The following is a 144,179-nucleotide window of genomic DNA, read 5'->3' as shown; positions in this document are numbered from 1 at the left end:
AAGATGCATCCTTCCCTATGCACTAGAATGACAAGTGCTTTCCAATGTCAGCCAAGATCTCATAAAGTAATTGAGGGGACAATGTAATAGAAATCAGGAGATGCAAATTCTACTTATGAGTCATTATTTGTAATTGCTTGTAAGGATAAGCCTATCACTAACTCATTCCAGTAATAACTGTAAACATCTACTCCATGCACCCTTTGTCCTTCTTGCTGGAGGTTTAACAGTAGCTCATTTCCATAGTGGCCAGGGCTCTTGGTCACAAGGAAAGATAACTCCAATGAAAAATAACTCCATCTGAGAGACAACATACTGGTTTTTAAGGTCATGGAATTTACAGATGGACCTGAATTCATGTGCTAATAGCTTCATCAGCTCTTGGTTTCCTTGTCTTTCCAGCCATCCTCAGCTCTGCTCTCCTTTTCTGGGGTTCTCTTTCATGCAGTTTCTCTCAACCCATGCAGCTCCATGACAGTACCCCAAGGAGTCTGGGTAATGCCTTTGCTTCTCTAGGTCCAACCCTACCTCAAGTGTTCTTTTGATCCTGACCCAATCAGTGTTCATGAAGCACCGACCATGGAATCTGACAAATAAACTACAAAGTAATTGTTTTCTTCTTTCATCTTCTATTTCTTTTTTCCCTCTTTTTGTTTAAACTTATAAATACGAGAGATGGCTTAGTGGTTAAGTGCTTGCCTATGAAGCCTAAGGACCTCGGTTTGAGGCTTGATTCCCAAGACTCACATAAACCAGAAGCACAAGGGGGCTCACGCATCTGGAGTTCGTTTGCAGTGGCTGGAGGCCCTGGTGTACCCATTCTCTCTCTCTCTCTATCTGCCTCTTTCTCTCTGTGTCTGTCATTCTCAAATTAAAAAAAAAATTAAACTTAAAAATATGAATTTTTATTTACATAGGTTATAGTCTTGTATCCCCTCATCTCTGTTATCCATTTCCCGGAGGGTCCTCCTCAGTAGGGTCCTTGGTGTTCATTGTAGGGTAATTAGGTCCTCTGTTAGTCTCTGGTAAGGCTGTGCCTCAGAGTATTTCTACACACCCTGTGTCTCTTACAATCTTCATGTCGGCTCTTCTGCAACAGTCCCTGAGCCTCGGGTGTGTTAGCGGATTGTTTTCAGTGTTGGCAGCAGTTTCTGTATTTCTGTTACAATGTGTTCCAGTTCACCTCCAGGTTTGTTGCTGTTCCCCTGGAGGCTGTTGTCAGGCTAGCACTGGGGGAAATACTCATGTTTCTGATCCTCTATAACTTATCCTGGGCCCTGGAAAAATGTGGTAGAGGTGGCCCATCTTGTGGTGAGCAGTTGGCTGTTTTTTCCTGTTGGATTTGGTGGATCTTTGGTCTCTGCCATCTGTAAATAAAATTTATGCTCCAACCAAAGGTGAGAGTAGCTTTCATTGAGGAGGGTGTGCTTGTAATTTTGAGGGACAATTTGATGAGAACACTCACTCAACTGGTCCAGAAAACAATTGGGGCTTCTCTCTGAGTGTTGTGAGTTTCCTATCTGTGGGTCACTGGCTTGATTCCCAAAACCAGATCTGTGCTCTCACCCACTGAGTGGGCCTCACGTCCAATCAGAGGGCAGTCGGTTACCCAAATGGACTGTGTGTTTCTTGTCTGTCTGACAGGTTGTGTAGTCTTCAGGGTCTTTTTCTCATTCAGGCTCTTGGAGACCGTTGTCACATAATAGCTCTCCTAGCACTTTCCAGCTCTATAAAGGTTTATCAAGAGAGGACAAGCTTAGCTCTCAGCTCCCATGTGGACTCTCAGAGTCCTGAGATAGCATCCAGTGCTGTCTTCAGCAAAAGGATCTTATGTTTTAGCTCTGTTGGGTAACCAAGTGTTGGCAAGGGCCTACCTTATTTTGGGGACCTCAGGATCTCCCTGGCAAACTGCTTGCTGTGGGGAATAACCCAGTTCTGGTCCTGGGATTACCAAGCCAGAGCCTAATTAAGATCCAATTCCAAGAGTGGGATTTCCCTTACCCACACTCTTGTTCAACTTCTATTTCTAAGTATGAATTCCTTACACCTGCCAATCAAGTTGTTTCTCTCCTTTAATTTTTGATTGGAAGTATTTTCATATTTTTATTTGTTATCTGAGGTCACAGTCTGCAAAGTTTCCATAGCCCATTTATTTATGATGGTATTCTGTGATGACTGACAATTCAGCCTAATTCTTACCCCTACTATTCATCAAAGATCTCACATGGGGTAACTTAGCCAACCCAACACATGTTATTCACATCCAGAAATAATGAGAGAAGCTTTTCTTTTGCCTTCACAGTTGATATTTCGGGAAATGTAAGTCCATGATTCCCATTTGTCTTTCACAGAATGACTTGTAGTTTCTCTGTTGTCCAATGAAATGTTACAGTGATCCATCAGTTCCTTTCCTGTTACTGGGTCATAGTACTTGAGCAGAAACAGTTTACAGAAGGAAAGGGGATTAATTCAGCTCACAATTCCAGAGTAGAGAGCCCATCATGGTAGGGAAAGCATGGCAGTGAAGAGAAAAAGCAGAGACAGACAGAGAGATGGACAAACAGACATTGAAAGAGGAACTGGAGAAGTGGTACTGGGCTACCAAACCTTAACACCCATGCCCCCGTGATCCACCTCCTCTAGCAAGGCTCCATTTCCTAAAGGTTCCACGCCCATCTAGAACAGCACCATCAGGCAAGAGTGGGAGGAGTTCAATCAAGTGTTTAAACACATGAACCTCTGGGAGAGGGGCATTTCACATTCCAACTACCACAAGTCATAACGCAGTTCTGCCACGCCCCTTCTCCCAGGAAAATATGTAAACCTGTTTCTATCTGCTCTCCCCTCAGAGTCAATGAGGGATTCCAGAAAGATCAAACATCTATGAATCAAGCACGTGGCTTAAAACCCCTTTCATTGTCTACTAGCTGGCTGCATGGAAAGTCACTTGGTCCTTCTTTGTCTCAGTTCTTATATGATTAGATGGAGATAGTAATAAGTTACTGCATAACATCACTGAGATGATTACAGGGAGAGAAAAAAGTTTTGTCAACTCTTAATGACACGTTGAGACAAAGCAGATACTTCTAGTAAGTATAAGTCACCTTTCCTCCTTTAAAGGCACAGCATTTTTAGACATGGCCATTATTCCTCTTATCTCTCCTAGTCATTCATAAATCCCTTTAGCTATGAATCACGTTTGGTTTCTTTTTAGTGCCCATAGAGCTGAACTCAATTTCTTTTCATGGAGACAGGGCTCTGAGTTGTGATTTGAAGCTGAACAGAGAATAGCTTGGATCGATCCCCTACCCCCAAACTCTAGTAAAGATGCATTAGTGATGCAAACACCTAGTAATCTAGTATCAGATTGTGACATGATTTCTATTTACTTGCCCATTATCTGATATTGTGAGCATAAGAGTGACAACATACTTCATTTGACAAGGGAGGAAACTGAGGTCTGTACATGCTAAGAAATCGTGCCAGGCATTCATCTAATATGTAGTGGAGCTTATACTCAAATCCATGTCTGATCAGCTAGTCACTGTGACCCATGTGGACACACATGAGTCATCTTCCAGAAAGGCTAGGGGCTGGGATATTTGAATCTCACAATGTGGAATAGGTTTGGCCAGATTAAAACACACGGTGAAGAGCCAGGCATGGTGGTACACACGTTTAATCCCAGAATTTGGGAGGCAGAGATAAGAGGATTTCCTTGAATTCAAGGCCACCCTGAGACTACATAGTGAATTCCAGGTCAGCCTGGACTACAGCAACACCCTACCTCGAAAAACAAAAACAAAAACAAAAACAATTAAATAAAATACACAGTGAAACCATGTAGAAATTTTGAAGACCTACACATCATAGTAAAGGTATTCACTATTGTGGGAGTACCTACAAAGGCAAGCTTGGGAAACTAGGTTGTAAAGATTCCTTTTCAGTCCCAAAGACCACCTATCTAAGGGAAAATGACCTCATGGCTCCATGGCTCAGTTGCGTCAATTCCTGGATCTTACCTCCGCTAAGGATTTCCTCTTTGTTTTGGTCCCAGTTCTAGCCTAGATTTTGTACTGATGTTCTATTTTTAATGTCACCCACCTGCTGCACTCCCATGTCTCAGAAAGTTCTTAGTTCCTCTCTTGGCATGGGGCACTGGTCAAGGCCAGCGTAGTTGTGGGAAGACAAGAGAAGGACACAGCTGTAGTCAATGCTGAAGCATCATGCTGCAGTTGTGTAACTGCGTGCATATTGTTAGAGTCAGAAAGCATTATAGCTTTCCTTCAGCTATCCCCCTGCTGCTTGAATCCTTTCTCATCTCAAACAACCCCAATGTGGGTTATTACAAACCCTGTCCACTGGCAAGCGGGTAAAGTCAGATCATGGGATAAAAATCAAGCATGGGCACCAATGTTCTGAGTGGAGATAGTGGAACTCCTGGCACAGGAGAAGTCAGTTTAAGAGAAGGCAGAAAACGTATCCTTGAGGTCTGTAATGAGTATGGAACAAAACAAGAGATCAAATTACATGAGGTAAGAATATGGCAATGGGAAGCAATCATGAAGAAATTCTATAAATGAACGCAAAAGTGATTAGTATTACATATACCTTCTCATAGCTGGGACAAAGCAACCAACCAGAAGCAGCTGATAGGAGGAAAAGATTATTTTTTATTTTTATTTTTAAATTTTTATTTATTTTGTGTGTGTGTGTGAGAGAGAGAAAGAGAGCATGCGTGCGAGAGAGAGAGGAACAGAGAGAGAAAATGGGCAGGCTAGGACCTCCAGCCACTGCAAACAAGCTCCAGATGAATGTGCTACCTTGTGTATCTGGCTTATGTGGGTCCTAGGGAATTGCACATGAGTCCTTTGGCTTTGCAGGCAAGTACCTTAGCCACTAAGGCATCTCTCCAACCCAAGGAAAGGATTAATTTTGGCTTACAATGTTGAGGGAAAACTCCATGAATTCTAATGAAAAAAACTGGTATGAGCAGAGGCTGGACATCACCTCTGCCACAGCAGGAGGAAAATAGCAACAGCTGGGTGAGCTAACACTGGCAAAATAGGTGCTAATGAACTTCAAAGTCCACCTTCAGCATCACTCTTCCTCCAGCAAGGCTCTAGCTCTCAAACTGTCATCAGCATGGGGTCAAGCTTTCAAAACACCTAAGTTTATGAGGGACATCTAATTCTGTCCATCATCTCGTGGTTTGATTCAGGAGTCCTCCATAAACTTAGGTGTTCTGAATGTTAGGTTCCCAGCTGATGGAGATTTGGGAATTAACGCCTCCTGGAGGCAGTGTATTGTTGGGGGTGGGCTTATAGTATTATAGCCAGTGAACCCTTGCCAGTGTTTGGCACAGTCCCCTGTTCTTATTGTCTACCTGATGTTGGCCAGGTGGTCCTGTCCAACCCCTGCTAATGCCATCATCTTCCCCTGCCATTGTGGAGTTTACCCTTGAGTCTGTAAGCCAAAATCAATCCCCCCCCACACACACATACTCTGCTCTTAGTCAGGTGATTTCTTCCACCAGTGCAAACCTAACTGCAATAGTAATGTTGATACCCAGGAGTGGAATTGCTGCTAGACACCTGACGGTGTGGCTTTGGCCTTTTGGAGCTGATTTTCAAGAGGAATGTGGAAGGATTTGAAACCTTTGTCTAAGAGACACCTTGCAGTGCAGTAAGTACAGCTTGATGGACTAGTCTGGTCAGCACTGAAAGATCTGAATGCAGTAAGAACTATGGATTGTGAGGTTCGGCTTGTGAGGGTGAGAAAGAGCTTTTTGCCTGGACTGGGCCAGAAGTAGTTTGTGTGAGAGACTTGATGTTATGCCCGTGTCCTGAGAAGTTATGCAGGGCTGCATTGCATAGAAATGGACTGGTGTGAACAGAGGGATATAGCAGAGAAAGAAATCTTTAGTTCAAAACTATTGCCCATTCAGCTGCAATTGAGCAATTATAACTGTTGAGATTGGGCCAGCTGACCTTCACTGGAACAACAGGAAGAATGCAGAGTCTTTTGAAGGGGATTGAATGCTCAAGAAGTGTTCTGTTCTTCAAAGTCCGCTGTATTTCCCCCCAGGATTAATGAATTGGTACCCTATCTAGTATTATGGGGTATAAGATATGCAGGAAAGAGAGGGTCATTGAGTTTACAACACAGTCTTGTGTTTTGGAAATGGCCATAGGCAGTGTGAAGGCCATTTATTGTTGAGGGTGGGCTTAGGGTATTACAGCCAGTGTCTCCTTGCCAGTGTTTGGCACACTCTCCTGTTCTTATTGTCAACCTGATGTTGGCCAGGAGGTCCTGTCTAATGTCTGCCAATGCCATTATTTTCCCCTGCCATTGTGAAGCGCCAAAATAATCCCCCCTTTTTTCTTCCACACAATCTGCTTTTGGTTGGGTGATTTCTGCCAGCAATGTGAAACTGACTGCAACATATCACAAATGGAATTGTGTAGCTTGACACTTAATGCTAAAATTATTTGCTACTACATTATATTTTCCAAAAAGGTCTGTGGTTCTTAAAGATGGGAAATTTGAGATATCAGGAGGTTAGTTAGGTAACTTGTACAATTTCTTAAAGCTAACAAGGGGAAGGTATAGTCATAAGTGTTTCTGTTTGATTGTATAACTTGTTGATATTCCAGAGCTATTCAGAGCTAAATACTGCACTGTGCCCCCTAGAATCAAGATGAGCTCAAAACCTAAGAATCTGAAGGAGCAGGTTATTGATACTATATAGCAGTATTTCCTTGTGATGACCCAACTCAGGTGACTAATGTCCTCAATTAACCAACTGCAGGAACTCAAACACATTAACAAAGGTTTGTGGCAGAGGCCTTGACCTGTATGCAGAAGTTATATCAGGCCCTTATTTTTCACAAAGAGTCCTCAATCTTATCAACTTGATTTTTGGTATTTTATTACCTTTGATAAACTTGTCTCTCAAGATAGCCCATAGCTTGTCTTGAGTGATTTGAGAAAAAAAAAAAAAGTGTGCATTTCTGTGGTCCTTCCAGCATATAATTTTACAAGGTTTGTTTTAAAAGTAAAGTGATTCTTAGGTAGGGACATTCATGTGCTCTCAGCTAAGCTTCTGGGGAGCTCTAGGTGGTCACGGACACATTCTAGAGAACTTCCCCATCTTGTGTGAACTCTGTAATTTGTTTCCCTAACCTGAGAAGACAGAAACCTGGCTTTTAAGACCACATGGACACTCTGGTTTCTCTTCAGATTGCATCAATCTTTTGCCTTGTTCAGATCACATGACTTGTGTAGGCTCTCTGTACTCCCATTTCATTGAAGGAAGAATCACAGATTTGTTAAGGATCGAAGCAGACAATGCTCAGTTTCCCTAGAGCCATGGTGGTAGTGCCTTGGGAGTCATCAATGGATATGTTAGGGAGGAAAGTTGTTAAGAAACAGAAATTAAATCAGGGTGTGGGGGGGGCGGGGGATAGAGCCAGCAACTGTGAACAAACATTCTGGAGGAGCTGATTGTGATCAACCTAAGTTATGAGCAGGGCCAGTGTTGTTTAAGATGGAAAGGATTCCATGTCTTCTGTCAGTGAGAGTGAGTTTGGAGGCATACTAAAGGTTGTTAAGCAATGGATTTACTCCTGAAAATCAGGTCCCAAGATAGTCTGAGATTTTAGTACAAGCCCTGTAGGTCAAGGAAGTAACCAGACATAGGAGGTGAGAAGGTGTGAGAAAATAACTAGTTTGGGTATCTTACTATGAAGAAAACCATTAACTCCATCATAACCTCTCCATGGGACCATTAAAATCTGGACTGGTATTACAGAAAAGTGGTAGTTCTCTAGTACCAGGAATCTGGGCACTTGTTATTATCTAGCCTAGCAGGCAGCAGGAGACCAAATGAAGTAAATAGGACATCTGACGGCATCTGAAAGATTAGGGCTAACCTCACAATCTCAATGAGTCAATTCAAAGACCCAGGCAGGGGGCTTTGCCACCAAAGGGGGGAAAAAAAGGCCAAGCCACTGCAGCTCTATAATGCTGCTCTCTAGTCACAAATGTGATAAGGAAAAGTGAAAGGGAGTGTGGAGTGTAAGGATGACTTCTTTGTACAGGTTCCTGCCAGGGGCAGGTGGGACCCAGTTGAGTACATGTCACAGTTCCTTCAGCTCTGAGACAACAGTATCATAGGTCTTCCACAACTATTAAACAAAGGTAAACCTTTCTTGGTTCCAATGGCCAAGTCAACAGCTAGAAATATTCTAGTAAATTGAATCCATTATTGATGTTAAGACACTTATAGTTTAAAGATGCACAGGTGAATAGTTATGAGATTGGGTTAAGGACAAAAATGGTTTCTTACTGGGACAGCAAGGAAGTAAGCTGTTGTCTTTATCATATGACCTCAGACCAGTAAACCTTGCATTAACTCCTGGCTGGTAGCTGGTTGTCCTCAGATCTTTTGTCATTTATATGGTCTTGATCCATTCAATGTGACCCATGGACATATTTTAAAGGATTAGGCTGCAGAGTCAACATGAATAATGCCAGAGTCAGAGCTCCCCAGGGAGTAGAACCAATTGCATACATATAGATTCATAGGGAGAGACTAATTTATAAGAATTGCCACAGTGCTATTATGGAGAATGAGTAAGTACCATAATCTGTTATGGCAAATTAGAGGCCTACAAAAGCTAATAGTTTTAATCTAAATCCAAGATGAGGAAGTTCCAGCACCAAGAGTACTGATGCTTCATGTTAGGAGGAGAAAAAGGCCCCAGCTCAAGCAGAGCACAAACTCCTCCTTCTCCTGCCTCTGGTTCTACTTGACCCTATGGGTTGGATGCTGACCCTCCGCATGCATGGATGTGAGTTGTCTTCTCTCATTCTATCATCCACTAGTGTCTACAAGAAACCCTCACTGATGCACCCAGAAACAAAGTGCTTCCAGCTATCTGGCATTCCTCAATGTAGTCAAATAGACAACTGTTCTTGGTCACCACATCTGACTTGCTGTTCCTCCTTTCTCTGTACTCTGGTACCCAGTATCCACCAATGCTGGTAGCACTCGTGACAGGACATTACCAGGCATCACCCTACATAAAATGAGCTATGACAAAATAAATCCCTATTTTTTAAGGACAGAATGGGCTAAAGAGATGGTTCAGTGGTTAAGGTGCTTGCCAAAAATCCTGAAGACCCTGGTCTGAGTCCCCAGGACCCACATAAAGCCAGATGCATGAGGTGGCACATGTGTCTGGAATTTGTTTGTAGTGGATAGAGGCCTTGGAGTACCCATTCTCTCTCTCTCTCTCTCTCTCTTAATTTATTTTTTATTGAAAACTTTCATAATTATAGACAATAAACCATGGTAATTCCTTCACCCCTCCCACTTTCCCCTTTGCAATTCCACTCTCCATCATATCCCCTCCTCCTCTCAATCAGTCTCTCTTTTACTTTGATATCATCATCTTTTCCTCCTGTTATGATGGACTTGCGTAGGTAGTACCAGGCACTGTGAGGTCATGGATATCTAGGCCATATTGTGTTTACAAGGATGCACTGTAAGGCGCTCTACCCTTCTTTTGGCTCTTACATTCTTTCTGCCATCTCTTCCACAATGGACCCTGAGCCTTGGAAGGTGTGAAAGAGATGTTTCAGTTCTGAGTACTCCTCTGTCACTTCTTCTCAGTAACATGGTGCTTTCTGAGTCATCTTAAGGTCACTGTCATCTGAAAAGGGAAGCTTCTCTAACCAGAAGTGAGAGTAGCATTAATATATGTGTATGAACATCGAGAGAAGTGCTTACGCAGGCAGTTTGGTGAGCATAGTATATACATTTAGCCAGACAGCAGCAGACATTACAACCCTAGGGCTCACGACTTCCTCTGTCATAGGTTTTCAATATCAGGCATGTACACACTCTCTCTCCCTCATGACTAAATAAATATTCTTTTGTAAAAGGAGAGAATGATAAGACAGGAAGTAATGGGTAAGATGATTTCAGATTTTGTGAAGGACTGATGGGGAAAGTTATTTTGAGGAGGCACCATTTGATCTGAGATGTACACAGCGAGATTGTATTTATATCCATTCTGTGTCACAAGGTGGATATTCGAGTGGATATATGTACATGAGATAACTAAGCACTCTGGTAGTAAAGCATCAAGAAAATATTCTCACCACTACCTTCCTTATTATCATCACTGCTACTGCAGTGGTTACAATAACGTGCTAATTTCTATAAATAGTATAATAATCACTATAATGTCAGTATGGTAAGCACATTCATAAGGGCCCAGAGGAGAGATACTTTCATATTTGGGAGACAGCATAGGTGACCAGTACTGATGTGGAACACATTCAGAGAGGTATGATAGGGAACTCATGGGAGTTCAACAATAGACCTCTTGGAACAAGCCAGAGCTGGGAGCTGTCTGTGGAAGTCAATTTAAGTCATTTGGAAAATCTGAGTAGGAATAGTAAGCAAGTCCTTGTTTGATGTTTAGAGAAATCACCACTTATCCATCTCACTCACTTCTTAACACAGCTTTAGGGAGTGGGGAAGGAGGAGGTGACTAAAAGTGATGGGGGTGAAGCAGGTCTGAACAGTGGAGCTAGAAGTGACAGAAACACTTATGATGAGTGAGAACAGAATGCAGCTGGGTGAAGTGGCTTGGGCTGTGAAAAGATAGGGCATGCTTCTCATCAACTTCCTATCACGCCATGCCATGGAGAAGAAAAATCATTGAGATGGGTCTTGACGACCATGCAGTGGATGCTGGGCAGGTAACTTTGCCATGCAGAGCTCTCTCCTGTCAAACAGGATATTGTCCTGCCTCAGAGAGAACTGCATTCTGAGGACTGAGTCAGATGACAGGTATGAAAAGCACTTTGGAAATTGTAAAACATTTTTCAAATTCAAGGTGCTATTTTTATTACCCTTGGTTTCCGTGTATAGAAAGTGACCTAATAACTGAGTGATGGCGTCTGGCTGCTTTAGAGGGGCCATCACAGGGGGAGATGGAAGGAGACTGAAGTGCAAATGCCTGGAGCTCTGCACAGGTTCAAGCAAGCCTCCCAGGGGATCCCTTTGCCAACAATGCTCTTAATGTATGTCTCATTTGGTATGATTCTCTAGGCAAAGCTGTGTACATCATCAGAGGATGGCGGGCAGCTGGATGATTCAGTGCCTGCAAAGAAATAATCCCCATCGATTCTAATGGGAGCTCAGACGGCAATGACATGATTACCATCCATCCTCCCATTATTAAGCTGTGCAGGGCAGCTGTCTCCTGATGCACACAGACGCTCCCAGCAGGGGCATTCCCTGTGCAGAGCATTAATGAGAACTTAAGATAAATTCCTCTTCACTGGGTTTTTGCAAATGAAAACCTATTTAGGGCTAGGTTGGACATTTTGCACTGTGGAAGTCATATCCCCTACTTTCTTTCCCTCTTGTTTATTCCTGCCTTCTATTTTTTCCCCCCAGCTCCATCTGAGCCTCAGGTTTTCCCATCTCCTATTATAAAATCCAAAAGGAGTCCCAGAGGTATGAATCCTGCTGCACTGGAAACTGTTAATTCACTCATGGGGGCGGCGGTGCCAAACACCACCAAGGAGGTGTTGGTTGTGGCAGGAAAGGATACAGGGAAGGTTGCTGTCCTTTCCCACCTGCTTTTTTTTAAATCTTATCTCTGCGTGATTGTGTGGGTTGACAAGTGGCAGTCTTACAACCATGATGCATTTGTATGTGGGCACACCTGTGCATGGAAGCCCTGCAGTGCCTCCTGCTGTATCTCCATCCTTGCCAGCCTTCTCCAGGTCTTGCTCGGAGTGCAGAAATTCAGGATCTGGGGGCGGTCCCCCAAGGCTCCATCAGAATGCTCATGCACCAGCAAAGACGTGTGCTGTGAAGGATTTTATATCAAGCCTCTTACAAGAGTCATAGCAAAATGGCTCCAGTCCGAAATTGCTTCAGCCTTCAGGGCTCTGCCCTTTGTTCTCTCCTCCTGTGATAAGCCGAACCTTGTCTGTCCTGGTCCAGCTCCTTAGAGCGTTAGCTCCCACCTTTCCTCACATGGAAGCTTTGGAATGTTGAGGAAGTCCTGGATCTGCAGTGGGGACCTACCCTGGACTGACCCTTTCCTTTTCCTGGAGCTGCTTTGCCCATCTGTTAGGATCTGTGTTCGATTGTCACTTTCCTCTGAGGGTTTATGTCATTCTCCATGTAAGACAGCATCCAATATAAGCTGAAGTGTTCCTGCAAGAGTCACTATCCTTCATCCAGCCTCCGTACACGACTGGCATCAGCAATACATTTTTTTTTTTTTTTTTGGCTGATGACTAGGGATAGAAATGAAAATAAGACACAGCTCCTGGCCAACAATCCATCGGAGAGAGAGAAAGAAATGCAAATGAATGAGAATACTACATTATTTCAAGCTTCCTTTATCCTTTGGGGATGTTGAAACTTACTTATACTTGTCCATCTCTGGAGAAGCCAATGTGCATCAGACTATTTGATACATAATTCCTGGTAACTCGTATTATCACTGATAACAGTGCTAAGAGCACAAGCCTTACTTTGATCTCACAATGACTGTAGGCATTAGATCCATTTTACAGGTCATGAACCTGGGGCATAAGGCATACAAGTGGTTTGGCCTAGGCTAGATATTTACACAACATCAGATCTATGAATCAAATCTATTTGACTTAAAATGGCTCAGGGAACAGTGTAAAGAGGGGGTAGAAAGATTGTAAGGACTTCAGGGTGGGTGTGAAGAGCCTGAGGCACCATGTCTCTACCCCAACTAACCCCCCACCCACCACCCAGTGCAGAGAATGACTGAGGCCTTTGGCTTCCACAATGAATGCCAATGACCCCACCAAACAAGACCCTCAACAGAATTATGGAAAGTGAGAGGGGATAGAAGAGTACAATCTTTTCATAAAAAAGCTCCATCAATAAATTAAAATCAGTATTATTTATTTTTATTTTGCTCCAGCCCACGTTCCTCTGATACCCTCTGGATGGAGCCTTGCTGCCAACAGGTAAATGGTGAGAGGAACCCTTTCTATCTCATCACCATGACAGATCATTTCCACTTCTGAAATCAAGCCAGCATCAGACATGTGACATGACAAGGGAACATTTCCCCATACAGTGGGTCGTTAAAGGAAATGAGAGCCGACAGGTCATTGTTATGCACGAGAAAACAACATAAATGGGAAAATCTATGAACATCTCCTGCATAAGTCTCTGGAAATTTGCAGCAGAAACAAATGGGCCAGAGTGTGAATAGATGATGCTTTACCAATGGGAACTTGCAAGGACAACTTCTCAGGAAAAATTATCAGTCGTGTTCAGCATGAAATTAAGTCCCTGGTGGCATAGAAAAGGGCAGCTTACATACCTCCGAGAATAGCATCTCTGTATCTGTGCTGACTTTTCCAGGACGTGAAAAATGTTTAAGTACATTCCACTTGGCTTGTATGGAGAAAGGGTTGGAAGATGACCGCACAGATTAATGAAAGCCCTATGGCCGAGCTGGAGAGATTACTTGGTTAAGATGCTTGCCTGCAAAGCTGAAGGACCCATGTTTGACTCTCCAGATCCCACATAAGCCAAATGCACAAGATGATGCAAGCACACAAAGTCGTACATGTGCACCAGGTGGTACATGTGCCTAGAGTTTGATTAAAGTGGCTTGAGGCCCTGGCACACCAATTTTCTCTCTCTATCTCACTCTCTCTTTCCCTCATAAAAAATGGACAGACTGTTGGGTTTGCCTCAAAAAAAAGAAAACAAAAGCACACACAAAAATACAAGCCTTACAGCCAACACCCCTGAAAACTGGGTGTGACAATACAATAGCTCATTCTACCCTCTTCAGACTATCGCTGTAGGTGGGAATTGGGAAACAAGGACACACCAAGGACCTTGTACCTTGTACTTACCATAGTACCTCTTGGAATAATAACTGCTCAACACTCCCTTATGCTTTCTTATGAAGGCACAGTTCCTAGTTTATTAAGGCAAAGACATGGTTGTATCCCAAATTAGTCAATTTCTCATGGTTGGAACAAAGAACCTGAGATACATTAGTTTCAGGAAGGTGCAGTCTACTTCCGCTGACAGTTTCAGAATGTAGAACCCACAATAGCGGGGAAGGCAGGCAGGAGCAAGAAGCCAGTATCACGTGTCACATCAGTAGAGAAAAAGTAGAAAGTGATGGATGCTGGTGCTCGGTCAGCTTTCTCCTTTCAATACCTTCCCAGGTCCCATCCACAGTGAAGATGGGTCTTCCCACCTCAATTAACTAATCAACATAATCCCTCAACATGATTGTAGGTCCTGTCAAATTGTCAGTCAACATGAACCATTACAGATGTCCAGAGGATATTTGATCCACATCTCAAAGTTTCCATGCTGACCTACACTGGATTCCAGTCCTCATGGGAATTTGGTCTGCTTCTTCTCAGAACAGGATCTTACTCCCGTGGGCCTCGCTAATCCATAACGTATAGACTCACCCCTCTCAATCCTATACATCACTGAGAAATATGAATTGCGTGCCAAATGTAGTAAATCGGTACTTTTTTCCGCACCTCCCTCCATCACTTTGCATAATAGCATTATTTCATTTGGTTCTTACAATTAGTCTAAAAAAGTGGAAGCAGGGCTAGAGAGGTGGCTTAGCGGTTAAGCGCTTGCCTATGAAGCCTAAGGACCCCGGTTCGAGGCTCGGTTCCCCAGGTCCCACGTTAGCCAGATGCACAAGGGGGCACACGCGTCTGGAGTTCATTTGCAGAGGCTGGAAGCCCTGGCGTGCCCATTCTCTCCCTTTCCCTCTATCTGTCTTTTTCTCTGTGTCTGTCGCTCTCAAATAAATAAATTTAAAAAAAATTTTTTTTTATTGTTAAGAAAAAAAGTGGAAGCAGGGTCTGGAGAGATGGCTTAGTGGGTACAGGCACTTACTTACTAAAAAGGGTGTGTTTTCTGTCCTATAGATGAGCTCACTGAACATTGAGAGGATCCATGCCTGAGGTCACACTTATGGGACACAATAGAACAGACTTGAATACCAACTTTTCTGAATTCTCAGCTGCCTTGATCATGGCTGCTTTAAAAAAAATTTTTTTTCTGCTTTGTTTTGCTTTTCAAGGTAGATTCTCACACAGAATTCAGTATGTAGTCTCAGGGTGGCCTCAAACTCATGGCAATCCTCAACCTCTGCCTCCCAAGTGGTGGGATTAAAGGCATGCACAACATACCCTGCCCATGTCTACTTTCTTCTGATCTTTTACAGGCTACTTGCCCTCCAGAAGGGTTGGCTTCTCACCTTACAGAACAGTATCCACTTTTATAGTCATGCTCAAATGACCTGATGGTTTTCTGTTAGCCTTTTAACGATTTTATTCACCAGTTTCTTATGTATAGATAATACATTTTGATCATAATCCCCTCCCATAACTTTCTTTTGTCTCCATTCCTCTATCTACCTTCCCCTAAACATGTTTTTTTCCAACTAGTCTCTCTTCTATTTTGATGTCAGTTTCTGTTTTTCCTTTGTCCATCACCCATGTTTACAGGACAAATATTATGCAGGTCTTGTGCAGGTAATGACAGTTGCTCTGAGATCATGAATGCATCCACCATTTTATATGTAGAAGACAGTTTTACAAATCAGTTCTTCCCATCTTTCAGCCCATATATTCTCTTCACTACCTCTTCCACAATGGTCTCTGAGCCTCGGAGGGTGTGATGTAGATGTCTCAGTCATGAACACTCAACTGTCATTTCTTCTCAGTGCATTGAACACACCAGGAACAACAATTTCTCTTGTCTGTCCCTCTGTTCTTTTAAAATATACAACTTTGGGAGCTTGCTGGAAGCTGCAGAGCTCTCCTGTAAAAGCTTGATTTGGGAAGGCAGTCCCACCAGGTTCACTGCAGCAGGATGGGCCTCCTTCTATGTCGAACCTTGTAGTCCCAGGGTAGATAATGGCACTGAGATACACGAATTTCAAAATTAGAGCAATAAAACACATTTCTTTCCCTCAGCTTGCAATTGCCCCTTAATTGGACCATGAATAGCAATTACACTATAAAGCCTAACAGGAATTTGTGGGTAATTAGAGCACATCTTGGGCAGTGGGTCTTGATGGAAGAACCCAGCTAATCATCGAGCAACTTTCACCGTCCACAAAGTGATAAAAATCATCAGGAAAGGCCTATCAGTCACTCAGAGAAATTGCAAGTGTGATGCTAATTCTTGCTAGAGCATGACTGAGAAGACTGGAAAAACTTTTCCTGCCCAGAAACCACTAGACGTTCTTGAGAAAGCAGGATCAATAGAAACAACGGTTGTTCCCATGGCCTGGGAATTTGCAACATATTACCTGTTATCACTTGGTGCTACAGCCCATTTCCAACATCAGCATGGCTTTGTATGGCAAATAAATACATATATACATACAGATAGATAGATAGATAGATAGATAGATAGATAGATAGATAGGTGGCATTGAAACTCAAAATTTACCCAATTACTTACTTACTAGAATTATTACTTTACCAGAATAGCTAGTAAGTGGCAGAAGCAGAGCTTGTAGTGTGTGTGTAATGTGTATGTGCTCACACATGTACATGGATATATTTTATGGTGCTACAGAGAAACCCAGGGCTTCGTGCATGCTAGGAAAATGCTTGACCAGAGTTACACCTCTAGTTTCTTGCTATATGTTTTAACCTTGTTTTGGCTCTACTATCATTACACAGTGTGGCCAGCAATTTTGCATACATCTGTTATTTATTCTTTTTTAAAATATTTTACTGACTACTTCCATAATTGTAAACAATAAACCGTGGTGATTCCCTCCCCCTTTCCCTTTGCAACTCCACTCTCCATCATACCCCCTCCCGCTCTAAATCAATCTCTCTTTTGTTTTGATGCCATCATTTCCTCCTATAATGATGGTCTTGTGTAGGTAGTGTCAGGCACTGCGAGGTCATCAAGGCCATTTTGTATCTGGAAGACTGCACTTTAAGAAGCTCTACCCTTTTTTTCTTTTCTTTCTTCTTCTTCTTTTTTTTTTTCCCTCTAACATTCTTTCTGCCATCTCTTCCACAATAGATCCTGAGCCTTGGAAGGTGTGATAGAGATGTTTCAGTGCTGAGCACTCCTCTGTCACTTTTTCCCAGAACTATGGTGCCTTCTGGGTCATTGCAAGGTTACCACCATCTGAAAAGAGAAACTTCTCTAACCAGAAGGGAGAGTAACATTAATACATGGATATGAACATTAAGAGAAGTGCTTATCAGACAGTTTGGTGATCATACTGTATATGTGTGTATGTATATATGTATACACATACATATATACATATAAATGTATATATACACATATATATACATATAAATGTATATATACATATACATGTATATATACACACATATATACATATACACACATATATACATACATATATATATATATATATATATATATATACACACACACACATATATATATATATGTGTATATGGGTATGTATATCTATCTATCTATCTATACATATATATATGTGTGTGTATATATATATATATATATATATATATATATATATATATATATATATATATATATAAAATATACATTTAGCCAAACACCAGCAGACATTTCACCCAGGGCTTATGACTTCTCCCATCACAGCTTTTCAGTACCAGGCATGTAGTCCCTCCCATGGAGTGGGCCTCCAGTTCAATTAGAGAGCAACTGGGTTCTTCCACAACAGACATGCCATTAGTGCCTTTGAAGGTGATTATGGGGCACTGATTTCTCTTTCTCACTTATTATTTATTTTATTTATTTATTTTTCTGAGAGAGAGAGAGAAGAGATAGAGAATTGGCACACTAGGGCCTCAGCCACTGCAACTGAACTCCAGAATCTTGCACAATCGAGTGGGCATGTGTAACCTTGCACTTGCCTCACCTTTGTGCATCTGGCTAATGTGGGATCTGGATAGTAGAACATGGGTCCTTAGGCTTTGCAGGCAATCGCCTTAACTGCTAAGCCATCTCTCCAGCCCTGATTTCTTTTTCTCTTGTACTTCTAGCTGCTATGAGATGAGAAGCTTTGTTTTACTGTCTTCCCTGTCTCAAAGATGGACTGCATCTCACCATAGGTCCAAAACCATTGAGACCATCCTATATTAGACCAAGACTTCCAAACCTGGAAGCCTAAGTTGTAATTCACTTTATAAGTGGATGACCTCAGGTATTTTGCTATGATAACAGAAGGTTGGCTAAAATACTCGCTAAAGATTTTAAAAAGTGATAATTTTTCATGTACTGGCCATATCAATCATAGCTGGGGATTCCTGAGGATGAGCTAACTAATTCTCTAATGTGTTTATTAAAAAAAACAACAAGTTGGATCCAGAGTAAAAGAGAATCTGTGCAATATGATTCAAGCACTGATGATTGCTAAGGACAGGTCCAGGTCACTAGCTCAATAGAAAAGAGAGAGAATGGCCTTTCTGTGAGCCAAAGAGTACAGGGGAAGCAACAGGTTTGATTCACAGCTGGAATCAGACATACCTGGCTATGTATGCTTGCTTTCTCACTCACTGACTCTGGTTGAATGGTGTTTACTTCCTCACCTTCTCCTACCCATTACAGGTCAATTTACATGTGAGATAGGAGGTCTGAAACCCACATTACAGCAGAGATTAGAAGATTCAAAGCGATAACACCTGTCAGATCTCAGGGCTGTACTTGCATGGCATGCAGCTTTTGCTTATGACATACTAATTCAGCCACTCCATGAAATTAAAAAATCCCTTAGAACCAAACAATACTCTCATTTCTAGTCTGTTTAAAGCAGCAAGCCATCTTGCATAGGTAACTTATAAATCAGTTAAGTGTAATTTGCAGGGGAGGGTTATGGATTCCTTGGAAAGTTTGTTGATTGAAATCTACTGGCTACGATTCAGAAACGTTGATGTACAGTGTTTTTTTTTTTTTTTTACATAAAAAGAAGAAATGCTTCCAAAATTATCTGTGAAAGGCAGGGTTGTAGATCCACAGGTTCACAGAAGTACATTTGTGAATTTTGGTCACTTTGTGATCTTGCCTGATGTGAGCATTCTTGAGCTAATCATGGGAATGATGAAAGCCCATGTGAACTCATGGAAGACAATAATCTTAAACAGTACTTATAAGAGGTTGAGGAGGGCCAGAGAGGCTTCTGTTTCCATATGTGGATTTCTAACAGCATCAGAACCAAGTACTTTAACTGAGACAAAAGCATTTCGAGAATCATTTCCTCAGCCAAGCTTTGGGCCATTGGTTTCCCTTCATGTCAGCATCCTTCCAGAAAACGATTTAGGTCAAACTTAAGGATGAATGCTGACTAGTTTCTTCTCAGCTCTAAGTATAGGAAAGACATGATGAAAAATAGAAGTCAACTTTGGTATTACTAAGTGCTGTCACCTGAAGGTTTGTGAACTCCAAAATTTAAATTTTGAAATCCTCATTCCAAAAGAGATAGTATTAATAGGTATGGTCTTTAGGAGGACCAAGATTTAAATGTGTCCCCTGCAAAATCCTTGTGTTTAAATCTCTTTTATGCTTATATTATGAAGTGGGACCCTTGGAAATGATTAGGTCATGAGAGCTCTGTCCTCATTGGTGGTCTGCAGCTTAATAAAAGGCTTGTGGGGGACAACCTCCATTATTTCTTCTATTTTGTCATATCAGGACACAGTGTTCATCTCCTTTTGTTCCCTCTATCTTCCACCATGTTAGAATGCCACCATGGGAGGGTGCCGTGAATGGAACAGACCTTCGCCAGACTCCGAACTTGCCTATGCTTTGATCTCAGCTTCCTCAGCTCCCAGAACAGCGAGAAACAACTTCATTGTTAACTCCCAAGTCAGGCAGTTTGGACCAGCAGCATAAAGAGACTAAGGCAGACAATAATTAGACCAGGAGGCTGAGCCTCTGTAAATAGGATTAGTGTCCTTATAAATGAATCCCAAGAGAGACTCCCTTCCCGGTGCATGTGAGCTCTTACCAGATATCTGCTTTGATTATGAATATCACAGAAAATGCTTTTCTGTGATTTATAAATTATCCTGTTCATAGTATCTTGCTACAACACTCTAGATGGACTAAGATACTTACCCTGGCATAGAAGTATCTGTTTTATGGAAAAAAAAAAAAAAAGAAGCCTATTTGATAACATCTTGGATCTAAGTCTTGGCTTGTTCCTCCTGAGGAAGGAAATCTCTGCATGAGTGTGATGTAGAATTTTGTTAACTTTTGCAGTTAAATTTCTATGTGCTAATGACTGACACTTCTGTTTTCTATGACACAGCATAGGTCAGGATTTCAGAGCACTGGGACTCATTATTTACTTGACATTGCCCTGTGTCCTCATTCTCTGCTCCCTTGATTCCCTCCTGCAACTTTCTAGGACACAGAGACCCACTTCATATGTTCAGAGAAGCTCTGCTGTTTCTACCTTGTGCCAACATTTCTTCTATGGAACAAGACACTCTGTTCCACTTGGACTGTGAGTGACCAAAGAGGGACTACTTAGCCACGACTTTACAACAGAGCAATCCCCCTGCCTGGCTCCCTGTCTGTGGAGTAGAAATCTGCTGCCATCTGTATATGAGAAGAGCAAGTGGCTAGGGGCCCATTTAGGTCACTATATGTGGATTTATTCTGCCTTCAGAGATTAAGAAAAGAGACACATTTTATGCCTTCCCACATTTATGCTCCTTTCTTACTTTCATTTGTCCTCTATAAAATATATAGTTTTCAATAGGCCTCTCAAATGTCACACAGAAAGGGAACGCACAATCAGCGCATGAGTGACAGGAAAAATAACAGGAACATCACACCCTCCTAACAGCTTAGACTCACCCGCCTGCCTCTCTCTAGTATTGTGTAGAGCCATGACGAAATGGGCAGAAAAGCCGGAGACATATAAGACAGAGTGCCAAGCCTCAGCCATGAACCAGCTTTGCAACCTGGAAATGTCCTTCTATAGATATATGTACTTCTTTTGTTTTTCTTTCTTTTTTTTTAAAATTTTATTTATTTATTTATTTGAGAGCGACAGACACAGAGAGAAAGACAGATAGAGGGAGAGAGAGAGAATGGGCGCGCCAGGGCTTCCAGCCTCTGCAAACGAACTCCAGACACGTGCGCCCCCTTGTGCATCTGGCTAACGTGGGACCTGGGGAACCGAGCCTCGAACCGGGGTCCTTAGGCTTCACAGGCAAGCGCTTAACCACTAAGCCATCTCTCCAGCCCTTTCTTTCTTTTTATTAAGTATATACTTTGGCCAGGCGTGGTGGCGCATGCCTTTAATCCCAGCACACAAGAGGCAGAGGTTGGAGGATCATCATGAGTTCGAGGCCAACCAGAGACTACATAGAGAATTCCAGGTCAGTAAGACCCTACCTTGAAAAACAAACAAACAAGAAGAATGTATTTAGTATAGACGTATCATATGTTGGCACCATCATTTCCCTCCTCCCCACCACCACTCCTCTGAGGGCCCACCTCAGTGGGGCTGCTGGTATTCCCCATAGGGTTGTGGGTTATGCATTGTGAAAGCAACAGTCAGTTATTGTCTGGGTAGGCAATGGCTCCAGGTATGCCCTCCCAACCTGTGGCTCTTGCAATCTTTTTGTCCCCTCTTCTGAAAAATTCCATGAGCCATGATGGATGTGTTTTAAGTTTACTTCAGTGTTAAGTTCTTAGGAGCTTCTGGATTTCTGCTTTTGTCTGTGTTGAGTATCCTCAGCATCTGTCTCCTTCACATTGGTGCAGATCGTCAGGCTCACCATGGAAGGAGCACTCTTGCTCATCTCCTCAATTCCTCTGCAGTTTCACCTGGGCCCTGGATGAAGTGTGTGAGGTGTAGTTTATCTCCTTGGGTCTTTCTACCTTCTGAAGAAAAAAAAAAAAATTCTCCAATAGGTAATACAGTCAGCATAGGCTAAATGGGATAAGCACTGTTAATTTAGAGAGATTTTGATGATTATAGCCTCTCTTTTGGCCAAAGACAAGTGGGGGCTTGCTGTTGGAGACCATAATCCATAGGATTTTGACCTGGTTCCTGGTTCTAGCTATGGATTCCTTCCCACTGAGGGGATCTCTTAGCCAATCAAGAAACCTTTGGTTACCTACTAAGGCTGTGTGCCACCATTGCATGGGTATGTGCATCTTATCAGGATAGCTGCTTTTGTGTAGCTATTACCTGCTTGCTTACAGCATTGTTGGCCACTTTCCCTCAGTATTTCATGCAGCACTTTCCAGCACTAAACCGGCTAACCATGTGAGGACTGGCCCCCTTCCTGATTCCAGCCTTGTCTCTTGGTGTTCTGTGTGGGCAGCATGTGGTGTCTACAGCAATAGGGTCTTTCTTTTATCTCAGGCAGGTAATGAAGTGCTTTGACAAGAAGCCTGTCTTGTGTTGGGGACCTCGTAGGTCTCTCTGATCAACAGCTCAGTGGGGGTAACAACCAATTTCTGGTACTGGGAGATACAGGTCAGGGCCAAATGTTTTAAGGTTAGCCTTCATCCCACTTTCTCCAGAGCCATTCCTATCACATGATCCCCCTACTTCTGTTGAGGGTTGTATCTTTTGGTCTACTATAAAGGAGAAAAGTTTCTATGTTAGTAATTCATTTTGTGTTCAGTTTTGTGTTTACTTCCCTCCAATTTCTTATTCTCCTCCTCCAAATACTTCCATCCCTATTAGCTGACCTTGAGTTGCCTGTCAATGTGTCCTTCTTAAGAATGTGAGTGGAGGGGCTGCAGAGATGGCTTAGTGATTAAGGCAATTGCCTGCAAAGCCAAAGGATGCCAGTTCAATTCTTCAGGCCCCACATAAGCCAGATGCACCAAGGGGCACATGCATCTGGAGCTCGTTGGCAGTGGGTGGAGGCCTTGGCTCGTCTGTTCTCTCTCTCTCTCCCTCCCCCCTCCTCACTCTCTCTCTGCATCTTTCTCTCTCTCAAGTAAATAAACAAAATATTTTAAAAATTTCAAACAAAAAGAATGTGAGTAGGCTCCTATGTATGAAGTCTGCTGTGAAAATTTCATGAAGTAATATGAAATGCTGATCACATTATAAGTGTTCAGATATGAGAGGTTTTCCCCATTGCACTGAGGTCTGGAGTTGCATCAGCTCTTTCCTGCCATAGGTTAAAGCACAATCATATTCCTATGACTCCTACAAAATAATAAGAAAGACACACAGGATACATTTGACCACAGGAAAAACAATATGTGCTCTTCCTATACGTGGCTGTGACCTGTGATAGAGTTGTCAGATCAAACATAAAAGGCTCTTGATGGCTCAGCATTATGTATGACATCTCTATAACAACTCCCAAGCCCAGGGAACATTGTGAAAGATAGGACAGAAAAAAGTACAAGAGACACCATCCTCCAGACAATAAAGGATGGGTACATTCATGATCTCACAATGAAGGTCCTGACCTCCAAAAGGCAGGCACGATATTGAGCCAATCAACATTTTGACATAGTTTATAGAAGAGTGGGAGAAAAAAAGAGTAAGGCATCAAAATAAATGACAAATTTCATGCAAAGAAAAGCAGGCTCACTAGAATTGAGATGGGAGGGGTGTGGAAGAGGATTATGATCAAATTACAGTGGGTCCATAAAATAGATAGCTGGGTGTGGTGGTACACACCATTCATCCCAGCACTAGGGAGGCAGAGGTAGGATGATCACTGTGAGTTCAAGGCCACCCTAAGACTACATGGTGAATTCTAGGTCAGCCTGAGCTAGAGTGAGACCCTACCTCAAAAACAAAAACCAAACCAAAACAAAACAAAACACTCAATAAAAACATAAGATATCTAGTTAAATATGTCTTATGTACATCCAAATATCACAAAGCACTGTTTTATACTAAATAAAAATTGTTGTCTACATGAAGTTCATATTCCACTGTAGAGTCTATGAGTTTATTTACTAGATACTACAACCTATGCAAGCAAGTGGTCTCTGCTCTCCCAGCTGCTCTGCCTGGGTGATGAGCATAAGAGCACAGAGGCACTGGCCATATTAAATCACCCCTACTTTGTATCCTAAGTCATGATGGCTGTCCTGAATAATCTTAATCAACTTTTAAGCAACTTCGGAAACATATTAACAAGCTTCAGGCAAGCAGGCATAAATATCCTCTTATGATATGTAGATTTGCCAAAAGCAATGCAATAACAAAATGAAAACAGAACAGCTCGAACCAGACAAATAAGCTGTGCTACCTCTTCATTCAGAGGCATCAATCTATAAAAGAAATTTAAATTTTTTTGTTATAAGAGTGTAGAGATATACTTTTATGATACAAAGATTTGCCAGAGGCCATATAAAAGCAAAATGAAAACAGAGTGGCTAGAACTCATGGAAGGCTTGTTACATTTCTACCCAGGAGCATCAATCTGAAAAGGAAATTTTTATACTTTTTTAAAAGTCTTTGTTTTTTTTTTTTTTTTTTTTGGTCTCTGCTAATAAATGTGACCAAAGGAGTACTTCTTCAAAAACAGAAAAGAGTTGTCCAAATAAAGAATTCATGCACGCCTTTAATCCCATCACTCGGGAGGCAGAGGTAGGAGGGTCACCATGAGTTCAAGGCCACCTGAGACTACGTAGTGAATTCCAGGTCAGCCTGGGCTAGAGTGAGACCCTACCTCGAAAAAAAAAAAAAAAAAAAGAATCCATTCCAAATTATCTGCTGTGTGGTATTTAGAGGAAGGTAGTCTCCAGAGAGGGTCAAAGACAAGTGGACTCAGAAGGATGTCCAGTGGAAACATTTGAGGCCAGAGACACAGTTTCACGATCTACATTTCTTTAATAGCATCCCTGAGCTTGCCATTCTCTTGTTTCAGCTCTTGCTGTGTAGAAATGTCTCCACTTGACGGGGCTTAGAGAACGTAACTGCCCCTTATTATCTTTCCTAATTCTGAAGCATGCTTGGGTTTAACTGGGGCACACTCCGATTCTTTCTTTGACTGGGACTGCAATTGTCGTTCACTTGGGCACAGGCTGAACTCATAACAAACTTCCCCAAATGGCCCACTGCTGGCTGGGAGCTCATCTGAGGCTGTGAGATAGACAGTATGTTGCTCCTCTTCAACACTTCTCCATCCTGACTGAGCTTTATGCAGTACAGTGACTGCATCTGAGCCCGTGTCCTTAGTGTACAAATGCTGAAATCACTCCTATGTACAGACTTGTCAGTTATCTAGGCTCCCTTCTACCACATTCTGTCAGTTAAAAGCATGTAAAAAGTCCAGCCGATATTCTAAGAGAGGGAGATGACTCTCACCTCTAGATGAGAAGAGTAACACCCCCCCCCGAAAAAAAAAACCCAAAAGTGAATAGTTCACCCGATGTGTTTGAATGATATACTTTCCTTACACTTATAAAATGTTCATCTCATACCCCAAGAACTGCAAAAAAGCCATTCATGAATGCATTACACTGGAATTTGGCTTGAAGTTCAATGACTTATCCTTTGAATTAGGTCTAAGAGCACAGGTGAAAGGGACTCTGAGGTGCTTTTCCTTGTTGACATTATAAAACCCATGAACAAAAAAGGCAGAAGGTGCTGGCTGGTATGGTGGTTATGGAATGAGTGGGCCAGACCACTGTTTCCTGGCTCCTCCCAGCTCCCTGGTCTGGGTTCCCTGAGCTAGTCTATGTGCTGGTCTTCTTGGTGATGGGAAGTGAGTAGGCCAGACCCCTGTTCCCGGCTCCTCCCAGTTCCCTAGGCCAGACTGTGTGTATGTGGGTATGGCACAGAGTGAGTAGGCCAGATCCCCGCTCCCTGGCTCCTCCCAATGCCCTGGTCATGGTAGGTCCCACTTGCCTTGCTTGGGAGACCTGGTCCCTGTGTGAACTGTGGAATCAGGCCTTTTGCTTTGGTATCCTAACTGGCCACTGGGTACAACACCCCTGCTCACCTAAGTCAGAGGGTACACAGGCCAAAGGTCAAAAACCTGCTTCATCGTCAATAAAATAAAGTTTTTTTTTTTTTTTTTTCCTAAAATGGGTAGACAACAATTCAAAAAGCCAATGATAGAAAACTGAGAGATCTCCACCAAGGATACCTGGTCCTACAATGGAAGCCTCCCATAAAATCATATGGAAATCAACACAAATTCATTCCCAAAATGAAAACACAACAACCAATGAAACCCTGATCAAAAAAAAAAAAAAAATCCCTGAACTGGAAGCAAACCATCAAAGAAACAATAATCATATCAATGAAATTGAATAGAATTGTCTCCTAAAGCATTCAGCTTTTGACAATAGGCTTAACTTGATCGAAAAAAATGTTAGTACCCTCCAAAAAGATATGAATAAATTGAAGGTGAGTCAAGAAATAGAAGATCTTGGCCAGGTGTGATGGCACACACCTTTAATCCCAGCACTGGGGAGGCAGAGGTAGGATTGCCATGAGATGGAGGCCACTCTGAGACTACATAGTGAATTCCAGGTCATCTTTGGCTAAAGTAAAACCCTACCTTGAAAAAAACAAACAAAAAGAGAAATAGAAGATCTCAACAACCAGTTGATTAAGATTAATGAAGACTTGATCAAATGCAAAAATGAATTCCATGAAGCATCAAGAAACCAAATTGAAATTGTACTTCAAAGAAGAGATGGACATGATGCAACATAATACAACAGAAAACAAAAATCAATTAGAAATTATGAAAACTTCTCCAGAACCCCTCACTACCAGAGTTACTCAAGTGGGAGTCAGAACCTCTAACCTGGAAGAAAAGACAGAACAAATTGATTGGGAGGCCAAAAACTTTGCTAAGTTCAAAAAATCAAGTGACCAGAATACCAGGGAACTGTGGGACACTCTAAAATGACCAAACATCTAGAACATGGGTATACCAGAAGGAGAGGAAATCCAGGCCAGAGGCCTAAATACCTTCATTATAAAGACAGTGAGCTTCCAAATCAATATCCAACAACATTATTGAAGGATATCTTCTGAATCTATCCAAAGAGAGGCCAATCCAGATACAAGAAGCCCACAGAACACCAAACAGACAGGACCAAAGAAGGAAATCTCCAAGACACATCATAGTTAAAACTCTGAACAACAAAAACAAAGAATGAGTGATAAAAACTTCAAGAGAGAAACAATTCACAACATGCAAAGGCAATCCCATCAGAATGACATCAGGTTTCTCAGTGGAAACCCTGAAAGCCAGAAGGGCCTGGTATGGAACACTTCAAAGTCTAAAAACTATGGCTTCCAACCCTAGCTACTCCACCCAGCAAAAGTATCCCTCATAATAGATGATGAAAGAAAAGCTTTCCATAAAAAAAGTCAACTCTATGATTATAATGAACACAAAGCCAAAGCTATACAGAATAGTTGTGGGCTACTCCACACAGAACAGTCAACCAACCAATCTCAAGAGCCAATAAGATCACAATAACCAAAATAGACCTGGCTCAATATAGTAAATGCAAGAAAACACCAAACCCCTTAAAATAGCTCATCTTGACAGGGTATAATTTAAACCTCACAATAATAACATTAAATATTAATGATCCTAACTCACCTATCAAAAGACACAGGTTACTAGGGTGGACCAAAAAACTGGACCCTTCTATCTTCTGTTTTCATGAAACTCACCTCACCACTAAAGACAGACACCTCCTCATGGTGAAAGATTAGAAAATGATATTCCAAGAAAATGGAAATAAAAAACCAAGTGGGTGTTGCTTTACTACTATCTCATAAAGTAGTCTTCAAACCAAAGTAATCAAAAAGGACAAAGAAGGCCACTTCTTAATCATCAAGGGGATGATCCAACATGAGCACATCACAATCATAAATCTATATTTGCTAAACACAGGTGTATCACAGTTTAGAAAACAAGATCTACTTGACAATAAAACAGAAATAAGCACCAACACCATCATAGTCAGATTTCAAATACTCCACTACCATCAATAGACAGATCATCCAAGCAGAAAATAGACATGAAAATAATAGAGCTCAACAACATGTTAGATCAACTAGACCTAACAAATATGTATAGAACTTTTTTTCCAGCTCTACAGAATATACATTCTTCTCAGCAGCCCATGGAACCTTCTCCAAAATTGACCATATATTAGGCCATAAAGCATGCCTTTATAAAGTCAGGAAACTTGAAGTAACTTCCTGTATCATGTCAGATCACAATGATTTAAAGCTAGAAATTAACAACAAGGGAATACCAAGAACTCAACCAGCTCCTGGAGACTAAATAACACATTTGTAAACAATTAATGGGTCATGGAAGAAATTCTAAAATTATAAAATTGAATGATAATGAAAATACAACTTACTAAAACTTATGGGACACAATGAAGGCAATCCTAAGGAGAACATTCATAGGCCTAAATGCCTTCATTATAAAGACAGTGAGCTTCCAAATCAATAACCTGATTATCCACCTAAAGGCACTGGGAAAACAATAAGAATCCAACCCAAAGAGCTCCAGATGGAAAGAAATAATCAAGATTAGAGCAGAAATTAATGAAATGGAAACTGAGAAAACAATTTTAAAATTTGATGAAACAAAAAGCTGGTTCTTTGAAAAAAAAAATAAACAAGATTGACAAATCCCTGGCCAATTTGATCAAGCTAAAAAAAAAAAAGAAAAGAAAGAAAAATATGTCTCAAATTAACAAAGTCAGAAATGAAATAGGAGAAATCATAACAGATATCAATGAAATTGGAAGAATCAGAAGAATCATCAGGGCATACTTTCAAAACCTCTACTCCACAAAATTGAATAATCTGGAAGACATGGATGAGTTCCTAGACACATACCACCTACCAAAACTAAACTCAGAGCGGATTAATCTCCTAAACAAACATATCACAGCCATGGATATTGAAAAGATAATTGTTAACTCAGTAGAGGTTATCTCCTATAAACCATATTTACTTTAGCATCCATTTATTCACAGATATTGTTGAAACATGTGCTGTGACCCTTGCGCTGTGAAGCTGAGGTGCACAGGGGGCGGGCATTGGGAAGAAATATTGGTACATGCTGGGATCCTTTCAGAGCAATAGGGCAGTTGACCTTTAATAAAGGAAGTGTAAAGGGATACTACACAGCAGACAGAATGTGCATACTAGTTCATGGAAAAATTATAAAAAATAAAGACTGTTTTTATCAGCTAAATTCATAAGTTATGGAGTGACTGTTCTTTATGTTGGATTTATGTCCTTTCTGGAGTTTTTTTTTTTTTTTAATTCTGATTTAGAGACAGGCATAGTGGTGAATGCCTTTAATCACAGCACTCAGGAGGCAGAGGTAGGAGGATTGCTGTGAGTTTGAGGCCACCCTGAGACTCCATAGTAAATTCCAGGTCAGCCTGGGCTACAGTGAGACCCTACCTCAAAAAACCAAAGAAAAAAATTCTGATTTATTTATTTATTAGAGATATAGAGAAGGAGACAAAGAGAGAGTGAGAATGGAAGCTCCAGGGCCTTTAGCCACTGCTAGTGAAATCCAGATGCATGCACCAGCCTGTGCATCTGGCTTATGTGGGACCTGGAGAATCAAACTTGGTTCCTTAGGCTTTGCAGGAAAGTGCCTTAGCCACTAAGCTATCTCTCCAGTCCCTTTCATTTTTATTTTTGCAGGTAGGGTCTCACTCTAACCCAGGCTGTCCTGGAATTCACTATGTAGTCTCAGGCTGGCCTCAAACTCACAATCAGTGATTCTCCTACCTCTGCCTCCAAAGTGCTGTGAGCAAAGGTATGTGCCACCATACCCAGACTTCCTGTTTTTTTTTTAATGCCCTTTCTCCTGTAACATAATGATAATGATAGACCTTAGTGCTGTTTCCCACCCTCCCCTCCTTCCTTTCTTTTTCTTCCTTCCTTTCCTTATAAGCAAAAAGCCCTTATTTGACAGACTAAAATATCAGTACCCCAATTTCAATGCCTCAATTCTTGGCCTATACTGTACGGTAGAAACCAACGCTTTGGGAATGAGACTGCCCATGGTTTTTGGCACACTCAAGTATTTTAAACAGTCTTATAAAGATGATGGCATTCCTTTAATGTTTCTGCATGGCAAGAATAGAAATGGGTGTTTAATATGCAGCATTCTGACATGCTGGATCATAACCAAAATGTTTTGAAGAAAAAAAAATAAATAAACTGATGGCAGAATGGAGGGATGGACCACAGAAGGAACTGGCAGCCAGAGGAAGGCTGCATCACACCACGGGTTACATAAGTGCAGGAGGGGCCATTACGCGCTAACATCAGCAACAGCACACAGAGGGGGCCCAGAAAAATGTGTGCAGGATGCCAATGCCATCATTTTAGAACAGAAATCAAGAGAAATTCTCAGGTGTTTTCTTGGAAAAGAGAAGAATGTAGCCCAAGAACACTCATCAACATATTGCATGGTGTGTTTGAATTTCTTGCGGGTTTCCCAGGAGGATGGAACTAGAGATAGTAAGATGGCAGCTGCAAGAAATCTACTTTGGTCTTACTATCAGAAAGGAAAAAAAAAAAAAATTAATGTCCCCTAGGTATTAGTATTTTCCCCAAATGGGATGAATTTCTGTGTTGGCTGCTTCCTCATTAGACTTACAGTTCCTCAGTGATACACTGGAGTTCTTGGTGAATGCTCAAACCTCACTGTGTCACAGCTCCTGGCTTCTAGTGTGGGACAGGTAAGTGGATATCAAATTGAATTGCATTGTTTCATTGCATAAGTTTTGATTTGTGAACAACATGATAGTTTCTCCTAAAATTCTTTTTGAGCTCACGCAGTATAGTTGATCCAAGGCTATTTCCCAGCACACTAAGATTATAACTTGTCACAGTAGTCAGAATCCCACCACTGCAACAAAATACCTGAGGAAATCAACTTAAAGAGGGAAGGATCATTTTTTTTTTTTTCTCAGAATCAAACCTTTGGTTGTTTGTCCCCAGTGTTTTTAGGCCTGTGGTGAAGTAGCTCATTGTGGTAGGGGTGGAGCTAAGATGATTGCTCACCTCTTGGTGGGTAGGAGAAAAAGAGACAGAATATCATGGTTTTATAGTCCCCTTTGAGGGCACGTTCACAATGAACTAAAACTCCAACTAAACTCTACTTCTTAACAGTTCTATAACCTTCTAGTAGCCCCACAACCAAAGTGACCAAGCATTTTTTATTTTACTTATTTCCTAGGAGGGAGAGAGGGAGGGAAGAAGGGAAAATGGGCATGCCAGGGCTTCCAGCCACTGCAAATGAATTGCAAATATATGTACCACTCTGTGCATCTGGCTTTACATGGGTACTGGGGAATAAAAACCTGGGTCACTGAGCTTTGCAGCCAACCATCTTAACCATGGAGTCATCTCTCTATCCCGTGGGACCAAGCTTTTAACACTGGACCCATAGGGAGACAAACTGTAGCATTTATATTTCCCTAGTTACATGGTATTTTGAGTTAAGTCATTCCTCTCACTCAGTTTCTCCAGTTTGTCCAAACAGAAAGAGAATACCAAAAGTTTGGGTAGAGTATAGGAGATATATATGAAGACAGGGATTTTGACATTAAATGCCACTTACTAGCATTTATTGATTAGCAATGGTTAAGGCTCAGTGGAGCTGGGCATAAATAGCATGAACACTGTATAGGTCAGCTGTCATTGTCAGAAAAGGGTTAACAGGAGAGGTGGTATTTATACTGAATTTGTTGAATAGGTAGAGGGTTTGGGGCAGACGTAGAGAGTGTGGATAGAGCTCACACAGAAGTTTCAAGAATACAATGGCTTGAGCTGTCTGAAGATATTATTCAATATGATGCAGTAAAACATATTGAGGATCAATGGATTGATATGACAGGAAGCAAGTCAATGCAAATAGAAAATGGATACATAGGCTCTTACAGGGCAAAGGGTTAGGTCCATCCCAGGTGTAACTGGATTTCTTCTCTGGCTGATCTCATCTATGGACTACGTATACTTCTAAAGCCTTTGACTTTGAAATCCACATCTCTCTGCATTGTTTTCAGAGTATGATGTGCCCCAGGGGCTGCCAACAATGACTCAGATTTTGGTGTGTTTTATGTCATCTGGAAGATGGAGCATTGGCAATTACAATAGGAATGAAAAATTCTCCTTTGCATTAAACATTTCCCCTTATCTCTTACCTGCTTGTTTTTCCTGTTGCCAATAAATATCACAAATTTGACAAATCAGTAAATTGTTTTGATGCCTTCAGCATAGCAACAAAGGTGATTTTTAAAAAACAAATGCTAATATTTTAGGGACTGGGGAGATTGTTCAGCAATTAAAGGCACTTGTTCATAAAGCCTACCAGCCCTGGCCCAGTTCCCTAGTACCCACATAAAGTCAGATGCACAAGTGACACATGCATCTGTAGTTTTCAATAGCAAGAGACCCTGGCTTGTTCATATTCTCTCCCACCTCTGCATGTATATAGAGAGAGACAGAGAGAGAGAGAATATTGGTGTGACAGGGCATCAGCCACTAAAATCGAATTCCAGATGCTTGCACCACCTAGTGGGCATGAGCAATCTGTGTTTGTCTCACCTTTGTGCATCTGGCTTACATGGGATCTGGAGTGTCGAACATGAGTACTTAGGCTTTGAAGGCAAGCACCTTAACAACTAAGACATCTCTCCAGCCTGGTCTCCTTCCTTTCTAAAGGGCTTGTGCTAAGGATGCTAAGCATAGTCTTTCTCCTTACAGGACTCTTAAACCTGAGCTCTTTTGTATGTAAGAATCATTCTTTACTCAAAGTTTTTCTCTTTTAAGTTTCTTTCATCCAAATCTTGCTAGCAGATATCAAAACTTCAGTGAGAATTGACATCATAGATTGGAAAGTGAATCCTAGGGCTACCCACATAAAAGGCATAAAGACCCCAAGTGGTTTTAATGAATTAATTACAAGCCACAGCTTGAGTATAGTATAGAAAAGACTCCTGTATTTTTCTTTCTCAGTAGAATGCACAAAAGAAGTAATGGTTCTTAAAGCCATCAGAACAAGAAGGGATTGTCTAGAAAAGATAGAAGTGTCAGGTGGAGGGGAAAGGAGACAGCCAAGCATAAAATTTTCAGTCCATCTGCATGAGGAACACTCCTAGGCAAACTGTCCCTACCACACATGGTGGCCAGACAGGAGATGGTGTGGAATGTTCATGATGGCAAAGGACAGAACTGAGTTCCTCAGCCAAGTGACCTCCCCCAACCATGCCCGAGTCTCGCCAGACACACGGCTTGTAACCTCTCACAAAAATGCTTGCAGATCCATTATTCCATCTTATGCTGCTCTACAAGTGTCACACAGAGCACTCTATCATGAACCTTGGCTTCTGGAGGCTGAGAAGCTCAAGTCCAAGGCTTTTGCCGCATCATAACATGTGTGAAGACATTCCATGGTGGAAGGGCCAAAGGGATAGGAAGAGTGAGTAAGTGAACAAAAGAGAAAAGGAAGAGAGAGAGAGAAAGAGAGAGAGAGAGAGAGACAGAGAGAGAGAGAGAGAGAGAGAACCCATACTTAAATGCTAAACCTTCTTTGCAATAAAAACACAGTACAGTTTAATGCGTTGAATTCTTTCAATGATCCCACACCTTTCAATTCCATCATGATGACAGTTCACTTCAGCCTGAGCTCATGAGGGAATGGTATTCAATTCCAGGCACAAGCAAGACCTCCTTCCCTTCCTTTGCCCCTCAGTATTGCCCTAGGTGGTTTGTTGAGGCTCTCATCACCTCTCTCTTTGGAAGACATATTTTTCTTACTGTAGAGGGAGAGTCACCTCTCCCTGTGAAAGGTGATTGTGGCTACCAGCAGCCTCACATGCAAAGACAGTCCTGCCACCTTTCCTAACTTTGTTTAAGTCTGTTTCTCCCTTTTCACCTCTTTACTGTAATGATGACCCTCTCTATTTCTAAACGCATGTGACTCGGCAGAGCACCATGCTGTGGCAGTGAGATGACGACAGTGGCAAGTAGTCCTCATTCAGTAATGAGTCCCATTGCTGCAACTTACCCGGCCCACAACAAGCAAGGTTCTAAGTGCCTCAAAATAGCCTTCTTGTTTTCTCCTGATAAGGGCTAAAGCCAGTCCTTACACCCAGTTCATGGCTGCAGGAATTGGAAGGTTAGAATATGTCTGACATCCCAGAGTTGGGTTTGAACATCAGCCGACTGGACACTAAGCCCTATACACATTGATATCCTTGAATACTGAGTTTGCAGGTAATCACCACATTCCCCACACATCATAGACCCATATGAGCTTAAAACTCAGGATGCTTCCCCCACTGGCATTTTTCCCCCCTTTGGCTGCGATCATTGTGTCAGGCCTGGTTTTCTGGGTTTAATTCCTGTGAGTTAATGAGAGGAATCTGGGTTTCCACGAGACCTTATCAGAACTGGTGAGGCTCCTGAGGGCTTTCCTTGCAATGAACAGCACCTTCAGGCCTGCTTTCCAGACAAGCCACCCACAGGCCAGGGAAACCCTCCGAGCTTTTGTTTTCTCATGGAGATAGCATCTTCCTCACAATGTGATGGTGAGGAGTTAATAAAAACACATATGGTGATGACCAAACCTTACCCCAACGACGCGCTCACAACAGGACCCCAATGTCCCCTACCCAGTTACCTATGTGCTCCCACCTGGCAGATGCCTACATCAGAATCACGGGTGGATTTGTGACTCTACCTAATCTGCCTGGGGCTGCTTTTCTGCCTCTGCCACTGTGGAGGGAAACTTGAGACTTCATTTAACAAAAGACAATAGCCCCCTACTCCCCACTCCCCTGTATTATTTTGAGAAACAAGGAACAATCACAGTGATGCCCAATTATCCATTAGGTGTTATGCAAAAGAGCACCAGGGAGCAGGCTGAGGAGTATAGGAAGGAATCCTGTTACTGTGATGCTGGGGACAGGAACTTGGGAGGAGGGAACCATGATTTAACTCTTTTCGGTTTATACATTTAATGATCGTCATGTTCCTCTCTCTGTTCTCAGTTACCTCCCACAGGTAACAGTCTGAGAAGCATTTGGTCCTCACCTGATTGTAAGGAAGGAGTTAAATGCCTGTGGGCTTTCTCCTCACCCCCTTTTGTCCTTTATGTTTGCATTCAGGCATCTGTGTAGAGTGTGCCCTGACCTGAAGGCTTTTTTTGGAGGAGTAACCAAATGCGCCCCAACTATAGTGGCTTCCAGGCCTGGGCTCTGTCCTGGTGAGAAATGTACCTTGCCCTGGGATAATGCTAAGTTTGGACACAGAGGGAGCAGTTTGAAGGATGTGTTCTGGCTGTTCTCAGGCCATGGAGAAAGACAATCACACTCACCAAGAGGTGGTCTTCATTGTTTCTGCAAGGGACTGTGGGAGGATCATCTTTAATCAACGTCGTTCCCAGGAAGAGAAGGAGCCTCTTTACATGTGCATTATGAATTGCACACAGGGGAACTTTGATGAGAATGTCTTCTGTCTTTTCTATGTCCTCCTGAACTGCCCATGTCCTCATCCCATCATGCAGGGGGAGCAGATTGTGGACCGCGGGAAGCTGTGAACCCATTTCCTTCCATCATGCACCCAGTGTACCACAGGAAGTTATGAACTGTTTGCTCCCATCGTGCATAGAGCGGACCACCGAAGCTGTGAATCTGTTTCTTGCACAGAGTGGACCACAGCAAGCTGAGACCCCGTTTCTTCTTGTCATGCACAGTGGAACACAGCCATTGTGAACCTGTTTCCTTCCACCCATCATGCACAGAGTGGACCCCAGGAAGTTATGAACTGTTGGTTTCTTCCCATCATGCACAGAGTGGACCACAACAGGCTGTGAACCTGTCCTTGGCCTATGGTTATCATTCGTTGGTGCTGCTAGAAGTTTTGTGTTCCTGTGGCCTCCGCACTGCAGGCAGAATTGTTAAAGCCCGCCTCATCGGTTGCTGCTGTTGGCCTGACTCCTGAGCTCTGCCACGGTCACCATATTTGGGGTCTCCCTCATGTCCTTTGTGCCTCATGTCTACAACTGCAGGAATCCTCTGCCCAGTCACAAACAGACACTCCTTTCTGTGACTCCAATACGGCACTTTGCAAATGGCCCCACATTTCCTTGACCTGTCAACGCCATCCATATGACTGCTCTGTTCATCTTACTCCTGTTGGTAGACGATCCAATCTGTCATGTGATTCTCTCCACGGTTGTGTTTTGGTATAAGCCACACTCAGGTGGACTAGAGAGAGAAGGGAGAAGAGGAAAGGAGGGACCGGGCTTTCTGTCTGGGAAATTGGGCTTTTGACATGCTATCTCCCCACTGCACCCCATCCTGCCCTGTCCACTCTGACTTCACCTCCAGTGCTGAGTGATGGAGCTCTCTGCTACTGCACACGGGCCATGTCTGAGGAACAGCCTCCTGGGGAGAAGCTTCCTTCTAGAAATCAGCACACATCTTCTATTTCTGAATATATTTTTTTCTTAAGAATGCCCTTTTATTGAAGTTTTCAACAAGTATTCTCTTCTGAGTTACAGTTTTACCTTCAAGGCCCCTGGCATCCATCATTCTTATTTGCATTTCAGGCTTTATTTTTTTTTTTTTTTGCAGCATATATCACTTTTCAACATGCTACACAGTGGGTCCACAATCAGCGCATATTGACGAAGCAGGCGGTAATAACAGAGCTGTGCTCAACCTTGCATCTTTTTATTTTTCAGCCTTCTTGCCTACAGTGAACATGGCCTTGAGACTGGTCCTATAAGGGCTGGAAAACACAAAGCCCTGAACCTTCTCTTCAGGAAATAAATAGCCAGACTTGTTCTAGTCATTATTTATGTCCTAATGTCCTAACTCTAAATAGATTTTCCATTTCCACATGCCCCTGGCTTTAAGGGGCTCTACAGAGTGTAGGTGACCTTGTACATACCTGTTCCCTGTTCAAGGGCCATGTTCTACTTGCTTGACGTTTGGTTATCCTAGAGATGAAGGATGGCCCCATTATTATTACATGTTGTCAAGAAACCTCATTGGCTTGATCAATCCAGGCAACCTTTATTTAGAGGGAAGAGGAAAATCAGTCAAAACAGTTATTTGACAAGGTGTCAAAGACACAATTAGCTATTTGACTGACGTGAAATTTTCTATCAGGTGGGTTGGTTTTGTTTAGGTGTTTGCCCTTCTTCTAAGACTTTTTAATCTATCTGCACAGTCAGGTTTTGAAGCTTTAGAAAACGGCATTTATTTATTTGTCATAGAAGCATGTATGAATGTTTGTGGATCTCAGAAAAAACTCATAACCACTTTCCTATTCCAGTTCATGAGAGCTTCAATACTCCGGGTCGTAAATGGCATGGTGCTTACAGTTGAAAACTAGTATTAACATAGTGACTGAGCACTAGGGATTGCATGCAGCTGCTTATTCTGACACTGGTCCTGTGAAATGGGCTTAACCACCACCTTTCACTGATGAGAGTATGGAGCCATTGAGAAGCTCAGCAATGCTCCAAAGATCCTTGACATATAGTGGCAGAGCTGAGGTTTGACCCAAATACTGTCTGTTTCTAAGCCCACAGTCCTTAGTGTTTAAATCGATAATCCCTGGTCTTCATCTTTCTCATCTTGGCTAATTCTATGACCAATAGGGTCAGAGCTCTGTTTAAAGTGACCAAAAGTTCAGAAGGAAAAGCTGATTGAAAAGTCATTCCCTTCCCTTGGCATGACCCTGGAATGTGTGTGCTCTCATACCGTGCACACAGCGTTGGGGACTTGATGAAACACCAGTTAGTGCCAAGGACATCTGTTATTTATTTAATTCTATATTAAAACTCATCTCATTGCTACAGAGAAATACAATTAAATGGTTTTAAGAAATAAAGGGAATGCATTGGCTCCCTAAAAACTCCCATGCTTTGAATTCACACTAGCAAAGGTGCAAAACAAACAAACAAACAAACATAAGATGGAATGCAGGTATTCACACTATGATACTCGGACTAGGTCTCTATTTATATCATTTCTATTTTCCTTAATGTTCGATTTTTGTTATCAAGCTCTCTTTGGGGGGGTGGTAAATTTGTCAGAATCAGCTACATTTATCTCACTTGAACAATTCCAGAAGAAAGATATCATTTCTTCCCTAACACCTCCAGGAAAAATCTAGAGCTAATTCTTACCTGCTTGACAATGGCCCATGTGTTCATCTCTGAACCCACACAATGGCCAGGACCCTGGAACAAACAATCTGGTTAGCAGACATGGATCTTGGGATGGGGTGTGAACCTTATTCAAGACACATGAACTGAAAGACAGGAAAAGGAAATAAGCAACAAATGAATCAGAATGTTTTTGGTCAGAGCTGAATAAGGAAATCAAAACAAAACAAGGGCACACATATCCATGAACAGCTTAATGCATATATGCTATGTGTATCAGTTACTTTATGTGCAATAGCCATGTCATGTATCTTACAACATTTCTGAACTACCAACAAGATAATGTTTGAAAATGATGCAGGCAAAGATTGGTGCTTTACGTATGTTTCAAATTGCATGCTATTATTTTATGGTGCAGGGCCTTAGCCATCATAACTTATATATTTTATGTCTTGTCTTCTTGCCTTTGGCTCATTATTTAAGTGTCTCAGAATTGAATAGGCATTCCTTGGAATTTTTTAAATGTTTAATATTATATTATTATTATTAGCAAGATATTATATATGGATACATCATGCGTTGGCATACTCGCTTCCTTCATCTCTGCCCATTCCACTCTAACACTCCTCAGTGTGGTTGCAGGTATTCCCTGTGGGTTGTGGTTTATATGTGTTGTGGGAGCAGTAGCCAGATATTTTTTTTTGGGGGGGAGAATGCCTCTGGGTATGATGTCTCAACCTGTGGCTCTTGATCCTTAGAATTTTTGATGGCCACAAGGTCCATCAGGAGCTGAAACTTTCCAATGGCTGTGATAGTAGCTGTTAGCATTGTTTATTATTCAGTGTGTGTGGGGAGGATTGTATTGTGATTTGTGTGCACACAGTTTGAAGCAGAAATATACATCTTATGATCCTCCAACATGTCACTATTTAGCCAAAATCTCCTTTCCCCAAAGCAAGGAGGATGGGGACAAGAGCAGCAGCGCACATAACAGACTGTGCTTTGATATACATGAAAGGTCTGGGGTGGGGCAGGAAGGGATGAATTCATCTGCAGACAACGCTTTTTTTTTTCTTAAATTCTGGTCCTACTAACTATTAACCAATTGGGGAACCTCTCTCTCTCTCTTTCTCCCCCCCCCCCCCGTGTGTGTGTGTGTGTGTGTGTGTGTGTGTGTGTGTTGGGGGTCATATTAAACTGTGGAGGTAAGCTTCTAGGGACAGTGTTTACCTCCCCTGTCTTCAAATCTGTTCTGTAAATATTTCAGAATAAGAGCTTAAAGCTGGCTGTGCCTCTGGAGGAGGGGAGAGCGTTTTCTTAGGAAACACCGTTTACAGGCCTGCATCTTGACAATGCCGAAAGAAGGCTTTCCACTGAAGGAAAATGAAAATGGTCCAGGAAAGAAAGCACCTCTGGGGTTGAGATGACTTTGAGAAGGACAGCTCTGTCTTCTCCTTTCGCTTTTAGTGTGCTCTCCATCTAAATGTAACCTGTGTGAGCCGGGAGACTGCGCCAGGCCATTCGCATGCCCCTAGCGCCCTCGTGCCGGGATCTTATACACTAGTCCGCGAAACAGAAAAATCAACAGATAAGCTAGGTAGAAATATCACTCAAGAATAATGGTAAAACCACGAGTTGGAGTAGGTTTATTCGATGGTGTGCAGGTGAGCCAGGTGGGTGTGCAGGTGAGCTATTCTATCTATTGGATCCTCTTTCCCATTCAGTGCACTCATCCTCCGGCTGCTATGTCACACAGCCGTGCCACACAGGCAAAACACTCAGTTTATTTTACAATTGATGTTGGCAGACAGATGACCACAAAGCAATGAGTGACAGATTGGTGCAACAGACCAAGTCATGGGCGCCTGCATCCAGTGAGATCACTGCAGTAGATTGTAGGTTTGTGCTCCAGGTCTACCGCCACCACACAGCCATAGGTCCATGGCAGGTAGACATCACCAAAGATGACCTCTAGGACTCCGGTCTTGCTCTGTCTCCTTTCCCCTTCCTGTTTCCCCTCCCCTTTGTACAGTTTTCTAAGGTTCCGTTTCTAGGAATTAGAGACAGCAGGAGATGAAGGTCTCCTTGGTATTTATGATACACGAGCTAGAACGTGGGTGTTAGGAGGTTGTCAAAATGACAGTGCCGATGGAATGAGCGTGACATGGTGAAAGAACTGAGAACAAGGTGCTGTTTGAAATGGAGAGAGGGTGGGGATAAGACATAAGCCTTCATCTTGTGGGAGGATCCACTATAACTGTCTAACGTGGGCCCTGGAGAATCGAACCTCGAACCAGGGTCCTTCGGCTTCACAGGCAAGCACTTAACCGCTAAGCCATCTCTCCAGCCCTGTTCTAGCCATTTTAGAGATGAGAAAATTGAGCCACAGTTTTCTTAAATGGCTCCTTTGAAGTAATATACTTATTAGGTGAGATTTAAACCAGATATTCTGGCTCTGAAACCTTAAGGTTTTCTAGTTACACTGCCCCCCGGCCCTTTCTTTATTTCCTTATGTGTAATTTTCAGTAAAAATAGATCAATCTCTTTGACTTGCAGTGTTGAGGGCTTGAGAAGTGTTGAAATACTTCAACCCCACTTTTTACTAGATCATCATCTGTCTGTTGGGCCCTGGAAAACTAGTTGCCATTATCCAAGCACATCTGTTTGTGATTATGAGGTGCCCTTCCACTTCCCCTGTTAGTCAGTATAATTACTCTCAATCATAGGAACACTTTCCTGACCAGCCACACGACCGACACTGCTGCCAACACCAGTTGGAGGATCCAGAGCCCTTGCCACTCCAGTCCAAACATACGGACTCTCCTCTCAGCTCCAAGAAGGTCTGGGTCCAAATGCAATGTAAAAATGGAAACTACTTTTTGCTTGACTATATAAGGAATGGTTGAATTACCTAATGCACATTTGGAATGCTAACAAAAGAGTTAATGACTCTGTCCACAAGAGGGAAAACTTTAGTGGACACGTAATTTGGAAATGGTCCTCTTGCCATGAAAAGCCATAGAAACCCCTAAACTTCTCCTTCCAATGTGAGGCAGAGAAGCCAAATCCATTCCCAGGGATTAGTGTGCACTCAGGAAACAAGAGCCCTCCCCGGGTTCAAGCAGAGCGCACAGGCGCGAGGGCAGCCAATGGGAAACACTACTCACTAGAGTACTGTACTTGGCTGAGATTCTCAATTAAAGTCCAAACTCTGAGAATGGCAAAGTTGAAAAGCTCAGTACAGTTAACGTAAGTCTGGGACATAAACATGAGAAGGGTCCAATACGGTGAGTACAATATGGAAGGAAAGAAAAATACTATTTACTTCTCTCCCTCCTTGCCAGTCATGCTTTAAGGAGGTATCTTAACCCCAAGGTGACCTTTAGGCCTTATATCAATCCCGTCTGGGGGGTTTCGTTTACTGTCACTCAGACTCTCTCGTGGAGGGCAGAGACTCAGGGTTTCATGTTTTCCTGGGGCTGTACACTTAGGAAATGACAGACAGGCTCTGAGCTCTGCTCTCCGTGGTTGCGGGGCTGCATTATCTGCCCAGTCTGCACTACTGACATGGAAAATGGAGTAAGAAAGGGAGGCGGTCACCAGAGAAGAAACAGCAATAGAAGACGAGAAACGTTTCCTTTAAAGATGCCTGAACAAAAGTATTAAGCAGCTCTTTTTATTTTGGTGTGGAGGGAGTTATCAGAGAGAACCTAGACTCCTAAAATGCATTAATTATGTTTGACAAGGGTGAGTATGTGGGCACCCAAAATAACTGGCTGTAATTGTTTATCACTGCTTCCGTAGTGTATGGCTCTGTTGTTTTAAATCGTCTCCTTTGACCCAAGGTGATACTGATGAGCTGCTCACCTCCTAGGGCAGCTCTGTAGCTGATCTGGAGTTACTTCTATCAGCCTCTTGCAGGGGAGGTAACACTTCTCCACAGGAAGCAGAGCTGCAGAAAGTGCCATTTGCACGGGAGCTAGAAGCCATCTTAAACAGGCACTCCTAGGAGGGAGTGGCTAAGTGTCCTAATTGCACACCTGTAGAAGCCACTGGAAGCTAAACCTACAGAGGAGGGCTGAACTACTGATGAGAGTCTTTCCCAACATATTTCCAATGACCTACTTGGCCTCGCCCCCCTCCCAGCGCTACATTTTTCCAGTTTCCTTTAAAACTCTTCTGGCATGATGAAGCAATGCTCAGCTCAAGCTCACTCCCAGGGCTCGCTCTGCAGATCTGCTGTCCCCGGACAAGCAGCTGCCCTTGAGCTCCTTAGATGGAACTTCTTCTTTGAAGTGTCCTATCCTGAGAAACCTCTTGGAACATCTTGATTTTAGCATGGACGTCTCTGGAATTCTCCCAGCTTCTGTTACCTGCCCGTTAAGGTGGTCTTACCTCTAAGAAGTTAGACACTGTTTCTCCCTGGGTGGAAGGATCTCTCTCCTTCTTCCTCCCCTCCTTCTCACCTTCTCTCCCTCTCTCCTCCCCTTTCTTTCTTTTTCTCTTTTTTATGGTTTGCTTTTTGCTTGGTTTATTTGCATTTTATTTCTTTGTCTGCCTAGAACTCAAGCTGGTCTCCGATGTGCTCTTTTCTGAGAAATACACAACCAACTCTGGTGAATAGAATTTTCCTTTTGCTCTGTGTGTCAAGAATTGAGAAATGCCCCTGCCAATCATAGCAGGATGCAAGGCGACCTATATTCAGAAAGGATAAGAAGGAACACGATCAGTGAGTATTTTTGTTTTGCGGTGAGCATGTTTGTGCATGTGTGTCTGAATGCTATGCGTGTTTGTATATGGGTGAACATGTGTGTGTGTGTGGTGTACTTGGGTATATGTGTGTGTAGGCCTGCATAATTGCTGTCCACCTGATTTTTTAAATTTTTTTTATTTATTTTGACAGAGAAAGAAACAGAGAGAGAATGGGCATGCCAGGGCCTCCAGCCACTGCAAATGAACTCCAAATGTGTATGCTCCCTTGCACATGTGGCTTATGTGGGTACTGGGGAATTGAACCTGGGTCCTTTGGCTTTTAAGCAAGCATTTTAACCACTAAGCCATCTCCCCAGCCCCACCTTATTTTTTGAGACAAGTTTTTCCATGGAATCTGGAGCTTAAAGATTTCACTAGCTAGCCAGGAAGCAGGTAGTAACTCTCCTGTTTCTGATGCTGGGACTACGGGCATGTGCCACCACACCTGGCTTCAGGTGGGCACCAAGGATTCAAATCAGGTACTCATTTTGCACAGCAAGCACTTTACTGATTTTGACGTCTCCCCAGAGTTGTCAGTGGATATTTTTGAGTCTCAATAAATTGCAACCTGCTGAGTTGACAAGACTGAGAAGCTACAGGTTGTAGCATGAGCTGGGGAAATGAGTAAGTGGTCGAAGGTGCTTGTTGTCAAAGCCTGTTGGTTTGGGTTTGATTGCCAGTATCCACATGAAGCCAGATGCACAAAGTGCCATGTGTATCTGGAGTTCATTTGCAGTGGCAAGAGACCCTGGTGTAGGTGTATCCATTCATTCTCTCTCAATCTCTCTCTTCCCTCTTTCTTCTCTCCTCTCTATTTCTCAAGCAAATTATATATATATATATATATATATATATATATATATATATATATATATATATATATATATATATTTATACACACACACACACACACACACACACATATCAAAAGATGGAAAAGACAGCTTACAAAATGTAGTCTTCTGGACAGAGGGGTAAAAATGTAGCTAGCTCCACTCTACAGGACCCTGATAGACTACAGGTGTGGCAAACTCAAGACTGGCTTTTCATACATTCCTTTTCATGTGTTTTATATAGTTGAGTGGGATTTATAGAACCATAATAACAACACCCATCAGTTCCTGAATATATTATGCCATGTATTTTTCTCAGCACGCCACAGTGCTTATCATATATGACAATCTTATGAGATATTAGTAAAATACCTCTTTATGTGTGAGAACAATGAAGCTAAAGAGACATTGAGTGTCAAAATGGCCACTCTACATATAGATTTGACAACACCACTGTGGTGTTACAGCCAGCTTCCCCTTGAGAGTGTTTGGCGCACTCTCCTGTCCCTGTTGTCCACCTGATGTTGGCCTGGGCGTGATGTGCACCCTCTGCTCATGCCGTTGATTTTCCTGCCATTGTGGAAGCTTCCCCCTAGAGCCTGTAAGCCAAAATAAACCTCTTTATTTTTCCCCACACGCTGCTCTTGGTTGGGTGATTTCTACCAGCAATGCAAACCTGATTGCAAAAGCTACCAATACTTCCAGTATCCATAGCCCTCTTCTGGAGGAGAAGGGAAGAAAGACTAACCATTCTTGAATTCAAAAGTATGGGAAGCACTCCTGCGTGGCAGACACCATGAAAAACCACCTAGTGATGCTTTACCAGACAATCCTCACCACAAAATTCCCCGCAGCCTCCGGTCATCGTTCTCATTCTGCCCTTCATAGTTTCCATTTCTCCCTGGGGGATACATTTCAAGATTCCCCCGTGGATGCTTAAAATCACCATGGTTCTGAACCCCATATAGATACTAGTCATACACCATACATGCTTATGACGAAGTTTAATTTATGAGCTTGGCCCAGGAAGACAGAGACAGTAAGTGATAATCAACTGAAAAGCTAACTGAAGACTTACGTTGGATAGTGTCTGCTGTAATTTGTCTGGCCTGTCTCTCAAAGGCCATGTGCTGAAATACTGGTTGTTATCCTGTAGCACGGTTTGAGGTAGTGGGACTTTCGGGAGGTAGGACCTAGGGGAAGACAGGTTGGTTATTGGAGGTGTGCCCTTGGAAGTGGTGTTAGAACCCTGGCCTCTTCCTGCCTTTCTATTTGCTTCCTGGCTTCCAGAAAGGCAAAACTTTGCTCCACAGATGCTCTGCTTTTTCACGGGCCCCACAGCAACCCAGCCAAATGATCTTGTACTGAAACCTGACAGTGTGAGCCAAACGAATCTTTCACTTCTTATAAGTTGCTTGTTGCAGGCATTTTGTCATGTGATGGAAAGCCAACTATAATATTCCTCTGGGGCTGGAGAGATGGCTCAGTGGTTAAGGAGCTTGCCTGCAAAGCCCGAGGACCCGTGTTTAACTCTCCAGATCCCTCATGAGCTAGATGCACAAGTTGAAGCAAGGGCACCAGGCCGCACGTGCGCACAAGGTGGCAAATATGTCTGGAGTGCGATTGCAGTGGCTGGAGGCCCTAGAATGCCAATTCTCTTTCTCTCCTAAAAAAATTACAAGAAAATAAATAATACTCTCTGTGTTTTTGTTTTTATTATTATTTGCATTTGCAATGCTAGGATCAAAGCCACGGTCTTGAACACGTTAAGCTCATGCTCTGCTACCGAGTTGCATCTGCAAATTAGCTCAGACTCTTCAGGCAGCTTCAGCTCTGTGAGAAATGCACAAGCAGCATCTCTACTGTAAACACAGCCCCTGGAGTCTTTTAAACAGCTTGCCATGCTATGTCTTAGTAGAAGCTCGGTGCTTTCTGGCCCAGTCAGGTGGCCCCTCGATTGAAGCATGTTTTCTGCTTACGTCTTCTGTCCACAAATTTAATACTTTCGCCATCTTCTGTTACCACTCATCATACATCATAGCCAGAACATTTTCACGTGAGGTGCAATAACAAAGGTAACACCTATTTCTTTTCTTTCTTTACAATTTCACAGGCCAGAAATTCTTCCTTTCTGTAGATCTTACCATACAGCATGCTGTAGAATATTTGTTTCCAACACAATCTTAATGGTATCTGGAAGCAGTGGTTCAATACCACTTCCCAGGACCATAGTATTATACAATATATTATTAGCCTGGGAAAGAGCAAAGTTCAAAATATATTTTACAATGCAGAAACGTCACTTTTGCATCATTGTAAAGTCAAAAATTCCCGACTCAGAACATGCTGAGTAATAGACCATCTATGCCCAAAGACATGAGCTCAGCTAGGGAAGAATAATACATTTACCAAAGACATTCATTTATTCATTTGTTCAACAGCTCTTCACTGGATAGATAAGAAGTAGCTTGTTTTATGTGGAGTGCAGGAGTGAGTGAAATGATTGAAGCTACAGCCTGTGGAAGGATTATGAAGGTCACATGTGCAGGCCATGATGCTCAAAAGAAGCCTAATCGGGATGAGAGTGGGGACCAAAGAAGGTTTCATTCAGAAAGTGCCAGCTGGGCTGCCAAAGGAGAAAAATAGCAACTTGTTTTAAACATATTCGTTGGTTTTACTCTCAACTCTATAATTGGAGAACATATCATTCCATAAAATAGAGCAAAGTATTTTTTATGGATTTAGAGGGAAGAATGAGTTGATTTTATAAAGAAGAAGATTTATTAAAAATAGAGGCTAAGAACAAAAATGTCATTGGTTATTTTAAAGTTAACTTCCTTATAAGGTGGGGATATGGAAATGGAATAATACAAGCATATGAGATTGGTTAATATTAGGCTACTTCAGCTTTCCTTCTTTTTATTTTTTGAAAAGTAAATCTTTTATTATTAATAGTAGTAGTAGTAACAACATATTTCATATGTTTACATCATGTGTTGGTATTTTCATTACCTATGATCAAACTTGGTCTAAATATATTCAAAGGAAAATTCAAAAATGAAATAATTCAAAAGTTTGCAACTGTGTCCCATTCTAAATGAAATATCACAACGTCCTACTTTATCCCAACAGCACTGTGACCTGTCCCTTTGTCCCGCGTGTCTATGCTTCCCATTCACACGTTTCTTAGTGGCCCTACGCTACCAGGCCAAGCGCCATAGTTCATAAGCCATTATAGACCCTGAAACACTGTAGTGATGCTGGCAATTTTATTAGTTATCATCATAGCTGTTCTATTTTGTTAGTATTATTGTTAATCAATCACTATGCCTACTTATAAATTAAATTCTACCATACATATGTATGTACAATATAGGAAGAAACAAATATGTACAAAGTTTTATATTATCATACTTTAGGCTTTCCCTGGTTGGGAACTGTGTTTTCAGAAAGGATATGGCAAACAGCCGCTTCCCATAGAACATGAGTACTCAGAGCTAGAAAGAACAGTGAGGTGCTCACCATAGTTCTTCAGACTGTATGTTTGAAAGCCCCAAATCTCAGATCTAAGGTGAAGGCAGACATTTTGGTGCATCATGTCCATTGAGAAAGCGGATTAATGAGAGAGGAGAGGAAGGTTCACATCTTTCTTTGTGGTGGGCAATCCAAAACAGTGGCATGGTTAGCATATTGCCCGGAGCAGGCTCATGGAGCTGTTGCCACATGCACAAAAGCCCTCTCCCTTGGAGACTTTTTACTTTCTCTTCTGTGCAATCTGATTCCGTAATGAGTATTGATGGAGAGTCCCCAGTTTTGTGATTGCTTGGTAAAGTAAGTTTGAACATTTCGTGGTGGTTGACAGAACTTTTTCCTAAAACTTGCTCCTTCAAACTCTTAAAAAAAAAAAAGAATGCTTATACCAAAGGTTACACTCTGCAGTTGTTTGTGGTACACAGAGGGTTAGGTCTGCTGTGATCACTGTGTGCATTGTTAATAGGGCACAGTGTACAGTGAGAAAATATGGGATTTAACTGAAAATGTCAATTGTGGGCCACACTACCGCTGCTGTCATGCATGTGTTAATTGTAATTAATTGTAAAATATGTTTAGTTCTTGTAATTTAATTCTCTCACTCTGTTGCCTGACTGAGAACTGCTAACACTGTTGAACTTGATGTACATAAATGATACCCTGGAAGGGGGGAGGAATGAAGAATGTATCCCTTGTAGAGAAGTGGGACTCTGTAATTACTTTCTATGACGTTGTGTCCATTCATTGCTTGGTGAAGCTATCTGTGAAAAGGGAAAGACAATTGCAGGGAGCTACACCCTGAAATGTCCACACTGACACAAGGTAATAAAGAGACTACAACCTGCCTCTGTGGCTCAGCCCCTATAAGCAAAGGAGATCCACATTTCTTTGGGAGCCCTGGATTCATTAACCTAATATCAAGGAGCTCTTCACCCATTTCAGTTTCATAACAGCCTGCTCCGTAAAAATTACCCAGCCTCACTAAAGAGTGTGTCCCAAATTTAAGAACTACTCCTTACCCAACACTCCTTAGTCCTTGAAATTGACCAGCAGAGAACTTGGGTATCCCAGGATACTCTGTTTGGTGTGTGATCCTGCAGTATGAACTGAATGTCCATGATTCTGTGACATAATGGCATTCTGTATTCACTGACATCTCTGTAGATATCTGACCTCATTAGTGACTTCCTTGAACCTCAAGTAGACTGTCACAACCTGTTTCCAGTTGAATCTCCACCTATTCCACTGGTGTCAACAGATATCTACGTGGTCTTCTGTAGTACCCAGGACAATTGATGCCACACATCTTCCAATTATCTGTCCATTCTCTGCAGGCATGGCCACTTTGGATATGAAGTCCATCTCAGCATCTTGCCAGAAACACTTACCTGCCACCTGTTTTCCCTTCTCTGGGACAGATGGCTTGTTTTTGCGCCTGCCTTGGCATACTTGTGTTGGCTTCTGACCTCAACATTCTCATTCCCCCAGAGCCTATGAGGTCCAGCCACATTTTACTCAAGCCATCCAAGCCTTGAGAAACGTTGGCTAAATTTCAATATCCCAAGCCATTTTGCAGAAGAGGATTGGATCAGTTTTGCTGTCCTAACCCTGGATGGTAGCTTATCTTTGGTAATTATAGACTTTCACTAATCCCTACCACATGTCCACAGTGCAATCTATTTGTCTTGCCTCATTTCTTTCTTTGCTCTTTGGCTCTAGTCTTTTCTAAGGTCCCAACGTCCTGCCCAGTCACTGCCACATTGCTGTTCCCATGGGGATGTTCTTGCCATCACAATTCATCTCTGGTACAGGTTTCTGCCATACCAATGGATGTACCTTCAGTCCCAGGTTGCTTCCACCTTATTGTGTGCCATTTGATACCTGGCCATTGCCCAGGTAACAAATTCTTACTCAAGACCAGCCTCTGTATGGTATGCAGACTGTGATATATATATATATATATATATATATATATACATATATATATATATATATTTTTTTTTTTTAAATTATGACAAATGTTCATTTGAGTATTGCCTAGCAGAAAGTGAAAGTTGGCCCAGTGATGGTTAATGGCTTTGCTTTCCATCTTTCCCCATTAGACCGCTGCAGGTGGGTGCTTGGCAAATTGATGTCACTGTTTCAGACATCCTCCCAGACCTGGAATAGCTGGCCACATCATAAGTTCACTTACGGTTCTCAGCTTGATCTCCAAATCCCAAACCCTACACATATCCAAATGCAGAGAGGAAATAAACTTGTATCAATCCATTATTTTATTGAGCAAACAAACGTCTAATAAGCCTCCACTCTGTGTAAGACACTAGGGCTCACGGCTTTGCTCTCATCTGCAGACAGCACCATGGTTAGGGGATGTCAGGATGTTAGCCACTCATCCATGAAACGGTGGGTCCACATACCCTGCTGAAATGAATTCTGTGTTGTGAGTTAATGGATGCTCTTGACAGAATGTGGTCTACACAAAAGTGGGCATGTTCCAATGTCCTACAAGCTCTCCATTTATGCTAATGCTACTCTATCTAGACTTGGGTTAGGAAGGGAAAACTAAAACAAGTACTCTCTGGACCACCTCCACTAGGGCTTTCAGCCTCCGTGAAGTCTGACTCATCTCCCACCCTCGTCAGGCCCACCTGTCTGCATCCATTCCTAGCATGTTTATATGCCTGGAAGTCCTTCAGGACAGAGTCCCCATCTGTCTGAATTATCCAGGTCCTCTGTCAATCCACTGTTCTTGATTGCTATAATGCTAGGCAAGCACTCTGGGCAACTGAGAGGAGATTTTTCTTTTCTTTCTGGAGTAAAACATGAAAGTGCAGTCCAATATATCTTGGGTACTCTGATCAGATTTGTAAAAATGTCCATAATTAAAACTGCCAAATTGAATGCTAGTTGTGAAAATTGGTTTCATTAGCAAAGGGAAAACTATTTCAGTACATTAGATTATAGATATTTTTGCTGCTTTTAAGAACGAAATGAGGGCTGGAGAGATGGCTTGGTGGTTAAGCGCTTGCCTGTGAAGCCTGAGGACCCCGGTTCAGGGCTCGATTCCCAGGACCCACCTTAGCCAGATGTACAAGGGGGTGCATGCATCTGGAGTTCATTTGCAGTGGCTGGAGACCCTGGTGAGCCCATTCTCTCTCTCTCTCTCTCTGTTTGTCGCTCTCAAGTAAATAAATAAAAATAAACAAAAAGTTTTTTTAAAAAGAAAGAAATGAATTTTAACTGAAAGGGTAGTGTTGGAGACTCGAAAATAACCTACCTTGGGCATTCTTATTGAATGTTTCTATGATGATCTCATTCACCTTCCTCTTTCTGATTCTTTTTAAAAATTTCTTTGAAATTTTATTTGCAAGGAGAGAGAAAGGAGACAGAGGGAGAATGGGTACACCAAGGTCTCTAGGCAATGCAAAGGAACTCCAGATGAATGTTCCCCCTTGTGCATCTGGCTAAGGTGGATCCTGGGGAATCGAGCCTTGAACCGGGGTCCTTTGGCTTCATAGGCAAGCACCTTAACTGCTAAGCCATCTCTCTAGGCCCTGATTTTTTTTTAACTTAAAAAAAAACTTTATTTATTTATTTGAGAGAGAGAGAGAAAGAAAGAGAGAGGCAGAGAGAGGGGTAGAGAGAATGGGTGCGTCAGGCCCTTCCAGCCACTGCAAAGAAACTCCAGATGCATGCTTTGGCTTAGCAGGCGAACGCCATAAGCACTAAGCCATCTCTCTAGCCCCTGATTGTTTTTTTAAAAAATGGCTGTCAGATGGCTCTCAGTGACAAGAGGGCTTAAAGGAGTGACTGAAGGGACAAGCATGCCTTTGGAAATTTTTCTTTTATTAAATTACAAGAGCTAATTGATTGTTTGATTGACCGGTGAGAGGATTGCTGATGTCTGGCTGGAGAGGGGTACGGGACTCTTGCATACTGCCTGCCAGCTGGTTGGGGCCGGCCAGCATCCATCTGGTGCTTAAGTGGATATTAATCTCGACCATATCTAGGTGGGACCGTGGGGCTCAAGGTCATCATGGCTTTCAGGAGCAGCTTGATGAGGAGAGAGGCAAATTCTAGGTGCAGCCTTGGTTACGGGCTCGCTGGGAATCAAGGTCAGATTGCTTCACCTCACTTGGTCGTGTTAACTCAGATGGAAAATTGGGTTAGAAGCAGGTCTTGGACATGGAGAGTGGCTATAACTACCCAACACAGCTTTTCCAGGGCTGTCTGAGGGATGTCCCAGAGGGACAGATACTTAAGGCAAATGAGTAACCAGGGACAGAAGTAAGTCCCGGGGAGGGAGGGATCCCTACTAAGATCATCAGACATTGTACTGAAATGTCTTATTTTGTCTACCAAAAAGTACCTGCCTCCTCTCAGACCCACAGTGGGCTTCAGTGATTGAACTTAGGTGGGAGTCAGTATTTGGGGTTTGAGAAGAGCTTTAGCTTGTATGCCTTCAGTGTATGCCCTGCCCATGAAATCAAAAGGAGAAGCTGCTCTCTTAATTCTTCCTCTGTCTTCCAGCTCAACACCAGCTTGCAGAGGTGGTCCCCTAGATATTCCTAGATCAGAGTTAGGCACTTCAGTGTGACTGTTGCTCATCAGAGATTCTACAGTACAAATTTCAGAGCCCAACTAGCAGAAACTGTGTAGTCTGTTGTGACTCAGCGCTTCTTCCGGCTTCTAAGGCCACCTCTGTCCAAATCTGTTCTACCAGACAAAACCTAGAGGACATATCATCAGATACTTCCTGTAGGAAGCAAAGCGCTGAATATTTTCCTAAGGGGAATTTATCCAATCTCCTTCTGTAAGGAGAGTGATGAAATAGCTCATGTTAGGTGTGCTCGTTTTCTGAACCTCCAGTCAAGCATAGCCTTGGAAAAGAGAGATAAATCGGTTTTCTCTACCCACCATGTAAAATGAAAATTTTCTGCCGGGTACCCAGTGCTGGACAGGAAACCATTGATCATCCTGAATAAACATCCTTTAATAAATCTTTATCTCTTCCAAAGGTAATTGGGAGGACAGTAGCTTCTGAATTTCCTCTCTTCCAGCAGTTTCCTCCCTTTCACTCTGCTGGATATATTTGTTTTCAAAGGCAAAGAGTACTACATGGCCCTATCCATCAAGGTGAAGGAAGCCCAAATGATTTGCTATTTTCAGCTCCAATGTGTCAAGCTTAAGAATTTCTCTTAATCCACTAGCTTTGTAAGGTGCCCGGCACTTTCTATTGCAGGTGGGCATGTCTTGTTGCCTTGTTCCTTGTGAAGGGCACACCCACACTACACGTCTCATTGCTCTGTTGGGATTCAGGACATGCATGCATTTACCCCTTGGTCATTTATTTATTCTTTTTAACTATCCCCCATCATATTTCAATCAATGTTTCAGAAGTTCAGTTGTGAAGGTAAATCTTATGTCCTACAGTATGATATACTTGAAGATGTCTACTCAAATAGAAGCTCTTAGGGTTCTGGCTTTCTTGTCCGGGTTCCTGAGGTGTGAAGCTGAAAGAAATCATTACAATGGCCACATCTGTAATCAGAGAGGTGCCCTTTTCATTCCTAAATAATCATTTGAAACATTCAAAGCTTTAAATTTGATAGCTTTGATTTTTTCTGAACTCTTAATTAGCTATGTAGTTGGTACATCAATATCTTAAACCTCATATTAATTTTTCTAAATCTAGGTTATTATAATGTATAACTTTTAATGAAAACCTTCCAACTATAGTAATGCAAATCATAAGAGCCCTGAAAGGCCCATGAGTCAAAGCGACCACCTCATGCCCAGCAGTAGTAGTTAGTTGGTATTCGCACAATAACCTTTAAATAGAAGAGTGTGTTTTTAAACATATTGGCTCTCTGCAAGGGGCCCGCCCACATGATTAGAAGGCTCAGCCTCTGCGCTGTACTGTTATGTGCAAATACAATGGCAAGGATTTTCAATGTGGCAGAAACAAACCCAGACTCTTACAGGAAGATTTCACCATGAGATTAAAGGTTTCTGACACAATACAGATCGGTCTTTTCTGTGAGTGTATAAAATGCTAAAGATAGTGCCCATGAAGTGTGAAAGATACCAGTTCTTATTACAGAAGTGTTTTTGTGTGGATCTGAAAATAATAAATTAGGAATGATGAACCAAGTCTCCTTGATAGTAGAGAAATCTGCACAACCCACATTTACTAAGTGGCCAGGACGATCTTAATCATAATGGAATATGCTTGCATTATGTGCCTTCTGATTGAACACAGTGGGCAGGATAGAATGTCTGGTCCATAGCAATGCTACTGAAATCATGTAGCCTGCCTCTCATCAGTAGAGAATTACAGATGGAATGATATCCTGTAAGAAAAGCAGCTTGGACTATTCAAAAATGTTCAAGTCAAGAAAGAGAAATGAAAGGTTATAATCAGGAGGCTGAATGAGAAGCAGCATCCTAGATTGGCACATGGGTTAGCCAAGGAAACTATACAAAGGTATAGATCAGAAAAATACTTCTCTTATCTGCCCTTCTGCCTACCTACCTGTCATCGATCTGCCTCACCTACCTACCACCTACCTTTTATAATCTATCTGTCATTCTCTATCATCTATTTAACTATCTGCTTATCTAGTCTACCTACTATCTATCGCCCTATCTATATCATCTATCTATCAATCCTGTCTATCATCTGCTAGCATCTGTTTTTCTATCTATCTATCCTTCTTCTAATCTACACCTACCTTCTACCATCTGTCTACTAATCTCTCAATCACCTATCTCTATCATCTAGCTAACTATCATCAGTCTACTTACTACCTATCTATAATCTACTTGTCAACCAATCATCTATTTATCTATATACCATCTTAGCTTACCTCTGTTCCACTCTGAGTAAAATCTTGTACAAAGACTATCCACTGTCTCAATCCTCACATTCTTATCAAGATGATGAAATCTAATACTAATGAAGTAAATCAAAAGCATTGGCTCTCCATATATTTTCAACTTTTGTCAACTGTCCCAATGATGCCCTTTAGAGCAGGGGTCTGTAAGCTCCCGAGCTGTGCTCCATCTGCTTCCTCAAGCGAAGTGGTGCTGGACGAGAGCCATGCCCGCGTGTTTACGTGTTGTCTGTGGCTGCACTCACACTCCAGCCGCAGAGTTGAGAAGTTGCAACAGGGACCATATGCTCTGGAAAGCCTGAAATATTTACTATCTGGCTCTTTACAGAAATTAGTTTGCCAACCCCTGCTTTTGAGTCATTCTACTCCAGTCCCATCCAGAATTATGTTCTGTTTTCTCAATTTTTATTAACATTTTCCATGATTATAAAAAATATCCCATGGTAACACCCTCCCTTCCCCCCCCCCCGACTTTTCCCTTTGAAACTCCGTTCTCCGTCCCCTCCCCATCTCAATCAGTCTCTCTTTTATTTTGATGTCATCATCTTTTCCTCCTCTTATGATGGTCTTGCGTAGGTAAGTGTCAGGCACTGTGAGGTCATGGATATCCAGGCCATTTTGTGTTTTAGACTCAGTCATCAGATACTTTAATTCCTCTCGATTAATTTTCTTCACTTTTTCTGTGTCTCAGTATAGACTTTTAAGAAAGGGTGTAGGCCAATTATTTTGTGTTCTTAGGATTAAATTTAGGTTGTGTATTTCAGCAGGATGCCACTGAAGAGATGTTGTACACTCCTTATTCCATCATATCAAGAGGCATCTAGTGATATCTTGCATCCACAGTGATGTTGCTGGCTTTGTCCATTGGGTAAAATAGCACCCACCGGAAGGAAATAGATCATGCTTTCCTTTAAAAGACCTTATTGGGACAATTATCAATATTCAAATACAAAGTGTGTATTAACTAATAGCAATTACACCAATATTAAATTCTGTTATTTGACAATTGTTTTGTAATGGCATTTAAGAATATCTTTGTTCTCAGGAAGACTGTGCTAAATTATTTAGGGATGAAGGATCATTGTGTTTACCATGTATGATCAAACAATTGCACATATACATATAACACTTACAGTAAGCATTTAAAATGTTGCCACTTGACCAGCCTAGGTAGACTGTGGTTATCTATGGTGCTAGTTTTCACTTTTTGAATAGTTTTTGCACATGTACCTGTATGTGGTGTGTACCCACGTGTTTGCATGTTTGTGTGTGTCTGTGTGCGTGTAGAGGTCAGAGGTTTTCTTTCTTAACCACTCTTCACTGTATCTATTGAGGCAGGCACTCTTAGTTGAACACAGAGCTCACTGATTTAGCTCGTCTACCTGGCCAGCTTGCTTCCGGGACCTCCTGTCTTTGCATCTCAAAGTCTGGGATCACAGGCCATCCTCGATGTGTGCTCAGCACTTACATGAGTATTGGGGTTCTGAACTTTGATCCTCAACTTGCACAGTGAGGACTTTACCCACCGAGCCTTTGTGCTGTATTGTTTGACTTTTTATATATAAATTAGAATAATAATAAATCGACATCACCAGACATACAGGATGAGATAGGGTGGTTAGAAGGAAGTAAATGAATTTTTAAGCAAGGAGATCCTCCCCCTTGGTATGGAAAGGAACGTTTGTAAATTTGAAGTGACTATGGAGGTTGCTAAAGGAGCTTAAAGCGGGAAGGAAACAGGTCATTTTTACATTACATTCATAGCCCATAGCATTCACCCACTGCCTAAATAAAATAGATTTTTATTTAATTGAATTGAATGCCTCAGTAGAGTTTTTAATTTCCCTATGAAGGCTACAATTTCCAAATCACTTATGGAGGAAAAAAAAAAAAAACCCTCAAGAAAAGAAAGAAAATGTACAGCAATGAGTTGTAAGCGAATAGAAGTAACCAAAAATACTTCATGTGTAAAAATTATTAAAGTGTGATGTCTCACATAAGGTCAAAATACAAAAGCAAATTAGAATATAAGCTTTTTGCAAACAGACATTCCTGGAACAAAAGCTACAAAAGGAAGAGGAAACCAGCAATAGATCAGATAGTTGAAAATGCAGAAAGTAGGCTCAGAAAAATGGTGCTGGACAAGAAAATGTAAGCAGAAAGTATAAAAATTACTAAGTACATGCTCTGCTTATTTTTGGTCCTGAGGCTTCAAGATTGCTAAATATGTGCTTGACCCCAAGCTCCATTCCGTGTTCTCTTCCCTCCTTCCTTCCTCCACCCCTCCTTCTCTTCCTCTATTTCTTATCCCTCCTTCCTTTCTTCCCTCCCTTTCATTTTTCCTTCATTCAGGCTTTCTCTTCTCTTCTTTCTTCTTTCCTTTCTTTCTTCATTTCCTTCTTTCTTTCCTCTCTTCCTTCTTTGTTTCCCCCTTCCTCTCTCCCTTCCCGCTTTCCTGATGGTAGTTGATAAAAGCTGTTGCTTTGTGCATGTGCTTCTGCTTTGTCACTGAGCTACACTCTAGGCCATATTTTAAGTGAATAATCCACAGTAAACTGTCACATATGAGCTAAGTAATAAATCATTAAAGAACATAAAGAAAATACTGGTAAAAATCACCCAAAATGAACTGACAATATCATAAGCATAGTGAGAATCCAAAACAGAAGTTTCAGTCTTGGACACATTCAGAAATCAGTAATTTAAAGAATTATTGGAGGATTCCATCAATTAGTGAAACATTAAGAGAAGTATTTCAAACACACATTGATAAAAATGTAATTTTAATGCCAATGGAATATGTATATAGATAGATACTAATACTAAGAACAAGAGAATCTCATTAGCTCCAACAATAAAAATCGTTCAAGTCCCAATTAGCTAAAATAATGCACAAATAACAAGTACTTTGTACTTAATAACATCATGTGATATAAACCCACTTAGCAATTATAATTATAAAATAATTACAACATAAGCTAGATAACAAATTAATAAAAATACTAAACATTCTGTTTTAATTTTGATTAGACCTAAGAAAAAAAATCTCTATTTTTTTATATCATGCAGTGTGACACTATTATTGTACTTTAAACATTATCTTACATGAAATTATACTAAAGTAATTCATTTTGGTGACAGTACTCTTAAACATGAAAACAATAATTAATCAAATTTTGTTATAAAAGTATGAAGTATGAAGTGTAATGAAAATAAAAACCAAAATTAATGAATTATATTAACATTCAATAAAATTGAGAATAAAGGCTTAGTTCTAAAAACAGTAATATGTCACTCTAAATATTTAAAATAATGAAAGTAAAAATATAAAACTTTATTACATTATGCTTGACAGTAGGAAATAGGCACAGGTATAAGGATGAATGAAATAATCAACAATAAAATTCATTGTTGTTACACACATCATTATATGATGAATTTCCTGGAAAATATGAACATTATCCATATTACTCAAAAATTTAGAAGCAAATAGAGTGTCATTCATGACACATGACAAAAGCTGACCAGAAAGTCCTTCAAACTAAGTGTTGAAAGCAAGTCTTTCTTTAAAAGATTTTTTTTAACTTTCATTATCATTATTATTATTAACAACATATTTTGTATAGGTATATCATGTGTTAGTACCCTCTTATCCCTTATCCCTGCCTCCATTCCACAAGGTGCCCTCCTCAGTGGGGTTGACGGTGTTCTTCATGGGATTGCAGTTTATGCATTGTGGGAGCAGCAGTCAGTTATTGCCGGGGAAGGGAATGCCTCTGGGTATGATGTCACAATCAATGGCTCTTAAAATCTTTCCACCCCTCTTTTTCAAAATTCCCTGAGACATGGTGGGTGAGTTTTAAGTCTATTTCAGAGATGAGCTCTTAGGAGCCTCTGGATCTCCACTTTGGTAGGTGTTGAGTGTCCTTGGGGTCTGTCTCCTTCATCCTGGCACTGATGATCAGGTTCATCATGAAAGCAGCACTCTTGCTTGTCTCCCCGTGCCTCTGTGGATTCAGCTGTGGCTTGGCTGAAGTGCAAGGGGTAGTTTATCTCCTAGGGGATCACTACCTTCTGAAAAAGAAGAACAGATTCTCCAGTGACGAGTAAAGTCAGCATAGTTTAAATGGGATAAGCCTTATTAATTTAGGGAGAATTTGATGTATGCGACCCCTCTTCTAGCCAAAGACTAGTGAGAGTTTGACACTGGAGAACATAATCTTTGTCTCCATAGGATTCTGATCTGGTTCCCAATTCCAGGTATGGATTCCTTTACACTGAGCTGATCTCTTAGCCAATCAGAAAGCTATTGGTTACTCACTGAGGCTGTGTGCCACTATGACACCGGCATGTACATCCTGTCAAGGCGTTTGCTTCTGAGTAGCTCAGACTTCTGGTTGCTCAGACCACTGTTGGCCACTTCCCCACAGTATGCCTGTAGCCAGAAGAACTAGGAGGGCTGCCTGGGGACTGGCTGTCTTCAGATTCCTGCCAGGCCTGTCCGTGCTCTGTGTCAGCAGCCTATGATGTCTTCAGCAATAGGGTCTTACCTTTTGCCTCAGGTAAGTAATCAAGTGCATAGATAGAAACCATTTTTTTTTTTATTAATCCAATGTGATTTAAACTGAAAAAGTGTAACATATGAATACACATTTCTTAATCAACTATGATTCATGACTTATGAGACTATCATAAAACTGATAAAACCTTTGAGGTCACTAATAATAAAATACATTGTAACCAGCACAAAAAAATAAGTATAACAAGCAACCCACAGACATTCAGCAAAGGATCCATACAAAATATATGACTAAGGTACATGTAATCATTGGTGGAAATGTTTATTTTTAAAACAGCAATCAATAGCTACCTGAAGAAAATATAAGTTAGATGCTCAGTGTACAACATACCCGGAAATGTTCTGATGGATAAAGTAAAGCAATGTATAGCAGCATAAATAAAGTTAAGTAATGGGAAGTAAATATTAGATACTAGGTCATAAAAACCTTCTAAAAGCTGCATCAAAGGCATAATGCATAAGGAAATTTATTACTTGAATTTGTGAAATAAAAATTTATGTAGAAGAAATCCTATCAATTAGTTATAGAAGCAAGCAATAGACAGCATGTAAGATTAAGGCTGAATCTTAATAAATAAATACATGACAAATATGAAAGAATCCATTTAGCTATAGGTATACATATATGTGCGAGATAAATGATTTTAAATGGTAATAGAATAGTGGGTTCTTTTGTTTGTTTGTTTGTTTGCTTGCTTGCTTGGTTTTTTGAGGAAGGGTCTCATTCTAATCTAGGGTGACCTGGAATTCACTATGTAGTCTCAGGCTTGCCTTGAACTCACAGCGGATCCTCCTGCCTTTACCTCCCTCTGCCTCAGAAGTTCTTGGATTAAAGGAGTGTGCCACTATGCCCAATAGTAGAATATTTTCTTTGCTTTCTTAGTTATGTACATACTCAGTGTGTACACGGCCATGTCGGTACCATCATTAACCACGTCCCTGTCCAATATACTTTTTAAGACAAGATCTCACTGCCAATCCCAGGGTGTTTCCAAACTCTCAATGCCCCTTCTTCAGACTTTTGAGTTCTGTGATTACAGAATGGTTCCACCATGTGTGGTCAACATTTTATTAAACATGCTAAAAATTATTCTTGAAATGTTTACAGGCTCCCTAATTGAATGCAAAGCTGTTTAATGTCTTTAAAAGACTATAATTAATTTTTTTTAATTAAGAAAAAGAGTACCATATAATACAAAGCAAAGGTGCAGGATAGTTTCACACTGTGTATTATATATATGATGCACAAATACAATATATGTATTAATAGGAATATATGCTTATTAGCATATTGTCCCTATGGAGTGATGTTTAGAAATTAGTGCTACATTTTAGAAATATGCATCATATTTAGTAGGCTTTCTTCATTGTAAGGAAAGCATATTTGTGAGAAAGGATTCCAAAGGGATTTGAAACAAAACTTTAACTGGAATATACTGGGAAACACATGCAGATTACCATGTTTTAAGGCCTTTGGACATTGCACTTGTCCTTCAATGTACCTTCTGCCCTGTGACTAGAAGTGGCGCTAGGTTCCAGGCTTTATGGATGCTGCTGTTACAACACTCAGAGAGACAAGCACACTCTGTCCTAGTGGGATTGAGTTGCAGTGGGATGGTGGACAGCAAGCAAATGAACTAGTAGCAAGTCAATTACAAATGCACATAGGGCCTAGGAAGGTCTGGCAGGCAGTAAGTGGATACTCCTTCAACTAGTATCCAGGTTAGGTGCCCTTCTGTGAGGGGAAATGCTAGAGAAGAAATAGAAAAGAGAGCCTAAAGCAAGCATGGAAGGTGTCAGAGGTGGTAGTTAGGAGAGTCATGAGGCCATGGAAGTGGCAAATATTGAGTTGGTGCATAGCAACGGTCAGGTGTGCCACAGGGACTGAAAGAGACAACGGTGACCACTGAATAGGGAATGTGTGGGAGAGTTGGGGCAGGACAAAGAATTTAGTTCCCATTTTAACTCGATGGTAGTACTTTGGGAGTCACACAAGATCTTGTCCGCTGCAGAGATGGTGTGGAGAAAGGACTGTGGTAGAAGAGAGAGAAAAAAAAAATGAGGCCAGTTTTCTGGGAAGCCATATGGCTGAGGTCAAGCTTGAAGATGTGAGCCAGTCAAGAGATGAGCAGGTCAGACAGTGATGCACAAACAAGGGGATCACAGGTGCTGGCAATTTGGACTTTGGAATAAGTCTGCTGAAATTCTTGCTTCAATTTACTCAGTAGCTTTCCTATGCTCTTCTACTGATCTTAAAGGGAAGAGATGTCCACCAGAAGTATTCTGAGGGAAATGGCTGGAGAGATGCAAATGATGGAACAGAAGTCATGGGGCTGAAAATGCTAGGCCTGGCCTAAAGGGGTGTCACAAACAGAATGTCGTCATTGCAACGGGCCCCAGCTTGTAATCGCAGACTGGGCCTGGGAGCTATGAATTCTAGCCTAGGAACATAGGCTGGAGATACAGAAAGATAATTGTTGGTAGCTAGAGTGGCTTAAAGAAAGGGAAGTAGCGAAGAAGGCAGAGGAGATGGGGCAATTCACTACTTGCTCTTGCAGGAGTATTTGAGGCTTTGTGTTGTTGATCATCCCATTACAGCAATTATTCAAGGATCAGAATTCCAGGGCTATCTTTCTGATTTCCCAGATTTGTCCTTTCTCTAGATGACCCTTTTGGCCTACATGACGTCCCACTTAACGTCACTTGCAAGCTGCTTATCCCTGACATGAAGGCCACCCTTTTCCTGTCACCTCCTGACTGCCCTCTCCTTTTGGATCCTTGTCCCCCATTCATTCTTTTATTCTGCACATAGTGGCCTACAAAATGCCTTTGAAAAATCCTAATGAGGTCAAACCACTTCTTTGTGCGTCTAGTGCCAGAAGGTGCTACATGGGCGACTGGGGGAAAATGACCAATATCTGTCCAAGCAACTCATGGTCTAACCTACTTAGCAGCAAATAACCTGTCATGATGCTCACACAAGTGCAATAGTGGTGCACAGCCATGGTGGGAAACCAAGTGTTCTTGATATGGCTAAGTGATCCCCTCAGTGGTACGGGGTCCATAGCTGGAGCTGGGAAACAAGTCAGAACCATAGCCAAATATAAGCCTCTCCATTATCAAGCTACCATCAATCGTGAGCTACAAGAGGGCCTACACCTATTAAATTCTCTATAAAAAAAATAAGGATTATACCATTTGTCTGGTGCTAATTTTTTTATTTTATTTTTAATTTTTATTATTTATTTATTTATTTGAGAGTGACAGACACAGAAAGACAGATAGAGGGAGAGAGAGAGAATGGGCGCGCCAGGGCTTCCAGCCTCTGCAAACGAACTCCAGACACGTGCGCCCCCTTGTGCATCTGGCTAACATGGGACCTGGGAAACCGAGCCATGAACCGGGGTCCTTAGGCTTCACAGGCAAGCACTTAACCGCTAAGCCATCTCTCCAGCCCATCTGGTGCTAATTTTACTCCCCGATGGAGAATCTGCTTCTCTTTTTCAGATAGTCACAGATCCTAAGGAGAGAACCACCCAATCATACCTCAAAAGGGCCCCAGCTGAAACTAAGAACAATTGGCAAAACAACCAAGGGTGCTATTTTCTTGGTGAACTGGGTACCAGTACAAGGGTGAAGGAGATCAACACAGAGAAAAATCAACTCCCACCAATTCAGATATCCAGAGACCCAGAGGCCCCCAACACCTCATCACTGAAGCAGACCAAAAATGAACCAAACGTGGCTCAGGGAAATTTTGAGGAAGATGGAGTGGAAAGAATGTCAGAGCCACACACTGGGTCATGATATGCAGAGACATTTATCCTACCCATAACTTTGGGCTAACTCCACAATGCATGACCCATATACCTCAACAAGGGGGGTTCAGGCGGAGGGGTAGGACATGGATGAGCCTAACAATGGTACCAAATTGACTGTATTCACTGAGTACAAAACTAATTAATAATAAAAAAAAAACTTTAAAATATCCCCAATAAGCTTTTGTCTTATTGAGAATGAATTCATATCCCATATAGCTGGCCACATGACTCCTGTGCCCCTCCATCACGTCACTCTATCTCTATCCACATTTCCCTTTCCTAAAATTGACTAGTTTGGCTTCCATCCATGAAATGAACTGGCTCTTCCCTCTACCTGGAAAATCCCTATGACACTCATTTTCTCACCCTCCTCGAGTGTCTGCTAAACAAGAAACGCTGCTTGGCTATCTTATATGGAGTCTCCCTCTGTCACTGTCTACGTGAGCTCTGAGGACAGCGGGTTCTCTCCCAGAAGTCATGTCAGTCCCTCAAACATCAGCACACCTGAGCAAATACTGCAAAAGTAGTAGTGGATTACACGAAGTTATTGGGACGACGTTGAGTGTCAGGAATGAGAGAAAAGCCAATAAGCCTCATTTAGGATAAAAGCCAAGAGTAGATTATAGAAGGTAAAAACAAAAAATAAGAGACGAGCTTGGGAAGCAGCTGTACTGGGGGACCAACTTGGGAGATGCTGAGTTCTATGTTGCTCACTGTCACAGCTCCATGAGGAAGGCGTGTGGTCTTCACGCTGAAGCAGAGATGGGTATCTTGGTGGGGCTACCTTTAGAGGAAGCAGACCTAAAATGATAGCTTGGAGTGCATCATTGGGTTGGTAGAGCAATGTGGTTAAGGCTGGCTGCTGCTGTAATGTTCTCTGTAAGAAAAGGCCCATGCTTGAACTGAAGCTGTGTATCTGTGTAGGTGGAGATAAGGCAATGGCTTTTAGAGAGAGTTTGGAGGTGGAAACCTAGGATTCAGTCATACAAAATCATAAGTCAAGCACTCTTGGGAGGCAGAATTATTCCCAGAAGTCATCGCCCTTTATCTGCTAGTGATCTTTCTTTTTCATGCCTTGGATAAAAGCAATTATAGATACCTTTAAAATGCCTTTTTATTCACAAACAAGGTTGTCATTCTGCATACTCCAGAGAAATGGATGTGACTCTAATCATTCTCAATCTGTGCATGGTTGCCGGCTCTTCATGCCAGCTGAGTGATTACACACTACGAGCAGCCACCCCACCACTTGTAGCCCAGTACCCAGAGACACACAGAAACAAATAGGTACCCTTAACATGTCCATACTGACGCCTCATCTGTGGACGTGCTATCAATTTCATTAGAGAGTTATGTTGCTATGCAGAATCTTAAATCTGGTGTCAGACTAGATTGGAATTCCTTTTTCCTATCATTGAGTATGACCCATGTATTTTGCAATTGTTGGCACTCATGGGCAACCAGACCTCTGATTCCCAGGAATTATGTTTAATTATATAGATCTAGGACTTGGCACCTTGATTTCTCTTCTTAAAGAAAATTTATAAGGCAAAGAACTTTTCTCTTGGAACAAGGGGCTAAGCAGTATGAAAATTTAGCACCAGAGCAATAACTACATGAAGGAGAAACATTGTAAAGGAGAAGAAATTCTAAAGAGCTCTCCCTCTCTTCCTCTCTCTCTCTCTCTCTCTCTCTCTCTCTCTCTCTCTCTCTCTCTCTCTATGTATCTCATACACATACACACAGTATCAGCAATAAAAACTAAGACCTCAGTTCAGTTTAATTAAGTAGAAAAAAAAAAGAGAAAAAAATCAGAATCAGAGAAACTCAAAGTCCACAAGCAAATGAGTAGACATAACTCTACTTTCTCAGAACTTAATTTGGTATTGAACCAAACTAAGGTAAGTTTGTATACAGACTCAATATCTCAGTATCTCTCTTGTACATTGTATCTAGCCTTTGAAACTAGGGTGTTGTGAGAGGTAGGAGATGGAAAAGCAGAGGAGACACCAGAAAAGATGCTAACTGTAGCAAGATAGGCTCTACTTCAAGCGAGCCCTTGGTGGAAAGTCATGTGTGAACTGATCTTAGACCCCAGCAATTCACACCATGTAAAAACTGTCACAACTTTTTTTTTTTTATTCACACAATGAATCCCTCTAGTACATTCATTGCTGGGCAAGAAGTATGGGAAATAGAGAGTTAGCCCCTGGTCTGCTTCTGATTTAGAACTAGGAGATACCATGATACATGTCAAAGACCCCAGTGGGCTATTTCTTGGGTCTCCCCAGCTCTCTGTTGAAGGGTGTGCGCTCTCTCTCTCTCTCTCTCTCTCCCTCTCCCTCTCCTTCTCCCTCTCCCTCTCCCTCTCCCTCTCCCCCCCCCCCCCCCCCTCTCTCTCTCTCTCTCTCTCTGTCTCTATTGTCTTGTAAAGACTCAGGACCAGCAACAGGATAACACAATGCTGCTCTGATCTGAGAGTATGAACTAACATGGCGTTTGGCCCATCAACCCTTTATTTTTTGCTTTTGGATTCGCAGGTCATAATAAAGCATTGCATATCCACAGACCAGCAAGAAAAATTAATTAAGAGGAGCCTTTTAATGTAGAAAGCAGCTTACTGAGATAATGGAAAAGGCTCTGGTAAGACTTGGCTTAATTGGAATTTCAAGCAATTCCTCGCTTGTTGTACCAGGGATTTTTTACTGTTATAGACGGGATGAGCAAGCTGTTTAAAGAGCTTACTGGCAGAACTGGACTCAGAGGTTTTGGCAGAGATGGATTTGGCTCAAGCAATCAGAGTTGCCTCAGAAAACAGAAAGCAGGGAGAACAGACTTGTTTTCTTGTCACCACGTGGCCTTGTATGTCTTGTAAGCGTCTACGGTCCTAGCAGAACTCAGGAGCTAGAGAATGGAGTGAAGGGTCAAGTTCCAATCCAGGAAGCTGGCTGCCACTTTCTCTTAATAAAGATGACATGAAGGTAAGAGAAGCCCCGTGCAGAACACGTTCTTTGGCCTCTGACATACTTGAGTACATGTCTTGATTCTAGCATGCACTTCCTGCTAAATTCCAGCTACTAATACTCACCTCACAGGAGCAATGTAAATACGAACTGTGAGTAAGACCTGTGAAATACCTGGTATGCAGCCACGATGCACAGGTTCTGCTGAGCTGGATGTGCCAGAGGACAAGGCACACACTTCCTCTGGGGTGTGTGTGATTGGTCGGAGATGGCAGACAAGTGACGCTGGCCGGTAGAGAGGCCCTTCCATCAGAATCATGATACGTGGACCGAGCAAATGGAAGACAAAGCCAATTGAAATGAATGATTTTCAAGAACTAGAAGGATGTCGGGGAAGATGACAATGGCTCTGTCTTTTTGTGGGATGGCTAACGGTGAGCAGAGAAATGAGAAGCTGACAGGATTTAGCATCCCTTTTGATCCACAAGACAGCTCTGGGTTCATCCTTGGGTCCTGTGCATACTATCTACTGGATCTTCCTGATGCCCTGTTTGTCTGGAAAATTAGTTTGATTCGCATCTGATTAGTTGATTACATCTTGACTTGCACTTCAGTTGCCATAAAGTGCTACATGTCACCCTAAAATACATCCCACTGAAGGCTGGTTCTAGTGGCTTCTTTCTCAATGGAGCTGAACTCAAATCCTCTTAGCACATCTTCCAATGGCTTTGGGTAGCATGTATGCACACTTCTCTTACGATGTTTAGCCTGCCCACTAAGTTAAGGGCTACAAAGAGAAATGCTTTGGTTCTAAGATAAATATGAGTCCTCTCGAGGGTGGTAACATCTCCAGCAAGAATACCATTTCTCCTCTTGTGATAACAAAGAGAATCTAACTGAATCCGGGGTATTGCCTGGAGCCTGTCCCAACATTGCAGACACATCTGACTTTGAGAATAAGCAGCCTAGGCTGAAGAGATTGCTTAGTGGTTAAGGTGTTTTCATGCAAAGCCTAAGGATCCAGGTTCAATTCTCTAGTACCCATGCAAAAAAAAAAAAAAAAAAAAAAAAGATGCACAAGGTGGTGCATGCATCTGGAGTTTGTTTTCAGTAGCTAGAGGCCTTGGTGCACCCATTCTCTCTCTCTTTCTCTCTCTGTCTCTCTGCTTCTTTCTCTCTTAACTAAGTAAATAAAATAATATTTTAAAAGAAAAAAAACATACAATGAGCAGGCTGAAATAAGATGGGATGGCAAGAGAAGATCCTAAAGAATACACACGAGCTCCAATAACAACCTTCTAAATTTAGCAGAGGAAAGCATCCCCAGCAGAACAGAAAATTCCAGGATGGGTGTCTCCAAAGAGGCTGAATTACAGCAGTCCATGCGATATCTCTTGTCACTGCACAAATGTCGAATGACAGCCTATTAGTGCTAAGAGCTTTCATACTTGTCTTCTGATTTTCTGAACTCCGCAAGCACACGAGCCCAACTTTTATTCCGATTTAGAGATGAGGTTGAGAAAAGACAAATCCTTTTCCTAGAGTCATACAATCATCCGGAGTGAAGGACGAGGGAAGAGGACATGGCTCTCTTGTACAGCACCTGGCAGGCACGCATGAAGCTCTGGGCTCCAGCCTCGGCACTGAAGAGGAAGGGGAAAAGAGGAGCAGAGCGGAGGAGTACAGAAATTTCTCCCAGTTACTTAGAGTAGTTCAGTCCATTTCCGGAATGCTATTTTGCTTCATGTGCCAAATACCTGCAGCAGTTATCTTTGTACAAGAAAACTTCTAGCAGAGCCCTACCCCTGCGGCAAAAGTCTTTCAGGACCTTTCCAGCCCACATCAGGCGTTCCCAAATGCCAGTGCAGCACAGAATTTCCCGGAGGATGTCATAAGCGCAGAGTGCTGCTATCTCCCGTTCCAGATTTAGTAGGTTTGGATGAGACTAGAGAATGTGCACGTTTTTATTATTGAGACACTTACACTCAATAATGGCATCGTGACAGAAGAGTTTTCCTATTGTACAGCCATCAATAGAGTCTAGCTGGGGAACATTCCAATCCCACCACGAAGGTCCTTGTAGATTGTTCAGAGGCATTGTAGATTGCAGATTGTAGAGAGGCATCTGTATAATCACTCCTAGTTTCCATCCCTGACCCATAACAAGCATCAATCCAAGTTTAGTCATTATAGAGTGGTCACTCATACAGTATGTGGTCTCTTGCTTCTCTCTTCTTACGTAGTGTGATATTTCTGGGGCCCATCCATGTTGTAGCATGTATGAGTACTTTATTCCTTTGTATTGATGGGTGGTATTCTGCTCCTTGCCGATACCACGCTGCATTTTTGACACATTTCCAGATGTTGCTGAGGCTACAGCTATTCCAGTGACTATTTTGAGAACACTTGGTATGAGCAACAATTGTGGATACATATTATAATATTGTGGATATGTGCAATAAATATTGACATATGTAATAGTTTATTGAGACAGGGCTTTTCTGTGTATCCCAGGCTGGCTTTGAACTCACTATGCTGCCATCCCTGCTTTCTGAGTGCTGGAGTTACAGGGATGAAGCCTATGCCCAGCTCAACCATGAATTTTGAAACTGATAGTTTTTAAATGAGCAGCCCACCAGAGGCTAGAGGGGAGATTTTTTTTTTTTTTTTACAAAATACCATGCCTGGATTTCATCCATATTTTGACCTGTTCTGAGGCAGAAAAATCCTATGAAGCTCTTTTCTAGAACCTACCAGATGGTTAAATGTATCAGTACAGCTGAGAATTGGGACTTCAAACCCTGTCACTCATGTATACTCCATGGGCTTGAGGCAGCAACCCTTAACTTTGGAGCTTCATGGAATAAGAATTAGAATCAGAACCTCTCCAGTTCATCGAGACATGAGCTTTCAGCACATCATGCTCCACCCGGAGAAGAGGACTTTCAAACTGAACTGTAAAGGTCCAGGAAGGAGCTGTTGGTGAGCAAGTAGTTCCTTTAATCTGAATTGCTGAGATTAGCCCTCCATTGATCAAATCATGGTATAATTGCTGACCTTCCTCCCACTGCCTGCAGCCACAGATGAACTTACAGAGGGGAGCTCAGTTGAACTATCTGCTCTAAGTAGATCCCATTCACTTTCCATGGAGTGTGGATGGGCATACTAATGACTTTCATCTGTGCCCATTCTAATGCGAATGCCCTGGGATTCTTCCAATCGTATCTTACCTGAACTGCTGAAGCAATTTGGATTTCACACAGCCTCAACATCTTGACCAGATTAATTAATCCAGCTGAATGTGGTCATTGTTTGGAGAACCTTTGTAGTTCTGGGCATAGATAGGTAAACATTAATGCATTTAGGTGAAGACAAAGTAAACCTGGAGGGACAGAGACACCATCACGCCCACCCCACAACAAAAAACCTAATGTCCAATGTGATGCTACTTCAAGCTCCAGGAGGAAGGGCCCCATATGTGGGAGGAGGGATGTGGTCAGTGATGGGTTTGGAAGGAGGTAATTATTGGAAAAGTGTTGCGGAATTCATAAGAAAGTACCAGACTGTGGAGAAGAGAAGGCCTAAAAGAATGTTTAGCAAAGAAGTAGGGCAAGAGCCTGGAGACATAAAAGTGATGTGAAATCTGGCTTCTTTTTAGATCCAGGCTTGTTAGCAAAATGGTTTCAGATACAGAAGTTCAAATTAGTATATTCTGTGGAAGGTTGGTTGAGAAATACGTATGCTCATTTTTGAGCACAGAGTTAGACATACTTTCAGAGCTGACATTGATGCCTAATCCCAGTAGTTTCTGACAAAGAAGTGGGCTCTATTAGAAAATGATTATATTGTTTGAGTCTGGGGTCTTGGTCCATGGAATATCACTATGCTTCTTACTCAGGGTGGGTTGACAGAAAACTTATACAACCGTGTGTCATGGCAGTATCCAAGAACATATTTCAAAGGAAGCTAGAGACCAATATGATGCAGTGTTCTATTTTCAGGACACGCATAGGCCCAAGGGGTCAGGAAGTTCTGGGTCTGATATCCAAAATTCTGAAATCAGAGATGGAACAAAGATGTGCATTCTGATCAGAGCTTTGGAACTCACCAACTATGTGAAGAGTATGAGTTGAACTTCAAGCACAGGGCCAACTTTGATGTAGATGATCAATCAATGTCAACTTCTCTTCCCACCACAGCCATCTCATAACAATGTTATTGGAATCAAACCCAGATTTCAATTATCTTCTACATATCTCTCTTCTCATGCGCTGACCCTCAGAGCCATCCTTGTTATGGACTGTGAATCCTTACAATGGTTAACTAGAGCACTGATAGGTCCTAACTCTCCCCTTTTCCTCCTCTTCCTTCCCTCCAAGTTAAATAAAGCCTTCTGAAGCTGTCTCAATGCCAAGGGCTTAATCACATTCAAAATAAAGAGAGAGAATTAGCATTCAAGGGGGTATTTCATTTCAATACCCAAAATAACTCCATGAAGAACATAATACTATCCCCATTTCATAAGTTTAGAAACATTGAGATATGCAATCTTGCCTAAACCAGCCAGCTGGTAAATGGTGAAATATATCTCTCCAAGATTACCCTGGCTAGGCCTCCCCTCGTTGAGACTATTTCATGTGCCAGTCGCTCAGCAGTCACTATAGGGACATATGTCCTCAGATGCCCCTGACACAGTGGCATTGGTGTTGCCACCAGAAGAAATGTTCTATGATGATCGCGGGGACAGCCCTGAGATTATGAGCTGTTGTTGTGACTGTGTCCAGATAGGAATCGTTCTCACCTGTTAAAATTTGTGATCTTGGGCTGGAAAGATGGCTTAGCTGTTAAGGCATTTGCCTGCAAAGCCAAAAGACCTCAATTCAATTCCCCAGGACCCTGTAAGCCAGATGCACAAGGTGGCACATGCATCTGGAGTTCATTTGCAGTGGCTGGGGGCCCTGGTGAGCCCATTCTCTCTCTCTCTCTCTTCTCTCTCTCTCTCTCTGTCTCTTTCTCTCTCTCTTTCAGTCTTTCTCTGTGTGTGTGGTGTGTGTGTATCTGCCTCTTTCCTTTTCTTGCTCTCAAATAAATAAATTAAATTAAATCAAGTAAAATAAATAAAATATTTGTGATCTCAGGACAGAAAGCCAAGGGTCTCTTATGATTAGGTTTACCTGACATTTCAAGGTCATTTAGAAGTTGTGCCATATTGGGCAGGGGGAATCAACTCAGGACTCAGATCCAGAGAAGGGCCCACAAATCACAGCTGTAGTACAATTCCATTTCATTGGATACCAGAGGGCAAGTTAGCTTGAAAACAAATTATGCTTGGGAAAGGGTTGGATGAGTCTATTGTGGATAGCCCTGTACTGTAACAGGTCATTTCTTGTCCTTAATTACACTGTCCTCTGGTGGGGATAGAAAATAAGGCTAATGCATTACATTCTGTTCTCAAAGCAGAAACCCACTTGATTATTTCCACCTTTAAGACACTCATTCTATTTGAGTGTGATTGTTGTTTTAAATTTGTAAATTAATATAATTAACGAAGAAATTCTAACTGAAGTGTGGGATTACATTTATTTGGCATCTCCTCCATTAATTTCTAGCATCTAAAAGGCATTGTTAATCATGTGCCCACTGTTAATTATCTCAACATGTTTAATTGTTGTTTTCTTAAATAACTAGTAGGATATATGTAAATGATCTTTCAAGCATTAACATTTCATTTTGTGGAAAAAAAAAGTAGAACACAGAACAGATTGCATGATACATTAGAGTCAACATGATCTTTGGGCCATTTGTACAGAAATGGGACATGAGGGGAATGATCCTCCTGCCTTACCTAATGCTGAATGATCTTAACCTAATACCCCAAAGGCCTAGAGGAGCAAATAAAGCTCTAGTTGAAAATACTACAAAATTGCCAAATGAACAGTGGGTCTGCACTACACATTATGAAACATGTTAGAATTCTGTTTTTCCTGTGACTGTGAGCCTTGCAATTATTTGTCAGACCAGGAAACAAAAACAATAAGTAATATTCGAGGAGTATTTGCTCTATTTCCAGCATTGATCAAGAACTGGGTCCTTTTGTTTTTTTAATTTCACTTTCATAATGGTACTATTATGAAGATAATGTGATTATCATCCTATTTTATAAACCCAAACAAAGTAAAATTCATTGACTTTCTTAGAGTTATATACCTATAATGATGGCCAGTAGAGATGTTTGTCTAATGGTTTTTATTTACTTCTTCTAGGAAGAGTTGACCAACAGCTTCTTATAGTGAATATCCTTTTCTTGAGAATGTATTATTTGTGTGTGTGTGTGTGTGTGTGTGTGTGTGTGTGTGTGTGTGTGCAAATGATCAAGTAAGCATGAATGGGAAAGAGATGGATTGAGAGACAGAGATAGCAGTACCTACTACAGAGAAGAGGAGTCCATGTATCGATGTGGATTAGGATGTATTCTTTTTCTTCTGTATGTTCTGAAGAAGTTACATGTTACATAGTGGGGAATTAGAGCAGCAATATTTAGCCAGGTACATGACTCGCTGAGACGATCAACTCATTTAATATTTATACCTAATTTACTTGGGGCAGAAACTCTGACCTTTTTCTCTAATAACTCAAAAGAGGGAAAAGAATGGCTCTGTCCACTGCCAAAGTCAAGCTTTTAATGTACTATGGAAACCTTTTGACACTGGGCAGTGGTTTAGACAAGCTTCTCCTGTTGAGAAGCTCAAGGCTTGGTTGAGAGCTTGTGACACTGATGGTAGAAGAACATTAGGACACTGGCTACATGCCCTTGAAGGAGGTATTTGGAACTCTAGTTCCTTCCAGTGTCTATTTTTGTTCCTAACTGCCATGAAGTTAATGTCTTCTTCTGCTATGAACACCTGACATCATAAGCTAATCACATAGACCTCTCATTACCCTCTTTTATTCACAGCCACTGAATCCCTTCTTTTCCCCACACACTAGTAGACACGTCATTGTAGAGAATAATTCCCTGTCTTCCAGTAAGCATCTATTACCAGTAGCTACTCAGGGAGGGGTCAGGAGTACTAAGACCTGCCCCTGTCCCTGATGGGATGGTGACTGGCCCTGCCTTGTGGAGGTTTTGTGTAGGTAACCACAGTTGCTGTAAATTCATCACTGCAATGACCCTGTCCAATCCAGGTGGGAAAATTCCAGAGCCCTCCTCTCCACCTATGGGTTCTTAGATTCTTAAAAAAAAATACTTTATTTTTATTTATTTATTTGACAGAGAAAGAGGGAGAGATACATGGAGAGAGAGAGAAAAAAGAGGTGTGCCAGGGCTTCCAGCCACTGCAAACGAACTCAATACTTGCACCCCCTTGTGCTTCTGGCTAACGTGGGTTCTGGGGAATTGAACCTGAGTCATTTGGCTTTGCAGGCAAATGCCTTAACTGCTAAGCTATCCTTCCAGCCTGGGGTCTTACATTCTTAATGCCTCCAATTCAGCAATACTTCCTGAGCCTTAGGGGAAGATGATAGAGATATCCCACATAAGGCTGGGCACTCAGCAGTCACTTATTAGGAGTCCCTCAATTAATTGAAGCCTACTGTAACCAGCAATCTTTTCCTGACCAAAGTGGAGAGCAGTGATAATCTATGTGCATAAACATAAGACATTTAGAAATCAATTTTATATCACAATGTTTTTAGCAACACATCGATATTAGGTTTCTCTGGCTAGGGTCTATTACCTTTCTATCCTTGGACTTTTGACCTGTCTTACAGTATTAGATATGGATTCCTTCTTACAGAGCAGGTCTCAAACCTTATCAGAAAGCAGTTGGTTACCCCATAGATGTAATGCCACTATTGTACCAGGGGTCACCACTTTTCTAGTAGGTCAGTACTGCAGCGTTCAGAAAGTCCACGACTGGATGGGACCATTGATGGCTTTCCACTCCCCGCACCTTACATTGCACCTTCTGGCACTGTAAGAGCTACCTTGTGGGGAGAAGGGTTTAATTTTCATTCCAGTTTGATTTTCCTGCCTTCTGCAACTGGAAGGTGTGAAGTCTTCAGCAACATAGGCCTATCGTTCAGTTCTAGAGGACAGCCACGAGCATTGCCAATGGCCTGTAATCGTTTTGAGGGACTCTGGAGCATCTCTGGCCAACAACTCACAGGGAGGTATTCCATACCTGGCATTTTTATTTGCATTTAATAAATAAACCTTGTCTCCTGAGAGTAGCATTGTCCAAGTGCGCAGGGTACCACTGATGCAGACAGTTTCAGGTTGCTTGGATGAGCTTTTAACCAAACACAGTTTTATAGGACGAAGGGATTTATTTCAGCTCACAGATCCAAGGGGAAGCTCTGTCAATGGTGGAAGAACCTGGCTCCTATTCATAAACCCAGGCAGAGAGAAAAACCATCACCACCCAACAAATAGCAAAAAGCATCAAGCAGAGACAATGCCAGGGCTCATACCACTCTCCGCACACTTGGACTGGAATTCAGATCTGCCTCCCCTCCTCCCCACCCCATGATACCTTAGGTCCAGAATCCAAGATTCGCCATACATGTTACAAGTTTAATTCTAACACCTGAGTCAATGAGAGACACTTTCCAACTACCATTACCACTCTTCATTCTACTATGGTATATTTCAAACCTATTGGTAACTTAGTAGATCTCCACATGGCTTTTTCTTATCATCTTAGTTTTTATTAATCTTCCTACTTCTTTCTCAAACTCATTTCCCCACCCTCATCCCTGCTTAACTCCTTCCATCCTTGGCATTCCCCTGAATACCATGATATCATTCATTATTCATATTATTCCCCTCTTTAAGTGTTCTCTGCCACCCCCAAACCATTTTCTACGTTCCTGGTCTCTACAGGTATTCCCAGTTAAAACAAATACATCTGGAGATCCGAATCGAGAATCTGCATATGATAGAGAACTTGCAGCATTTTTCTTTGTGAACCTGAGTTACTTTTTCAGTTCCTTTTATTTTCTTGCAAATTTAATAATTTAGCTTTATTTGCTGCTGAATAGAATTTTACTGCATATATGCACCAAATATGGACCATGATTTCATTATCTATCTAGGCATCTAGACTGGCCCTACCTCCTAGCTATCGTGAATAGAGCAACAACGAATGTGGATTGGAAAGTATCTCTGTAGTATAATGCATAGTCCTTTAGCAACCTGCCTGTCTAGTTGGGTCATATGTTTTTATTTGACAAACCTCCGTACCAAGTACCATAGAAGCTGTACCACTTTGCACTCCTACCCACAGTGAATAAAAATTTCCTTTGTCCACATCCTCTCCAGCATTTGTTTTCATTTGTTTGTTTGCTTATTAATTTTTTGAAGATAGCCATCCTTATTGAAGTACAATAGCTTTACAAAATGGTTTTAATTTGTGCTTTCCTGATGGATAAAGATGTTGAACACCTTTAAAAATATTTATTCACCATTTGTATTGGTTATCTTGATAACTTCAAGTTTCATGGCCTGATTTTTGACTGGATTACTTGTTTTCTGGGAGTTTACTTTTTTAAGTTATTTGTATATTATAGATAATAATCTGCTGTCAGGTTTAAAGCTGGCAAAGATTTTCTCCCATTCTGAAGGCTGCCTTTTCACCCAAACGACACCCAATGGCAGTTTCTTTTGTCATACAGAAACTTTCAATTTCATGAGGTTCCACTTAGCATCCAGGTACCTTCCTCCCTTTTAAGTAGATTTCCTCAGATATTTGCGTAGAGTGGTGTAAAGCCAAGTAGGCCACATGAAAACCCCAGATCCACAGTAACAGGTAATGGAGTGTTCAGAGGGATGAAATTCCTATCACAGGGCAGACATACGGGGAGACCATGCAGAAGGAAGGGCCTGTGCTTGAGGTGACAACCCTGATGGAAACACGACTGAAGAAACGTCTCACTTATCCATCAGCATCAGCCCACTAAATCAAAGTAGAAATGTGTTAACTATGAAGGAGCAGAGAAAAAAAAACTTAGAAAATAAGTGAATAAACATGAAGTCAAAGTAAGTGGGTTATGATTTATTCACATAAATACACATGACAAATGAGGCTGAGAAATTATCTAGCCATGAGTGCAAAGCCACTGCCAATGGCATTGCTCACATCACAAATTTAATGAAATGCTACCCACGAACTAATTCTATGTATCAAGAGAATGGCTTACCCCAGTGCTGAGTTTATTTACTGTGTTTAAGGATTTCCCTATATTCTGGGCCATTGAGCCCCACATTTCCATTAGCCACTAAAGGTACACACTTGCCGGTGGCTGTTCGTGATTCACGTGCCTGTATGTGCTCAGAGATGGCATGAGGACAGAGTTGACATGAGCCTGGGAAGACTTCATTCTCTCTAGAGAGATGACTGCCTTACAACCAGTGTAAAGGACATGCAAATGCAGGCCTCCAGAGTCCAGGAATGATGTCATGACCTGGGCTCTGGATGAGATTCCTTTGAAATACTGACGATTATCGTGTGGAGAAAGTAGCTTGTTCTTCACAAACACACGGCGTGGCACAGAATCCACACCCCTGGGTGACTATAGAAACAGCATTTTCTTCTTCATGGCTGCGGGGTCATCAAGCACTTGTCCTACCATACACAATGTTTTGTTTTTTTTTTTTTAAGCTATGATGTTTTCCATCTCTCTGCTTGTATATATGCTACAAGCCTTCCCTTTGGGGTAGAGTTACTTTCTACCTTATGCCATCATTCCATTTCAGTCATATGTTTTGTGTTTTCTTGGTGTTGCTGATGATATAAAACAAAATACTCAAGAATGCATAATTTGTTAAGAATAGTTTATTTTGGAAATCTCAAAAGCTTAGGCACTGGAGTGGGGGGAGGGCCTTCTTGGTGCATGGCAGAACATCACATGATGAGACTGAGTGAGCATGCCATCTGTAATTTCTCTTCCTCCTCTTATAAGTAAAGCCATGAGAGCCACAATGAGGTCCCACTTACACACACACACTCACACATGCACACACTTAGTTAACTCTCAAAGACCCCCATCCTTAAATAAAATTGATATATGGATTTCAGATTTAAATTCCCCACACATAAACTTTCAGGGACACATTCAAATAATGGTAGCTGCTCCCTTGCTGTGGTACAAAGTTACCTTGGTACTCTGACCATCACTGTCTCCCTATTGTATGCTGCCTAGAATGCCAGCAGTCATTCTTTAAGACTCATATCACAAACTCATATATTTTCTAAAGTCTATTGACCTAGATAACTCTATGTTCTTTATCTCCCTCCCTCTTTCTCTCTCTCTTTCTCTCTCTCTCTTTGTTGCTGGGGGAGTAGTTTTGAGGTAGAGTATCTCAGGCTGATCTGGAATTCATGGTGTGATACCAGGTGGCCTTGAACTCATAGCAATTCATCTACATCTCCTCCCTTGAGTGGGGGTTAAAGGCATGTGCCACAAAGCTTGGCTTTTTTGTCTTTTTAGGTGAATGTTTACCAGACAATAAATTGTTGGCTGTATCTACTACATCTGCTTTCTCTGTGGGAATATAGAACCTAGCAAGAGGTCAGAAAAACTCTTTGAATGCACAAATGAAGGATAGTTAGGGAAGAAAAAGGAAAGAAGAAAGCAGAAAAGAGAGATGAGAAACAAGAGAGGGGAAGAAGAGGCTGGTGGGAAGGCTTAGCAGTTAAGGCATTTGTCTGCAAAGCCAAAGGACCTTGGTTGATTCTCCAGGACCCATGTAAGCCGGATGAACAGATGCTGGCCCTCTGTGCTGGCTCTTGGTGATGTTTCTCTATTGGGTTCTACGGGGGTGAGCGCGCTTCTTCCTCCATTGATGGTATTCCCCTGGAATGCATAAGCCTGGAATAAAGCCTTCCTCCCATAAACTGTTCCTGGCCGCATGTTTGCCTGGCAACAAGGAGTTGACTGCAACATGTGGGTGCCACCCAGTAACCACAGCCTTAGGACAGATCTCCCTATGTAGAGTTGCCAAGAGAAAAATTGCAGGTGAATCCTCCCATCATTTCCCCTACTTCTTACCCACAGACCACACACTCCTGCCTGGGATCAGTGAGTCTCTTGGTGACCAACTCAGCTCTGCTGGTGGCTGTCAGCATAACTCTCTGTGCTACCCTTCTCTCTACTTACTGTGTGGCACACAGGGTGGGCCTGAGCTCCCTCTAAGCTTGCCTCGTTGCTGATAGCTTCCTCTTTCTCTTTCTACATCCTACTTTTTCAGTCTAGATTTTTCCAGGTGAGAACAAAATCAACATTATTGTTATATTTGCCAAAGTCCCTGACTTAGCCCCTCCTCCACACACTTTACTATTGCCTTTTCATAAGAGCAATACTGTTGATGTCACTGACCTGTTTCATTACTTTCTTTTTTCAATCTTTTCGAATTTATTTTATTTGATTTACTTGCAAGCAGAGAGACATAGAGAGGAGACAGAGAGAGAATGGGTGCACCAGGGCCTCTTGCCACTGCGAACATACTTCTGACGCATGTGCCCCCTTGTGCATCTGGCTTACATGGATACTGAGGAATCAAACCTAGGTCCTTTGGCTTCTCAGGCAAGCCTCCTTAACTGCTAAACCATCTCTCCAGCCCCTGCTTCAGTACTTTCTGCAAACTCAAAGCATATCAAACAACAGGTCCTATAGAGTCACACCCAAAGTCAGTCTTCTGGCTTCCCTGAGTCCCAGCATCTTCCTTCCCCTGCCAAGGCAGAGCCAGTCTTGCCCAACGTGAGTTAATGACAAAGGACCGGGGGTAACTCTTCCTCCCAAATACCTACAGAGCCTTGGAACAGACAGAATCCTCCATGGTCTGCAGTGACCTGGTTCAACATGTAAGATTCCCATCCTTGATGGATTTATAGAAGAGAAACTGCCCTGCATCCACAGCTATGTGATCAAGGAGCTGACCAAACACCCATCAAACACACAGAGAGAGAGAGAGAGAAAGATGGAGAGACATGTCGGGAGGTTTGCTTCTGTCCCCTTCCTGACCGGTGCTGACTCTTTTCCACCTGGCAGTTCTCCTCTGGAGCCAGCTGTCAGCATATCAGTGTGATCCTTGCACAGGCCTGAGTGAATAATGATAACCTGGCAGACACACAATTATACATCGACAATTGCTGAGCTGCCTCTGCCAGACCTGTCCTCCCTAGCAACTCAGCTCTGAAGCATCAGTCCTACATGGTCTCTCAATCAATCATCATTGACACAGGGTACAGCCAGCCCACACATGTGCGACTCTTTTTGCATGTCCACTATGGACAGGGTGGTGTTGAACTTGAATAGTCTTCCCCTTTCCTCAAATGGAAGCATGGGATTGCTGGAGTCTGTTCACAGTATCACGCTGCTTTCCCCAAACACTTTGTCATTGAGGCTACATCTGCAGCCACAAGCCAATGGAAAATGTAGCTAAAAAGATGATTAACCTACCACCTGGGAAATGAAGCACCATCTAAAATATTGTTTCCATGAACAAATTTCCACAGTACTCATTTAAGGGAAAAATCATATTCACCTAAATCTTTTAACTGGACATTTACAAACTATGATTCCATTAGATTTTAAAGCACTATGCTCACAAATATGTTTCTTATAGAAGTAAGTAAACTAGCCTGATAACATACTGAGTATGAGAACTTTTTGTTAAAAAGCAAATATAAGCTACAGAACTCAAGTATTGTATGAAACAGAAAGTTCTTAAACCCTGATGGAGATTAGAATAAAACTTGAACATGGGTTAGAATAAAACTTGAATTTGGGTTGTGTGCCAAGTTTAACTCGATCTTCTAGTTATATTTAATTATTCTGCTCCTATTAATGTCAGGGTGTTGCCTCTGTGCCTTCTGTGCAGGGCACACTCTTGGCCTGGTGCCTCCTTGGAAGCCTCCAGTTTTGATCTCCGAACCAACTTCTCCCCCACCCCTGAGGGAAGATCAATCACTCAGGCGTCTCCCAGGACACCAGGGCAAATGGCAAAAGTTCATCCACCAGGATTCTTGGTCTTTGGGACCTTTGTAGCATCGATTGTCAACTTGACAAAGCCAGCTGAGTCTTTGTGTGCAAGCTTCAGACAGCGCCGGGCAGAGCAAATCATGAAATGCCAAAACCAAACCCTCAGGCTTTCTAAAGAGGAGGGCCAGGGCACCAGGCTTCAGGAGGGAAAACAAGCCTTACAGATACTCAATGCCACTTAACTGTGCGCATGCATAGAAGGCAGGGGACGGTTCCGGGTCTGTGTTTGCTCATCTGTCAATGGGCTGATGGGTCTCTCTTACAGTGGATGAGTCTGCTTTTGTACAGCTCTAGTCCCGTGTCATGGGACCTCACCACATCTCCCTCTGGGAATTCTGAGCAAGGTTCCAGTTAAGGTCATCTGTTTTCACATCTTCCTCCTTGCTGTTCCAATCATCCCTCATGCACAGACAAGGGTCACCTCACATCTTTGTGTGCTTATGATGGAGTTTGGTGGAATATTAATGAGACATAAGGCAGGCTCCCAAATAACATCCTCAACCCCACACTACTGTGGGGCGAGCAGTATCCATTGTCAGCATTTAAACATACTTTCTATTAAAAGATAAACGTAAAAAGGCCAAAGTCACTTTGATAAAGGTTCTCAGATTGCCATAGCCTTCATGGTATAGAGGTTAGGTTAGTTTGAAGCAAAGGAAAGGTAATATACTAGACCATGTGTTCCACACCTCACTATTACTGAAAGGGGAAAACCCGGGCAATAGGGATGTACATACAGCTGAAATTTTCTTATTTCCAGAGATATGAATAGGTACTAGAAGGGATGGGGCAGAAAGATTTCTGCAGCCAAATACAAGCTTAGGACATGACAGATTAAGAAAAATGCTAAGCTTCTGGTATATGACATATCATTTATTTCTCACGCCAACATTTCAGATTTCAAGTCAATATCATCTTCTTTCTTGTGGGAGATGAATTCAATGGCTTGCCCAAGGTCATATGGTTAATTATGTCAGAACCTGAATCTTATCTCAAGTCTGTCCTACTCCATGCTGGCAGAATTCTATGAGATTATGCTTAACGCACAAGAAAGGGGCAGGGAGTTCTGTCCAAAGGATTTTGTCAGAATTGAAAATGAAGCTTACCAGTGAAGGCTACAGTGATTCACAGACAGGCCTGTTCGTATAGAGCAGTGTGCAGTCTGCAATGCTCCCTGCCTTGAAGCCTGGGTAAAATGATCCTAGCAGAGAAAATCACAGCCATATCCCACTTTTCTTCTGGTGGCAGAGCCACAGCAATTGACATGAAATTGCCCTTGTTGAATATAGACAGCTCATCAAACTACAATGGTATCACTGGGCGTTCTTTGTTCTGCTTCGTGGCTGGTCTTAGTGCTATCCCTTTCTTGACTGGACATCAGGATCAGTCAGATCACCACAGACTAGATTAACTCCAAAGCTAGAGGAGCGAGTTCATCAGGTTTTAAGCCTCCATATTTGGCATCGTAGCCCAGACTCCACTGTCCCGCGAAATCTGGGACAAGTTGCATCATGTCATTCTCCTTTCCTAGGAAACCTGCCCAGGTTGTTGGCCAAACTTGTTTTTCATCATCCATGCTTTATCTAGATTGGTTCCCAGGATACTGCCTAGCTGTGAATGTCAGACCCTGAGTGTTAAGCTTGCACACCCACCTCCTTTAAAATTACATCCTCTCATGTCCCCTACCAAAAATGGGGTGTGTGACAAGAAATGGACTTGAGTACTTTCACGACCCCTGGGCTTTTAATGTTGTGTGTCACCCTCGCTGGACTTGAAGGGCTAAAGTTCTCCCTTCTTCTTGGTCTGTGTCCCTCCTTTCTGATAGAGTATAAAATGGGTGTGACCCTCCTCTGAATGCACCTCCATAGATTATCAGACCACATTGGTTTCTCCCTCTCTGCTGAATGTGAAAGCTCAGAATTTATATGGTTGAAGGCTTTCAGAAAGAAATATGGTCCTGGGCTAGAGAGATGGCTTAGCGGTTAAGGTGCTTGCTTGAAAAGCCAAATGACCCAGGTTCAACTCCCCAGGACTCACGTAAGCCAGATGCACAAGGTGGTGCATGTGTCTGGAGTTTGTTTGCAGTGGCTGCCTTTCTCTCTCTCCCTCTCTTTCTCAAATAAATAAAAATAAAATATTTTTTTAAAAAGTATTGTGGTCTAGACAAGATTTCTTTGAAGAGATTGCTTAAGCCATATTCTTATAAATATGTCTCTATGCATGATTTGTTGTGTCATGAAGTCTTCAGAGGAAAACGATACCTTTGATTTGCAGAAGATTTTTAGAACTATTTCTCATCAGACAAGAGCCAGAGACTTCCTGGACCCTAGGTTTGAGAGACAGCAGAAAGCAAGACTCCTGGGCAACACTGCTTCTAAAAGATAGCTTGGTTCTCTTGTCACAGAGACACCTGGATGCTGTCGGCAGGTGGCTAGAGGAAGCATGCCCCTGTCTGTGCCTTTGCACTAGTGAGGATGCAAACGGCACGATGTGCGGTGGCGGCAAGGCACGGCCATCTTCCAGCTGCTCATTATTTGGAAATCAAGCACTGTTCTCTAATATGGAGAAATTACAGGTTGGTAATGTGATCCCGATGGAAACAAAATACAGTGGCTGATCCCTCCCGTCAGTCAAACTCCGGTGTCAGCAGGGAATCTCCATGCCGAGGGTTAAATTATGATGGCTTAGAAGGGGAGATTTTAAAACATAAATATCAGGTATTTGTGTTTGACTTTATGGAAATTCTTGACCATTTAGCTGTTTGGTAATTGCTAGGCACAGCTGAGTAAATATTATAGTGCATTTTAACTTATTTGATATTAAGAAAATTCTCTTTTATACATGTGTGTGTGTGTATATACATATCAACTTATTTTGGCCATAATGTTTACTATTCTTTCTAGCTGTTACTGGAGATCAACTAGAATGCTGTGAAATGTCAAAAATATCAAAGATTCTAATTTTGAATTCAAAAACATTGGAGTAGTGGGAATGGGAAAAAATGCATGCTGTATCTCTCTCTATGTAAGTTTATCTTCTCCATCTCCTAGTCCTTCTCTTCCTGAGCAGGTGGGGCATTTCTACAAAATGCCAATTTCTTCCATTTTCCTCCCTGGTAGCCATCTCCAGAGTAATGCAAGCTAGGCAAAGATACTTGAAGACAAGTTTTCTAGCTGCCTTGCCACCCTTGTGTCTCATGACCTTTCCAGAAGCCATGCCTTCTGACTGGGAAACTGTCCCTACCCATGACTCAACCCCAGCCAATGCCCCTCTCAATCTTAGTTATCCTGTTAAATGCACCTCCTCAGACAGCCTTTATCTGACCTTTCAGACCACGATATGAACTTGTTATTTATTCCTGTGGTAGCCTATACTTCTCTTTACAATTTATTACCAAGAGTAACATTTAGATTCTGAGCAACCAGCAGGGGCCAGAGAGCCAGAACATAGGGGCTTAGAAGGCTGGCAGCCAATTGGCATCTAATCAATATTCATACAATGGGTCATTCTCATCCAAAACATCAGAGCCAAAGGAAGCCACACAGGGGCAACTACCAATTAAAGATTGCTGGACTCAGCCTTCACACGAACTAATTCCTGTCTTCTTGCTCTGTGATTACTCCTACTCCAAGGACGCTATCATGGCCCCAGGCTGATTTTGGTACCCATGTTGTATTTTCAATCAAGTTTTACTGGATTAAAAACAAAAAAAATAAACATAACTTCAGTCTGCTGCCGATAAGATAATTTCCTGATGTGTATCTATTTCAGACTCCTCTCCTCTCTTTGCCTTTGTTCTGCAAAACTGTGTTAACTCATCTCCCCTCCTGGCTCTCTTCCCTGATGGTTCTGAGCACATCTCCTGGGCTTTCATCCTCCATCGTGTTAAAGGGATCTGGCAGGTCACCAGCCATTCTCAGCTGGACCTTGAAGGGAATAGGTCATGTTTGCATTTTTGTTTTGCCTCTGGTAAGAGAGAGAATTCAAATTCTCTAACAAAGGCAAGACAGACTCTAAATCTTTGAGAAGTATGGATAGGTAGAGCCAGTCTGAGTTCTCTGTGGTGAGGCACACGTAATTTTTTGAATTTGAAGACCAGATATGCAGACCCAACAGGATCAACAGAGTCTTAATGACAGATTCAGAGAATAAGGAAAGAAATCCCTAAATTTGGGGCTAATCCTCAGGATAGGAAGTATGTCCTGGACTGGTGTTTAAAGTTAGATGTCTCCATCTATGGGCAGGGGCAGGGTGTATACTCATATGACGAGTGTATCTTCACACTTTCCCATGTCATCTCTCATTTCTTCATGTCTAAGTCATTCCTGAGGAGTCACTGCTAACTTGACAACTTCAAAAGCTCCAGCCAGTGTTATTTCCAGCAAAATATTTTCTTTCTTAAAGAAGTCATGGCAGCTGATTGGAGCGACTTCAGTAGGATATTCCAAGACTGTGCATGTAGGAATGTGCTTATCTCACTTGCTTGCTACCCCCAAGGCTCCTGTGGGCCTTCACAGCTCATTATCACCTCGTTAGGGAGGATTGCAGGTCAAACCCTGCCACCAAAAAATCCACTGTAGATAGGTCCTTAGTGACATGGCTATTCGTGTTCTCCTCTTCAGAATTCAATTTGCATGCTAATTACCTTTGGAACATTTAAGTGCATTTAGCACATTTACCTGTAGATAGTGGTGAGTGCCCTCCTCTTCCTCCTAAAAACTTGATCTGTTGTTGCCATCTCATTGAGAAGCACTCTTTCTGGCTCAGAGCTACAGAAAGTTTTATGTCAAAACTCATGAAACATGTCTGTTAATTTAGCTTCCAGGAATGAGGGGTGGGGTTAGGGGTTCCTACATTCATCAGAACCGAGGGCCTTCCCCACCCTGCCCTGCCCACTGCCCCGTCTGAATTGGTTTGCATGGCAATTTGGAAATGTGTTGTCTAACAGTCAATACTGGAGAGATGGTGACTTGTCTCTATCCAAATGTGGCTCTGAAGTCTTCAAATAGTTACTGAGGGAGCCATTTTTGCCCTCCATAGTATATCTGCATGCAAGTGTTCTGAAGCACAAAATGCCAAACTGTGTGTGCAATAACCAAGGGCTGTTCCTTGGCAGATTTTTACTCTACAGTTTTAATTCAAATGTAATTGACCATGACAAGGCTGAAAGCATTAAAACTCTTCTTTATTGGAATGAACTCCAAAACATTTCACCCATTGATGAGACACGCCACAGAGGAAGGCTCACACATGAGCACTGTTGAAAAATTCATAGATAAGACCGTCACCTGGAGGAGAGAAAAGCTGGAAGTCAGGACAGCGGCAGGGAAGTGCGGGCACATGGGCCGTGTGGGCCAGCTCTGTCATTCCTGTTAGATTCCCACCATATATTTTTATGGCCATTTAATAAGATGGACTAGCTGTGACAAGATGAGCTGCTCTTGTCATGCCACTGTCTTCCAATTGCCTTGACACTGCCTTTTCCAGAATGATTTATAGGTTCTGCCCACGCCGAGCATTCTACGAGGACATTGGCGTAGGCGTTGGGAGAAGGATAAAATGTTTTGGATTCTGTGAAATCACTTTGAGCATTTCTTCTGAATTGGATCTTATAAGCCCTTCTCAGAAAATGTAATTGAACTTGGAGTCTGTCACTTCTGGTTGAATAAGACATTACATGACAAAGTTATCAAGATCCTGAAAGGCCAAAACATGGGAGTTTTATTAGCAGTGCAAGAGGCCCCGAGGTTGAACTGAGGGTCCGAAGGACACCTGTCACGCCCTGGAGGTAAGTACCAGAGCCACTGTGGATAACTGCAGGGGTCACTTTTTACCCGGTCACAAGTGCTCTCTTCGTTCACCTGCCTCCAGGACGCCCTTTAGATTTTCACGTGACAGCCGTGAGCACGGGGCTGCAGGTTCTTATTCGCGCCGTGTGTCAGTCACTCCACTGGCGTGAGGTCTTACTTCCATAACTGCTTTCTTTGTTTTTCCCTCACCACATCTCAGCACCGGATAGGCTGCCGGTTAAAACTTGAGTTGAGCAACAGACGGCTCTCGATGTTGGACAGGGCTTATGAAAATGTGCGATGGCTGGATTTTTGCCTTGGTTCGCTCTCTAGCCTTCCATTCCCAGACAGGTTAGTAGAGTGGAGGAAAACCTCTTCGTATGACATTAGCTTTCCTGACTTGTATAACACTGAGCACCAGCACAGTCAACTCAATGGGGATCATATGGTATCGGCTGCTGTGAAAGGGAGTTGGAATATTCCATTTTAAAGTCCCGCGTAATCAAAGAGAGGTCTGGACAATTAACTGCCTGCTTTAGAAGGGGTAACAAATCATGAGTGTGGAAGCAAGAGGGCCTCTACTCCCGTGTGCAAGTACAAAGCCTCAGGGAAGAGGCCTTGGGTTGTCATCACTGGAACTGGGCAACCTGCTCTTTAGAAGCCACTTGACTGTGAAGAACCTCATAGCCTGGCTGTCCCTGGTTTGGAGGCATCACTCTGAAAAATAATCAGGGTCCACTCTGTCTGGAGAGATGGATGTTTGTAGGTTGGGTTGGGGAGCGTTTGGGGAAGTAGGGAGTCTTCAGGGTAAGGTGACAGAATATAAAAGTACTTCCATCTCCTCAGTTCTTTGCTGCAGCGAGGTCGTGAGATATTTCACAGAATAACTCTGGGCAGGTAGGGCTTTATGGACAGTCCATGCCTGGCACCTTCAAAAGTGTCGAGCCTAAGAGAGAGCTTGACAGGGAAGGAAGTCATGAAGGGAAAAAGAACCTAATTTTTCCCGAGTTCCTGCTACTGATATATGCTTCATCTGCGTTGTGCCATCTCATCCTTGTGAGATTCTGGAGGCTATACAAGATCTGCCTTTTTTTTTTTTTTTCCAGTACCATGGATCCAGCCTAGGGTCCAGCACCTGCTAAGTAAGTTTTCTATCACTAAGCTATGCTCTCACTCCTAGCATTCTTATGTCCATTTTATAGAAGGGAAAGCTATGGCTTACATAATACTTTACCTAAACTTTGAAAGTGTGTCAGTGGGGGTGTCTTATTCTAAAATAAACTGTTCATTGATATTTTAAAATTTTTATTTCCATGTAAGTAAATATATCTCCATTATTTCCATTTGTACTTTGCCTGGAAAAAAAAAAGATGAAAACACTGGTAGAGAAGGAAAATTAATAACTAAGAAGAAAGTAGAGAGAGAGAGAAATGAGAGAAAAATAGAAAGCTGAAAATACCAGGAAAGTAAAAGGAGGGTAACTAATGGAACCCATGAGCCCTTGCCTCGTAGTCTGAACTGGAACCGAATTTCAAGGTAATTTGTAATCAGCAGAGGGTAATATGGATTACCCTTAGCTAGGTTTCTTCTGATTTTGTTCTTTCATTTTTTTTCCCCCAGCGTTAACTTGAGCTTTGGTGAACCAATGTGGCCGATGAAATGAATAGTGAAAAGACAGACTGACATTAGGGTCATTGTGATAAATACACTAGTAGCTCCAGGAACCAGATTCAGGTTGAGGCAATCATCCATGACACTGCTTTATCCTGAGTCAATGGGCATGACACAGAGTGGCCTTCAGCCATGCAGCCCTTCATGGTGGATGTTCACTGACTCATCTACCCAGCCAGACACAGCACCTAGGGGTTGGGCTGTCCTGTCTAACACCTTTTCCTGGTTGACTCAATTCACCTGGGAAAGATGCATAAGTTGTCCGTGGGCCATCTTTACTAAAGCATCACTCTGGTCTTGATTTTTGATTAAGACCTTTTCTAATTTTTGTTTAAGGACCTCTTCTAATGCACGGCCCTTTGATTTTTCCTAGGTTAATCATTCATTTAAGCACTTTTAAGCATTCCAATTAACATTCTGTACATATTTGTGGGATACAATGCTGATGTTTCCATTTATACATATGCCTTGCACTAATGACCAAGTAAACCTAATTATCACAACTTATCATCTTGTAACTTCTGTCATTCTCTTATTGTGAGCACATTAACATACTTTTTCTACCTATCTTGAGATTTTGGTGAAATTTATTTCTCTGCTCCTAAAACAAACAAACAGACAAAAACTCTTATTGTATTTTTCTTACTTATTCTGTGCGATTCTTTTTTGTTGTTGTTGTTGATTTATGACCCTAAAAAGTTTTGGTGGAATTATTTTTTTTTATGATTTATATTTATTTATTTGAGAGTGACAGAGAGAGAAAGAGGCAGATAGAGAGAGACGGAATGAGCGCGCCAGGGCCTCCAGCCACTGCAAACGAACTCCAGACGCGTGCGCCCCCTTGTGCATCTGGCTAACGTGGGTCCTGGGGAATCGAGCCTCGAACCGGGGTCCTTACGCTTCACAGGCAAGCGCTTAACTGCTACACCATCTCTCCAGCCCTTGGGGGAATTATTTTATAAAAGGATATAATTTATTTCCAGTATTTAAGCTCCAGGCATGAAACCAATCTTGTCCATGCTGATCTCTGATGCATCTTTTTATTTTATTTTATTTTTAAAATATTTTATTTATTTATTTGCAAGCTGCAAGCAGAGAGAGAGACAGACACACAAAGAGAAAGAGAGAGAGAGAGTATGGATACACCAGGGCTTCTAGGCACTGCAAAGGAACTCCAGATGCATGTACCACTTCATGCATCTGGCTTATATGGGTACTAGGGCCTAGAACCCATATTGTTAGGCTTTGAAGGTAAGCATCTTAACCATTGAACTATCTCTCCAGCCCTTGTAAATGGAGTATTCTATTTTGCTCAGAATTGTTGTGTAGCCTTCATTCTGGTTCACTTTGTACAGGGTAACAATATTTTACAATTAATAAGTACTTTCCAATTATTTTCTCTCTCTCTCTTTTTTTTTTACCCTTTCTGTTCCTTCTCTGTCTCTCTTAACTTCCCACACATACCTCCCTACTGTCACCTTTAATCCTTTTCTATAACTTCTGGTATAATTTTTCTCGATTATTTTGTCAATAATTCAATTTTATGCGCCGTCACTTTTATACTTTTTGGATCCCAATACCAATTTTAAACCTAGTTTTATTTTACCTTTACTTCATTTTGGTTTTGTGACAGACTTTGAAATTTTGGGCTTATGCTCATTTATCTCAGAATCTTGCCCTTTTATCTCACCTGTTCTTTCCTTCTGAGTCATTTTTTCCATTTCATGTTTCTTCTTTATCTCACATAACACAAATCAGATATATATATATTTTAAACCTGCTCTATTTTCTCAGCAACTGTCAAAGACATGTCTTTCCTCTGAGCTGTCCACATCTGTTGTGATGCACCATTTTCATGTAGACCACAAAGTTGCACATAGCAAGATAGCAGGAGACTTGGCAGGGGTCCAGAAGTCTATCTCTGCAATTCTTCACCTGGAACTTTGCACTTCTCAAAGTTGAGAGAGAGAGAGAGAGGGAGAAGAGATATTTGATGGAGCTCATTCTGGGTCTAATTCATCACTACCCCCACTTGGACCAAGGTTTCCACCCTCAGGGAATCATGAGAGAATCCTAAATTTGAAAAGGATCCTTTTGCCCTACCCCAAAATAAGACAGATTTTAACCCACTTTATTTCTTTTCTTTTATTTACTTTTTTGTTTTGTTTTGTTTTGTTTTTCAGGTAGGGTCTCACTGTAGCTCAGGCTGACCTAGAATTCACTCTGTAGTCTCAGGGCGGCCTCAAACTCGCAGCAATCCTCATACCTCTGCCTCCCAAGTGCTGGGATTAAAGGTGTGCACCACCACGTCCGGCTTTCGGCTTTAACCCACTTTCTTTATACAGGCAACGTCTCATGTCTAAACCATTTTTTGGAAGTGAGGGCACTTTCAGTCTATGAACATGGAGCCAACTTCAAGGACTACTTGTCACCAGGGGATCAGGTATGTGCACATACCTGACTGACCTGCTTCCTGCCCACAGACTTCTTTTAGCCTGAAATACAGCTGTTTCTTCTCCTCATGCTCTCAATAGGAGAGCGAAAGTACAGCCAGTGGAGAACATGTAGTAATGATGGTCTATTACCAACATTTTCCATTTTAAAAGTTATTTATTTACTGGAGAGAGAAAGAGAATGAGCGAGAGCATGCCAGGGCCTCTTGCCACTGAAAATGAACTCCAGATGCATGCACCACTTTGTGCATCTGGCTTTATGTGGGTACTAGGGAATTGAACCTGGAACACCAGGCTTTGTAAGTGAGCACTTTTAACCACTTAGCCTTCTCCCTAGCCTTTCCCCCTTTGTTGAAACTAATTTCAATGCTGGCAATGCATCTCAGTGATAGGCTATTTTCTCAGCATGTGTTAGGCCCTAGGTTTAACCCCTGCACTTTCTAAATAATACATATGTAAGGCAAATGAATTGAAATACTTGAAAGACTCTATCTTTGCTCTTCTTGTGGCTCTAGCTCAGCCCACTCAGCATAACCTGGAAAGACTAACATTCCCCAAATGTCCCCCTTTTTCTGTAATTCTTGGAACTGCTGTTTGATGAGGGTTCTATGTAAAAGATATAGAGAGATTCAGGTAGGAAAAAGAGTGGAGACCCAGTGTATAATTTCTGCTTCATGTAGCCCATCTTTCATTCCAGCATTCTATCATTTCCCATGTAGTGTTTGCCATACTTGGACACACCTGAAAATCACTGTACTTAGATGCAGATTTTAACTGGGAGATTGTTACTAATAATCACCCAGATGATACTGCTGACTCTGGTTGCCGGTGAATGTTGGGTTTTGAAAAATAATAATAAAAAAAAACCTAGTGGGGAAATGATAAATTTATCTTCTTAAACCGCATGCTTCTGTTTTGTGTATTTGGCCCTTACTTCTTCTCTGGCCCCCTGCCTCCTGGACTGGAGAGCATTCATATAAACACAGGTATGTGCACTAAACACTCATGATCGGCAGGCATGTTCACACATTACGTGTGGCCACACTGTCCTTTCCCATCACGTCTCATACCTTACCAATATATACCAGTACATTCCACTGTGCCTTTCAAACACCATTCATTTTTGGTGGAGCAGGAGCAGCTGGGATCTACTCAAGAGATTAAAAACGCATCCATAATTGTAACAGAGAATGTTTGATGTGGAGAATTATTAAGTATCAAGGTTTTAGTCATGTGTCATGGACATCTCATGGACTGGGATTGAGTTCCCCCTTTGAGCTGTAGTTCAAAAGGCAACACATTGGAATGGCTTCAGTTTAGAAGCTTTAGAAAGGGGACACTGACGAGTTGTCAGTGCTATTGTCTGAGCTTAAAGGAGTGTTGCAGGTTCAGCCCAAGCCTTCCTGGGAACGTGTGCCACGTTGGTGCTGAAATACAATCAATCTGTCTGTAACAGCTTTGGAGAAACTGCAGACTGAGTCCAGCTGCCACTGGGTATAAACTGCCTCTGGCTTAGGGAAGAAGCCTTGCTGGCTGATGCTCACAGGAAGAGGAAGCAAGGGAGATGCTGCAAGGAAACAGGCAAGAGGGAGTGCTTGGCTCCATCGCTGCTCCAGCCTTGTGTCTCCCTCTAGTGACCCTACTTGAACATACCAACACGGAGCAGTTAAAAGTGAACTCCTGTCTTTTGAGGCCTGGTCTCCACATCTCAAAGTGTGGAAAATGGACTGTGAGCCGACAGACAATAGCAATTATCTTCATGTGCTCAGAGATGTGGGTATAAATGCATTTGGTTCAGTTAGAATAAGTAAATATGAAAAACTCAAATTTAAAACAGCAAAGTATCCACATTCTTAAACCATGATGTACCATGGCTTTCTGCCAATTGAATAAAGTGGTTTTATGTTTCTTTAAAAAAAAAACATAGTTCGCATCCTAAAAAGAGACCCACTGAATGGAAGAGGGAAGAAAACCTATGGGTGTTGTCGTTTTTCAACTAGTGAAGGGTAGAAAAATCCTTCCTATCCTAGGAGATAGAAAAATAGACAAGGAGGCAAAATAAAGGGTACAAGAGATCAGCCAAAAGAATCTTACCTGCTAAAATCTACAGAAGAAAGGATGAAGGAATGGTAGGACCCCTAAGGAATTTGAAAGGGAAGATGTCTTCAGAATTTCTGCAGGGAACTTCATTGCTCTCAGCTGTTAAAGAGACATAGACAGGAAAGCTTGCTAGTGCGTTTAGAAAGAGGGAGAAGCAGAGAGTACTTTGCTGTCTGTCTTTCTGCATGTGGCAGGAGGAAATCAAAGTTCATGTGAGCTTCCAGGATGCAGATAGAAAGTGACTGAAGATTTAGATCCACAGATCTTCCTTCTGGTTAGTGTGAGAAGAATGTCTCTGCAATGGCATAACACTTCACAGTTCAGTGGTTAACCTAAATGTGAAGATTCTGTAACACCGGCAAAGCCCTGGTTGTAAGCATGTTAGCAACAGAGCCACCAGGAAATTGCAATATAAAATCATGTCATAAATATCACCACTATGGACTTGAATTACTGAAACTTAATGCTGGGTGTTAAGGGAAGCTGATGGTTATCACCAGGGAAGTTTTGTGAAACAAGACTTGAGAAAGGAGTGTGGCCCTGAAGGAAGCAGAAATCCCTTCCCAACCATTTCCCTTGAAGGCTTAAGAAAATCATCATTACAAGGATAATACTAGTGAGGAGTTTGAACATTGAACCTGACTTAGTATTAATTACTGAAGCAACATTAAGCTAACTTGAATGTGACTCAAAATGGAAGAGAAGGAGATAACATTAGATAATAGGATTTATTACCAAATCCCTTTCACATTTCACATACAGAGTGAGAGTGAGGGAAGCAGGCAGAAAGTACACAGGAGGATATAGTATAGGGCCTTGAAAATAGAGAAGAAAACTAATAACAAACAAATATATAACGTTTTCACAACACAGTCAGGTGCCTCAGTTGGCTACCTTATCCAAACTTCTAAATCACTGGTGAGCAGGTAGCATTCTGATATTCCCCCAAGAAATGTTCCCAGACAAGTGCACTGTAAAGCATCCTTTGGGAATATGTAATGAGAACTGGGTTATATGTAATGTGAAGTCAGCATTTGTTAATCATTTACAGTCTAGAAAGCACTGTGGCCAGCTATCTAGCATGAATCTTATCCAACCACTAAAAAGAGGTGCAATGTGTTGTCCACATTACAACTCAGGAAACTGAATCTTAGAGCAGTTCTTAGTCAAGGTCACATATGTAAGAAGTAGTGGGCTGGAGAGATGGCTCAGTGGTTATGGTGTTTGCTTGTGAAGCCTAAGGACCTATGTTCAACTCTCATATAAACTAGAAGCACAAAGGTGAAGCAAGCGCAAGCTTGCACATGCCCACTAGTTGGCGCAAGCATCTGGTGTCAGATTTCAGTGGGTGAGGCCGTGATGTGCCAAATCTCATTCTCTCTCTCTCTCTCAAATAAAATAAATAAAAATAAGAAGTAGTAAAACCAGTATTGAAGTTCAGATCTGTTTGATCTCAGACCCGTGGCCTTTTTTTTTTTTTGTGGCACTATATGAATCAGTATGCAACCAAGTATAAATTAGACTAAGCATAAATGACAAATAGAGAGCATATGCACCCTGAGATTACTCAGCCAGTAATGCCTCTGCCTTTAAGACAAACACAGGATAGTGACTTGGAGATCAAAAAGCAGTTTATGAGAATGCATTTAGCATTACTCTCAGATCGTCTACAGCACAATTCCTTGCGTTTTGCTCTATCCAATTTTTCTCACACAATTGTCACATATTATCTCTTGATCAAAATTAACTAAAGTGAGCCAAAGGGTAAAAAGGCAGGGAAGTACACTTTGTAAGAACATATTAGCTGCTGCTACCAGTCAGTGCTCTCTTGATCATCACAGAAGTCACACAGGACACCATCCAACCAATTTTCAATCCGTGCCTTCTCCAGTTTGTTTATATTCTTGTTATCTTTCCTGTCGCACACTCTCTCAGCTCCTCCACATAGAGCTGGCATCTGCGTATCAATCTAGTTGTCTCATAATGACTTGTAGGTAACTGGATCTGTATTCACTGCCTTTAATTTGTTGCTTATTTTGTAGCAGCCTGACCCCTCATCCCCACTCCATTAACAGTTGAGATGAAGTCCATATTAGGCAGACTATAAAAGACCCCAGTGGATTCTTTCAGGTTTTATGCTATTTGACTTATTTTCATAATGTGACACTGGGCTACAACCATGGTTTTTGAAAATGCTTTTCTTCCTAGGTGTTCATGATGTCATCTTTCTCTGCCTCTCATGCCATGGACACCTCTTCCCTTTGTTTACATGAACTCCTTCCTTTCTTTCCCTAGTGAATTTCCATGCCCATCTCTGTAACTATACCTGAAACTAAACTTAGAATATAAGTCTTTTTCATAACACTTAGCTACCTACCCAAATAAAAGCTCTTTCTAATCCCTTGCTGGATGCCTGAATGTAAATATTGTACAGGAGAGATGACCATAATATCTTCAAAGTCTCCTTCATGCTCTATCCCTCAAACCTAAAGGTTCTTTCAATTTAGCTTCACTGAGCTCCTGAGCCAACTGAAGACCTCAAACCCTACAATATAGTTGTTCCTCTCAACCATTCTGGTCATTACATTCTGTTACTCCTCAGGGTAACAACAACACCTCTCAGAATCACCTTTCAGCTGCTTTGCCTCAACTTGCTCCTGCTTAGAGTGTTTCTCCCTATAACTTTTTAATGTCCCATGTGTGACAAAATCCTTCACTAAAGCATACTCTCCTAACAGACCCTGATGCTAGATATTTAATAGGGTCCTGCCACCTCTGTATTGTGTTATAAATCTATGTGGTACATAGTCTTTTTGAATACATTGGCTTCAGTCCACTTTCGCAAATTTACCTTTCTCCTCATCCAAACTTTACTCATTATATATTCCATAATTGTCCTTGTTGCCGGTGACACTGAAATTTCAAAATTCCATGTCTTTGCCTATATTGCCTTCTTTCTTTATTATTCAGCTCTGTTAATACCCACTATAAATGTCAAATCTTTTCTGCTGCCCTCCAGGATCCTCAAACAGAATTGATTGCTCAGTTTTTCCTTTATGAATGTGCATGGTGATGGCTCTCTGCACAAACATGCTTTGTGGTAGTGGCTAATTCAGAAAGACTCTGTTTTCTATTCTTGTTGTATCTCAATACTGGCTAAGTCCTGTGTCAGATTTCTTCAATCTTAGATAACAAATTTGTTGAGGTTTTGCTGTCGGAGAAGGTTGTGGAACTCTTAGGATATGGAGCCTCTCTGGAGGAAGTGGGTCACTAGGGGTGGGGCTTAAGTTGTCAACATCTGGAACCCCTCTTCCTGTTCTTTCTCTCCCTTCTGACTGTGGATAAAATGTGGCCAGCAGCCACCTGCTCTTGCCACTATGCCTTTTCCACCATGATTGCTGGGTCTGTGAAAATGTTTCCCAGAACAGTAAACTGAGGGAAGTCCTTCCCTCAGAGTAGGAAGCTCTTATGGTGATGGACTAAACATAAAGAAACTCTGAAAGAATGCAGTGACTTTTCATGGCTCTCCATGCTACTTTCTAATTCATGCATCTACCCTGTTTCTGTTGCCTTTCATGGACAAAGGAGCCTTATAGTATGGACTGAAAAACAGCAGCTTTCTAGGAATCCACCAGACCTTCTGTGTGGGTCTGCTAAGGCACCCATCCTTGAGGATGGCGCAAATGCTGGGTTCTCAGCCTGTCCAGCCTGCAGACAGCCATTATTGGGCTGTCCAGCCTGTGTCCTGTAAGATGGTCTAATACATCCATTTCTAGTCTAATACATCATTCTGTCTGTTCTACTTCTCTAGAGAATCCCGACCAATAAAGCTAACAAAAATCTTTAGGGGAATGGGAGGGTGATGATGTACTGTTAACCAAAGGTCATTTGCACATTTTCTAAGTATTAATAGCAACCACACATGTACAAAAACCCTGACAAGCATAGCATATAGAGCAACAAAGTTAAAAAAAAAATAAAGATAGCAATAACCTTTCCTTGTCATCCTGAAATTTTCCAGGATCAGCTTAACCAAGCCTTCCCTTTCAAAGACCACAAAGGAAGTTCCTTGATACTTTGTGCTCAGAGAGGAGTGGTCTCCTTCTGCTATTTCTGTCTGGTCACTGGTTTCAACACTGTATTCCCAAGTAGCTATGTGATGTTCTAGTCCATAGTTGCTCATTTGACAACCTGGCAGACACATGAAATTGCTGGACTAACTGCTAGTCAGAAAAATAGCAGAACAATGTGGTAAAGAACAGAGTAGACAAACATGAAGCACTTGTGGAAAATAAAGGCTAATTCAGCCTGTCACCATGAAAGGAATGCTGAGTGCAGAAGCCACCATGACTTTGTTACTTATGATAACTTGTCAATGTAAAACTACTATTTGCTGGTTCCTATTTTTATTTGATTTTTTTTTCTATAAGCAGTTTGGAAATATCCAATAAAAATGTGAAGGAACATATCATATTTAAAAGAAAATTTTTAACTCTTATAATAAAAGTTGGGGATGAGTCTATAATTTTCCCTAATTTTTTTGATCAGCATTTACTTTCTACACTTTTCATCACTTTATTAGTTACTTTCCTTAACATTGGGGACAAAATGTGTGACAAAATCAACTTAAGCAAGGGTAGGTGTATTTTTACACGCTATTGGAGAGCACAGTCCTTCACGGAAGAGAAGATATAATGCCTTCCACAGTCACAAAGCAGAGATAGGTGGGTGCTGGTGCTCAGTTCACCGTTTTTTATTCAGGATAGAGCCCCAGCCCACAGGTTTTTTTTTTTTTGTTTGTTTTGTTTTTTTATTGTGAGTCTTCCCTTAGTTCAGCCTCACTGACACACAAACAGGTATATTTCTTTATTGATTCTAAAAGAAGTTGGGAAATATGAGCCAATCATTATGAGAAAAATATCAAACTGGGGCTGGTGAGATGGCTCAGTGGTCAAGGTACCTGCCTGCAAAACCTAACAACCCAGGTTCAATTCCCCAGTATCCACATACAACTAGAATCACAAAGTAGTTCATGCATCTGGAGTCCATAGGCAGCAGCATGTGGCCCTGGTGTGCCCATTCTGTCTGTCTCTCTCTTCTCTCTATACCTCTCTGCTTGCAAATAAATAAATAAATAAATACATTAAAAAATATCAGACAGTTGCTGGATGCAAATATATATATATATATATATCAGATAGAGCAAAGGAAAAAGGAATATTTATTTGGGCTCATTACAGGCCTTGATTACAGCCCTTGGTGAGCTGAATCCACTCTGTTTGAATTATGGTGTCATAAACCATCATAGTGAGGAGGGAAGTGGGGAGAAAAGTTGGTCATCTCATGTCAGCCAGAAAACAGCGGAGGACGGCCAAAGAAATGAAGAATTAGAAGGAGGTCACACCAAGATATACCCCCAAGAAACTTGTATCAGATTCTGTATCAGCACTGAAGAGCCTAGGCATTGACACATGAAACGATGGGAGACAATTCATATTTAAACCACAACACGAGGCCCTGGCACTTTTCCCTTGCCATAGAAACAAACAAGCAGATAGATACATAGGGAGAAGTAGCAGGACCCACCCACCATTAAAATTACTTTACCATGACTGTACTCACCAGGGCTTCCAGTGAGGGTCAAACAGAAGCAACAGGATCAGTTGTTTCTTTCTTCTTCTTCTTCTTTTTTATTTCTCAAACCTCATGTTTCTGGTAGAAGAATCAATGCTTCAAAAACAATTTTTTTTTTAATGGTAGGCATTTTGGTGGTAGCTGTTTATCTTAGTTCACCTTGTTTTGACAAGAATAGCTAGAGAATGCTTTTGATATGTGCGTCACAGTGGCCCCATGATTTTCTCTATTCTCTTTGTAAATGTGTAAATAACATTTATTGATTTCCAAATGCTAAACAAGCATTATAGAGCCAGATACCTCTTACCTGTTCCTAACATAATAGTGTTTGAGTAACGCATTGAATTTATTTAGTGTGTTTAGGATTTTTGCTTTACAACTATTTTACTGGCCACTCATACAATAAATTCTATTATTCTAGTACCTATTCTTTAAAAATCATCTCATCATCATCAATAAATTATATAGTGCCCTAAAAGTGAATAAAGAGTGAGCAAAACCACCACCCCAGCGCACATGGCATAGAATGAAAAGGAGAGGACACAGCCCAAAGACTGAACGAGGCCGAAAAGCTCAGGGAAGACATAGGAACTGTCAACAGTAGGGAGAAAATAAAACATCAAACAGAGTTTGACATCCTTAATAAAATAGGGGATACATACTTCATGAAACAATGGCAGAAAGCTTTAATCAAATGAAAGACAGAAGTTCAACAAAGTGACATAAGGAATGAAGGTGAGACCTACGTGGAAGTAAGGGATCAGAGAGGGATTTTCAAGACAACGGAGTGACAAAAAGCCTGTATTAAAACCCAAAAAACCCATGTCAGAGCAGGGAGGAGGGTAGAGCTGTTATGGTTGGTGTGAGACCAGCATGGCTTTCAATGGAAATGGTGACTTAAAGCCACACACCAAGGACCCACCTCAGTGGGATTGCTGGTATCCACAATGGGCTGTGTATTATGAGTTATGAGACCAGCAGTCAGTTATTTGAGGCGGAGGAAACTGGGCCTCTGAATATTCCCTTCCACCCTGTGGCTCTTATACTCTTCCTGCTCCCTCTTCCATAAAATTCCCTGAGCTGTGGTGGGTGTGTTTTAAGGCTGCTTTAATGTTGAGCTCTCAGCAGCTTCTGGAATTCTGCTTTTGTAATGGGAGCTGGGAGGAGGGATATGATGGTGGCACATGTCTTTAAACCCAGCCTTTGGGAGGCAGAGGTAGGAGGATCACTGTGATTTGAGGCCACCCTGAGATGTCATAGTGAATTCCATGTGAACCTGGGCTAGGATAAGACCCTACCTAGAATAACGCAAACAAAATAACATAAAAACCACACACACACACACACACACACACACACACACACACTTAACTTTTCCTTTGAACAAACTCCACTCTAATGAATGATGAAGTATAAAATATTTAATATAATTTGATAAAACATATAAATACATAAACTTCACCACTTGAAGCTAAAAAGACATGGGACCCAAAGGAAAAGACAAAAAACTCACCCTGTGCTGTAGGGTACAAGCACGGGACACAAAAGGTAATTCTTGTCTCCAGAGTTGCCTGTGTTTAGAATGGGCAAAATGGTCTCCAGCATGCTCCCAGCATCAAGACCAAGGTCTGAGGAGCAGAGCCTGAAGACAACCTTTGGCACGTCGTTATGGGTAGAACACAATGGCATCTGCAGAGCCAGCATGGCCAGCCTGTGGCGCTACTGCTGTGGACAGCGCTCTACAGGGAGAATAGGGCGCTACGCAAAGTGGTGCCTGGGGCTGGAGAGATGGTGCCTAAGGACCCTGGTTCAAGGCTCGGTTCCCCAGGACCCACCTTAGCCAGATGCACAAGGGGGCGCATGTGTCGAGTTTGTTTGCAGTGGCTGGAGGCCCTGGCGTGCCCATTCTCTCTCTCTCTCTCTCTCTCTCTCTCTCTCTCTCTCTATCTATCTATCTGCCTCTTTCTCTATCTGTTACTTTCAAATAAATAAATAAAAATAAAAAATAAAAAAAATGGTGCCTACTCAATGAGGCTCAATCTCTTTACCATGTAGACACTTCAATGCAGGCGTCCTTAAAATATCTCCAAAATAGGAGAGAATAAAAGCCAGAAAAGGTTTTCAGCAGTGATATGAAACACCATGACTATATAGCATATAGGTATCTCTTGGTCTCTTGGTATAATTTAAATATTGTTTATTTCCATTAAAGCTCAGTTGTGGTTTAACTCCACAGTGTAACTGAAAAGAGGTGGTGAAGTCCTTAAGAGACATGACAAGGTCTTTAAAATGGGTCGGTTCTCTATCTTGTAGGAGTTCTAGCTTTCATTGGATTAGTTTTTTTTTTTTTTTTAATGTTCAAGGTGGGGTCTCGCTCTAGCCCAGGCTGACCTGGAATTCACTGTGTAGTCTAAAGCTAGTCTCAAACTCAGAGCAATCTTGCTACCACTGCCTTCCAAGAGCTAGGAATAAAAGCATACATCACCATGCCTGGCTAGGCTTGATTTTTCAGGAGTTCTGAGTTGTTCTGAGTGAGTGTATCTTTCTCACATTGCCATCCTCTTCCCTTCTTGCTATATGATGTGTTACACATCCCTCATGTGATGTCATCTGCCATGTTATGGTTCTGCACAACATGGTTCACATGTGGCTGCTGCTTCTTGGACTTTGAGCCTCCCAATCTGGCCTGAACCAAGCTCTTCTCCTTATAAATCACCCAACTTGAAGAGTTTTGTTAAAACAACTCAAAACAGATCAAGACATGTTTTGATTACTCTTACTTGCTTAGATAACTGTATGTTATCTGTCTTCTGCCCAAAAGAAGAAGAAAGTGCCTCTCTCACTCACATAGCCCTAGATATCTAAGGAAAAATTTTGCTCCATCTGTCCTCCAACTATGTCCATTTTGATTTCCACTATTAGACAAACATGGAAATTCTTCTTCAATGGGAGTGGACAAAAAGGAAGTATGACACAGTAATCAGAAGCAAGATGATAACATCAAATGCTTCTTTCTAAAGCAGATTTATTCTAAGAAGAAAAAACAAAAGCCTTCTATGGATGTTTTATTTTGATGTACCTAACAAGATGTAAGTTTAAGTAGATGTAAAGGGGAAAAAAAAGGGGGGGAAATCAGAAAATATTGCTTTCAAGTAAAAATTCGGATTATCAAAACGTCAGAAAAAGTAGGGGAATCAAGTTATAAACTACAGGAAACAAGTAATGAATTAGCATCTGATCTGTAAAAATGGACTTTAGCAGAAAGAATGCAGGGAATTTATCAGTTCATGGCCAGACTCCTTGAAGACAGAGTGTCTATGCATATTTATGTAAAAGCACACACACACACACACACACACACACACACACACACACACACAAGAAAAATGAACAGATGAATAAGCAATAAAGAAAGAAATCCCACTGGGTTGAGGATCATTGCATCACATGATGAATTTTTATGAAAGAGGACCTATGCTTGCTGGTGATAGTGAACTTTATGAATTAAAAAAGAAATGAAGGAAAAAAGAGAATCTCACTTTTCATTTAAGATGACTTGCTTGCAATAACCATTTTCCTTTTGTTGATCTCAGAAATATCAGGAAGATGACATATGACTCAAGAATAGGGGGAAAAAGCAGCAAATCTAATGTATGAGGAAAACTATCACCATGAGCAAAGAGACATAGGGCATTTTTGGAGATATTAAGTTAATGGAGTAATATTCATCCCTAACCCTCATGTAGCCAAGGAATATTGAAACTATATAAAAACACAAAAGGGAAGCTCTGAAAATTAAGTTTGCTCAAGACAGCAAAGGATGACTAGATACTTGCAGCACCTACCCACTGTTTGTTACATTCCTCCTCTACTAGAGAAGGGCCGTAGTGATTCATGTTAAAGACTACTGGGGTTCTACTGGTGGAAAGGAGGGATAAAAAGGCGAGTGAGAGTTCTCACAATGGAAGCAGCCTACCTTTGCCCAGATCTGTTCGTGATATACCTCTAAGGTGGAAGTTGTACCAACTAGCTGGACGTGGTGACCTCAGCATTCTTCATTATGACAATAATAATTGTTACACGTACTAAGGAAATGCTTGTGGTCAGTGGTCACAGGTAGATCTTCATATATGCGATTAAGCAAACCATAAACATTGTATCACCCAACACTGGAGGAAAAGGGTAATTGGGAAAAACAAACAAACAAACAAACAAACAAAACCTAAAACCATTAAAGGGAGAAAACAAAAGAGGGAAATGAGATAACAAAACATGATTTACCTAGTGGGAGTCACAGTTAGTATTGAACACAGGAGGATTTTGAGCATATTGTCTGCATATTGTCATATGGATGAAAAGACACTTAAGAACAAATACATGATTATAAGAATACACATTCCTTTCAAAAGTTACAAAGTTGGTAACAAAATTGTCATAGCAAACATTACTGAGACAGGGCTAGACAGATGGCTTAGCAGTTAAGGCACTTGGCTGTAAAGCCTAAGGACCCAGTTTTGATTCTCCAGTTCCCATGTAAGCCAGTTGTACAAGGTAGCAAATGAGTCTGGAGTTCCTTTGCAGTGGCTAGAGCCCCTAGTATGCTCACTCTCTCTCTCTTTCCCATTTTCTCTCAAATAAATATAATATATTTTTAAAATTTTTTTAAATTGCTTGATGCTTTTAAAAACAAGACTACAAAATGATCTCAGCAAACCATTTAAACAGTCAAACAATGCTAGTTATAAGCACAAGATGCAGAAATTACATCTATAACAACCAACATGTAACTACAGCATGGGTTTGGGTGCAGCTAAAAGTAAATTGAGATCATCTCACCTACCTCATTGATGAAGCAGCACCAAGTATCTCCAAGACTGAGTCCCCCAAAGCTCAAAAAGATGATTACGCATATATACAAAAGGCGCAACGCTGACACAGATAATTGTAGGAATGGAATTTTAAATAAATTCAAAGATGATGCAAATGACCACCTGCACAAATGCTGGGAGAACACAAACAACTAGTTGAAATGAAGTCAAATAAAGATATGAAAATGAGACTCAATGAAGAGATAGAAGTCCTGAAGAAAAATAAAAAAAAAAAAAAAACAGAAATGAAGCTGGAAATGAAAAACATAGCAAGTCCTTTACCAATAGAATAGATCAAATGGAAGACAGAATATAATGTCTTGAAGACAAGGAAAACAAATTGGGTCAATTAAACGAGACCAATGAGAATATTAAGCAAGAAACATGAAAGATATGTGGGACATCATGAAAAGACCAAATACTTAAATAATGGGTATTCAAGAAGGAGATCTTCAAAACAACAGCATAGAAAATATATTCAGTAAAATTATAGAAGAAAAATTTCCACATCTAGCAAAAGAGATGCCGAGATATACAGAACAGCAAATAGACAGGACCAGCAAAGAAACCCTTCATTCTACACTATAGTCAAAACACTTGATATGTGGAACAAACAAAGAAATACTACTTAGAGCTGCAAAAGGGGAACATCCAGTCACATGCAAAGGCAAACCAATTAGAATAAGTGTCAGTTTTTCAAGGGAAACCCTAAAAACCAGAATGGCCTAGAATTTTGTGTTTCAAGTACTGGAAGACAATAGCTTTAAACACAAACTATTGCATTCATAAAAATTACCTCTCATAATAGGAAACAAAACCCTTTCTATGAAGATATAGGAGGGAAAAAGAATAGCCAATGCTAGAAAAAAATGTTAAATAAAGACTAAAAAATAGAAAAGAGCACAAAATCAGACTCAGAAAGTGGAATGATAAACGTTCTCTTTCGTATGTAGACGCTAGCTTCAAATGTTTAGATTTGCATGTGAGTTGAAATAAGAGTCAGTAGAAGGGAAGATGCTAGAAAAGAGCTGTGAGGGGGTTGAAAGTGAAGGCTTAAGCACAGGGGATGGTGTGTATATATGTAGAGGGATAAATCATTGGGAGTGGAAGGGTTTAAGTGAGTAAGGGGAGGAGAATCAAAGAGATTAAGAGATGGAAGAAGGCTAAACTAAACTAAAAGTGTCATGAAAAAGCCACAGGAAAACCAACTTGCTTGTTAACCAAATGGAATGAAGATTTATAAAAGAGAAACTTCAGACAAAAATTCCCTGGGGCGAAGGTGGGGTGGATAATGTTGCTCTCAGAGGCCATAGCTTGTTGCAGGAAAACCCCAGCTCCAGGGGTCGAATGCCTCCTAGTGAGTAGTTGGTCAGAAAGGTCCCTGAGTCCCCCAAGTCAATATAGGTTATTTTCAAGGCTCTTGGTTGCCCTCCAGAACTTAGTGGTAAACCCTATTTCTGAAGACACCATAGGTGCCAGTTGTAGGGCACTGAATAAACTGGAGCTCACTGAATAATCAAACTGGAGTTGACTGGAAGCCTCTTCACTGCCAGCCAGAGGCCATTCTCTCTCTTTCTCTCTCAATCTCTCTCTCTCTCAAATGAATAAAAATATTTTTAAAACTGGGCATGGAGGCACACCCCTTTAATCCCAGCACTCAGGAAGCAGAGGCAGGAGGATCGCCGTGAGTACGAGCCCATCCTGAGATGACATAGTGAATTCCAGGTCAGCCTGAGCTAGAGTGAGACTCTACCTTGAAAAACCAAGTAAAAATATTTTTAAATAAATTTCCCATATAGAATATTGATTCTAAGCCAGGTTTGGTATTGCACACCTGTAATTACATCACTTGGAAGGATTAGGCAGGAGGATGTCTTAGGCTTCAAGCTCCAACCTGTCTATACAGCCAAAATCAGCCAGTCAGGATTCTAGGAAGTAACAAGCAGGAATGATGGGTTTGAAATAAAATACTGCTTTTTTTTTTGTTTTTTTTTTTCAAGATAGGGTCTCACTCTAGGCCAATCTGACCTGGAATCCAGTATGTCATCTCAGGTGGCCTTGAACTCATGGTGATCCTCCTACCTCTGCCTCCAGAATGCTGGGATTAAAGGCGTGCACCACCACGCCCAACTTGAAATAAAATATCTTAATCCTAACAACATTTTAATCCAATCATGAAGAAAGTTATATTTCAGATAACAATGGAAAGAAACATACACTACCTATGCTTCCTTTGTTTCAACACCTTATTCATTAACAAACCTCTTACAAATTTAAAAATGAATATGAGCAGGTAGAGGACAGGCAATTCAAAAATAATTAAACAGTTACAGGGAATAAAGCTGTAGCTGAATTCAACTACAAATCACGTGATCTCCCCACAAAAATTGGAGCACAAGAAGGGACCTATTTACCTGATACTAAAACTTTCACCTTGTTCTGTGGAAGCCTAGGAGTGGGATATCATTAGCAGTACAGCTTTAACATTGATAAAAAGCACTGAGTATAAATGCATTCCCTTAAAAGTTAATTTAATGACTAGGGGAACAGATATGTGGAGTAGAAAGTCACAACAAACTTCAAAGATGAATGTGAAATGTAGTGTAGCTCTGCACCTGGAAAACTTTCGAAAGAAGCATTGATGGATGCTGAGCATTTTATCTGATACATTTTCCCTTTCTCATCATGAAATATTCATTTTATCCTTTTCCTATACAAGGAGATAACACAGATGCTTATCCAGGCATTGAATGGAGTTCAAAGTGCTAGGCTTTCAGAAGGTTCTCATTTCTCTCCATCACTTTTGTTTGTAACTCCCCATGGCCCAGTGACCTATGAAATATATATATATATATATATATATATATATATATATATATATATATATATATATATATATATATATATTCTCTGCCCTCTCTAATGACAATAGTGAAGAAGACCTGGGAGACCCTTAATAACCACTTCCACCATGGAAGGACAAGTCACTGTCCCACACGACTAGTGACTTGTGGCTGCACAGGCTTTGAGAAAACCACCACCTTGACTGTGGACAAAGTTTCTTAGAGAGATTTCCTTTTCTTCTGTCTATATCTGAAAGAGGCAACAGTAGAACAAAAATTTAAGAGATATTTGGAGTTATTGTAAAGTCACATGATAGCAAAATTGTAATGTTAATATTTCAGAAGTAGGTCAGACACACAGATTACCACCAACAATAAGAGTAAAGTGGTAGAAAAGAACCAGGGACTCTCTGATATACATCAGTGTAACATACGCAAGGGTAAATAATTTTAAAATGCCATGATTATGCAAAAGAAATAAAAATAGGCTCCGATGATATCATATTTCCTAATACATTGCAAATAAATTAATAATTTGCCCATGAATAGAAGTAAATATTTGCATATAAGCAAATATCTCTCTGACATTGAAGGACTGCTTAAAAACATGTGAAATTAAGGGATGGTACAATTGATTACATTCATATTAATAGCTATAGGATGAAAAGAACTACATTAAACAGGAAACTGAATACATTTATTCATCAATGTATGTATACAATATACAGCCATGGATTGATGTCTAAAATAAGGTTCTACAGTCTTAAAACCCAATGAAAGGAAAAAAAGCAGACAAAAAATGCAAAAAAAAAAAATGGAATTTGAAGATGGTAAATAAATTGATGATTTTTTTCTAGAAATAAAACAATTAAATATATTTTGAAATTCAGATTAAGTCTTGTGGTTTTCAGCTATCAGTGTGGCAGTCTAAAAACCTGGAGGAAGATGTGCCTTGTTGATGAGAGGTTAGAATAATGAGTACATTAGTAGGCTATCAAAGGACATGTCACTTGTGGGATCCATTTGAAAGCATGCAACCTCTGTATATCAAAAATACAAGCATAAACAACAGTTCATAAAATATTGTATGACAAGCTAGGCATGGTGGCGCATGCTTTTAATTCTAGCACTTGCAAGGTAGAGGTATGAGGATCGCCATGAGTTCGAGGCCACCTTGAGACTACATAGTGAATTCCAGGTCAGTCTGGACCAGAGTGAGACCCTACCTCAAAAAACAAACAAAAAATAAATAAATAAATTGTGTGACAGAAAATTCACTTAGGATGGGGAGATGGCTCATTGGTTAAGATCATTTGCTGCTTATCCATGAGGGCCTGAGACTCCTGGAGTTTGAGTCCCCATGAAATTATATAAAAAGCTGGGGCTGGCCTTGTATATTTGTAAGCCCAGTCTGTTGGGAGCAGAGACCATCACACATATATCTACACACATGTACATACATATACCACACCATATCAGAATACTATATACAAATGCATGCATGTCACACAAAGAATATTCACTTTTTCATTGATTATAATAGATGGAATGAGAAACCACAAAATGGATGTAAAATCATGAAAATAGGGCTGTAGAGATGGCTTAGCAGTTAAAGTGCTTGCCTGTGAAGCCTAAGGACCCATGTTCAACTCTCCAGGTCCCACATAAGCCAGATGCACAAGGTAAAGGAAGCGTGCAAGGTCACACATGTGCACAAGGTGGTGCATGTGTCCAGAGTTCGAGTACAGTGACTTGAGGCCCTGGTGTGCCAGTTCTCTCTGTGTGTTGGGCTTACCTCTAAAAAGAAGTCACGAAAGTATACATAGACCTATTCATTAGATCTTGCATTGGTCCAATCTTTCCTTGAAAAGCCATCTTTTCTAATGTGAATGCTTACTCTGTATCATTATATGTCTTATGGATTTACAGCTCACAGTTAAGAGAGACCCTGGACTACAGGAACTGATGAATGACTAGTACTGACATTGGAAACTCCATGCAGACTTTTAAAGTTAGATAGAATGCATTGCATTTTATGTCATGAATGGTCATTGCGTTATGGGGGCTGGGATGGAATTGTGGTGGTTGGAATTAGGTGTCCTCCACAAACTGATGTGGTTTGAATGCTTGGTCTCCAGCTGATGGCAATTTGGGAAGCAGACCCTTGCTGGAGGAGGTGTGCTGTTGGGTGCGGGCTTATGGGTATTATAGCCAGATTCCCCTGCTAGAGTTGGGCTCACTTTCCTGCTGCTGTTGTCCACCCGATGTTGGAAAGGAGGTCGTGGCCAGCCTCTTTTCTATCATCTTTTCCTTGCCATCATGGTGCAAGATAAATAATTTCCTTCTTTAAGCTGCTTTTGGTAGGGTGTTTCACCCCAGTAATGAGATGGCAGCTGCAACAGATACATTACTAAAAGCAATATGTATGTATGTATGTATGTATGTATGTATGTATGTATGTATGTATGTATGTATCTATCTATCTATCTATCTATCTATCTATCTATCTATCTATCTATCTATCTATCTATCTCCTAGCAGGAATAATATTACCTATATAAGCTCACTCCCTTAAAATGTTGTGAAGTGTGTGTTTAACAAGGAATACCTTCCTAAAAAGAAATATCCACATCTGTCAAAACAGTACTATGCACGGATTTTTTTTTTTTTTTTTTGCCTATCTTCTAGTGTAGATGACCACAATTTTCACAATGGAACCCAATCAGGTTTGCAGTTCGCGTGTGAAATACACAGGTCATTCAGCATGAAATAACCTGCTTGCAAGTCGTGGGTAAAGCGATCTATCTTCCTTCACATAGTTGAGGGATGTCCATATCCATTCCCTCCCTTAAGTCTTCCCTGGGTCAGGTTCCGTGGCACACCCTGTAATCCCAGCACTTGGGAGGCTGAGTCAGTATAACTAGTTAATGGCGATAATCTTAGTGTATTCATTAATTCTCTCATTGTGGGGACAAAACACCTGACAAACGCAACTTGAAGAAAGAAGGGTTTATTTTGGTTCACCATTCGAGAGCATACAGTCCATTGTGACAAAGAATGCATGAAGTCTCATCATATTAAGTAGAGGAGAAAGCAGTGAATGCTAGTGAATCTGGCTCTCTTTTCCCCTTTCTGTTCTGTCCAAGACCGCATCCTATGGGATAATGTCTGCCTCAGTCTCCTGAGTGCTGGGGTTATAGACATGTACTGTTATGTAAATAAAAAGTAAACAAATATAAGAATTATTTTTCTTTTTAAAATTTTATTTATTTATTATTTATTTTTTTATTAGTTTTCTATTCAGCAAATGTAGCCAGTTTGATACCAGTTTTAGGCTTATCCATGACCTACCCCCTCCCCAATAGCCCCTCCTTGTTGATGTATATGGGTCATGCATTATGGAGTTAGCCCACAGTTATTGGTAAAATAAATGTCTCTGCATATCATGAACCTACATGTGGCTCTGACATACTTTCTTTCCCCTCTTCTGCAAAATTTCCCTGAGCTATGTTGGGTTCATTTTTGGTCTGCTTCAGTGATGAGGTGTTGGGGGCCTCAGAGGCTCTGGCTCTCTGATTTGGTAGGAGTTGATTTTTCTCTGTGTTGGTCTCCTTCCCCCTTGTGCTGGTATCTGGTTCATCAGGAAAACAGCACCTTTGCTTGTTTTGCCAATTTTCCTTAGTTTCATTCGGGGCCTTTTTGAGATATGATGGGGTGGCTCTCTCCTTAGGATCTGCATCTATCTGAAAAAGAGAAGCAGAATCTCCAATGGAGAGTAAGTTAGCACCAGGACAAATGAGATGACCCCTACTTTTTAAATACAGAGTTTAATAGGTGTAGGCCATCTTGTACCCCATGATTGATGGTAGCTTGATATTGGAGAGTGGGCTTATGTTTGGATATGGTTCTGACTTGTTTCCCAGCTCCAGCTATGGGTCCTGCACCACTGAGGGGATCAGTTAGCCAAATCAAGAGCAGTTGGTACCTAACCAAGTCTGTGTGCCACTATTGCACTTGTGTGAGCCTCACAACAGGTTTTTTGTTGCTAAGTAGGTTAGACCAGGAGTTGCTTGGACAGATATTGGTCATTTCCCCCAGTCGCATGTAGCACCTTCTGGCACTAGACATGCTGACTGTCTGGGGACTGACTCTCTCCTGGTCTCCAGCCACGCCATTCCATTTTACATGTCAGCTGCATATGGAGTCTTCAGCAATAGGGTCTTATGACTGATCTTTGGTGGGTCATCAAGTACTCTGACAGAAATCTGTCATTCTTTTAGGAAACCTTGTAGGTGTCTCTGATCAAAAGCTCATTGTGGATGGTAGCCCCATGCTGGTACTGGGAGTTACAGGTCAGTGCCCACTAAGAAAATGAGGAAAAAGATAACTAATATACATGAGTTAGGGAGGAAAGGGGGGTGGAGGGAGGGAGGGAAGATGTAGAAGATTTAGGTTAGACTTGATCCTACCCTCTCCAGTGTCTTGTGGTTTAGGTGTTTCCTGTAAGGGCCTGGTGAAGGTTCAGCCATTTAGTCTGCCTTTTAGGAAGTAGAATAAAATATAAGAATTTTAACTAGTAGACCTTACTAAGGAGTTCAAAGACAATTTAAATACACTTTTCATCAAGTAAGAGACAGTGTCTACCCGAAAGACCATTAGATTCAAATGGCTTCATGTCAAAATCTTGATTACAGGACTAGATGATGGAATAGAACCTTTGTGCTCCTCTTTCTCAAAGTCTCAATAGAAAGAAATTCCTGGATATGTTAGTAGCTTAGAAGGTACAAAATGTGGCCTGGAAATCTGGCTTAGCACTTACAGCATTTGCCTGTGAAGTCTAAGGATGAAGGTTTGATTCCCTATTACCCATGTAAGCCAGATACACAAGGTAGTGCATGTGTCTGGAGTTTGCTTGCAGTTGCTGGAGGCCCTGATGTATCCATTCTCTCTATATATATACCTCCCTCTTTTCCTTTCTTTCTTTCTTTCTTTCTTTCTTTCTTTCTTTCTTTCTTTCTTTCTTTCTTTCTTTCTTTCCTTCTTTCCTTCCTTCCTTCCTTCCTTCCTTCCTTCTTTCTTTCTTTCTTTCTTTCTTTCTTTCTTTCTTTCTTTCTTTCTTTCTTTCTTTCTTTCTTCCCTTCTCTCTCTCTCTTTCTCTCTCTCTCTCTGTCTCTCTCACACACACAATACTTTTTGAAGGCACAAAATGATTAGAAATAGCTGAATAGATCATCTTTGGAAACAGAATAACATATACATGAAGAATATTCTTAAGGCAGGGTAGTGGGGCACACCTTTAATCCCAGAACTCAGGAGGCAGAGGTAAGAGGATGGCCATGAGTTCAAGGCCACCCTGAGCCTACATAGTGAATTTCAGGTCAGTTCAGGGCTAGGAGACTCTACTTCAAAAAAACCTTAAATGAAACAAAAGAATATTCTTTTCAAATTACCGGAAAAAAGTGAGTCATTTATTCCATAAATGATATTGGGATAGTTTATTTGGGATTAAGGGATATATATATACCTCATATGATACACAGGAAACGAGTCTAGATAATTAAAATAATTCTCCTTTTTTGATGTGTGTGTGTGCGTGCGTGCGTGCGTGTGTGTCTGATAGGGTCTCAGTGCATAGCCTAGGATGATATGGAACTTACTGTACTTCTGTCTCAGCCTTCAAGGTGATGGATTTATAGGCATGTACCACTATGTTCAGCATCACTCTCCATTTCTAACTCTGTAAATATATGACAAAATACATCAGAATATTTTTACATAGAACACAATAAATATAAAAAAAACTCAAGGGCTGGGGAGATGGCTTAGCATTTAAGGCATTTACCTGCAAAGCCAAAGGGCATAGGTTCAATTCCGCAGGACCCATGTAAGCCAGACACACAAGATGGCACATGCATCTGCAGTTTGTTTGCAGTGGCTAGAGCCCCTGGGGTACCCATTCTCTCCCTCTCTCTCTCTCTCTTTTTCTCTTTCTCTCTCCCTCTGTCTGACTTTGTCTCGCTCAAATACATGAATAAAAATAAAATATTTTTTAAAACTCAAAATGCTTATGAAGTAAACTCCTGGCAAATTTGATTATATACATTTTTTAAAGAAATTCTTTATTACAGAAGATTTTCTAAACAAGGCCAGCAGGCAAGAAAATATGAGAAATGTTTCCCTCTGAATTTCAGAATGAAGTAGGAGAAATGCAAAGGCTAAACTTTGGTAACGAATAGAGAAATGGATGGAGCCAAAGCTCATGTTTAGACGAGATAATAGAGTTCACTAAATGAATAGGTCAGTTCACATAAAAGGCAATTCTCATTGTCATTGCACAAAGGAGAAACCCTAAGAAGGCCATTCAACCCCCATCAATGTTATGGACAAGGAAAAGGACAAAAAAATTACAAAACAATAATCTGAGTTTTAGTGGTTATGACTATCCCATAAACTGGAATTAAGATTACTGAAGACAATACTTAGGTCTATTTCAGACTTTGAAGCACATCTAATAGCAGGGAATCTCAAAAGGCCACTTAAATTTGAACGGTGCTTTGGCATCTCCACAGTGTTTCAGATTGTGTTACCTCACTTAATCCATTTAAGTCTGCACTAGTGAAATAACATTGACTTTACTTATTTAAGAGAAACAAAAGCTCAGAAAGACTTAGGAAACTTCTCAAGGATCAGCCAGTGAATGTGGGGCTTACTGTTCAAATTTAGATCCCACTCTGACGTGCAAACACCAAAATACTCCTACTGCTTCACGCCTCTCTCTCAGTACTTACTCAACTGCATTCCAAATTGTCTACAAGGGAGGTTATGATACAAAGCATAACCTGGAGTAGAAGACGGCTTGCTCCATTTATAGTACAGAAAGCATGTGCTTCTTTGTATTAATGAGACAAAAGGCAGGTGAACTAACATAAAAGTCATCAAATGAGAAAATGGATGGTTTAAAGACAAACAAAAAAACGTCCAGAAATATATTCAAATACACTTCCTCAAATGAATAATTATAATGGTACAAATGGGAAATGCAATGCTAGCTACATCATTTCTTGGCAAGTCATTTGACAAAGTCAAGGATATTTGCTAATATTCTATGTTGGATCTTTATGTTGAATGAGTGATAATTATTCTTCAATATTAATGACAAGATTTGGTATCATCTGGAAGACATGCCTTTGGACATGTCTTCGGTGGGCTCCCAGAGAGATTCAATTGAAAAGGGAGGGCCCACCCTGAATGTGGGTAATATTATATCCCATGGGATGGGTGATGGACCAAATAAAAAGGAAGGAAGGATGAAGCCAGCTGAATGTTCCCATTCCTTCTCTCTACCACCAGATGCTTCCAGAAGTGAGGGAGCAGCCTCCCTCCACCTTGGCTTCCCCATCATGAAGACTTGTAGCTCCTTAAACTGTGAGCCAGAGAAAACCCTTCATCCTAAAGTTGCTTCATCAGGCACTGGGTCACAGCAATGAGAAAAGCGGTTAATATACACGGTGTGTGAATGGTATGTGATATGTTAGTTTGGCAACCAGATTGATCAATTGATCAGATGGTGACCTATGTGGTACTTTCTGCTGACTGAGACCAAGAACTTGTCTAGGAAGACAGTGGGCTTTGGTGTCAACTTCCAATTCTACCACAGTAGGTCTTCATACATACTAAGGCTCTGGATAAAGATCCCAAGGTAACGTTAATGGCAGGGGAGGCTGAGAACAGGGCCCTAGGCAACAAGCCCTCCAGGATTTCACAGGAGGGAAAGACCACCTCCATCTGGGTTTAGATGATCCCTTAATTTCCTCTCATACCTTACAGAGGATGCAATATTTTCTTTCAAATGTCTTCATGTGTGAGATTATTGTTAATAAAATAACCTATTTATATAACAAAAAGAGATTTTATTTAAAAAAATCAACACACCCCCAATTTATTTATTTATCTATTTAAAAAATAAGAAGGAAGAAAGAGAACGTCAAGACAAAGCAATTGTGCAATCTCTGTTGTGTTGGACAGAGGTCAGGCATTGGATGGGAGAACCATTGAAGTTTTAAATCTCTTCTGCTTCTGTTCATTTAGGTAGCCATGCATAATTTGCAGTTTTACCCATAAATGCCAATATCTTGGACTTCCTGTGAAAGATTTCAGAATTAAAGAAGGAAAGAAGGAACAAAATGTACAGAGTGAGGAAGAAAGTAAAGAAGGGAGGGAGGGAGGGAAGAAGGAAGGGAAGGAAAGGAGGGATGGAGGGAGGGAGGAAGGGAGGGAGAGAGGCACCATGTGGGCCTCATTTAAGGGCATGTGTTCTCTCTATTTGTCTGACATTCACTCTGCCTTTGTTGGGAACAGTGCCGTGCCTCAGTTTGCTTTCAAAGATCCCCCTCTCACACACGCCCGTCTCAAATCCCTGGAGTATGTGGTTACTGGGACACTAGGCTTCTCTCTCTGGCTCATGCTGCTGCCACACAGCAGTGTCATAATTTTGCTTGTTATATTTGGAAATTAGAAGCCAATAGTGAAAGAAGGCTCACCTGGAGACCAGGTGCAGGTTTCAAACGCTGGCAGCCAACTTGTCCTTTCCACTCTTCTGTTCTCTTTGTCTCATCTGTTCATCACGGTCTTACTGTAAGCCCATCTCTCCAGGGCATTCTAACTTGCCACCGTTTTCTTAAGTTTCTATCTGATAACACAGTGATCCAATGAGAAAGACTTTCTCGGTTCTACTCCAAACCTCTCAGAAAAAGAGCAGCGTCCCCAGATGGGTCAGACTCCCTCCCACTGCTGAATCAGCCCACGGTGGCTGCAGCTATCCTGGAATGTCACTGATACTAAACTCCATCAAAGAGTGTGGATGAGTTTTGCAGGGGGTGTGGCCATTCCCAGGGAAAGAGGCCAAACAACTTGAGCTGTTTCCACCCCAGGGAGAAGCATAGGAACAAAATGCTAAGGAAGGTAAGAGTGAAATGGACAGGATTATTTATAAAGAAGGATGGGCTGTAATTAACTGGGACAAAAAAAAAAAAAGCTGCAGCATAGTCAATTCCATGAAAGTTGACAGTCTCAGAAATTAGCAGTGAGGCAGTTTTACAGAACCTTGACAAGATCAGTTTAAGTGAAGTGATGAGCAGAAACCAGAATGGCCACATTCAAGAGGACAAGAAGGTGAGGGGCCTGAGTGGAAGGGGTAGTGCGACGACATGACAGGCGTGATCGTGCTGCAGTGGTCGATGAAGAGCCAGCGTCGCAGGTCAAGAACCTCTTGACGGTATAATTCTTGGTTTCCCACCAATCCCTGCAGGTCAGAGATCGGGCCACCAACTGCTGCAGGAGACAGGACTGCCCTCCTCACAGGAACTCGTGCATGTTCAAGATGAGCGTCATCTCTTCTTAGTCTGAAGAACATATACAGTGAACAAAAAAAGATGCTCACTACAAAATTTCTCAAAATACCCTTGCCAATGGATCAATACAGATTAAAAAACGCTATGTTTGGGAGCTGGAGAGCTGGCTTTGTGGTTAAGGTGCTTGCTTGGAAAGCCTGATGACCCTGGCTTCAGTTTCCCAGTACCCACGTAAAGCCAGATGAACAAAGTGACAAATGCATCTGGAGTTTATTTGCAATGGCTGGAGACCCTAGAGCAGCATTCTCTCTCTCTCTCTCTCTCCCTCCCTCTCTCTCTCTCTCTTTCTGTCCTTGTACATAAATATTGTTTCTGTAAAAAAACAAAATGCTATGTTTGTGCAATCCCCTGGATGAGGACTATTCCTTCATGTTTATCAAACTTTATCTTTCCCTACAAGCCCCATTGTCTCTTATCAGTCACTGCTAAAAGCTCTGGTTACATTCCTCTGTGGAGTCGCCTGCAGAAAGTTCATAATTTTCTCTTTTGTTCTAAATCTCCATTTCAGAATGTCGCTAGTATAACAAATGCAATGCCATGTTCAGATTGCTTGCACGTATACCTAACCTTCAGATGTTACCTAGGCCAGTTCAGAAACCAACATGGTCATTGTCTGGCCTCAAGTGTAGGGAGGGCTCGGTACAATGCAGGGTTCAGGATCAGTGGAACATCTCTGCTTAACTGGCCTCCAGAAAGGATTTAATTTTTTTTTTTTTTTACTACCCACAGAACAATGCCTAAATAAAACATCCTAGCTCCAAGGCTGCAATAGTGTGGATGGGGGCAGGGTGGGCCAGGAGCACTGCTTGGATTTATCAGCAGCTCAGCTCAGCTCAGCACAAGGGAATACTGTGTACGATACCAAAGTACAAGTGAGAAAGGTGCTTCAGCCTTTTTTGGAGTCCTGAAGGCCATTTTTGGTATACACCCCTGCAAGAGAGAGAGTGACCCTCCCCTTCTCTCTGGAAGGACTTGAATAGAGGAAAGGAAAAGGGAAGGTGGATTAGCAATGGTCTGTGCTCCTGGTAGGAAACACTCTGGAGTGTAGATGGCACTTATCTAGGGATCAAAAACTACTAGGATTAGGCAAGATTGGCAAACTGGGCAGAAAGCCCTTGGTTTCTCAGATTAGGCCCTTTCCACCTAGTCTCTCCTAGTTGGAGAATCTATGGAGTATGAAGTGAAAGGCACAGATCTCTGAGCCCAGTTAAAAATTTAAAGGTCACAGCTGGCAGAGCTGTTGTAAGGATTAAAACAGGAAAATGCTCATATAGTATGTTCAATAGATAATATATTTTTATTATGGGTGTTTTAGATTCCAAGATATCCAATACTTCAAGTTTTGAATTGAGGCTTGTTTGTTTATTTCACTTGTTTAATTGTCTCATGTCATCTATGTTTGGGGTGGGAGAAATTGAGAGGAAAAAAAGTCATGAACTAGCTGGAAAGAGACTATATTTAATTGGGAACCTTAGAGAATATTAAGCTATGTTTATTATTTTAATTTTAAAGTGTTCGATCTTATTTGCAACTTGATAATTCAAAATGACAGTGCTCATATATCCAATACATTTAATATTCTACAATATTGCATTCCCTAATTCACTATTCTGGGAAAAAAACTCTTCATTGATTTCCTGACTATCCGCAATGCTTTGAATGTTATTATTCTCCCCAATCTTTTATAAGAGATGATAAATAATCCAGTGAAGTATGTCACAAAGGGTTAATTCGCTGTGAGTGATTATATTTAAAGTTTAATGATGATGATGATGATGATAGAATGAAAGCTCTCCGCAGCATTTAACTTTCCATAATCTCTGATAGGATGTCTAGCCAGGGAGCTGGTCCCTGCTATTCACCACCATCTGTGTGGGCTCTGGGGCTCTTCATGAGTTCAGCTCTGCCTACTTCATCAGCCCTCTGTCTGGCTTCCTTGGCTGTCCTCCACAGCCCAGTGACATTGGCCTTTCCTGTTGCTAACAACCATCTCCAACCCCTGCTGGGCTTAAACACACACTGCTTCCAATGCCTGCTATTCTTTTTTTTTTTTTTTTTTTTTGAGGCCAATGTCTGCCATCCTTAAGTCCAAACCACAGTGCCTGCTGCTTACTTTATTTTTCACCTGTGAACAAATATATTTATTTATTTGTTTACTTTTTTCCTTGATTTTTATTAACATTTTCCATGATTATAACAAATATCCCATGGTAATACCCCCCCCCCCCGCCTTTCCCCTTTGAAACTCCATTCTCCATTATATCCCCTTCCCCTCTCAATTAGTCTCTCTTTTATTTTGATGTCATCATCTTTTCCTCCTGTTGTGATGGTCTTGTGTAGGAAGTGTCAGGCATGGTAAGGTCATGGATATGCAGGTCATTTTGTGTCCGGAGGATCATGTTGTAAGGAGTCCTACCCTTTCTTTGGCTCTTACATTCTTTCCGCCACCTCTTCCGCATTAGACCCTGAGCCTTGGAAGGTGTGATCGAGATGTTACTCAGTACTCCAGTCATTTCTTTCCAGCACTATGATATCTTCTGAGTCATCCCAAGGTCATTGCCATCTGAAAAGAGAAGATTTTCTACCCAAAGTGAGAGTAGCATTAATATAAGGGTATAAATATTAAGAGAAGTGCTTACTGAGCAGTTTGATAAGCATAGTATATACACTTATCCAGACATCAGCAGATGTTACACCCTAGGGCTCATGGCTACCCCTGTTTTAAGTTTTCAGTATCAGGGATGTGTTACCCCCACCACCCATTGAGCAGGCCTCCAACGAAATTGGAGGGCAGTTGGTTTCCACCATGACAGACGTGCCACTATTGCACCCGTTGGCTCATTTGGCCTGGCTGGTCAATTATAAGTCTTGTAGTGTCCACTGTTGAGTATCTTCACTGGTGATATCTCTTTCTCCCATTAAACTGCATGCCCCTGCCTCTGTCTCCTGGGTGTTCAGATAGATGATATGTGGGCTTCACACCTACCCCTCTGGCATTTACATCAGTGCTAAGGATATGAACTCAGATTCACATGCTTGATCAGAAAGTACTTTATACATTGACCCACCTCTTCTGCCCCATGTTTACTTCTGAGACTGAGAAAGACCACATATGTGTGTGTGTGTGTGTGTGTTTATTTCAACATTTGATCCAGTACCTGTTCAGTAAACAAGATGCTAATGCTGTTTCACTTTGTTGGGGTCAGATAATGTTATGGAGGAAAGTTTTACCATTTTCTTTATTCTATGAACCTGATCAAGATAATAAACATCCTAGGGCCCCCAGTATTTTCTATAACGTGGAGATAATATATAAAGTTATTTTGAAACACAAATTTTATTGTGGTCTGTTCATAAACACTGAATACAATGCCATGCCTATGGTAATCCCTCAATAAACATTTCCTAAGGCTTTCAACTATTAAGGCTAATATGCAAAATGAATCTGAATGTGGCTGTGACAAATGCCATGCCTGTTCCACTAAAATCCAGACAGTGGATATCATGGCAGAGTCAACATGAACAGCAAACCAGTTTGTTTTTATTGCTGACCAAGAGCATAACCGATCCTGGAACATCACACTGTAAGATTCCTCTTGCTTTCTCTCACTTGTCCTGAAGGAAGAAATGCCATTCAACTTGTAGCATGCACAGCTTCTCCTAGGAGAACTCCCTGGAGAACCAAACCCTGGTCACCAATTACACTGTTTACAACAAGAGTGTGTTTTCTGCTGGGAGACTGGACACAGCAGGTGCTCAGAATCCTTTCCTTAGCAACATTAAGTCACCAGCCACCATTAGGAAAGAGAGTGTTCCAGTGACACTCTGGTCTGGATGTAAATACGTTGGCTTTCCTTCTACATGTGAGAAACATAGACTGTGCTATACTTAAGAATTTATACGATGATAGGTCTCATGTATGTCTTTCTCCACAGAAACCAGCATTCCAAAAAAAAAAAAAGCCATCTCAGATGTGGGTTATGTTACATATTTTCAAGACAAAATTCAAAAAAAAAATGTTTAGCAACCTTTCATTTCTACCTTACATAGTTGAAAATTTTATCGAACCAACTTTTAAAGAATGCCATTTCTGGAGAACGTTTTCGAAAAACGAATGCTAAAAATATCAGTATTTTCAGAGGCAATTATTATTACTAAGTGAATTAATTTTGTATTATAACTTTAAGCAGAAAACTCAGAGAGGACCATGTTTAAATGGCTACAGAGTCAATTGAGCACTCTTAGATAAAGCAGATGATGTCTCCAGAGAAAACTGTCATTGATTCTCTCCTCACTAAGTAGTTCAAATACACTATGTGCACATTACAAAGATTTCACATTGGTGCTAAGCTCAAGATGTGGAACTTCCTAACAAGGTGCTGGGCAACTGTAGTAAAAACAATATCACTTGGATCACTAATGAACAACTGCATTGGTTATAGTTCTGGAGACTAAGCAGTTCAGGTTCAAGGCACTAGTAGAGGTTGGTCTGGCCAGGGCTGATTTTCTGCTGTACAAATGGTGTCTTTCTGCCTATATTCAATGATGGAAGAGGCAGACAGACTTCCACTGGCATCTCTCGCACCATACTAACTTCCTCAAGCCTCTCTCACAGTGTAGTAACTTCTTCAAGCCTCTCTCTCAACCAACTAGTCACCTCTCAAAGGCCTCGATTCTCAATATCACCTCACTGGATGACAGCATTCAGACCCTAGCACAAATTAAAACTACAATTCATCCCTGCCATGGAGTTGATGCTGAAAATGGAAAGGTAGTCAAGGATTAGGTAGCTGCAGACAGCAGATATCCATGTAACCAGGCTTTGATACTGTATTTTGTTTGTTTGTTTTTAATTTTGTTTTTATTATTATTTTTGAGGTGGGTTCTGGGAACTCTTGAGCATCCTTCCTCGGCTTCCATGGGCTGGATTCCAGATACACACTGCCACACCTGACTCACAGTATACTATTTCACAAGCACGTAGTAGGTCTCTACTGCCTTAGCGTTATGACAGTAGTTAGCATTGCTCTTGGTAGTATAGTGACTTAAAAGTAAAAAAAAAAAAATCATAAAGTTCTTAGATGGATCTTGAGGTCATGAAGTCACCAAGAAATGAAAACCCCTGCTCCAGGCTCAGTGGGACCCACCATCATATCAAAGCAGACCTGGGGCCATTGTACAACAGAGTTTATCATGAGGCCATGATTCTTTTAGGTGCCAAAGTGATTTCTCTGGTGCCTTTGGCCTTGATACACATTGAGATTCTGATAACTGCATTTTTTTTTCTGTTAAATTCAAATGAAATAGTGTTGATTAATAGTTTGACATCCTTTGTCATTTTTCTTGACATTCTTTACTAGCTGGTTGCTTACCTAGATTGTGTTTCTTTGACTTCATGCCTTTTGAAAGGGACACTTGACACATGAAATCACCACTTGTAAGCTTATTACTTCTTCCCCAGTGCAATGAAGGTATGTTACCCCCAATGGCTCACTCTGCAGTGACTGGCAGGTGACAAAGTCTTACCTGTAATGATCCAAAACATTTAAGGCAGATGAATTGAATTGTTCCATGCACAATACATTAGTACCTTTCAAGTATAAGAACCTAACTTCATGCTTTTTTACATATATTATATGTTTGCAGAATCTATTTGCCTGTTGTCTGGTATAATTGGAATACTAGCCTGATTCTTCCTTGAAAGACTTAAAATTAGCACTAGATAAAACTTCTTTTCCACTCATAAAATCTTACTGGCAAACAGTGTGCTTACCGTCTTGCCAGTACTCTGAGGGCATCTAGGGACATACATAATAGGAAATAAACAACTCATTTCAAATGTGCAGAATGTTGACCAGGGCTCGCTCTTTGCCTTTGCTCTTTCCATTCAGCTCACGAAACTACCACTATCATGAACTTATCTATCATGAACTAATGAACTGTCATGAACATAATGCTCTATTTCAAATACAAGTGAGGTCAACTAAAATACATGAGTGCATCTTCATCCTGGAAAAGAGATCAAGCACTTCTTCTCTTGAGGCAACAGCATCCATACTCAGTGATTCTTTTCCATGTTTATTCCTTGAAGTCAATCGTATGCCATTACAATAGACTATGTTTTAAAATAATTTTTTTCCTGGTCCACTGTGCCTACTACCTCTCTTTCCATGCTATTCCCCTCTAAAAACTTCAAGCTCAGAGGCTGTGAGTAGAGATGACATAGTCTCCGAATTGCTACCTGACAAAAATGTGTGGCTATCTCCCATTCTTCTCTCTGAACACTCCACCATCACCTGTGCTCGTTGATAAACATATCCACATGTTTTCAACAACACAGATGAGGCTTAGAGAAGCTCTTCTGTGTGATGAACTAGTCAGAGAAACAGTGACTTTTTCTGTGGATAGACTCAGGGTGTGTGCCACTTAGAAGAAATGTACGTTCTTTGCGGGTGAACTGCTGTGTCAAGGAGCCAGGAACACAGCTGAGGGTCACCCACCATTGCCAGTGAAAGGCAGCATCAGAGGAGTGATCTGAAATGTGAAAAAGAATCAATAATCATTCTTCAAAATGAGGCCTTTTCAAACATGGCAAATGTCACTGGCTCTTGGCAACACTACTTGGGATTTATTCTCTCAAAAAGGGCACCACCACAGGGCTGGAATAAAAAGCCCTGGTATGCTATTCTTTAAAATGGCAAAGTGACAGAAAGGCAGCCATGGGGAATCCAGACCTAGATGTAAATTAAATATGCATAATTCCTTGCAGTGCTTTGATCCATCTCTTCCAAACGGCTGTGCTTCTGAAGTAAGCACAGATCAGGTAGGTGTGTTTGGAGAGGATGGGGAGCAATAGAGCATGGATGTCCTCATTCACCTTGATCCCTCAGTTTTAAGTGAATATCAACTATAGGGGTTGATTTCTTAATTACTAAAGTGCTTCTGTCTTACTGTCTACAACTCAATTGCACCATCCAAAAAAAAAAACAGTTTTTTTTTCTTCTCCCTCTCCTTCCTGCCTACATCCAAACATATTTCTCCCCTTGCCCCGTGTGTGTGTGTGTGTGTGTGTGTGTGTGTGTGTGTGTGCGTGTGTGTATGTGTGTATGAGATCATTCCATCTCTCTCCTTCACTTGACCCAAAACCAAGCCACTTGACTCACTACAATGGCCTTTCCTCTCGTTCTTTATTCTGAATTTTAATTGCTACTTGTCATGTTTATATCACCATGATGGGACCAACACTTATATCTGATCATCCCACACCTCATCAAGTAGCTCTGATGGTTTGTTGTGGGATATCTACAGAACAGACTTCTAGCATCTTTTTTTTTTTTTGAAATAGGTTCTCATGAGTCCCAGGCTGACCTTAAACTTGGTAGATTACACAGGATGACCTTGAATTTCTAATCTTTCTGCCTCCAGTTCTCAGAGTGCTAAGACATCAGGCATGCACTACTGTGCCCAGGTAATGTGAGGCTGGGGCTTGAACCCAGGGCTTTGTGCATGCTAGGCAAACAATCTGCCAACTGAGTTATATCCCTTCCCAAATGTAACCCAGGCTGTCCTCAAATTCACGGTCCTCCTGCCTCAACTTCTTCAGCATTTTCCTACCTATTTATGTGTACCACTGCAACCGGTTTGAGCATCTGTTATCCCATCCTACATCTTTATAGATTAGCTCTCATCTTTTGTTTTGCTTTTACAGCCCCCGCCTCAGTTACTCACACTCCCAAATCCCTAGAATGTTTACTGTACCTTCAAATATATAATGCTTTCATTTGTAATATGCTTTTCCCTATCTGTCCCCCACCAAGAGCAGACTGACCTCACCCTTCAAATACCAGTGTCTGTCAGGGAAGACTTCATAGTACTGAGAACTACAGGTGCCCACTCTCTGTTCACATAGACATATATTTAGCTGACACTTAGAATCACATAGGTGTACATATATGCAAAAATGTGTGGATCTGTGTAATGAAGACTAAAACATCATTAAATGCATGCTGCAACTCATTTGACAAGAAAACAGGTTCTAAAAGTTGACTAATGTCTTGTTCCAGGCACCAATTTCTGCTTATAAAATGATCACCTCTATTTGACTACTGAGAAGACTCAATACTCATCGAAGAAGTGACATATGAGTGTTCAGCAATAAATGGAAAGTCCCTATCACACTCAAAGGCTTAGGGTTCACTGTGGCAGAGACAAAAGGAAGAATGTAAAGAATGGGGAGGTGTACTTGGGAATGCTGCCTTTCAGACAGTGGCTGTCTTTACCTGCATAAGACTTGTATAACTTAAGAGCAAAAATGTCATCAAAATGAGGGGCTAGTAGAAAAAAAGACAGGGTTCTAGAGGGGGAACAAGGGGACATGATTAGAGGGGATTATGATTGGGGTACATTGTGTACATGAGTTGAAGTTGTCAGTAAAAAGATTTAAGAAAATTACACCTTGCTCAAAACAGTTAAAAAGAAACCTCTCATTTATATCTTCATTGCCTATTCCAGCTATAATTACAACGAGCAGTCCATTATTTGTGTTTTTATTGTTATGTGATGACATCTTTACAAGAAAGAATTGAGTGGCTTTTTTTTTTTTTTCTTTTTATCCCTAGCATTTAACACACTGCTTGGCCAATTGTCATTGAAGACCTGTGGTAAGAAGTTAGAAAGAAAACAGAGTTGGATCCCAAGGGAGATGAGGGCTGTTCCTATGCTGAAAACATCCTGCCAAAAAATATCTTTTAGCACCTGTACCTATGTTTGTTCAACAAGCAGAATTCTAAAGAGCAGTGCTCTTCCATCCAGATATGTGTTAACAAACTACACCATCTTCCTATTAAGCATCTGAGCCCCACACTAGGGCACGTGAAGTGCGGTGCGCAGAGCTGAGAACACACAATGAGGTTTGTCAGCTCCACGAACGCTCAGCTGGGTAGTTGTTTAAGAAAGAAAAATTAATTTGTAGCTGTCAGTCAGTTGAGCACGATTTGCTTTAGTTCTGAAATTTATTGACACGCTCTTATAACCAACATTTAAATTGTCTTCTCTGGAAGCAAACTGTGAAAGCTGAAAACTAGAAATATGATGTTCACCTCTGGTTCCCAAGCAAAGCAGAAATAGGCCTTTGTGGTCATATAGTTTTTATACCATTTTCAAATTTTAATTGGCATCTTGCTATTGGAAGCTTCACAAATTAGCTTGCTGTTTTTCTTTATTACTGCAAGGTTAATATAGTGTGAGTGTTTTGGCAAGGTTTACAGCACAGAGTGGGGGGAAAAAAAAGATTGCCATAATTGCCTATAATAACAAGGGTATTGAAAATTCTGATTTAACAACCCCTGTATTGAGGGGCTTCTGGCTATGGGCATTTTCACATAGTTAATGCATTTACTTCTCACACCATGTTGTGAAGAAGGTATTTGTAGATGATGAAATTGAAACTAGAGAAGTTAAATACTTGCCCGATATCATGCAGTAAGTGGAAAATGTGAAGTTTAGATCATTATAGTTCATGATAAATCCCATGATCTCTCTGAAGTTAAGTGCCTGGTGATTGTAATGCCAGAGATAAACCTTTTAGGAAGGAACAACGTCCTCTTCAGACTTTCCTGAAGACTCACATCTGTTTCCCTTTTAGCTCAGATAAGCCAAGCTAAGTTCTCTCCTGTCAAACCATCCAACTGAAGGCAACATGTACCCACAGCTACTCAAACCAGACTTTATCTGTCTACTTATTTTGTATACAGCGAGCAGTCATAATGGTGAAAGAACATGGCCCTGGGTCTCAATGGGTGCCAGTTTATGACTAAACTGGCCATTTCTTTTCAAGGTTAAGGAAAGATGAGGGTTCTAATGTTACCATCTGTACCTGTCACTGTCAATACAGCAAAAAAGCAGTGGCTTCCTCCAATGTCCCCTTCCACACGTGTTCAAAACTAGCTGTTGCTCTGGCGGGTCTTAAGGATGTCAGCTGGTTATAGGGTCTAGCAGGTTTGTGTGATCAGCTCTCCTTGTTGCCTGGGCTTCTTTCTTGTCGTTGGAACAGCACCTGAGTAGAGAAGTTGACAACGAGGCAGGAAATGCTTAAGTTCCCAGAACTCAAGAGTAGAGAGCAGAGTTTGACTTTCTCTCGAGGAGCTGATTATACCTTCTGCATATAGGATGCGTTTAATGGGTAGAAGATAGCTACAGGGTAAAGGTGTTCCATCCCACAGACATGGATGGAGGACACACTGAACCAGAGAAATGAAGATAGTGGAAGCACAGGGACGGTCACATCTAAACCCATATAAGGAAGCTGAGAAACATCAGGCAAAGGAAAATGAAATAGAGAATTTCTCCATTGTAAACCCACATGCGACCCGGCACAGGGGCGCTGAGGACTGTGCCTGATGACAGCAGCCAACACCTGGCTGGACTGTATCTTTGCATGGGTGGCGTCTTAGAACTGTTTTCCTACTTCCTGGCATTTTTTTTTCAAAATTTTATTAACAACTTCCATGATTATAAAAAATATCCCATGATAATACCCTCCTCCCACTTTCCCCTCTGAAACTCCATTCTCCATCATATCCCCTCTCCATCTCAATCAGTCTCTCTTTTATTTTGATGTCATGATCTTTTCCTCCTCTTATGATGGCCTTGTGTAGATAATCGGGCACTGTGGGGTCATAGATACCCAGGCAATTTTGTGACTGGGTGGCACTATGTTTTTTGTTTGTTTCTTTGTTTGTTTTGACTCAATAGTTTATCTGATCAGTTTCCTTTGCTAATATAGAAATGGTGATTTCTTGTAAAAAGTAAAGAATTAGGTTGGTCCTAGATTAGTCAGAGTTATCCAGAGAAGTAGAATCCACAGGATACATACACACACATATGGAACAGGGTTTTAAGGCAATGGCTCATGTGATTATAGAGGCCTCGGTAGGCATAGTTGAAGACCCGAGAAAGGTCTGCAGTCAAAGTACAGAACAGTATGTCTTCTGCTCAGCGGAGACTGTGTTTGATCTTGAAGGCCTTCAACTGAGTGGATGAGACCCACCCACATTACAAAAAGGGCCACCTGCTCTAATAAGATTCCACCATTTTGAATGCAAATCTCATGCAAAACACACCTTCAGAGAAACATCCAGAATAAGTTCATTATAAGCCAAGTGCATAAAGAGGCATTTTAAACTCTGAGTTTAATATATATATATATATATATATATATATATATATATATATATATATATATATATATGTTGTATAGTATGAACCAAGTCATGATACAACCAATAATTTAAAACATAGGTAGAACTACATTGTAGATGATACCTGGAGTTTTAATTGAACAGATGCTAGTGAAGTTAACTGCTACAAGTATAGAAAGATAGATAGGATTTGGGATGCAGTGTTTGAAATGGCAGCCTGACAACTAGGCGTAAACATGCACTGAGCACACCAAACACAGGTGTTTAGATAAGAAGATACACATTTTGGAGTTGTTATTTTATACTTTGCTGCAGAAGTCATGCATTTGTATGTTACAGAAACCTGAAAACACCTGAAGGTGGTACTCTTGGGAATAGCAGTGATTATATAGTGAGGGGGGGGGCTGACGGAGGGACAAAAAGTAGATTGAGAGAAGTGATCTAGAGCTGGAGAAGTGGCTCAGTGGTCAAGGCACTTGTCTTCAAGGCCTGAGGATCCAGGTTTAATTCCCTGGTATCCATGTAAGCCAGATGCACAAGGTGGTGTATGCACCTGGAGTTCATTTGCAGTGGCTGCTGGCGTGGCCCTAGTATGCCCATTCTCATTCTCTCTTTCTCTCTCTCTCGCTCTCTCACCCTCTTCCTCTGTCTCTCCAACCCTTTCAAATAAGTAAAGTATTTTTATAAAATAAAACCTTATCTAGCACCAATGGTAGTGAGCAGAGAGGGTTTTGTAGGATGTGGAAGGCCAAAGGAACTTAAAAGTATAATAGTAAAATGTGAACAAAACTAAGGCATGAGGGCGTTCTAAGATACCCCCAAATCCTTGGGATGATAGAGATAACTCACCTGAGAGACAGAAGGAGGAAGACATCAAGGGAAGCTATAGGCTGGAAGGGGAGCATGTTGAATGCATTCAGAGCAAGGGATAGAAGGCAGAAGTAATAAGTGAACAAGTTAGTAGAGGTGATATGGAAAATTAGACAGACTGTCAGACACAGCATTTGAAAATAGTTGGCAGAGGAAGGGTGGGACACTTTGAAGAACTTAAGGGAAACTTTCATAACAGAGGAGCAGGCAGGATCCTCTCACCATTGCTTCCAGGTGAAAGGGCTTCACTAACACAACACACTTAGCCTCTCTGTTTCTTCACCTCTACGTCTCCCATGGTGTAGGAAGCAGTTTATGTCATTGGTAAATGGGGGTGAGGGTCTGTTTTCCTCTCCAGAGAAGGCCCTTCTAGGAGCATGGTGTGTATTCTCTCTCTCTCTCTCTCTCTCTCTCTCTCTCTCTCTCTCTCTCTCTCTCTCTGCCACATGGATAACTTTTCAAGAAAGACTTCACTCCAGGTTGGGAGACCTACAGTAACCTAGTGCTAATGATAGTGGGGTGGGACTGTCTCTCTAATTCTGGAATCAGCATTGAAGCTGTGATGCACAAATGTCTTCCTTCCTCTCCAGTGCAATGACAGGGAAAGAATAGCTATTTTGATATACCTTTTGTTGTGTTTTGTCTTAATGTTTAATAGATATAGATAATTGTGCATGAAGGAAAAAAAGTGCTATTATCAATCCTTTGGTTGCTATTAAGTGGTGTTTAAGAAAGGAAATTCACAGTCTTTGGTCATTTACATATAGATTGAGCACTTGAGAGCATGGAAGAGCTAGCTTTCTGTTACCATTTCCATAGTACCTTCCTGGCCACTAACACTGGATAACATTGATAACACTGGATAACACTGATAGACCAAACTCAGGAATGAATAGTGGATTGATTCCCAGTGTTTACACCTTACATGCATTTCTTCTTTCCTAAACTGGCTATGTAACCAGATTAAGCAGATATAACATGGCTCTTTATATTCACTATAAAAAATTAGTATATAATATATGAAGGGTTTCCAGAAATCAATAAGAAAAAGAGGACAATAATTAGAAAAATGATAAGCAGAGATGAAATATTTGACATAAAAAGAAATAAAGTGGTGATTAAAAAGCAAAAGGGCACCTGACCTTATTTATACCAGAGAATACAAATTAACCAGTAATAATTCCATTGATTCACAAATATTAAAATGATTGATGATAAATAATTGTAGGGAGGATTCAGGGAAATAGATAATGTTTGTTACACTTTTGACAAGTGTGCACATTGAGAAAGCTCTTTTAAGAAACTGACTTGGCAGCAGTATAAAAATCTTAACTATGTAATCATTATGCAAGAAATTCTATGCATAAAAATGAACTCTTTAAAATATGTATACATAGCTGTAAGCAAATGCATAAGGTATTCCTTATAGCACTGCAAGAAACACTAGTGTTGATTAGCAGTGGCTGTTTAAACGACATACAACTATATTATGAAATACTCTAGAGCCAGGTCTCTCTACTCCATAATGGCATTCCCATCTCAAACTTGATATTTCAAGTTGCGTAATCCTTTGCCATGTGGGAATGCTTGTGCACCACTGTGGAATGTTGAGTAGCATCTATTCTCCCTGGCATCATCTACCCTCAACGTTGTGACAACCCTACACGTTTCTAGACATTGGCAAATGTCTCCTGTGAGACAGGGGCATAATTACCCACATTTACATATGGTAAACATACAGGGAAGAATGACAGCAAAATATCTAAATATTGTAAATAAACTTGCTCAAATCATTATTTTCACACCAATGGAAGAAGCTTGTTGTGGAAAAACACAGAATCACCTGCCAAAGTTTGCTTGCCTCTCGTGGTTGTTTGCATCTTCACTGCCACACCCTCATCTTCACCTTCACATGGAGGGGCCCCTTGCCCGCTATCTCTACAGCTGCCCTCAGATTTCATCTCTGCCTCCATGTTACCAGGCAGAGCTGCCAGCTAATTTCCAAAGCACAGTTCTCTGATCACATGATGCATATTCTTCTCATTTCCTAGGCAAGAGAACTGACATCCAAAGGAGTGCTTTAACCATGGCCGAGGCCACCCAGTTTATAAATTTCAGAGATGGGACACAGAGGTTTGTCTCTCTGGCACCAAAGTCATATCCTTGTGTCATTCTCCCAGATAGTAGTCCAACCTCTTCATGCTCCTTGAAGAGGTTCGCTTCCACTTTTCTCAGCATCTGTTTCCCAGCTGCATCCACATACATCTCTCATGTTGCCCAGCCCTTCACTGAGTCTTCTGGAAGCTGCAGAGGTGCCAAGCATCAGATCAGAATGTCATTTACTAGACATTGTCATCTGGGAGGGACAAGTGCCAGTGCCTGTGACGTCTGTATTTTAATATTCACTTAACTTTGTGGAGAGTAATTATACTCCACTCATTCTACACCAGCTGGTATTTACTTCGTCCTCCATCAGGCATCAACAGAGCATGGGGCTGCAAGACAGAAATATTACTCTGGTGAGCATAAATATTTCATTTTTTCACACCACCAATGTGTTGATGATTTATTAATTAGCCTAAAGGCTGCTGCCTCTGCAGAGTTGACAAAGAAGCTTGTCTACACCGTGGATTGTGCCTGTTGAGGGCACAATGCACATGGGTGATGCTCAGCCAGGAACACGGGCCATGTTTGACTAAGCACCTCTGGAAGATCCAACCTAAACTAGGCAAGCCTTTCAACCATCCAAAACAAAGCCCTGCAGAGAATGTTATCAAACACAAAAAGCACCCTGTGTCTGCCCTTTTAGAAACTGACGTCCAGTCCCTAGCCAACTGGTCTACCTGACAGCTGGCTGCTGAGATGATGTTACCATGTTAAGGTGTATCAGCCAGCACCTGCCTGTTCCCTCCTGCTGGGGCCACAGAACTCATCTGAGAGTCAGATATTCAGTGTGATATCCCCTTGACATTCAGGTATAAGTGCCAGGCAGGTCAGATGCTGTGTCCATGACCCTCTCTCTAGCTTTCCAAACACAATCTGGGGAAGGAATAATTATCCTCTCATAAAAGATTCATAAATGGAAGTTGTTCCTTCGACCTAAGATGCATATTCCTCCTAGAGAAATTGCCTGGCCTCTCTAAAAGGACCTTCAACTAGGGTCCAGGCAAGTTGTAAATAGTTAAAAGGGAGAGTGAAAGTGGACTGAAAACTTCAGCTCTGTTCGTGACAAAGGAGAATTAGAAGACATGATCTGTGGTCAGATCCAAGTGCTCTGACACCTCCCCACATCTGTATAGAGTCATGGTTTTCAAGGGAGCAGATAGAATGCAATTTTGTACACAGCTGAAATTTGGCCATGTCTGGAGACATATTTTTGCCTGTCACATCTGTGAGGATGAATTGTCATTTAGTGGGTAGAGGCCAGGTATCGTGCTAACCATTTTAAAATGCACATGGGGAATTGTCTCTCATTTCCACCACCAGAAAGCACAGAATCATCTGGTCGAAGAGGTCAGAAGTGCTAGAGTTGGTATACCCTATGCTACACTTGCAGGCAGACATTTGAGGGAGACTAGACAAGCTTACATAGGCCACTACCTCCCACAGGTCTTGGAGGAAAAGTATGGAGACCAAAGCATCAGCTTTGCCATGTGAAAAAATAAATAAATAAAAAGCAATGAATTGTCACCAGATCCAAGTGGTCTGCCAACACCCCTCTTATGTGTAGAATAACATCCCATGAGACCCATATCTTCTGTTTAGCACTTTGGATACTCTAAAAGTCTATTGAAAAATGTCAACTGATGGTTGCCACCTTCCAACAGGCCCACCAGGAAAATCGAGTCACTTTAATAGGTGGAAAGGAATCAATGATGGGTCAGGCGGCCAGGAGCATCTTTAATGATAGGAGTGAGGAAAACACCTTCTTTTTTCTCCAATACCTATCCTCAGATTCAAACCAGCCACACAGATAAACCTTAAGCATGAGTCAGTGTTAAATTTAACAAGTAGGAATGCATTCATGAGCCTGAGCTGAGGCCTTCGCAGGACAGATGATCTAAGGTGCAGCCCTCATGCCCTTCCTCATTGGCTATCACACAAGCACCTTTTCTTCACTTGCCAAATTAATGTGTCTATCAAAAATGCAAGAATCCAGCGCTGAAGCTGACCTCCAAATAATGTAGAAAAATGCATTAATTCTATACATATCACAGGAAGGTACTTGTGGACAAAGAACTTTGCCAGGCTCAGAATGGGCAAAAAGTGTAATTCCATGAAAAACTTTCTTATTTTCTTAATTGAGAACTTAATTGTATGGACATCTTGCATACTGGTCACCTCCCATATGGTTATACTCTTATGTTCCCTCCCACCCACTCCCATTCCACTGACGGTCATCCTCAGAGGAGTCACTAGCCATTTACTGTGGGGTCAGGAATGCAGAAGTCAGTTTCTGTGCAGGGGGGAAGGATTAATGACTCAGAATGCACCTCCCCATGCTGTCCTCTTACATGCTTTCTGTTCCCTCATTTACAATGTTTCCTAAGCACTGGAGGGTGTGTTTGAAGCCTCCTTTACTGTTGGACTCTTAGTAGCCTCTATTCTTCTGCTGTAATGAATTTTGAGTCTCCTCACTGTCTACGGCTGTAGACATCTCTGGGCAGGAGGCTCTCTGGCTGGCCCTCAGAGAGGCACTCATATTTAATCTGCCACTTCTACTGTAATGCTTGTTTGCTCTTTCAAAAAAAAAAAAGCCCACTTTTTTTTTAAAATTTTTATTTATTTGAGAGCGACAGACACAGAGAGAAAGACAGATAGAGGGAGAGAGAGAGAATGGGCGCGCCAGGGCTTCCAGCCTCTGCAAACGAACTCCAGACGCATGTGCCCCCTTGTGCATCTGGCTAACGTGGGACCTGGGGAACCGAGCCTCAAACCAGGGTCCTTAGGCTTTACAGGCAAGCGCTTAACCGCTAAGCCATCTCTCCAGCCCTTTTTTAAAAATTATTTATTTATTTATTTGAGAGCGACAGACACAGAGAGAAAGACAGATAGAAGGAGAGAGAGAGAATGGGCGCGCCAGGGCTTCCAGCCTCTGCAAATGAACTCCAGACACATGCGCCCCCTTGTGCACCTGGCTAACGTGGGACCTGGGGAACCGAGCCTCGAACCGGGGTCCTTAGGCTTCACAGGCAAGCACTTAACCGCTAAGCCATCTCTCCAGCCCAACACTTTTTTTTTCTTTTTGAAACAGGATCTCTCTACATAGCTCAGACTTTCTTCTATCTTGTGATGATCCTCCTGTGTTGGTTCCCTGGGAATATGCCACCAAGCCAAGCTAAAATGGGGAATCTTTAAGACCCTATTATCTTTATGCAAGATTTACAAAATGCTAGAAAAGGCCTTTTGAGACAGAACAAACCTGTGATTCTTTATGCCACATATACTTAGAATTATATAATCTATAAGAGGGCTATATATTCATTTTTAAACTTTATTTTTTTTTATTAACGACTTCCATGATGGTTAATAATATCTCTCGGTAATGCCCTCTTGCCCCCTCCCCACTTTCCCTTTGAAACTCCATTCTCCTTCATATCCCCTCACACTCTCAATTAGTCTCTCTTTTGTTTTTTTTTAATTTTTTTTTGGTTTATTTTTATTTATTTATTTGAGAACGACAGACAGAGAGAGAAAGAGGCAGAGAGTGAGAGAGAAGAAGGGCATGCCAGGGCTTCCAGCCACTGCAAACGAACTCCAGACACATGCTCCCCCTTGTGCATCTGGCTAACGTGGGTCCTGGGGAATTGAGCCTCGAACCAGGGTCCTTAGGCTTCACAGGCAAGCGCTTAACTGCTAAGCCATCTCTCCAGTCCCTCTCTTTTATTTTGATGTCATCATCTTTTCCTCCCATTATGATGGTCTTGTGTAGGTAGTGTCAGGCACTGTGAGGTCATGTATATCCAGGCCATTTTGTGTCTGGAGGAGCACGTTGTAAGGAGTCCTACCCTTCCTTTGGCTCTTACATTCTTTCTGCTACTTCTTCCACAATGGAGCCTGAGCCTTGGAAGATGTGCATATGAATTATTTTTAACAAATCATCCTTCCAACATACACATGGGAAGCATCATGCACATTTGAGTATATCCAGTGTAATTGTGAAGAGAGAAAGCTTTGGAATCACAGTGCTTGGGGTCGAATTCTACTGCCTTATTTGGCAGGCACAACCTTGAATTTAGGGAATACTAACCTCTGGAATTTACTATTCAAAAGTTGCCAAACTGCTTCTAGAAGCAGAGCTGGAGAGGTGTGAGTGCTGACTCCTGGTCTACCCAGTCCATGAATGGGCTAGCTGCCTCTAGCAACAGTCTGGGGGGGGGGGGAAGCTGAAGAGAGGTTTAGTTTAAGCCATTAGAAATCTGTCACCACTGCTCCAAAGTTATAATGGCTGTGGCTTCTTCTGCACACAGGCAACTCATTGGCACTTTTATTGGACAGTCTAAAACCAATAATGAGTGAACAAGCAGTATACTGTATGAAAAAAAGGGTGAGGAAATTTTGACTTTGGAGAATCCTCAAATATATGTTAAAGGAAGGGGTTTACATGTATGACCTGCTGGACTCTGCTGGTCAGAATTCATAGTCTAATCACAACTGCAATCCCAGCAAGCCCGCCTTTGCCCTCAACAGATCTGTGGGCTCACAGTTACTGACCTCCTTGTCTTCAACACTATGATCAGCATGTCTTTCTCATGTGTGTATTTTCTGAGTCAAGAATCCAACAAGGTCATTGAAGAAAAGATCATAGCTTAAGATCAGTCAGTATCTTGAAATGTTGCTTGTCAATATTGGTCATCTCTGCTGTTCAGGCAAAAGGTACACCAAGGCAGAGGACACTTAGTCACATTGCTGTAAGCAGGTGGATTACACAGGTGTGAGAATGACTTCTGGGCACATTTCACAGCATTAGTATCAGAAAAGTTATTCACATGGTCCATAAAAATCCCCATAGTTCATTCCCATATTACATCCCACAGTTCATTTCCACAGTGTGTTCTATTCATTCATCCCTGTGTCCCACTTTACCCACACATTCATTTGAAGAGCTGGTGCAATTTTATTCAAATTTTTGAGGCCTCACATATTCATATGCAAATGGGAAAATAACAGAAAATGTATAACTTTCCTGTCAAAATTAGCTGGATCAATTGTTATATGCTCTGCCACATGGGAACTATCCTGTCATTTGCAGTTCCACACAAACGTGATATTTCCCCACAGAAAATGTGTGTCCTGTTCATTCTACATCATTTTATTAGGAAAAAATTTGAGACAGGGCCCGACCATGTATCCCAGGACCGCCTAGAACTTGTGACCCTCCATGCTCCGCTTTGTGATAACTAGGATTACAGGTTGTCACCATGTCTAGCAATAACATCCTTTAGAAAAAAAACAGCATGGCATTTGTATGTGTGTGTGTGGGGGTGTCCTCTATTTCAAGACTTTTCCACTGCTGTATCTGTAATCACCACATCAGTTCCATGAGTTTCACACCTTTGGTATCCCTGCTTTATGGATGAAGGATGTGAGCGAGGCTGAATGCGTCCTTCTCCCAAGATGGCACAGCTGAGGATATGAATTAGGGCTGACTGCATGAGAGTGTCTCTTTGGTAACTACAGCCCCAGAACAAGCAAGCAATAGGCATGAAGCCATCAAAACCAATTGCAGTGTAGAAGATGTGTGACTAAGGAACACATAGGTGAGTAGATAGAGGCTCAGGACCTCTAGAAAGACAGGAGACCTCATACATGACAAAATTCTTAAACTTTAGTTAGTGAAGGGCAGAAGTTTGAGGTCCAGGTGGGAACCCTTTGTACAAGAGCAGAAGGACATCACAGCTGTGAACAGAGGCAGTTGATCTCACTGGTTGTACACTGGAAGGTTCAGACCAGCAGGAAGGTATGGGAACTGTGAAGGTCCACACAGGTCAGTCTGCAAGACAAAGCAGGCACTGTAAGCATCTGACTTTTTAAAGAATTTAGTAGCAAAGGGACACAAGCACATTTGTGTCTTAGATTCATCAAAGTCCTAGTGTAGGAAACAGATTATGATTAATATAAGAAGTAGCTATGGTAATAATTGGACAGACAGAAGTAATGGGGCAGGGACAGCTGTAGACTGAGGACAGAGTCTGAGAGGACAGAAACCCCTGAAGTTCAAGTGTAGATAAGTTAACCAAAAATCTGTATAAATAGGACATTTTCTAACAAACCAACAAAGCAAAAGCCCCTTAATGACAGAAGCCTTAGTACAAGGACCAAGCTACCAGCAGCTCTGGGGGTTGGGGGCAGACAATAGACAATAAGACATGGCCACAGTGATGGCAATAGTAGGTAGATTGCATCCATCTTTGAGGCTCTTCTCAACCCCTAACCCTTCCTATAGTTCTGAGGCTGTAGCCATGGGCCTCAAGGACTTTTCACTGGCCTTCATAGTGACTAAGGAGACATGGAATAAAGATAAATTCCCAATTGTTATTTTAGTGAATAAAGGTCATTGTATAATAAGATTAGGCATAATTCAGGATAATTAAAAGTAGTAGCTTCCCATGAATTAATTTACTTCACTTGACTTAGGGTAACTATGAACCTTTCATAAAGCTATTATCAACATTTGGATAGTCTTCATTATTATGAACAATAGCCCGTCAGGGAAGAGATGTCAAAGATGCTTTATGTGTTTAATATTGGGGAGATACTATCTTCAGAGATGGATGGCAGAGCCTCTACTTAAAGGCCATACCGAGGCTTCACTCAGGACTTGAGTCAAGAGCCTGCTCCAGTTCCTGAGTACAAAGACCACAAGAGGCATGGAGCTATTCAGGAGAACCTGATAAGATCCTACTTAACCAAACCATTTCCTTACTGAAAAGTCACAGAATAACAGAATATTTGCAGAACCCATGAGTAGCTGAAAAAGTTAAGCTCTGGGGCAAATTCCTATATAAAATCTATGAAAGTCTAGTAAGTATGAAAGTCTAGTAAGGATCTGCTAAGCAAGGTATTCTATTGAAATACCTGCACATAAAAATTTTAATATTTCATATACAGTGGGTTGGTTTTAACAGCTAACGAGAATCCTACTTTCATATTCCTTTAAAAAAATCTTGTACATTTTAAGTAATTCAAACTGGAAGCAAGTTTTAATGTAATAAGAAGTGCGTCTATTTAGAGGAAGTAAAAGATGTCACATGTTCAGCTCCAAGCGGGATATCTCTATTATGTCCCCCAAGAGCCTCCTAAGAGCCAGAGGCCAAGGAAAGCAAAATATTGTCTTCTGGACACGAAGTGGAAATTCCATTCACGACCTCACAGTGGCTGATGTCACCTCACCAAGACCTGCATAGGATTGGCCCTGTCAACATTCTATCACATACAATGGAAAGGGGGGGAGACATTAAAATGGAATGGGAGTGAGCAGGGAATGGGGGAGAAGAGAGGTTGAGGGAAGATTATGATCAAAACATATTATGTACATGAAATTATCAATGACACGATTTCAAAAGTTGGGGAAGGACTTCCGTAAGTATCAACATAGTCTTTCCAATAATTAGGACAAAGATCATCTCAGAGGACAGCTCTGTCTTACTCTAAGGCAGTCTTTAGAAGGAAGAATTAGCAAGAGGCAAAGAGCAGATAAACATGCATAACCTTTTGCATCCTTCCTCTGGGAGGCTGGAAACATCACTTGCTAAGAGCGTGATGTAACACAATGGATGAATTCCTGATGATCTAATTGTTCAATATTTTTGAAACATGGTACAGCAGGCTACTAGAAAGAAAACTTTGTTTGACTTTTGCTAAGAAAATCTTGCAGAAATTTCAATAGCAGGCACCATAAAATCAAAGGAAAATATTTGATTACATTACACAAAATGTCACACCTCTAAAATAAAAGGCCAATAATTATCTGGAAATCATTAATTTATTAACGCCTTTATCATGTGGAAAGCATTAAACTGTTAATGCTTTCTGACATAAACCTCAGATTATAGTATTGACAGGCTGTCTGGTAGCAGCAGTGTTAAGGATAATGTACACTGAACAAAAGAAGTGGTATAAATAGATGCCCATTCAGTGAAGTATTAACTACATACCACATTCATTAGGCAAATGGCTACATTAAGCCAAAACCCAGATACTTCAGTTTTGTTTGTGGAGCTAGATAATCTGATTAGTCCATTCACTGAAAATTATTAAAAGTTCTTGGATAAATATAGTAAAAATATCTCTAGATTAATTAATGGCAGTTTTTCTTTTCTTCTTTTTTTTTTAAAAAAAAAGTTAAAATAGTATCTGAGGAGTTGGTTTAGTGATTAACGTGCATGCCTGCAAAGCCTAACAACCTGGGTTGGATTTCCCAGCACCCATATAAAGTCAGATGACAAATTGGCACATGCATCTGGAGTACATTGGCAGCAGTTCTAAACCCTGGTGCAACCTTCCCCAGCCCTATCCTTGGACATAAATAAATAAAATATTTTAAGTATATTTTATTTATTTGCAAGCAGAGAGAGAGAAGGAGAGACAGAGAATGGGCATGCCAGAGTCTCCAGTCACCACAAAGAACTCCAGATACATGTGTTACTTTGTGCATCTGGCTCTACGTGGGTACTAGGGACTCGAATCTGGGTCATTAGGCTTTGAAGTCAAGTGCCTTAACTGCCGAGCCATCTCTCCAGCCAGATAAATAAAATATTTTTTAAAGAGGAAAACAAACTAGGAAAAAACATAATATTTGACAAAATGTCACTCATTTTAGAGCAAAGAAACTCATAATAGATGTCAAGAATTCGATATTTGGGGCTGGAGAGATGGCCTAGCGGTTAAGCGCTTGCCCGTGAAGCCTAAGGACCCTGGTTTGAGGCTCAGTTCCCCAGGTCCCACATTAGCCAGATGCACAAGGGGGCGCACGGGTCTGGAGTTCGTTTGCAGAGGCTGGAAGCCCTGGCGCATCCATTCTCTCTCTCTCCCTCTATCTGTCTTTCTCTCTGTGTCTGTCGCTCTCAAATAAATAAATAAAAATTTTAAAAAAATATTAAAAAAAAAGAATTCCATATTTGAAGGAGTGATGTGTTTTCAGTTAAAGATTAAAACACATTCCATCAGCCTTCTTACATACTATTGTCTCAAAATATACATCAAAAAAAACACATGGTGGCAAAAGCACCAAAAGAGTTTCAAAAGTAAAGAGCAACACCTTTATATCAGATCTGAAAACATGGACAATATTAGAAATAAAATTTGAGAACATAAGCTTGGGCAGGATGTGGAGGCACAAGTTTATCATGCCAGCACTTGGGAGGTTGAAGCATGAGGATCTCAAGTTCAAGGCCAGCAGGGGCAACATACAAAGTTGTCTGTAAATATATACAAATGTACAGTATATATATATATATATATATATATATATATATATATATATATATTTATATTTATATTTATATTTATATTTATATTTATATTTATATTTATATTTATATTTATATTTATATTTATATACTGTGTATGTATATAAAATATTATATGTATATATGTGAAGGAAATGAAAGCTCATTAATAAAAAGAAAGTGTAGAAAATAGCCAGCTGATTTTTTTAAATCTCCTCAATAAATTATTAAGCAATAGAAAGGAATGAGCTAGTTTTATACACAATGGTTTTTAAATAACTGCTGAGTGAAAAAAAATAAACCTTCCAAGAATTATATATTGCAGGTCTTTATTTATACATAGTTCTAGAAAAAAAAAACACTAATTAATCTATAGTTGGTTCATGGCTTCTTGGGATAAGGAGCAAGGGCTGTTGAAGAGAAATGACAGGAGGCATGAGGAGATTATGTGAAGTGGCATATAAGCTTATGATCTTGATAGTTGTGATAGTTTCGAGGGTGTATACACCTGTAAAATTTTCCACATTGCATACTTTATGTGCAGTGCATTTTGCATCAGTTATAGAAAAGATAATGATTCATAATTAAGTTGAATTTAACCCAGAAAACATAAAAATGTTGAACACTTGTGAAGTAGCCAGTATATTTATCTACTTATGGAATGCTATTGAGAAAATAATCTTGCTTCAACTGGCAGAGATGTCAAAACATGTTGTCTGTGACCTATCCATGGGGAAACAAGTACACCCTCTGAACCAGCAGTTCTTCCCTTGTCTATCTCTAACTATATGTCTATGAGAAATAATATCCATAGATAAGTCATTGTCTTAGCGACAGTAGTCTCGATTGATATACTAGAGAGTAAGATCCCAGAATATTTATGAATCACATTGTTGGCAGTGAACATGGAAGAGCAATGTAGTATGTGCTAAGGTGAAATGGAGATATGTCTGTGCTCATATATTAAATATATCACCTATTTTGTAAATATTTACATAAGCCCAGCATTATAACTTCCATGCAAGTTTCTTTAATCAACTAAAATATCACATGGTAAATACTAAATATAAATATAAAATTAAAGTTGTGAAAATCATGGAAAGATCAGAAGATCATAATACTATGGATTTTTAAATAACCAATAAAGTTTTATATTTCTCATTTATTTTTTGCTTTCCAAAGTTTATTTAATGGGCACATAATTTTCTGATAATGAAACCAGTGATAATTTCCAAATTTCAAAGCTATGCTGTACGGTTGTAGCATACGGTGGTGACTGGACTGAAAGTGGATTATGACATGTGGGAGATTGCTGGTCAGTATAGGCAAAGTTGCAGTCAGGTTTTCATTGCTGGAAGAAATCACCCAACCAAGATCGGCTTGTGGGGAAAATGAGGTTTATTTTGGCTTACCAAAATTGAATTTTTGAGTTACTGAAATACCTCTTCCACATTAGACCCTGAGCCTTGGAAAGTGTGAAGTCTTAAAAGCAAAACTCCAATTTAATCCTTGCCCTTTTCTTCCCTCATTCCCTACTTCCCTTCTTCTCCTCTTCTTTCTTTCTTCTTTCTCCTTCTTTGCTCTCTCTCTCTGTCAGTCAAGCTCTCCCCCATTCCTCTGTTTCTTCTGTTTTTTTTTATTATTATTTATTTATTTGAGAGTAACAGAGACAGAGAGAAAGACAGATAGAGGGAGAGAGAGAGAATGGGCGCGCCAGGGCTTCCAGCCTCTGCAAACGAACTCCAGACGCGTGCGCCCCCTTGTGCATCTGGCTAACGTGGGACCTGGGGAACCGAGCCTCGAACCGGGGTCCTTAGGCTTCACAGGCAAGCGCTTAACCGCTAAGCCATCTCTCCAGCCCTTTCTTCAGTTTTTAAGACAAATCCTCAGGTTTATGGTCACAAATATTCTGCTTCCTGTGTCATCCTGCACTCTACCACCATGACAAACACACTAACGCTCTGTCCACTGTTTGAACAGATGTGTTTACTGGTCCTGTCAACTGCACTGTGATATTCATTTCTGTTTCTCTCCCTTAACTGTGAGTTTTTAATGATCTTATCCCCTCTCTCTGACATGGAACCTGCCACATGCAAACATAAGTGAGTGTCTATTGACTGAATTTTTTTGAGAATATTTTTTCCTCTTGTCAGTTATCCTGTGAGAGCAGCCTGCACCAGTGCCTCTTATTTTTCTATTTAGGTATTTATTATTTATTTATTTATTTTGCTGGGTATGTGCAGGCAGTGGGCACTGTCAGCTCACAGACATTGTCATCGTGATGGGCATTTGTCTAGTAGGGAGTAGGCAAATTTGCCAGCTATTTATTTGAATAAAACTATTTTGATCAATGACAACTTTCCCAATGACACCTAAAATTCTTATGTATCAGATGCCATCCATTTTACAGACTAGACACTTTTACCCCTGTTAGAATGGGTACTGACACCCTTTTAGGAATATTTTAATCTGCTTTTCTACTTTTGATGGAATACTGCAAATATTTCTAGATTCAAAAGTGTCCAATTTACGAATTTTACATTATGCCATATGCAATCTATCAAATGCATCCCTTTTTCATTTTGCTACTTTAGGGGCTATTTTCAGAGACTCTGTGCCTTGTATGGATTTAGGAAGTAAATCTCTAATTAGCTATCTTAGAGAGGTAGTCTAGTTTGACACTGTGAGACACATTTAGCTCTGTGGTGGTTTGATTCATGTGTCCCCCATAAAGCTAGGTGTTCTGAATGCTAGATTTCCAGTTCATGGAGATTTTGGAATTAACGTCTCCTGGAAGAAGTGTAATATTGCATTGTGTTATGATGGTATGATGACTGTGAAATCTCACCTCTGGTTGGTAGCAATCGTGATAAATCTACAAATATGGTACCAATCAAGTTTTGCCATCTTTCTCTCTGTGTTTGGCTGCCCTCAAAAATAAACATCTGAAGGATGTGTCATGTCAGGATGTTACAAGGGCAATAACATCTGTTAGAACCCTATAAGCCCCATCATTGCTTATCAAGACAGTCACTGAACAAAACCTTGTCACTCAGTGCTTGACTGCACATATATTGGAGGCTGACTGTGTGAACAGGTATTATCTGAATTCCTTTTTCATATTTTCATTTACTGAATCATTACAATAATCTTGCAAGTGAGGTATTATGTTTCATTTTCTTATGCACAAGGAAACTGATTAATGAATTCAGGGAAGGATGAGATGCTCTTCCACACTCATGCATGGAAGTGGCCAAGTAGAGATTCAAACACAAGTAGTTTGGTATTAGAGCATAGATGCTTAATTTACATTGTCCCTAAAAAATCTGGGTAACATTAACATTTAGAGAAGTATAAGTGAAGTCAAAGAGGCCAACAGTACAAAGGAAATCTGGACAGAAAACCAAAGCTTGAATGAGTTTTGAAGAGGAAACAGCCCACAGAGTCCAATACTGCAGAGAAGCTTCAGTGTCTGTGTGAGGATGGGACCAAGGGCCAACACAACTTCTCATAAGTCAAGGCAATGGAGACCAGACTCTGATGAATTATGCAAGTAATGGGAGTAAAGGGCTAGAGAAGTCATCAGACAAAGAGAGAAAGAGGACAAAACTTGAGTAGTAACAGATTTGTGGAGGGAGCTATGAGATTTCTAAAAGAATAAATTGTTCTGTCCATCAAAACTTCCTGACCATACTCTAGGTGAGCACAATAGGTCAAGAAAAATAGTCAGTGTTCAGGGTATAGACCAGGCATAAGAATTAAAAAAGAAAGAGTACAGGCATTCTCTCTCTCTCTCTCCTTTCTCCCTCTGTCTCCTGACTACCATTAAATGAGCTGTTGTACTTTCCCATGTTCCTCCCACCATGATGGATGAAGACTGTAAAGCCATGAATTGATATGAGTCTCCCATACTTTTCAATTGTTGGATTCAGATATTGTCATAGCTATGTAAACTCCAACACAGAAAATTAGTACCAAGAAGTAGGTCCTTTGCTATGTCGACTTGGTTTAGAACATTAATTTTCAGGAAGAACTTGGAGCAATGTGGGAATGGAGGACAGAGCTCAAAATAATGTTTTGATCAGAGACTAATGGGTAATTCTAGTGAGAGTTCAGAGGAGTAGAATTTGAATCGTGATTCTTCTTGCCATGACCATGTAGCTGGTGAGAAGCTGCTCTAGGATGGGAGGGGTTATTTCAGCTTTCCCTTTGAGGAGTTATAGTCATTCATGAACAGGAAGGCATGGCAGCAGATCACACTGTGTCTGCATTCAGGAAGCAGACAGTAGACTAGAAGTGAGACCCCTCCACACCCTCCAGTGACATTCTATCTCCTAAAGGTTCTGCAACCTGAAATATTCCCACCAGCTGGGGACCAATGGTTCAAACTTATGAGCCACTGGGAAACATTTCACATTCAATCCACAATAGACAGGAATGAGGAAGTAGAATCGAGGCTATGCTCTAAGACCATAGAAGAGACTGAATTTAAAGGTAATCAACTAACTAACTAGGCAGAAGAATTTTCACAATACCCTAGCACCTTTCAGATGGGACTGCTTTTAGTCAGATTTGCAGTGAAAATCAAGACCAAAACAGAGTAGAAAGATTTGAAAACATGCATACATTTAGGACAAAATGTTGGGGGACAATGGAGACATGGTTTCTGAAGAGATTAGTGTCATGAAAACAAAGTACTTTGCAGCAGTATAATGGGAAAGATGTCAAATGAGTATCTCAAGACTAGGCTGGACTCCACCAATTCAGATTCAAGGGTTTGAAGGCTTTTAATTTGTTTGGAAGTCTTTCCCTTGGAAAGAGTCTTGAGCATTGGGCCAACAAAGGGCGTGTTTTTCTGTGGTCAGCTGCCCCGGCATTCAAAGGTTGTTGCAAGGTTGTTGCAGTTATGCAGACATTGGTGCTGTCTGCACAATGCTTGGTTTGGCAGGCATGCAGGAAGCAAAACTTACATAGTGATGGATGCCCACACTGGATTCCAAAAGAGGCCTGAGAGGCTACACAGGGTCAAGACCCAGTAAGGCAATCTCTGAGAAGTTAAATAGTGAAATTTAGAGAGTGAAACTGAAAATTCAGTGGAGACCCCAGGAAGTTAGAGATGTCAGGAATTTGGTAAGCATAGCCAGCCCAAGAGAAAGGCCATGTGGGTTCAGTCAACAGACTGCCCAAGTCTTGGAGCTAACAGCACTCCAATGTGTGCTCCACCTTCTGGACATAGAGCTGCAGGATTTGATGTTCTCCCTGATGGGTGTCAGTTTTGCTTTGGGCCAATACTTCCTTGGTTTTCTATTCCTCTCTTTTATAATGGAAATGTTTACTCAGTACAACTGTGGTGGTTTAATTATGTGTCTATGTTCCCCCTAGCCTCAGGGACTTTTGATTAAGTTTGAATTTGCAACTTGAGTCTCCAGCAGGAAGAGCCCTGCTGGGGAAAGACACTGGGGGTCATTCTTGTAGTCCAGCCCTATTAAGGGTATGGAGATCCAAGTTTGAGCTCTGGCTGTTCCTGTTTGCTGGCTGTTTGTTTGTGTCTCTCTCTCTGCTATGGATCTGTGGAAATGAGCCAGTGTCTTTCATCATGATGAAGCTTCCCCTGGAATCTGTAAGCCTGAAATAAACCCTTTCCTCCCATAAGCTGCTTCTGGTCAGATGTTTGTCCCATGGTAGTATACAACCTTATGACCTTTAAAGTGACTCATAGTTAAAAGTTTCCTTTGAGTTTCAGAGAAAACCTTGGACTTGAGCAATGTTTGAACTATTGAAACTATGGGGATTCAGAAATTATCTAAATGAATTTTGCATAATGGTATGGATTGAAACCTTTCAGTGGACAAAAGGATAGTATCATGGTTTAGGAGATATGTCTGGGTAAGTTGAGAAGGGGTGGAAATGTGAGGTTTAATCTTTCTTGTCAATTTGTTTGGGTTGGGAAACAACAAAGGGATTACTAGAAGGCACTGCACTGGTATATTTAAGAGGGCCTTTCCAGAGAACAGTCACTAAGTGGGTAGCCTTACTCTGAATGTGAGTAGCCCAATGTCATAGGCTAGGCTCCCAGATGCATTAAAAGAAAACAGAAGGAAAAGCCAGCTAGCAGAGGCATAGTCCTTTCTCCTTTGAGGGAATCTTCATATGATCCTCTCTGACTGAAATTTCTCAAAATCACGAGCCAAAATCAATCTTTCTTACTTTAAAGAAAATGTTGAAAAAGCTTTGTAATGCTCTGTGTGATAA

Source organism: Jaculus jaculus, chromosome 18, assembly GCF_020740685.1.
Source record: "Jaculus jaculus isolate mJacJac1 chromosome 18, mJacJac1.mat.Y.cur, whole genome shotgun sequence".
Classification (NCBI taxonomy): domain Eukaryota; kingdom Metazoa; phylum Chordata; class Mammalia; order Rodentia; family Dipodidae; genus Jaculus; species Jaculus jaculus.
The sequence above is the reverse complement of the archived record's forward strand: the minus strand, read 5'-3'. Positions refer to the sequence as shown.